A 129,084-nucleotide genomic window follows, 5' to 3' on the forward strand; every position below is an offset into this window, starting at 1 on the left:
TGGGGAGGAGGAAAGGCGGCCTCGGAGTCCGGAGCGAACTCCCCAAACTCGGCTGGGGATGCGGGAAGCCGCGCTGAACACTGTTCAGCGTGGTCGTAAGGGTTAAGTCGGAGGGTTAATTGGCTCCGACCATGGAAGAGCCCTTGGTCCCTCCCTGGCCCCGATGTCTCCTCCGTCTAACCCCCCAAGCCTGGGGCAAGGCTGGTCACCGTCTCCCCCGGGCCTTGAGTGGGGTGGAGAGGTCGGTAGAATGGGGGGGACGCTGCCACCCCCGGAAATTAATTCTCCCGTTTTTTCTCTCCCTTTCCTGCCTCGTCTCTGGTCCTTGTGCCCAACGCGGACCCCACCCCAGCTTCAGGACCCCCTCCTCTCCGAATCTTCTTCGGTGGTCCGCGGATGCTCGCCCGCAGCCGAAGGGCGGCGCGGCCCTCGCGGTTCAGCCACTCCCCCCACGCCGAGGCCTAGGATTTCCCGCCCTCCCCCCCCCCCCCCCCGCCAGCGAGCAGCCCCCAGGGCCCCCGCCCTGTGGGGCGGCCCAGGCCCTCCGCACGACCCCTCCCACCTCACCCCAGGACCGGCACTGTCCCCCTCGCCCCCGGTCCCCGACTGGCCCCGAGCCCTCCCGGCCCCCGCCTCCGGCGCAGCCCCCTAGCCACCCCCGCTTCCCTCCCGGCTCAGGCCCCCTCCCCCCGCCGCCCCCGCCCCCGGGGAAGGCAGGCGCCGCGCGGAGCCGGGGCCGATGCAGCTGAGCCGCGCCGCCGCCGCCGCCGCCGCCGCCCCTGCGGAGCCCTCGGCGCAGCTGTCCCCCGCGCCGGCCCCGGCCCCGGCCCCCCCCGGTCCCCTCCCGCGTAGCGCGGCCGACGGGGCTCCGGCGGGGGGGAAGGGGGGGCCGGGGAGCCGCGCGGAGGCCCCGTGCGCTCCGCTCCCGGCCGCGAGCCTCCCGGGCCCCGGCCGGGGCGCGGGCACGGGCGCGGGGATGGACGGCCCCGGGGCCAGCGCCGTGGTCGTGCGCGTCGGCATCCCGGACCTGCAGCAGACGGTAAGCCCCACCGCCCCGTCCCGGTAGCGCCCCCGCCGTCCTCGCCCAGCCCCCCCCCCCGCCTTTACACCCACCCCACTCCCCCACCGCGCGCTCCGAGGCGGGCGCGGGAGACCCCAGGCCCGCGGCTACTCACCCCTCCCCCGCCGCCTCCGCGGAGACCCTCCCCACCGGCCGGGCGGGGGCGGGTCCCGGGGAAGCACCGCCCTCGGGGCGGGTCCTCGCCCGCCGGCCGCGGAGGCGCGGGGTCCGCGGCTTGGGCTGGGGAGCCCGGGACTCCTGCGTGGGGGGTGGGGGGGAGTTGGGGTGGGGGGGGTCGGGGGGGCTCCCGGGACCCGGTGCTCTGCGCGGGGTCGGGCCGGGCCGCGCTCACGAGCTCGCTCCGCTGCAGAAGTGCCTGCGCCTGGACCCGGCCGCCCCCGTGTGGGCCGCCAAGCAACGCGTGCTCTGCGCCCTCAACCACAGCCTCCAGGACGCGCTCAACTACGGGCTCTTCCAGCCGCCCTCCCGGGGCCGCGCAGGCAAGTTCCTGGACGAGGAGCGGCTCCTGCAGGAGTACCCGCCCAACCTGGACACGCCCCTGCCCTACCTGGAGGTGAGCGGCGGGCAGGGGCGCGCGCAGGGCACCACCACAGGGTTCCGTGGCAGGAGCAGCGAAGGGCACGGTAGCGACGGACGCGGACGGGAAGAGTTAGTGTGGAGCGGTGTGTGTGTGCGGGGCGGGGGTGGGAGGCGGTGTGTGGCCAGCGCAGTGAGCGGTACGTGCAGTGTGTGTGCGGTGCGCAGTGTGGTGTGTGTAGCGTGTGAGGTGCGAGCCTTGTGTGTGGTGTGCAGTCAGCATCTGTGCGTCGGGGGCACACCGTGGTTCTGCAGAGTGGGGTGTGAGTGTGCGGGGCGGTGTGTAGAGTGAGCCGGCGCGTTACCTGCACGCACATCTGCCCCCTCCCCTTCCAGGGGGGTCTCTGAAGGCAGACCTGGTCATAATGGAAAGGATGTTGTATGCACCGTCAGGCATGGGGACACAGGCTTGTAGTTTGGGGCGGTGGTGGCAAGTGCCATGAACATTAAAATATGCATTATGGTGGCTGAGCACGAAGTGGCTTGGCCTTTTTGGTGTCACAGGAAATAGGGTTTGTTCTCCTCAGAGAGGACATACCTAGGAAGGCAAGCCTGGAATCAGGTCTTGGAAGAGGAGCGGGATTTTCCAGGGGATTCTGGGGATGGGAATGAGAGGCAAAGGGTGGTGCAGGACAGCAGGCATTCATCCCATCTGAACTTGGGGTTGGCTCTGTGTCACTGGCAGCATGAGCTTTGTGTGGCTGGCAGGGTGAGTAAGCAGGGCTTGGTTTTGTTGGTGCATTTGCTCACTCAGCCCAGGTGAGTGCCTTTTCTCTGCCTTTTTTTTCACCTGAGCAGTTTCGATACAAGAGGCGAGTTTATGCCCAGAACCTCATCGATGATAAGCAGTTTGCAAAGCTTCACACAAAGGTAAGGAGGCAGTCACAGAGAAGGGACTCCAGAGTTACCTCCTGACCCCCACGAGCAGTGTTCTCTTCACCCCAGCCTTGGCTGGATTTCGTGATATTGAAAATGTCCTTTAACGATTCTCGAGAGCCCTCCTTCTGCTCCTAGCACCCTCCACCCTGGCTGGGGGCTGAGCACAGTCTCTCTAGCTTGCCTCAGTCTGTTTTCTCCTGTGTCAGGGGTCCACAGCATGTGCTGGGGCTGCTGGAGGGCTGGGTGCAGCTGTTGTGTGGGTGGTCTGGTGATGGGCTCAAGTCAGATCAGATTCTGGCTGACCCCTCTGGTGGGCTCCTGCGGGGTGGTGGTGGTGGTGGGATATGACAGGGCATGGTGTCTTGGTGGGAGCCTGGGTGGGGTGAAAATGAACAAGCACCAACCAATGTTCTCATTTAGGGGAACCGGGAGGGGATGGGGAGAACAAGGGGCCTAGCACTTAGTGGTCGCCCAGTGCTGGGCACTAATAATTGGGCATCTCATTGATTTTCTCCTGGGAGGGACTATTATTATCCCACTTCCCAGATGAAGATACTGAGTCCCAGAGAAGTGAAGTGACTTGCTCACAGGTGTGCAGACAGTGAAGCTGGGGCTGAACCCAGGTCTGTTTGACTCTGGGTCCCTGTGCCTAGGCACACTTGCTGGGCACCATTGCTAGGTAGGCCTGACCCTGAATATTCTCTGAGGGGCACCTCACTGCCTTCTCTGAATGTAGGAGAGGCAGTGTGGGTGCCGCAGCCCCTACCCACAGGCCGACTCTCTCAGCTCCCACCTCAGGCTCCAGTGACCCGCGGACATTTGCTTTCTGGACACTTCATTGACAATGTCTGGAGCCTGTCTCCTTCTAGGAGAAGGATCTGAGCACTATCACCCCTGTGTCCCAAGGACCCCTCTGTGACCCTGGGGCCTCCATGCCAGGTCTCTCTGCTGCCCCTGGGGCACACAGGGGTCAGGGGCCATGACTCCGGCTGGGCAGAGACTGTGGTGGAAAGGTCTCCCTCTCTCTCCACTCACCCCAGTGTGACCCTGTCGCTCTGGGTTCCTCCCAAAGTGGTTACCTCTCCTCTAAAACTGTCCCAAGCAATCCCTAGGACATTGGTGACTATTGGCCTCCAGTGAGTCCCACTTGTTTTTAGAGCGAGTTTCAACTCCTTACCCCAGGCCCGTACTTCTACCTGCCTGGCCTCTGACCACCCCCCACCATCATACCATCCACCCTGGGCCTGGCTGAGGTCTCTCCCCTGTCAGGAGCACCTTTCCTCCTGTGTCATTGTCCAGACCCACCTTGGTTCCCATGGTGTCCTCTCCCATTTATGATGTACCCTGATTGTTTTTAGAAGACCTGGCGCCTCCAGCCAGGGCGCCATGCCTTGTGCGTGCAGCATCTGTAGCACAGGCCTCAGTGGGGCTTTTGATGAGTGAATTTTGCTGAGTGAATTGATGCATGACTAGGTGAACGAATGAAAGGCAGTCAAAGTCATGTCACAGGAGGGGCCGCTTATGGGTGGGGAAGGGCCTCTGGGGCGGCGGTCTGCCTTTGCATGATCTCATGAGGAAGAAGGAGCAGGCTACCTTGGGGGTGATGGGGACGTGGGGGTGACAGGGACATGGGCCGTGGTGAGGGTAGCTCCTGCCTGGGAGCCTTGGGCTGTTCCGGGCTGGGCAGGTTGGGGCACCAGGGCTGGGGGGAGGAGCCAGGGGTGAGGTTGGGGTAGGGAACTCTCAGGGGGGCATGGCCAGGGCAACGTGGCCTTGATGAGGGGCTGGGTGGGCTGAGACTAATCATTGCAGTGGGTGTGGGATGCAGGGAGGGACCTCAAGCAGCAGGAGGGCCCGGTTGAGCTGGGAAGGGCCATGGTGGGGGTGTAGGGCTTGAGGTGGTATGAGGGGCGACAAGGTCATGATGTAGGGTGACAGGTCAGACTGGGGGCATGGGGCAGTAGATGCTCCACAGGTGGCCTGAGGCCTCCTGGTGGAAGGTGGGTGACAGAAGATAGTAGCTGTGGGGCTGGGCTGACTGGGATGGCTGCGTGTTCCAGGCAAACCTGAAGAAGTTCATGGACTACGTCCAGCTGCACAGCACGGACAAGGTAGCCCGCTTACTGGACAAGGGGCTGGACCCCAATTTCCACGATCCTGACTCAGGAGGTAAGAAGCAGAGCAGGAAGGGGCATGGCCTTGGAATGGTTGGGACCTTAACCTTCATCTGTCCCTTGAACCCAGAGTGTCCTCTGAGCCTTGCAGCCCAGCTGGACAACGCCACGGACCTGCTGAAGGTGTTGAGGAACGGTGGTGCTCACTTGGATTTCCGCACCCGCGATGGGCTCACTGCCGTGCACTGTGCCACACGCCAGCGGAATGCCGCAGCTCTGACGGTCAGTGTGGGTGGGGCCCTGGCCTGGAGGGGCACGTGGCCCAGCAGGGGGAGGAAGCTGGGCCCCGCGTGAATGCTGAGGCTCCTTGCCCTCAGACTCTGCTGGACCTGGGCGCTTCGCCTGACTACAAGGACAGCCGCGGCCTGACGCCCTTGTACCACAGTGCCCTGGGGGGCGGGGATGCCCTCTGCTGCGAGCTGCTCCTTCACGACCATGCTCAGCTGGGGACCACTGATGAGAACGGCTGGCAGGAGATCCATCAGGTAGGCAGGGAGTGTGAAGGTGGGGAGTGTCTGCCTCTGTCTGGGGGTAAGGGTGAAGCTCCCGGCTCCGTCAGGGAGTGGGGAGGGGGGTTTCCCGGCCCTATCTGTAGGATTGAGGGTCCTCTCTGTTGCTCTGTTCGGGGGCCCAACAGCACCTCCCTCATCCCCCAGGCCTGCCGCTTTGGGCACGTGCAGCACCTGGAACACCTGCTGTTCTATGGAGCTGACATGGGGGCTCAGAACGCCTCAGGAAACACAGCGCTGCACATCTGTGCCCTCTATAACCAGGTGTGACTACATGTGTATACGTGCATGTGTGTATACAGGTGCCCCGGTACAGTGCTTGCGTGTGGACGCGTGTTGGGTCCCGTGTCCTACTTCCTGAGTGCATGTCCTGTGTCCTGGCGTGAGCTGTGGCCTCGTAGGCCTATGTGTGCACATCTGTTCCCAAACAAACAAGTCACATGTGTGAGTTGTGTACATCCGGGCTTTCTGGGTCAAGTGGACTTGTGTGTGTTGTGTGTACCTGATCTGCCAATGCCTATGCTATGCGCATGTGCACGGGACGTGGAGGTGTGGGTGTATGTGCCCTGCACCCCCGCTGTGCCCTGGTGTGTGTGCATGCTGTTGTATCCTGACCCCACCCCTCCAGCTGCCCGGTTGTGACCCCCACTCCGGCCCTCCCAACAGGAAAGCTGTGCTCGAGTCCTACTTTTCCGTGGAGCTAACAAGGATGTCCGCAATTACAATAGCCAGACAGCCTTCCAGGTACAAGAGTGATTTATAGGAACATGAGGCTGACCGCTGGGTGTCTGTCTCTGCGTGACTTGATCTCTCTGGGCCTTGGTTCTTCCCCTGTAAGGCAATAGCAGAGCTCTCACTCCAGGATTGGCCCAGGGTGAGGTAGAGGAAGAGGGTGGGCCAGTGCAGTGCCCAGTTCATGGTGGGGGGAGGGCTTCACTGTGGTTGGTTTCCTTGTCTTCCTTCCAGGGAGAGAGGAGGGTCATAGGGCTCTGGGGTCAGGGGAAAACCAGTGTGGGCTTGACCTGCCAGAAACAGGCAGGGTACAGAGGCCAAACCAGGGGTGAGAGGATTGGTTCCAGTCCCTGACTTAATTCAGGTGATGTTTCTGAGCCCCTTCTCCAGTTGGGTTTGGTTCTTGGCACTGGGATGACCACATGGGTGGGTCTCTGTATGACCTGGAGTTTGTGGGTGGGGGAGACTTTTGGACCATGGAGAGAGCTGGGATTCTCTTCTCAGCGAATGTGAGGGCCTTCAGAGGTCTTGTCAGAGATGTGAGGAGAACAGGTAGGTCCTCCCTGGGCATCAAGTCAGGGGGCAGATGCAGTAGCAGAAGAGCCTGGTAGGTTTGAAGGAGTCTGGAAGGGCCTGTTAGGTGACTAGATGCAGGGGAGGGGGAACAGAAGACGGAGGGTAGCAGGTGTGAGGCCATGGCTGACACTTGTGCACTGGTGTGTGCGGAGGGGCTGTGATGAGGATCACTGGGGTGACCTGTAGGCCCGGACTGTCCTAGTTTTAGCTCTGAAAGTTTCATGTCCCAGGAAACCTCTCAGTCCTAGGCAGAATAGGGTGGTGGGTTAGACAGGGGCCACAGTCTGAGCCTGGGGACCCCAACCAAGGAAGATCCCACACAGCAGCCCGGGCAGAATGCACAGGGGCCGAGGGGGGCAGGTTTGGCATCCCTGAGCCCCCCCCCTCGCCCTCCCTCCTCAGGTGGCCATCATCGCAGGGAACTTTGAGCTCGCAGAGGTCATCAAGACCCACAAAGACTCGGATGTCGGTGAGTTCTGCTCAACCCAGGTCCCTGTTGGATGTGGATTTGTGGGGGTTGTCGGGGCTCCCACAGGTACAGGGGTCAGTGGGGATGGTACAGGGGAGCCCTTCATACCCTGAACCTCTTCCTCCCGGCTCTACTTTGGTCAGTGGTCCTGAGGTGTGGGGACTGTGCTGAGGGAGGGGCCTGTGTAGAGTGGACAGAGGGTCTGAATAAGAGTCGAGAGTATGGTTAGGTTGGGGACACTGCTGGGTTTAGGGATCGATTTAGGTTGAGAGTAGGGTTGAAGTTAGGGTCAAGATTCTTCTCCTGTGAGGTCGTACAAAGGGCCAGCAGGGGACATGGGGCAGTGGATCTCAGTCATTGACCCTCAGTGTGTCATTGGTGCCTGGATTAAGAGGCAGTTTAAGTGGCCCATGGCGTGCTTCAATATGACAAGATCACGTAAAGAAAACAAAACACAGTGGTGGGGATGCGCTGAGTTCTGAACCAGTATGCCAAGGAGATCCCAGTATATGCCTGACTCATGGTCTCAGTAGGAAAACCAGGAGATGCCACCGGTGGCAGAAGTATGGGCAGGGCCATCACACTGGAGCCTCAGGGAGGTCCCCACCCACTCCCATGTGATGGGTGTGGAGCCGCTCTGGGACCTGTCCTTAGAATCCTGCCTGCTCTATCCTGTGTGAAGTGGCTGGGGCTATGGGAGAGGGTAGGCCTCCCCTCTGGAAAGGCCACCCCTCCAGCTACCTGGCCACAGAGGGGCTCCCTTCTCGTCTCCCTTTGTCCTGGGTGGACCAGGTTTTCCCTCCCATGGTTCTCTGTGGAACACAGACTCCCAAGCTCCCCTTTTTGCGATGGGTGCAGTGTCCTCATTTAAAAAAAAAAAATTATAAGTGACATTGGACAGCAAAAGGCTAGGGTTGGCCTTGGTTCTATTGTGAGGTTACAGTCGGGGCTGGGGTTGAATTTGGACTGGGGTTAAGATTAAGGTCAAATTCGTGTTTAAGAATTCTTCCTTCTGTAGTGTCTTCCCTGAAAAGACCTTCTCAAATGAGGCTTGGTTATGAGCCTGTCATGTCCCAGGCAGGCCAGGGGACCATGATGATGGACCAAGTCTCTAAGAGGGGAGGGGTGGACTCAGCAGCTGCAGAAGCTCAGTGCAGCGAGCATCAGTAGGCGCTTGTTGGAGAAACGGCTGGGCTGATGACGTGGTGGAGAATTTGGGTCCAGGTTCTGGTGGGGAGAGAACCCCGATGAGCTCTGAGGTTTGAATTGGGGACAAGAGGCAGAGTGAGGGCTCAGTTATAGTCTGGCTGGGACTGGTAAGTGTTTTGGAGGTAGTTGTTAGCCTGGGAGAACTGTGGTTTGTGGACATGGGGATCCTTTCATATTCTCGTGATTGACCATGGGAGAGCTACTAAGTAAGGCCTCTGTGCCTCAGTTTTTCTTAAGTAAAATATGGTTATTTGCATACCCTTCCTATCTCTGACCTCCTGTGGGATTTGATTCTGTGTGTCGACTCTGGGAGGTGGCCTTGGTCCATCTGACTAGAGGGAGGGGGGTGTCTGGTCCTGACCAAGAGAGAGGAAGGCTCCAGCTGCCTCTCATTTTCCTGATGTGGACAGAGATGCTAGGGTCCCTAGGGTCACCGTTACTACGATTTACTGTCTGGCTGGCCCAGAGTGCGATCACCTGCTTTGCGTTGGGCACACTGTTGCTGAGCTGATGTACAGAGCAGGCAGCCATACCTGTTAGTCCCTGTGTGGGCACTGGCTTTGCTGGCCGCCACGTACCCTAACCTGCTCAGGTTATGCACATGTATGCTCAAATGGCATAGCCGGATATCCTTGAGTTACAGGTAATATATCCATTAGTATTTACTATAAGCTTTGTTATCTTAGGCCACTCTCTCAACAACCCCTCAACAAGTGATTATTATTAGTCTGTTTTTACAGAGTTGGTTAAGGGCAGAACCTGTCTTGGGACCTGGGCAATCCAGGGGTTTGTCCTTGTCACTCCTACTCCCTCTGCACACCTTCACTCCAAGGACACTCCCTCAGTGACACTCACAAGTGGCCATGTCTCACCCCAGCTTGGGGACCCTGGGTGGGTCTGCATACAGAAGAGCTGGAGGAAGGCTCTGCCTATCCACCCTCCTTTTTCTTCTCAGGAAAGGAGCCCTAGTGGAGGGTCTGGTAGGCTGGGTCCTGTTACCCTTCAAGGGACGCGACACATTGAAGCCTATTGGCAGGCCTCTAGCCCTTAGACTGATAGGTCTGGGAGCAGTCACCTCTGCCTCCTCACCTCTGTCACCTCAGGCCAACTGAGGGTCCACATTCTCCCCTCCATCTCTCCCATACATGCTTTCAAGGGCAGGTCTCACTGACTTGCTGTCCCATAGTGCATGAGGGAAGTGCTTCTAATGCTATAGCCAGGAATCTCGTTAAATTTTTTTTTTTTTAATGTTTATGTACTTTGAGAGACAGACACAGATGCGGAGAGGGGCAGAGAGAGAGAGGGAGACACAGAATCTGATGGTGGGTGGGGGGAGGAAGTGGGGGGCCCTGAGCTGTCAGCACGGAGTCTGACGCGGGGACGCAGGGCTCAAACTCGTGAACTGAGATCATGACCTGAGCCGAAGTCTGATGCTCAACTGACTGAGCCACCCAGGCACCCCACCAGGGATCTTGTTAAATGTACATTTTGACTCATTGGGTCTGGGCGGAGCCTCAGAGTCTGCATTTCCAATGAGTTTCAGCTCTGAGGTGAGGCTGAGGGTTTGCTGCCCACACTTTGGTAACGGGAGTCTAGAACAGGGCTTGGCCAATGAGACTTCGCAAGCTAAATTCAGCCCACAGTCTGCTTTTTTGTTTGTTTGTTTTGTTTTTAAATTGAGGCTTTAAAATTGAGGATTTAAATTTCATTTAAAGTTGAATTCACACAACATAAAATTAATTATTTTAAGTGGAATTATTCAGTGGTATTTAATATATTCACAGTGTTATACAACCAGATCTATTGAATTTCAAAACATTTTCATCACCCTGAAGAGGAAACCGAGTATACATTAATTATTCCACATTCTCTTCTCTTTTAGTCCCTGTCAACCTTTAACACACACTCTGTCTTTACAGATTGACCTATTCTAGATATTTCATATAAATAGGATCATATAATATGTGACTCTTGGTTTTTGGCCTCTTTCACTTAGCTTGTTTTCAAGCTTCATCCATATTGTAGGATGTATCACTACTTCATTCTTTTTTATGGCTGAATAATATTCCATCATTTATATTTATAAAATTTTGATTGTCCGTGCATCCTCCAGCAGGACACTTGGGTTGTTTGTACCTTTCAGCTATCATGAACATTGCTGCTGTGAACATGTGTGAAATATGTTTGAATATCTGTTTTCAGTTATTTGGGGGTTTAAAGTTAGGAGGGAATTGCTGGGCCATATGATAATTCTATATTTAACTTTTTGAGAGACTACCAAATTGTTTTTCATCATTTTACATTCCTACCAGCAACATATGAGAATTCCAAAGTCTTCAAATCTTTGCTAACACTTGTAATCGTCAGTTTTTTGTTTTTTTGTTTTTTTTTTTTAAATTATGGCCACTCTAGTCAGGGTGAAGTAGTATCTCATTGTGGTTTTGATTTGCATTTCCCTAATGGCTAGTGATGTCGAGCATCTTTTCATGTGTTTATTAGCCATTTGTACATTTTCTTTGGAGACTTGTCAAGTCCTTTGCTTATTTTTTAATTGCTCACAGAACAAGTTAGGAAGTTTTCTTTCCTCTTCTAGTTTTTGGAAGAGCTTGAGAAGGATGGGTGTTAATACTTCTTTAAGTGTTTGGTAGAATTCACCAGTGAAGCTGTTTGATGCTGGAATTTTCTTTGTTGCAGGATTAGTGATTGTGGATCCATCTCCTTGCTTGTTATAGGTCTGTTTAGATTTTCTACTTCTTGAGTCAGTTTTGGTAATCTCTGTTTTTCTAGACATATGTTCATCTCATCTAAGTTATTTAATTTGTTGACATACAATTGTTCATAGTATTCTTTTTTAATCCTTTTAAATTCTGTAAGATCGGTAGCAGTGCCACAGTTTCACTTCTGATTTTAGTTGATTGTGTCCCTCTTCTCTTTTTTCTCTATGCCAGTCTAGCTATAGGTTTGTCAGTTTTGTTGATATTTTCAAAGAAACAACTTTTGTTTTCATTGATTCTCTCTACATTTCTGTTCTCTTTTTCATTTATCTTTGTCTATCCTTATATTTCCTTCCTCTGCTAGATTTGGGTTTTGTTTGCTCCTCTTTTTCTAGTTCCTTAAGATGTGCACTTAGGTTATTGATTTGAGACTTTTATCCTTTTTTGATATAGACGTCCACAGCTATGAATTTCCTTGTTGGCACGGCTTTTGCTGCATCTCAAAAGTTTTGATGTTTTATGTTTTTGCTTTCATTTTCTCAGAGTGTTTTCTAACTCTGAGTTTTCTAACTAAGAGTGTGTTGTTTAATTATTACATATTTGTGAGTTTTTCCGTTTTTTTTTTTGTTATTGTTTTTCTTGAATTCTAGCTTCATCCCATTGTGATTGGATAAGATACTTTATGTGATTTCAGTTGTTTAAAATTTATTGAGACTTGTTTTGTGGCCCAACATGTAGTCTATGCTGGAGAATGTTGCATGTGCACTTGAGAATAATGTATATTCTGCTCTTGTTTTCTGTAGTGTTCTAAACACATATCTGTTAGGTCTAATTGGTTCAAGTCTTCTATGTCCTTATTGATTGTCCTTACTGATAGATTGTTCTATACATTATTGAAAGTGGGGTGTTGAAAGTCTTAAATATTATTATAGAACTGTCTATTTCTCCAAATGTGTTAATGTTTATTTCATATATTTTGATGCTCTGTTGTTTGGCACATATATGTTAATAATTGTTAATCTATTTGATGAATTGACACTCTTTTGTCTATATGCAATGTCCTCCGTCCTTGTAACACTTTTTATCTTTAAGTCTGTTTTGTCTGATATAAATGTAGCAACTTAGCTCACTTAGTTACTATTTACATGAAATATCTTCCTTTATCCTTTTACTTAAACCTACTTGTGTCTTTGGGTCCAAAGTGATTCTTTTGTAAATAGCATATAGTTGGATCATGTTTTTAAAAATCACCATCTGCTTTGTAAATAAAGTTTTATTGGAACTCAGCCACACCCATCTGCTTACATATTGTTTGTGGCTGTGTTTGTGCTAGAGTGGCAATGTTGAGTCCTTGGGACAGAGACTATATGGCTTGCAAAGTCTGAAATAGTTACTATCTGATTCTTTACAGAAGTTTGCCAACCCCTTGTCTAGAACATCTTTTACGGTTTTCCTTGTTAGAGTCACCTATAGATGGTCCAGTATAGCAGTAGTGTAGTGAGATTTATCATATGTGGCCTGTTCTGTCTCTGCTGAAGCCTGCGAAATGGGCAGTTCCAAGAGCAGGTCTGAGCACACTCAGGACCTCGTCTGGCTGACAGGAAGAACAGGCTTCTAGCCCTGAAGCTAGAGTTAGAGGCAGTTTGGGATGTGATCCCTAATGGTAGCTTCAGTCATAGGCTGGCCAACTGTCCTGGCTGCCCAGGACTGAGGCAGTTCCTGGGACATAGGATTTTAGTTTTAAAATCTGGAAAGCAAACCAGGGTGTTGGTCACCCTATCTGGTTGCCCAGAGTCTCATCTGTGCCCCCCACCCCCCACTCCAGTACCATTCAGGGAAACCCCCAGTTATGCAAAGCGGCGGCGGTTGGCTGGCCCCAGTGGCCTGGCCTCCCCTCGGCCCCTGCAGCGCTCAGCCAGTGACATCAACCTGAAGGGTGAGGCGCAGCCGGCAGCTTCTCCTGGACCTTCTCTGCGAAGCCTCCCCCATCAGCTGCTGCTCCAGCGGCTGCAGGAGGAGAAAGACCGGGATCGGGATGGTGACCAAGAGAATGACATCGGTGGCCCCACAGCAGGCAGGGGCAGCCAGAGCAAGATCAGGTAGGAGGGGTCTGGGAGGCCCTGGCAGGGTCTGGGTGGGTGGGGTGCTGGGACCCAAGCAGGAGGAACCAGCATGGAGAGGCAGGGAGAGGCCTAGTGGTGCCTGGCACCTCTACAGTGATGGGCTGAGGCTTGGGGTGGGGGGCTTGCGGGCCCCCAGATGGGCCTCCCGGATGGGAAGCGGAAGAAGGTGAGGCCCTGTCCGCGCTGATCTGGTTGGATCTGGACTTGCTCTGAACAGAGTTCCGGGAGCATGTTGGAAGGAGAGGGTTTGGCCAGCTCTGTGCTTTACAAAGTTTCTTGCAGTGCTAGGAGGGCAAAGGCTGAGATGAGGCAGGGCTGGGTGGTGTGGGGTTAGGGGTCAGGGAATGGAGTTTTATCTCCTTGAGGGCTTGAAGCCTATGAGTGATCCCTATCCCTGTCTCCAAGGGGGAGTCTTTGTCTTTCCCCCACCCCTCCAGCCCTATATAACCACAAGACTCTGCTTCTACTCTTTGCCCCTTGCCATTAGCACTGGGACCCTGAGAAGCAGGGATATGTGGGGGGGGGGGGAGGGTGTGGGGGTGGTGGTGGTGGGGGTTTTGGCATCTCTGGCACTTAGAGGAAGAAGCCTGGGCTGAAGCCCCACCGGCTTTGGTGGGCACTGGCTCTATAGATGGACAGTTGTAGACCTGGCATCAGTTGACTGGGTGACAGCTAACCACTCCATGCTTAGGTTTCTCATCGGTAAGGTAGAACTAATTCCACACAGTGGTTTCCTTTGGGAAGCCTTCCAGAACCTGGGCAGGTGATGGGTCCCTACTGGGATCCCCTGACCCACAGCATGTCCAGCCACTGCTGGTTAAGGCATCTCTCTTCCCAGCACTTCGAGGACAGGAGCCGTCCTCTTACAGCTTCCCCAGAGCCAGTCACATAGGAGGTGCTCAGGAGACACTGTTCAATGAGTTACATAAACAGCACTTTGTTTTCAAGATGACAGCTGGGCTGAGCAGCATATGTGTATCATCTCACTTCACCTTGGCCGTACGTGAGGCTCTGCTCTATTACTATTTTACAGATGAGGGTCCTGATGCTCAGATGGGGTAAGTGACTTGTCTAAAGTCACAGAACTAGGAAGCGACATAACCGGGCAGGCCCCAGGTAGACCTGGTTCCCAAAGTTTCTAAGCCTGAGTGTTCAGCACAGGGCTTGGGGTGCAGCATGAGCTGACAGAAGCCATTTCTTCCTCTGCCTTTGTCCCTGCTCATGCAGCTGTGACCTGTGATGTCTCCTCTCTTTCCGTGTCTCTGCCCAGGCTCCAAGGCTGTCTGTCCTGCTCCAAATCACCTTAATTCTCCCCTGAAGCTTTTGCATGTCCCATGGATTTCTTAAGGGTAGGATGGCCCAGTGGCGAAAGGAACAAACTTTGGGATATTTCGGTTTTCCGGAAACAAAAAGCTATAGATGCCCTGCTTTCATTTATTTTTTTGTATATTCGTTTCTCTTTTCAGCACGCATAGAACTGAGACCTGCTCTTTATGGAGCTCTAGCTCACTGTTCTGTGGGGATGGCAGGATTATTATTATTTTTCTACAAACATTTAGTAGGTGCCTGGAGTGGTAGGAGCAAATAGCAGGGAGTCCTAAAGGTGTCCGAAGGACACTGGCAACTGGGGCCCGGGCCTAAGAAGCAGTTAGGTGGGCAGTGATTCAGGTAAGGGGGCCTCTTGGTGAGTGGCCAGGAGGGGGCTGAGGAAGTTTGGTGCACCACGGGAGGGAGAAAACCTCATAGGAAGAGATGGCCTTTGGTGAAAGGAGAGAGGTTGGCATTTGAGCTGCGGGCTGGGGTGGAGAGGTGATGTAGAGGGATGCCTTGTCTTGGGTTTCCCCTCCCCCCAAACCAGCACCCCCTATTGGTAGAGCCTGGCAAGGAGCCCTTAGCCCCCTGCAATGTGTGGCAGAGTCCCCCCCCCCCCCCCCGCAGCGACCCGCCCCCAGCATCCCAGAGCAGGACAGAGAAAATTGGGGCTGTAGCTGAGTGACAGTGACTTAATAGCTGGGAGGATGAGTGGGATTAGAATGAAGTGCTGGGAACAGTATCATGAGTAGCCCAGAGGAAGAAAAGGTCTCTAACCATGTGACTGGAGTGTAGCTGACTCTCACATCCCAGAGAGCCGGGCTATTGCCTGAGAATGTGGACCCGGGCTGCCTAGGTACTAGGGAGCCAGTGCAGGCTTCTTAGCAGCGGGAAGGTGGAGGGCCGAGGCCTCAGGCTCCGTGCCCAGGTCGGGGGAGCTGTCCGGGGAAGGTGGTCGGCATGGAGTGGGCATGGGCATCAGAGGCAGGTATTGCGGAGGAGAGGACACAGGTCTGGGGGAGGATTTGGGCGCCCGGCACGTGGCAGGGGCCAGGAGGAGGAGAAGGCCAAGGCCTGGGCAGGCGGGCTGGGGGCGGGCCGCTGGGGGAGCCGCCCCCCCCAACCCCTCCCCAGCTCCCACCCGGCTCTGCCCACCGCGTCCCCCGCCTTCCTCAGCCGCCCCCTCCTCCGCCCCCTCCGTGCGCTGCAGTGCCCCTCGCCCCGTGGCCTCTCCCGCCGCGGGGGCCGCGGCGGCGAGGCGGCCGCTGGAGGGGAGGGAGGAGGGCCGGCCGCCGCCGCCGCCGCCCGCAGAGGGAGGAGCCGGGCCGCGGAGGAGGCGGGGCGCGAGGAGCGGCCGCGGCATGGAGCGAGCCCGGCGCGCCCGGGAGCGCAGCCCCGCGGCCCCGGAGCCCTGAGCGGGCGCGGCTCGTGCGCTGGCGGGAGCGGGCCGGGCGCGGCGGCGCGGCCCATGGAGCGGCCCCGGGCCGGGCCCCCGGCGGGCGGGCGGGCGGCGGCGGGCGGCGGGCGGCGGGCGCTGCGGCGGCGGCTGCGGTGAGGCCGGCGGCGGGGCCGGGCCGCGCGCCATGGAGGCCCCGGGCGCCGGCTTCGCGTGCCCGCTGCCCCCCGGCATCGCGTCCGTCACCTACGTGTTCGTCTACAGCCCGAGCGGGCCCGGCGGCCCCGGCGGCCCCGGCCCCGCGCCCGGCCCCGGCCCGGCGCCCCCCGCGCCCCCCGCGCCGCCGCCCCGGGGCCCGAAGCGGAAACTTTACAGCGCCGTCCCCGGCCGCAAGTTCATCGCCGTGAAGGCGCACAGCCCGCAGGGCGAGGGCGAGATCCCGCTGCACCGCGGCGAGGCCGTGAAGGGTGAGGGGGGCGCGGGGGGCGGGGTCGCGGGGCGCGCGGGAGGAGGGCGGGGGGCGCCACTCCCGGGTGCATGGTTGGGGTCCTCCGCGATCGTGGAGGGGCTGATGCCATTTTCGGGGTCTGTGTCATGGGGGGGGGGTGTCTCTGGAACTCTGAGCCGCTGTGGTCATTATGGGATGCACCTGCCACTGGGGATTCCTTGTGTCACCGTGAAGGGCTCTGTGTCAGGGAGGGGTGCCTGCCTTTACGGGGGGTCCTGTCATGCGGGTCCCTCTCCGTCCTCTGTCACTGTGGGTTCCCTGTTGTCACCATGGAGGTTCCTCTCGTCATGGGGGTGTTTCTGTGTCATGATGGAGGTTGGTGTCATTGGGGTTCTGTGTATTTGAAGGACCCTATCCCATCAGGGACCTTCCTCGAATATGGGATTCCTGTGTCACTTCTGGGACTTATTCATTGGAAATCCTTGTGATAGGTGGGGACCCTGTCCCATGGTGGGGGATATGTGTGACAGTTATGTGGGTGTCTGTGTATTATGAAGGTTTCTGTCACTGACGCTTCCTGTGTTTTGGGGAGATCCTGTGCCATGACAAGCTCTTCTCATCATGGGGGCCTCTGTCATTACTGGGGTCCTATCCTTGTGGGTGCTGTATGTCCAGGGAGCCTGGGAAGGAAACAGTTGTGAGGTCGGCCCTCCTTTGGTCCATCATGTGGCCTAACCCTTGGTCACAGCACAATGACCCTGAGTTTTTGGCAGTGACCTTTGGGGTGGGCGACAGAGCAAGGATGGGGGTTGGTTCAAGGAGTAGGAAGAGAAGGGTCAGCCGAGAGGACAGGAGCAGGATTGTGGCCCCTGCCTCTGTTTCCTGTCCCCCCTCGAGTGTGTCCATCTGTGTGTCTCTCTGTCCCCCACATGCCTGTCCTGTGCTGTGTCCATCTGTTCCTTTCTGTCTTCTGTGTGACTCTCAAAATCTTCCCAGGGAAAAATCCAGGAGGATGAAGGGGAGGAAGGGAACAGAAGGGGAGAAAGGGTGAAGGAGGGGTGTGTGTGAAGGGTCAGGGTAGGCAGAGCCTGAGCCTGAGGTGGTGGTGGGTGAGGTGGGTTCCTGAGTGTCCTGCTGTACGCTGACACCCTATCTGGCTTCTGTCCCTCCAGTGCTCAGCATTGGGGAGGGCGGTTTCTGGGAGGGGACCGTGAAAGGCCGCACGGGCTGGTTCCCGGCCGACTGCGTGGAGGAGGTGCAGATGAGACAGTATGACACACGGCATGGTGAGTGACCCCCCATCCCCTGGGTGGCTACTGAGGGGTACTGCCCCTTCTAGCTCCCCTGTGGTCTTGCTTGGAGTCAAACCCGTAGATATTTACAGAGAAAGGACTAGAGTAAACTCAGGCACACACCCGAAGTGGACGCAAACTTGTGTACGTGACAGACACAGGGTGCACACACCCTGTACATACTTAGGAGCACATGTGCAGGGAGCTGGGCACTTTACAGCTGTAGAGACACACGTGACCTGCCCATAGGACACGTATTATGAATGTGCATCTGTATGTGATCCCACATGTGGCTCCCAGTGACTGTAACCCCCCGCCAGACACACACACACACACACACACGTAGTCGTCACAGAAATACTGGGTGTTTGGAGTGTGAGATTCCTGTGTGGCTGGCAGATAAGTAAAGAGGTCAGTGTGAGAAAAGAGGCGTCTTTCCAAGGTGGACAGATTGTCCAAGTGGGCAGTGCAGGGAAACCTGGGCCAGCCAAGAGGAAATGAGGCCAGTTGGGCCCGGAGGGGCTGTCGTGGGTGCCTTGGGGCCAGGATGGTCCCAGGGTAGCAGGTGGGGGACGGCTCCATCCTTGGCCTGCAGGGAGGCCATGAGGGCAGAGGCTGCAGTTCTTGAGGCTGGTGGACAGCTTTAGTCAGACCTTGCTGACTGCCTGGGCCTCCAGAAAGCACCCCTCTGGGTGTTGGGATCTGAGGTGGTCCTGCCAGTAGAAAATAGTGGCTGTTCCTTCCATAGCTCCCAGGCCCCCGGACCCATGAGTGTTGTTTCTGCCTTAGAGAGTCAGTGGGAGAAGTGGTGGCCCGTGATTGTTACCAGTGTCGCATCTAGACCAAGGGTGCACGCATCCCTCCCTCTGCACGTGAAGGGCTTGGGCCCAGGGTTGCTGTGCTCCATTGCCCTGGGTTGTGAGTCTCTCAAGGGGACCGCCCCCCTCCTCCCCCAGCCGTGTGGCCTGGACTTCTGCTCTGTGTGGAGCATGGCAGAGTCGCACGGAGGCAGGGGTGCAGCTGCTGGCCTGTTCCTGAGCGGATGCCTTTAGTACTTGACTCAGCCATTCCCTATCTTGCCCTGACGGATCTCCTGGTGGCTGGGTGCCTATAAGGGACATGGCCCCCTGTTGTCTGCCTGTGGAGGGTCATTGGGGCCGTGTGTCCAGGTGGGGAATGGTTTCAGAAGTTTGGGTCCCGGTGCCAACTTCATGGAGGAGGGTGGGGAAGAAAGGGCCTCTGGCCTGACAAGTAGGGACGGGGTCCTATGCGCCCCTGTGGGAGGACAGTGAAGACTCTGGTTTGAGAACTGTGTGGATCCAGAAGCTGATCTGAAGCTGGGAAGGGGTTGGGGAGGTCTGGACTGGAGCTGGGATTTGAGAAGAGCAAATGTTTACTAGGTGTTTGATGTGTGCTGGGCCCTGTGTTGGGAGCTGGGTTGCAGAGGCCGGCTCTCTGCCTAGAGAGGAACAGGCACGCACAGCAGTTACAGCAGATATGCTGGCACGCGGCTGTCATGATGTGAGTCCAGGGGGGCCCCCGGGGTTGCCCTGAAGGAGTTGGAGAGGAGCCGCGAAGGAAGCTGGGGGTCTGCCATGCGGTTGGTTAGCTGATGGGGCCGGGGGCCGGGCCTGCTGTTGCAGATCTCCGTGTGCTGGCATCTCGCATGCTCCTAGCAGCGTCTGGACGTGTGGCATAGTTTGAAGCACTTGTGTAGATGAGAACTCACTTACTCATCCCGGCAGGTCTAAGAGGTGGAGGCTGTTGTTAGTTCGTCTCGAGGAGGGCAGTGGGCTGCAGAGTCTGCTATAGCTGCCATGCTTCAGGGCCTCCGAGTGAGTGAAACTCAAGTGTGTGCGCTGAGAGATGGTGGGGCTTTACTGGGGAGCGTGAGGCCGGTCAGGTGGCTGTGAGAGCAAGTGGAGGAACTTTCCAGTTTGCTGCAGCGTTGCAGGAGACTGGGTCGTATTGTCTCGATTCTTCAGGTCGTTTTAGGGTTAGGGTGAGGGCCCAGGCAGAGCAGAGTGAGAGGTGGAGAGGGCTAGGGTGGGCTGAGAATCCTGAAATGGGAGAGTGTAAGGAGTGACCTGGAGAAGGAGTTGTAGGCCTCCGGACAGTTGCAGGGCTCCTAGACCAGGGTGGCTCTGGGGTTTGTCACCTGAAAGAGTCAAAAGGGACCTAAGTAGATGGGATCCTTTCATGGGTAGGCAGAGGGAGAGAGGCCTGTGGGGTCTGCCAGCTGGCAAGGCGTGGGAGTGGCCTCTGTCCTCATCTGAAGACCAGCCACCAGCTGCTCTGATCTGGGACCCAAGTGCTGAGTTCTGCCGGAGGCCAGAGGGCAGCTCAGGAATGGGAGTCTGCTTCTAACAGGCCCAGCTTTCTTTCCAAAGACAGATCTGTTTCTGAGACTGGAGATTGGGACAGAGAAGGACTTACAGAACAAAAAGGGGCCACTGCTGGGGGCCAGGCTGATGCCCAGGGTCATCAGAGAGTGTACCTCCCAGGCACCTGTCTGGGGCAGAAGGGGTAAAAGGAGCAGTTTCAGGCAGAGAGCTGAGAGCTGAGGTGAAGCCCTGTGTGCTCAGAGGGTCTGTAGGGCACCTGGAAAGCTCTGGCCAGCTCCTCCCTCCCCTCCCCTTCCTCCTTCCCTCCTCTCCCTCCATCCCTCCTTCCCTGTCTTTCCAGTACTTGGGGGGTCACGCTGTGTGTTTTCACTTGAGCTGGCTTTTACATGTCTGATTAATAAAACTGGAAGATGAATTTTTGTTATGTAATTCAGATAATTTGTGTGACAAAATCTAAAAAATGGAGGTTAATGAACTGTGCAGTTTGAGGGGGTCCTTCTGCAGGCAGGTACCATGAACGTTCCAACATTTTCAGACGTGGGGTCAATGTGAAGAAGGGTGTGATGGAGGCAAGAAGGGGTCTGATGCTCCCCCTCCACCAGCAGTGATGAGACTTGGCCTGCTCTGGCCTTGGAAACGGCAGAATGGTGTGTGCAGCCACATTACAGAGGGTCTTAGGACAGGCAGTGTGTGGGAAGAGGAGAGAAGGGAGCAGATGAGCTACTGGGTGGGTTAGGGTTAGGGCGACAGGTTATAAGCCATCAGAACCTAGAGGACCCTTCGAGGTAAAGGTTTCCGCTCTCCCAGGAGAGGCTTTAAGGGGGTTTGTTGACTTACTGAGAATCACACTAGAGGCAGGATCCTGAAATTTGGACCAGTACTTTTCCTGACACCTGTGTCTTCTCATATTAACAGGAATTCTCTCTTTGTTCTATCCAGCCACTGTTCCATCTATTCTTATATTCCTTTATCCCTTTCTTGCCATCCTCTACTCTTCTATCAACCCACCCGGCCAACCCCTCCTTGCATCCATTCATCTACCCACCCACATACGCACCCACCCAACCATCTGTCCATCTATCGATCAATACATCGATCAGTCCACCAGTCCAGCTCTCCCCTCTCTGTCAACCCACCCTGCCCACCTATCCATCCATTTACTTATCTACTACCGTTTGTTCCATCCATTCTCCCCGCACCAGCCCATTCTCTTTTCTCTCCATCCACTTAAATATCTATTTACCTTTGATCTGGTCTATCCTTCTACTTCTCTCTTGTTCCATCTATCCATCCGTGTACTTATTCAGCCAGTTGTCCACCCATCTATTCTTCCAGTTAGCATTTGCATGGCTTGTTATATGCCAGCTGCTGTGCTAGGTGCTGGGATCACAGAAATAAATAAGAGGTGGTCCTTACCTATGAGGAGCTCACAATCAATTGTAGCTTCCCTCTCTGATCTCATTTCCTCTCTCTCTCTCTCTCTCTCTCTCTCTCTCTCTCTCTCTCACTCTCTCTCACTCCCTCTGCTCCAGCTGTATGGCTGCTCACTGTCCCTTGAACACCCAAACCCAGCCCTGCCATGTGGGTTTTGCCCTGCGTGCCCCTGCTCCCTGGAAGCCCTTTGCCCACAGAGTCTTCAGGCTGCTCCCTAACGTTCTGTGCCTCCCAACTATCCTTTCCTGATGAGCCAGCATGTGACCACCCTAGAATTGCAGACTTTCTCTGTACCCCCACTTTGCTCCCTTCTCTCCTAACATTTGCCAGCAGTTGACATGTTATGCATGCACCTGTTTCCTGTCTCTCTGTTCTCTCTCTTCCAATAGATTGTAAACTCCACAGGGTAGAGGCTTTGTTCTGTTCCCTACTATATTCTCAGAGCCTAAAACAAACAGTGCTTGGTACACAGTTGGAGCTCAATAAATACTTGTTGAATGAATGAATTAATCTTGAGAAATTCTAGAATGGTAGGGAATGGGAGAGGAGCTGTGGATGAAACGTGAGGTGGTGGTGGAGCCACGTTGGGAGCCCTCCAGGGTCCTGGAGAGCTGGAAGCCAGGAGGGCAGGAATGGGGGCTAGAGTGTGAGAGAATCTTAACTTACAGGCAGCTGGAGAAGAAAGCCTGGAGCACAGGGGCTGTGGCTGCAGATGTGGACTGGGGTCTGCACGCTTGCAGGAAATCAGCAAGGCCACGGCCATGGGCGGAGTAGCAGGTGGACAGCCGGCTAGCCCTGCAACAGCTGTGAGGGACTTAGAGATCAAGAGTACAGATGGGGGCAGGAATCTGTGGGATGCAGTGACATCAGCCCCACACCTGGACCTCCTGTGCACTCAGAGGCAGGCTCTGGAGGAAGGGACCTGTGAGACTGAGCATCGGTGGGCTCTCATGAGAGTCTCAGTGAGGACACAACGCCACCTCCAAGCCAGTGCGCGTTGCCTGCAGCATGACCCTTGTACGTGACCACAGTCATATGCACACACGCCTATATGAGCATGGCACTTACACGTGACTGCAAGTTACACACACACCTAGGCCTACACATGTACACAGCTTCTTTGCTCCTGGCTTTGGGGCTTGCTGACTCTTTCTGAAGATGGCCCGGCCTTGCTCCTGGCTGTGTGCAGCCACTCCGTAGTGAGATGGGCCAAGGCTCCTACCCTATTCTGGATCCTGACCCCTAGAAGCCAGGATTTCCAACATGGTCCCCTCAGCCTTCTTACCTTAGGACCTTTGGGCCCCTCACTTCCACGTGGGTACAACCAGGCCAGGGGTGTGTGTGTTGGCAGAGGCTGGTGACCAGCATGGTTGAGGGGCAGTTCAGGTCGGTTGGAGGATGTGGCCCTCCATCAGCTCCTGAAACTCCCCTCAGAAACCCGGGAAGACCGGACGAAGCGCCTTTTCCGTCACTACACAGTGGGCTCCTATGACAGTCTCACTTCACACAGGTACAGGTGGGGGCCGGTGGGCAGGTGGGCAAGGGTAGGCATGCATGCGGATGGGATATCAGGTGTGGAGGGAGGACCAGAGCTAGTTGAGGAGGCCTGTGGATGAAGGGGTCAGAGGAGGCGAGGTGGTCCCCAGCCCACCTCTGTCTTCTGCCTTCCTCCGTCAGCGCAAGGGTGACTTCTGGGGGTGGGCCATGCCCGTGGGATCCTGTTTGGGGCATGTGTGCGGTCAGCCTGGCCAGCTGTACTCTCTGGCAGGGCTCTCCTCACCCCTCCCTGCTTTCCTCCACCAGCGATTACGTCATTGACGACAAGGTGGCTGTCCTACAGAAACGGGACCATGAGGGCTTTGGTTTTGTGCTCCGGGGGGCCAAAGGTAAGGAAGGGTAGACAGCACCGAGAGTGGGTGTGGGGCTGGCTGCCAGACTGCCAGCATGTGTCTTGTCTCTGCTCCTCCTCTCTGCTCTCCTCCCTGCCTCACCCCTGCCCTATCCTCTGCCCCTGACTCCCCCACTGCCTCCCTCCCTGCTAGTTCGGCTCCTGTCCCCCTGCCTTGCTCCTCTGCTCTGACTCTGTGTCCTTGGTTTGGAATATCTCAGTACGAGGCAATCCCTTCCCCCTGTTGATTTCCAAGATCTCTGCTGGAGCATGTCTGAGGGAGGGGAGTCCTTTCTGGTGGGGCCGAGGGGGGCAGTTTCTTCCCTGGGTGGCAGTGCCTGCTGCCCCCCAGCCCCAGGACACCCTGACATGCTGCCTCAGTTGTCCTCTGTTCGGCGTGTGGAGCCACTTGTGGGAGGTTGCTATGTGACAGCTGCCTCCACCTGGACCACGCAGGTGAAGCACCTTCCTAACTGCCCTCCCCCATTCCCAACCCCTCCCCCCCCCGCCCCCCCCCACCGCAGCAGAGACCCCCATCGAGGAGTTTACACCCACGCCGGCCTTCCCTGCGCTCCAGTATCTTGAGTCGGTGGATGTGGAGGGTGTGGCCTGGAGGGCCGGGCTGCGCACAGGAGACTTCCTCATCGAGGTGAGGCTTGTCCTTACCTGTGCAGCCAGGTGGGGTGCTGACCTCTGAGCCCCAAGGAGGACACACTTGGAACACCCCCACCACCCACCTGTCTGTCCCAGGTGAACGGGGTGAACGTGGTGAAGGTCGGGCACAAGCAGGTGGTGGCTCTGATCCGCCAGGGCGGGAACCGCCTCGTCATGAAGGTTGTGTCTGTGACGAGGAAGCCAGAAGAAGACGGGGCTCGGCGCAGAGGTGAGGGGCCGGGCTTCAGGCCTCTGTGCTCAGACCTTCCCCTCTGGCTCCTGACCTGAGACCTTTGACCCCAGGCTCACTTTCCTCTCCCCACGCCCTGACCCCAGACTGTGGAGGTCAGATGCCTAAACCTAGGTGAAATACCCACGTTCATGGCCCGGGTGGCTTCCCAATCCCTGATGTTAGCCCACCAACCCTGGCCCCCAGCCTCTGACCTCTGACCCCTGACCCCAGGGTGCCCCTCCTCAGATCCCCACCCCCTCCTTCCCGGCGTCCCCCCAGCCCCTGGCGTGGAAGAGCCCTCCTCCCGACACTGCCAGCAGCTGCCTGGAGGCCGGGGTTGCCATAGCAACTGTGAGGTTGACGCTGCCGCCGCTTTATTGTCGGAGGGAAGGGGGAGGCGGCACCTGAGGGAAGAGGAAAAGCGTCTTCTCCCCGCGACGTCGCGGCACAGCCTGGGCCCAGGAGGCTTTGCCAGCTTGGGCCGGCCCAGCCCAGATCCTGGCTCTGCTGCCCACACCCTGGTCCCCCGAGGGGCAGCGGCCTCCAGGGCCTGGGGTGGGGGGGCCCTGGAGCAGCAGGAGCCCAGCCTGCCGGGAGACCCCTCCCAGCCCCCACCTCATGGCTCTGGTGCCCCCTTGCTCAGCCCTCGGAGTCTACAGGGTGGGCATTCAGGTGGGAGCTGGCCAGCACCGTGACCCCCATTGGGGCCCTTGACCACCTACCTCCTGAGGCCCCAACTACCCCGGCCCCGCTGGGCCCTCAGCAACCCCCTGAGCTCCCAGCGCCATGAAGAAGTTTGCATCCAGCCGCAGCCTGAACAAGATCCTGGCGCAGTGCGACTCATCCTCACGGGAGTACGAGGAGATCCAGGCGGTGGAGCGCAAGTGGCACCTGCACCTGGCCACGCCGCGCTGCCTGCTGCTGGACAGGAGGTCCAAGGCCTCCCTCTTCTTTGCAGCCCCGCCGCCCCCCAAGAGGGCTCCCAGCACCACGCTGACCCTGCGCTCCAAGTCCATGACGGCTGAACTTGAGGAACTTGGTGAGCAGTGGGGGGTGGACAGCAGGCAGACAGTCCAGGGTGGGAGGCCAGGCAGAGTGAGCTGGGGCCAAGGCCAGGTAGAGACAGGGGAGTGGAAGGACAGACGGACGGATGTGTGAATAGGTCAAAGATAAATGGGTGGGTGCTGGAGTGGTGGGGAGGGGTACAACACATGGATGGCATGAGGGCTGGATATAGACAGTGGGCCAACCGGGACTGAGAGGGTGCAGGGCCTGGCCTCCCAGTGTGTTTGCATGCATGTGCACCTGCTGCCTCTGGCTCCGTGTACTTCCAGTCTGACTTCTCTCCTCCATTTCATCCAGGTGAGGGAAGAGCAGAAGTTAGGGGACCTAGGCTCTGCCGTGGCTCTGCTGACACTAGCTCTCTGATCTTTGTGCTTATTTTGCCCTGCTAACACCTGTTCGCTCATCAGTTAAGCATGGGTTACAGCAAGCTGCTGACCTCATAGGGCTGTGTGAACATCACTAGTATGATGGTGGGACAGGCCCTCATAAGCTGCAAGAGGCAGATAAGAGTATGTCAGGGCTTTGGTATGGCATGTTGTGAGCACGATCCTGGGATGACCCCCAATAGCTTCGTTGTAGGGCATGTCTTGGAATATGTGACTGTTAATAGCCTCAGCATAGGCGTGTCCAGATATACATGACTGTGTCCTGACATATGTGGCAGTTAATAATGGGCATATCCCAATATACGTGACCCAGTTCTAGTCCCCGACTTTTCTATGGCTCTAGCCATAGAAGGAATGCTGACTCTGGTCCTAGGCTGAGTTCTGAGATAGTCCTGTCCACAGGAAAGGCCCTGATCCTGGTTCTAGACTGATCCCCAACCTCGGCTTCAGGCTGTGTTCATTCCCAGCTATAGAAGGAACACTTACCTGTCTCTGAAAATGGTTCCCGATCTTACAAATAGAGTGACCCCTGACCTTGTCCTGGCCACAGGTTGAGCTACCCCCTCCTTTCAGGCAGAGACTCTTGACTGCAGTGTCATTTAGTGTGGACTTCAGCCACCAAGATAGGTCAGGCTGACATGGTCATACTTTTCTTCCCCATAAATATTCTGAAGAAAGTAAAAGCCAAAAGGATATAGCACTCAAGACAAAGGAAATTTCCCAGATCTCAAGAATGAAAAGAGAAGTCAGTTAAGTGAGAGGAAGCTGATGATGCTTCCATAGTCCATGAGGGCTTGGGACAGTGTTATAGACCCTAATGGCAGGAGCTAGGGTTCTGTTGCTCCCACAAAGCCAAGAGATGAGGCTGTGGACCCATGAGAAGTGGGAAAACTAGAAGCAAGCCCAGGAACCAGCATTAGCATCAGAAGAACTAGAAATCAAAGAATATGAAAGAGGCAAAATAAGGTGTTTAAATACAAAGTTTAAGGAAACTAACAGAACTCATAAGGAACAGGACAGTACAAAAAAAACAAAAACAAAAACAAAAAAAGAAAAAACCCAAAACCAAAAACCAAAAGATGAATAAACAGATTTTAAAAGATCCCTAAAGAACTGTTATGGAAACAAAAGGTATAGTCACTGAGATTAAAAAATCCATGACTGGGATAAACAGTGTACTAGATTCAGCTGAAGAAAGAAACAGTGAATTAGAAGATAATTCTGAGGAAATTATCCCAAGTGCAGCACAGAAAGATAGGGATATGGAAAATATCCCTAGAGATAAGAGATAATGGAGGACAAATGAGAAAATCCCAGTCTAATGAGAGTCCCAGAGGGAAAGATTAAAATGGGGAAGAGGCAATATTTAAAGAGTACATGGCTAAGAATATTCAGAAATTGAATAAGGACATGAAATTCCATTTTGAAGAAGTATAAACCCCAAGCAAGGAAATAACAAATCTACATCTAGAGCTGTCATAGTAAAACTTCACAACACCATAGACAAGAAAAATCTTAAATACCAGAGAAAGGAGCTGGATGACATAGAAAGGAACAATGGTTAGACTGACAGCAGACTTCTCATCAGCAATAGTAGATGCTAGAAGACAATGGAACAATAACTAAAGTCTTGAATTAAAATGCCTTTCCACCTAGAATTCTGTCCCCAACTAAACCCACTCATTGAAGAGTGAGGCAGAGAAGCTGGCAGACTTCTGGCCCCAGGGTCACAAAGGTCCAAGACTAGTTATGGGGGAGCTGATCTGTCATGCTGATTGAGAATGGAAACTGATTGACAAACCAGTACCCATAGGCACCTGGGTCCGGCTAGACTCCAGAGCAAGGCTTTGGTGGGTGGGTCCCAGGAGTCTCCTTCCAGAGGCTGTCACATAGCCATGATGAGCTGCATGTTCAGAAGGGACCCTCCTAGTTCTGCACGAAGAGGTGCATAGGCAGCCTGAGGTCTGTAATCCAGGGGCCAGGGGACTGAGCTCTGTGGAAACAGAAGAATTGCCTTCTGCTTTATGGGATGCTTCTGTCTAAAGAAGCTCCTTCCTCTCTGCTGTGATCCGGGGCCCTCCTGCTGCTGTGTGACAGGGTCGTTCCGTACACCCTTGTCTTTCAGAGGTGTTCTCTCTTGCTGCCTCAGGTCAGCATTGTTTCCACCATTTTTTTTCCTGAGCAGAGTCTGGGGGAGGACAAAGGGACAGCTTAGCACAGAGCCTCCATGCACACTGCTGAGTGAGGGCGGGCTCACAGCTTATGTTGAAGCTGGACCTAGACTCTATGTAGCTCCATTCAGAGAGGGAGAAGCTACTCCTGCCTCCAGAGGACAGCTGTCGGGGGAAACCAGACTGCTTGCTTACTTTCTGTAGGTTTGAGGAAGCCAGGCCAGCATCAGGGTTTCCCTGGGTACCTAAGGGGTCATCCCATGATCCAGTGTTTGTGCTTTTATAAGATAGAAATAAGACCTGTAGGCTCATTGGCAGCATAAACATGTCAGTTCTCTGTCACACTGTTAAGAACTGATAGGACCTGTTAGGATGCTGTGGTCTATTGCGAAGACGGCCTGAACACCTGGGAAGAAAGGAAAGTGTGAGGCCGCAGAAAAAGCAGGTGGCAAGGGTGGAGACTCACGCCCAGATGGCTCCTTGCTCCTTGGTGGGTGTGGGGGAGAAGCAAGGTCATGCAGGAGGGAGAGGAGGTAAAGAGCATACTGTGGGGGATGGGAGTGGCAGTGTCCAGAAAATGAAGGCCCGGGGTGACTGGCGGAAATGGGGTTGAGAGGAAGAGGTTGGGGTAGGAGCCCTCCTCCTAAAGCAGGTGGTGGGAGGAGACGGAAGGGTGGGGCACTCCCAGTGCCCTTCAGCATGGTCAGTGGTCACCACATGTCCGTCTGCCTGAACCAGTAATGAGCCGGCTGCACAGAGCAGTGGAGACTCAGGCCAGGGAGGGCCTTGGTGGGTCTAAACCTCTCCTATTTCTCTGCCTTCCTGTGAGAAATCTGGGGCTTTTGGGTCCCTCTTTCTTTTGTGATGGGAATGTTAGAGCAGGTGCCGTGCTTGAGTGTGATACCTGATTGGCCGTGGTCTGGCAAACACATTGACCTGCTCTTTGATGCTGTACGGAATACTCAAGGGTGACCACTGCAACTGTTAGTGGCCTCTGAACTTTTTTTGTGGGCGGGGGGTTGCCTTTTTTCTGAACAAACATTTGATTGAACTGAGTATGATTAAGTTGTGCGTGGACATCTCCACACGTGTGTGCATGCCTGTGTGTGCATAAGTGCAATTATGCATATGTGTGAGTGGAGGTGCATGGATGTGTATGTGCGTGTGCATGTGCATGTGTATGCATACACACAAGCATGTATACCTGCTCGTGGTTGTTTCCACCTTGAGTTTCAAGCTGGGTACCAACTTGGCATTTGGGCACATTTGCCACTTGGGGTCTGACAGGGAGGGTTAGGCCAGGGTTGTACGGGATCTGGGAGGTCCCGGTTGTTGGAAGGGGTGGGAGTTGGAAGGGGGCCCAGATGCCGATGGATGAAGCCTGCCTCTTACCCCTGTGCTCTGTTTCTTGATTGCAAGCCTCCATGCGGAGAAGGAAAGGGGGTGAGTCATCTGCTGTGTCCCCATGCCCCCAGCTTTGTTTGACCCTGTCCAGGGAAGTGCTGATGTGTGAAGAGGCTCCATGTCAAGTCAGGGTGCTCTGGAAGCCTGGGCTGTACCTTCCTGTCGGCCTTCTCCCTGGGGATCTGGTGGGGGTGCAGTAGAGAGAGCTGGGGAAGGATGGATGGGGGGGTCCAGGGGTGTGGCTCTGTGGGGGTGTGACAGTGAGGCACAGCCATGGGCTTTGGGGGCTCAGGTGAGTGTGGGAGCAGCCTAGTGAGGCAGAGCTGGGAAAGCCTCCCGGTGGAGGCCACACCGTTTGCCATGTTCTGGAGCTGGGTAGGGGGAAGGTTCAGAGGGCTCAGCTGTGGGTCTCCTCAGGGAGCATGGTAACTGGGCCAGTGTGGGCAAGAGTGTTGGGTGCTCAGCTCTGGCCCATTTGCTTCTTTCTGCCTGTTTTCTGGGGGCTCCTTGTGCCTGGTGTGTGGGTCCCATTTCTGTGCGGATCTGTTGTGGGGTCTAGTCCGGTGCTGACAGTCCCTTCAGAACAGGAGTCTAGGCCCCACAGCATTGGGGAGGGAGCTTGGAGCTCCTCTGCCCAACATAGCCCAGGCTGTTGACTTCACCACCCCCTGCTCCTCCCATCAGGCCTCACCTGTTTGTTTGAGGCTCCTTCCTGTATGTTCTGTGTGTCCAGCCTGGCTGCAAAGAATGTAGCGTCCATGGTGGGGGGGACAGAGTCTGAGGTCCAGCATCTGGTGAGATCTCAGGGCCTGGCCTCTGCCAGCCTTCTCCATCTCTCAAGTGGACGGGAGACTCTTTCTGCTGAATAGGAGTCAGAGCCAGAGGGAAGCCTGAGGTGGCTTTGTGGCCCCAGGCATGTGTGTTTGCCCATTTGTCCGTGTGCCCGGTGCCCACCCATCCCTCACTCTGGGATCCACAGGGCCTTCCCTGTGCTGGGGGCACACCAACACCATCTGTCTGGGCCCAGGCTCTCCAGCATGGCCTGTGGTCCGGCCCTCAGAGCTCTCCTGTTGACCCTTGCCCTAGTCTCAGGTGAAGTGCTTTCCTTGGTGTCTTTTCAGGTATTAAAACTGGGTGTCCCCTAGGGACACCTTTCTTCACTCTATGAGGCAGACACAAGCTATTTCTGGAATATTTTGGTTCCGTCCTAAGATCATTAGCGGAGCTCCCAGGGTGCTATGCTGTGGCCTGGGCACTTCTTCCAGCTGTAGGGGAGGTGACGGGTGATTCCTCGCCCCTGGGGCCCATCATACCTGCTTGGGTTCTGGCTGTTTAAACAGCTGCACATCGAGCTGTGTCGCCAGCACATGTGGAATCTTGATAACCAGTGTATGTGAGGCTGATGGGAATGTGCGGTTCCCGGTGCCCCAGACCTGGTTCCCAGAGGGCTTCCTTTTCTTTTTCGAGTATGTAAAAGAATTTAAGAATATATTTTCTAATAATGGGGATTGGTGTGACCCTCACCAGCTGGTAGTTCGGAGAGTTCTCGGTTCCTTCTCTTTTGGAAATAATTCTGGCCTGGCCCCGGCACCGTCACCTTACCTCCAACAGCATTTGCTTTGCTAACTTCATGTGCACTCTGCTTTTGGTCTCTGGGATGAGTTCTTCTGGAGCTAGAGATGCAGCTTCTAAGTCCGCAGCTCGGGTGAGCACATGCTCACTTTTTACTTCACTCATGTCTTTATGTCTGAGGTTTCTGGAAAATGTGGCTGTTAAGTCTGACCGCTAACTTACTGGATCTATGATCTGGGGCACTCGGATCTCTCAGAAATTCAGTTTCTTTTTGGGTAAAAAGAGGGCGGTATCAGTATCCTCTTTGTGTGCTTGTGAGGAATGAGAGGAGAAGGCTCATCACAAGCTCTTTTAACTGAAAATCACCAAGGACTGAACGCAGGGTGGTGATGGTGGCTTCAGCTTCCAAAGGGGAATTATTTGCTTCATGACAAAAACAAAGAAGACGATCCCTCTAACGAGCCCTTCCTGGTGTGCACCTGGGCCCAGGTACAGTGGCGCTGGGAGCTCAGCCAGGACCGGTAAGCTAGTCTGTAGATGGAGCATGTTCTGGTGAGTTGTCACGTTTGCTGAACTCCTGTGTTACTCAGGGCCCAGGCTGGACGCTCAGGGCACGCAGGGGATGGTACTGGCTCTTTCCTCCTGAGAGCTCACGAGCTCTCTGGGGAGAGAAGGCGCACCGTGTGTGTTCAGTGCTTCCCCTGAGCCAGGCAGGGCAGCACTTCTCATGTGTGGACACTGACAGTAGGTACAGACAGTAGACGCTGAAGCAGCCACCATTTTAGGGTTGTTTTATCAGATAAGGAAACTGAGTCACAGAGAGGTTAAGTCAGGACAGAGGTGGTACGCGATGTGGGTCTGGTCCGGGTTGGGTGCCGGCCAGCTCTGACTTCTTTCTCCGTGGCAGTTGCCGAGTGGGTTGCAGAGGCAGAGCCAGGAGGTGCCGGTGGGAGGTGTTGGGGCTGACTGTGTCCTCTGACAACAGGCACTTGGAGAGCGAAAGCCCGGGCGTGACCAGACACATGGCCCTCTAGGGTGGCATGGGCCCTGAGGGCTTGGGGATTCAGACCCTGAGTGACGAGTGGGGTGAGGTCAGTGTGGCAGCCATGTGGGCACGGGAGCTGCCCCCAACTCCTGCTGCAGCCCACATCCGGCCCTGAGCGGACCACAGCTGCCAGTTCTCAGACACATGCGTTTAACACAATTTCCAAGTCATGTTGATAATCAAAAACACCACTTTAAAAAGTACTAAACAGCTTTAATAAAAACAAGCAAACAAAGCTTTTCTTTATGATGGATTTGAAAAGAATGCTGCCTGAGGCCTCCTGGTGCCTTTCTCCCTTCTAGGGCCTTGTTCACACATCAGCTCCCCACCCCTCCCACCCCCCATCTTCCTTACCCTCCTCTCAAGGGGCCCGTGGAAGCCCCTTCAGCACCATCAGCACCTCCCACCCAGGGTGGGGCTGCTTTTCCAGGAATGGAGGTTCTTTGGCCTGCTCATCTGCCTGGAGCCATATTTTTAGGTCCCTAGCCTGGGACTGTGAGTTCTGTTTTCAGGCAGTGTCCCCTGTTCGTTCATTCGTAGCTTATTCACACCTTCCATGGGCACCTGCTGCACACCAGGGTCTGTCCTAGGGCTGAGGTCCACCAGAGGCAGCTTAGCTTTTGGTGCAGCAGCTACAGACAGATGAGTAGTGCCAGGTGTTGAGGAGAAAAGGGACAGGGCCAAGGGCAACAAACTCAGGAAGACTTGAAACTCCAAACAGTGCCGTCCCTGTCCTGGTCCTCTCCCGAATGGTCAGTCAGGCTTTTCCTGGAGTGGGGTCCGAAGGGTGACCTGGACCACCCTTGGAGGACAGAGCGGCCAGGCGGGAGTGGGACTCAGATGGGATGCGTGTTACTCGGCTTCTGGCCCCCGGTCTCAGGTCTGGAAGAAGGGACATCAGGCGGGCAGGGCCCAGTGGCTCCGTTAACATCAGGAGGACTCAGCATGGGGTGCACGAGGGTGGAGCAGGTTCAGGGTCCGGGTGGTTGAGATGGTGCCTCCCTTGGCTGTGCAGAGAAGCTGGATGAGATCCTGGCAGCCGCCACGGAGCCCACGCTGAGGCCAGACATCGCGGACGCCGACTCCAGAGCTGCCACTGTCAAACAGCGGCCCACGAGTCGGAGGATCACACCTGCTGAGATCAGTGTAAGCCACCCCAGCAGCTGGAGGGGGGGGGGGGCATGGGGAGGGGAGAAGGCAGGGAGGGGCGCGGGGGTCAGAGCTCCATGTCCCCTACTGTGCGTTTGTGCATTTTTCTGGGGTGGGAGTCCGCCATTTGGACCCTCCTCTCCAGGGGTGAGGGTGAAGGACCCCATGGCTTCTCCTCACACACGTGGGGAAATCTTGTCCTCCCAGAATGGCCACAGTTTAACAAATGCTGAGTGCTCACTCTTGGCCCTGGGTCCCAGTGCCTCCTGCATAGCCACACCCAGGACCACCTAGAGCACCCCAGCCCTGTTGAGGGTACAATGCAGTGTCTCTGCACCCCGCCCCCCGACTCCTCTCACTTGGCATCTTCTGGGCTACTCCCCCAGCCTTGTCCATGTCAACCCTACCCAGTACTCTATGCCCAGGCCCCCACTGGCTATGCCCCTGCTCTCTGGAGTCTCTATGCCTGGGTCTGAGTCTTGGGTCAGGCCCCACTGGTCCAGCACCATTGCGATTAGTGTGTGGGGTGTTTGATCTCAGGCTTAGAAGGATGGCCGGGGCTGGATGGAGAACTGGGACCCCCAGTGCCCTAGAGCTTCCTTCTAACCCCCCAACTCCAACAGTCTTTATTTGAGCGCCAGGGCCTTCCAGGCCCAGAGAAGCTGCCCGGCTCCCTGCGGAAGGGGATTCCACGGACCAAGTCTGTAGGTACGGCTGGGCTGGGGGTTGCATGGGGCTGGGGTGGATGTGGGGCTGGAGGACCCTGTCTCTTCCAACCCTCCAATTGGGGCTTTAAGGTTTCCTCTGAGAACCCCATCTCCCTGGTCATAGCCCAGGAATCTCATTTGTTTGTGGACATATGTGGGATCCGTCCTTTCCCCAAATCCACAGAAACTGCCAAAAGAGACCCTTGAGGCTTCCTCACTCCATCCACCACTTCCTGTCCATTGTGCCCCCATCCCTGCTCTGGTCCACTATTGCCCCCCCATCCGCTCCTCCCCGTCCAGTCTGCGCCCCTCCATCCGCTCCTCCCCGTCCAGTCTGCGCCCCTCCATCCGCTCCTCCCCGTCCAGTCTGCGCCCCCCCATCCGCTCCTCCCCGTCCAGTCTGCGCCCCCCCATCCGCTCCTCCCCGTCCAGTCTGCGCCCCTCCATCCGCTCCTCCCCGTCCAGTCTGCGCCCCCCCCACACTCCTCCCCGTCCAGTCTGCGCCTCGCCATCCGCTCCTCCCCGTCCAGTCTGCGCCCCTCCATCCGCTCCTCCCCGTCCAGTCTGCGCCCCTCCATCCGCTCCTCCCCGTCCAGTCTGCGTCCCTCCATCCGCTCCTCCCCGTCCAGTCTGCGCCCCCCCACACTCCTCCCCGTCCAGTCTGCGCCTCGCCATCCGCTCCTCCCCGTCCAGTCTGCGCCCCTCCATCCGCTCCTCCCCGTCCAGTCTGCGCCCCTCCATCCGCTCCTCCCCGTCCAGTCTGCGCCCCCCCATCCGCTCCTCCCCGTCCAGTCTGCGCCCCCCCACACTCCTGCCTGTCCAGCCTGCGCCCCCCACCAGGTATTGCTCTGTATCTCTCTTTTCCTTCACAGCCAGTCTTCTCCAGAAGTCACTTGCAGTTGCTGTCTCTGTCCTCACCTGCTCCTCAGCTTGGGGCAGCGTAGCTCTGTCCACACCTAAAACTGACTTTGCTGCCACCAGGGTCACCAGTGGTTTGCAGGGCATTCCTTCCAGCAGACACATGACCAGCCCTTCTCTTGTTGACCTCAACTGGCATTTGAGTTTTCTGCTCACCTCCCCAGAGCTTTAGGACATTTCCTGGTTCTTTCCTCTGTTCTCAGGCTGCACCTGTTCAGGACAAGATGTAACCCTAAAAAAAACCTCCACACCCAATGTGGGTCCTCTCAAGGCTGTGTCCTTAGCCTCTGTGCCTTCTGTACCTGTCTCTTTGGGGCCTCATCATGCCTCACACTCGCTGTCACGCCTCTCATGTAGCCATCTCTCTCGGCCCCAGACTGGGGCATCTCACAAGCTCCACTCACTGCCCTTCCTTCTAGACGTGTAGTCCCCCCTCACCTGCCCACTTCTCCATCCATTCCTTCACAGACCTGCCCACTTGTCCGTCCATCTGTCTGCATACACTGCTGCTCCCCCATCATCTGTTCATCATCAGAGTAAACACCACACTGGTTCATCTCATACTTACAGTAACCCTGTTGAGGTAATACTGTTAGTACCTCTGTATTACAGGTAAGGAAACCAAGGTAAAGAGGTAAAGTGACTCGCCCAAGGTCTTACCTTGTCTTCTGGTAAGACATCATGCCAGCCATCTGCCCAGACCTGCCCAAAGGGGGCTTTCTGCAGAGCAGAGACCATCCCATATCCCTCCAGTTCACCCGTGGTGGGCTCTTCATTGCCTTGGGGCCTTGGGGACCAGTCTCAGCCTTCTCCTACTTCATCTGGGGGCATTTGTCTCCATTTCCTTCTTACCCGGGTGTACCAACACTCGCTGTTCTGCACCTGGCCTCAGTCTGCCTGGATGGCCTGTCGCTCAGCCCAGCCCAGTCCTAGGACTGACCACCACAGGTCCAGATCTCAGTGCCTTCCCTGCAGGACGTGAGCCTCTTGGTGGGTATTCCTCCTGGACCCTCCTGTGCTCGTTCTGTGAGTGAGTGAGAGGGGTCCATCTTCAGGCTCCTTGCCCTGGCCTGCTGCCCACCACCAACGTGAGTGGTGGTCAAGGTGTCAGATTCCCAGAGTCCCCCACCCACCCTTGTCCTGGGCACATGATTCAGTCCTGGAAACCTCAGGGTCCTGGTCCATAAACTTGAGTCCCATCTAGTACTTGCCTCCAAGTCTACGATGTGGCTCACCCAGTGGGCTGTACTCAGAGGCTGAGTATAGGCCTCAACCACTGATACTGTTCCTAGATGCAGGTCCTGAATCTTGAGGCTGGAACACAGTGTTTGAGAAATGTTTGCTACTCTTCATTGGACAGAGGTCCCCACCCCACCTTGGGTGGTATCAGAACAGATTCCCCACTTCATCCCAGGCAAGTGACTTACCTTCACCCTAAGTTAGAATTTGGCATGCCAAATCTCCTGCGTCTTCTAGGAGCACAAGCTTTTCCCCATGTAGTTTGTCTCATAAGATAAGTTGTGCAGCAGGGAGGAGGCCCCAAAAGAACCTGGCACAAATCCTGTGTCCAGCCATGGGGGTGGAAGGCAGACCTAAAAATGATGATGATGATGATGATGATGATGATGATGATGATGATCATCTCGGCCTCCTTCCTGGGATGCTTCTAGGTGCTCAGCCCCATGCTGTAGGCTTTAAATGGCTCCAGCTGTGGCAGCCCCACAACAGGGGCCGGCATTTCTCTTGAGATTAGGAAACTGACCTGCTAAGAGATTAAGTAATGTCAGACAGTAACTTCCAATGCTAGAATTCAAGCCACACGAAAACCCACCTTTGCTGCGCCCGGGGTGAAGAGCTGTCATGCAGGACAAGATGCAGATCGTGCAGTGCGGGAGGCCTGGGGAGACCCCCTTGGCTAAAGGAGGAGGTGGCTGGGAACAGGCAATCTGCACTGCAGTGAGTTCATAAAAATGCGAGCAAGTACAGAGTGAAGCCAAGTGTAGATTCCTAAGGCACTCCACCAGAGACCTGTGCGTATCAACACGGAGGAAACATTCACCCACTGTCCTCCGGTTGGGCCGTCGAACACTTGCAGCCTAACTGAACGTGCGTACGGTACAAGTGTCCATGCTGTGCCCACAAGGACACTTGGGAGATCTTGCCAGGCTCTGGCCGGGCAGCAGGACAATGAGGGCCCTGAGCATCCCAGTCCTGCTCTCGCACAGACCCTAACTCGGGCAGCAGAGCGGGTTTCATTTTAAGCCTGTGTTGCCCATGAGAGAATTGAGATTCAGGGGGGCCCAGGGCCTGGCCTGGGGTCACACAGCCCATAGGGAGTACAACCGACACATGGGTCAGGTGCTTAGTCTACAATTCCGCTTTAGCTCTTCCTCCTTCCCTTCCACCCTCCCTCACTGAAGTTCAGCCATTGAGGTTATAGCAGTGACCGGGCAGTGTGTCTGGTCCGGTCCACTTGGGTCTCTGGGATGGAGCCTCTCAGGGCTTGTCTTTTCACAAACACCTTCTCAGCTGGGCGCCAGCCTTCTTTCTGCCAGATGCATGGCTCAGCTGGCCACAGTCCTGCTGCCCCTCTGACTACAGTCCGTGCATCACTCCTACTCTGGGAGAGTGTGCCCCTAATTACTGACCATCTCTCTTCTTCCCATCTCTGGTTGCCACCAGGGAACTCCCGGTGACACCTGCTTGTTCCATTGCTGCAATGTGGCCTCGCTCAGTCTTGGATGGAAGCCATGCACCAGCCGCCCCTACCTCTTCTGTGCAGTTGTCTTCACCACTCCGCATGGGGGGATGTGTAGGGGCTGCCCCGATTCTCCCTGGGTGTCTTCTTTGGGCCCTCTCAGTGTGATGGGGCTTGGGCAGGTCTTGGCCCAAACCCAAGACTTTGGGTCCTTTCACAGTCTGTTGGTGGGGCCCTCCTCTGCCTTATATCTGAAAGAATACCTCTCCCCACGTCTTTCCAAGAGCCCCCTCCCCCCAACTCAACACTGGGCTTGGGGTGCAGAGCTGGCATCCAGGGAGGAGCCCAGACTAGGGGCCTCGCTCAGATCTCCTGCTCTGGGCTGCCTTGTCCCCTTTTCTCTCAGACCCCAGCCTCCGTGCCCTTCCTGACCCCGTCCTCCCCCACTGGGTATCACTTCCCGCCAATTTCTAAGGGGGTGGCTTCGCAGTCCTTGCATCTGGGGCCATGGCTGCCCTCAGGTGGAGTCAGGGCAGGGCTGGCCCCTGCACAGGGCCGGTGCCAGGGTCTCACCAGGGCCCTTCTGTCCGCAGGGGAGGATGAAAAGCTGGCGTCCCTGCTGGAGGGGCGTTTTCCGCGCAGCACGTCCATGCAAGATACGGTGCGTGAGGGCCGTGGCATCCCGCCCCCGCCGCAGACCGCACCGCCGCCCCCACCCGCTCCCTACTACTTCGACTCCGGGCCGCCCCCCGCCTTCTCACCGCCACCCCCTCCGGGCCGCGCCTACGACACAGTGCGCTCCAGCTTCAAGCCCGGCCTGGAGGCGCGCCTGGGCGCTGGGGCCGCGGGCCTGTACGATTCTGGCGCGCCCCTGGGTCCGCTGCCCTACCCAGAGCGGCAGAAGCGTGCGCGCTCCATGATCATCCTTCAGGACTCGGCGCCGGAGGCGGGCGACACCCCCCGGCCTCCTCCGGCAGCCACCCCACCGGAGCGTCCAAAGCGGCGGCCGCGGCCACCCGGCCCCGACAGTCCCTACGCCAACCTGGGCGCCTTCAGCGCCAGCATCTTCGCGCCGTCCAAGCCTCAGCGCCGCAAGAGCCCGCTGGTGAAGCAGCTGCAGGTGGAAGACGCTCAGGAGCGCGCAGCCCTGGCAGTGGGCAGCCCTGGCCCGGGTGGCGGCAGCTTCGCCCGGGAGCCCTCCCCGACGCACCGTGGGCCTCGGCCAAGCGGCCTTGACTACGGCCCCGGGGAAAGCCCCGGCCTCGCGTTCGGGGGCCCAGGCCCGGGCAAGGACCGGCGGCTGGAGGAGCGGCGCCGCTCAACCGTGTTCCTGTCGGTGGGAGCCATCGAGGGCAGCACACCTAGCACAGACCTGCCCTCCCTGCAGCCCTCCCGCTCCATCGACGAGCGCCTGCTGGGGGCTGGCGCCGCCACCACCACCACCGGCCGAGACCTGCTCCTGCCCTCCCCCGTCTCTGCTCTGAAGCCATTGGTCAGCGGCCCGAGCCTTGGGCCTTCAGGCTCCACCTTCATCCACCCACTCACCGGCAAACCCCTGGACCCCAGCTCGCCCCTGGCCCTCGCCCTGGCCGCTCGAGAACGTGCTCTGGCCTCCCAGGCACCCTCCCGGTCCCCCACGCCTGTGCACAGCCCTGACGCTGACCGCCCCGGGCCTCTGTTCGTGGATGTGCAGGCCCGCGACTCTGAGCGAGGGGCGCTGGCCTCCCCAGCCTTCTCCCCAAGAAGCCCCGCCTGGGTTCCTGTGCCTGCTCGGAGGGAGCCGGAGAAAGCACCCCGGGAGGAGCGCAAGTCGCCAGATGATAAGAAGTCCATGATCCTCAGCGTCCTGGACACATCCCTGCAGCGGCCGGCCGGCCTCATCGTCGTGCACGCCACCAGCAATGGGCAGGAGCCCAGCGGGCTGGGGGCTGAAGAGGAGCGCCCGGGCACCCCGGAGCTGGCCCCCGCCCCCGCACAGTCAGCAGTGGTGGCAGAGCCCCTGGCGAGCCCCCGGGCTCAGCCCCCTGGCAGCACGGCTCCGACAGACCCCGGGCCGGGCCAGGGCAGCTCCGAGGAGGAGCCAGAGCTGGTGTTCGCTGTGAACTTGCCGCCCGCCCAGCTGTCCTCCAGCGATGAGGAGACCAGGGAGGAGCTAGCCCGCATTGGGCTGGTGCCGCCTCCCGAAGAGTTTGCCAACGGGGTCCTGCTGGCCACCCCACTTCCTGGCCCAGGTCCCTCACCCACCGTGGTGCCAGGCCCGGCCTCAGGGAAGCCGAGCAGCGAGCCGCCTCCTGCCCCTGAGTCTGCAGCTGACTCAGGGGTGGAGGAGGCTGACACACGCAGCTCCAGCGACCCCCACCTGGAGACCACGAGCACTATCTCCACGGTGTCCAGCATGTCCACCCTGAGCTCGGAGAGCGGGGAGCTCACTGACACCCACACCTCCTTCGCCGATGGACACACTTTTCTACTCGAGAAGCCACCAGTGCCTCCCAAGCCCAAGCTCAAGTCCCCGCTGGGGAAGGGGCCGGTGACCTTCAGGGACCCGCTGCTGAAGCAGTCCTCGGACAGTGAGCTCATGGCCCAGCAGCATGCCGCCTCTGCCGGGCTGGCCTCCGCTGCCGGACCTGCTCGCCCTCGCTACCTCTTCCAGAGAAGGTCCAAGCTGTGGGGGGACCCCGTGGAGAGCCGGGGACTCCCAGGGCCTGAAGATGACAAACCAACTGTGATCAGTGAGCTCAGCTCTCGCCTGCAGCAGCTCAACAAAGACACACGCTCCTTGGGGGAAGAGCCGGTTGGTGGCCTGGGCGGCCTGCTGGACCCTGCCAAGAAGTCGCCCATCGCGGCAGCTCGGTGAGCAGGGCAGTGTGGGGAGGGTCCTGTCCCGTGTCCATGGCCCCCCCCCCCGTGTTTTTCCTCTTGTCTGTCCACCATCGGAGGTTTCCTCCGTTCCCCTCCCCAGTCCATTCTATCCCACCCCTTACCTGTCCGTGGCATGCCTCTCTGTCCACTTGTGTCCTTTGTCTGCCCTTGCTTTGTCTGTGTGAGACAAGTCTCATTCAGGGATCCGAAATCTTGGGGCCGCTGTTCTCTCCATCCTGTTGGTGCTAGGAGTGGGGGCTGGGCACCCATCAGAGACCCAGCGGGGCCGAGCACCTCCACAGCCCTCCTGGAGACGCCCTGCCTTGGGGGGTTCTTGTGGGCTCTCACTCTTTTGCTCCCGACCAAAGCTGCCTCTCCTGTTACGGGTTGTTCTGTGCTCCATCCTGGAGTTGCAATCCGCTCCCCTCCCCCCACTGTTCAGCTTCGCTGTGAGCCTGTGGGCCCCCAACCCCATCCTCCCTGTGGCCACATGGCTGGTGCCACCTTTCCTGTAGCTGCCTCCTGCCTTGCTTCCTTTTGAGGCTTAGAGTACACAGACTCCTTTTCCTTTTGGGACGCACCAGCAGCTCCCTGTGTTCTGCCCCAGAAAAATTTGTCTCTCTGCTCTGCCTCAGAGCCCCTTAAACACAGACTGCAGTGCATTTTCAAAGTGCATTAAGAAGCCATTCTTAGGGGGAAGTCACAGCATCCCTCCATACTCCATCTGCCCTCTCGCCTTCTCCGTACCTTCCCTGTTCCTCTGTCTGTCTGCTCGTCCCACCTCTTGCCCAGGGTGGGGACTTGAAGAGGCCACGTTGTGCCCTGGAAATGGGGGTGGGGGTTGCTGAGCAAGGGGCTGGGGTGCTGCTCTGGTAGAGCTGCCAGAGCCCCTGGGCTGGTCCCTTGGATATTTCCTTGAGGACCCCATTCCCAAGGCTTTGCTCCTGAAGGGATCCCCCTTGGGCCTGTGGGCTCCATGGATGTTGGTGGGAGAGCTGGTTCCTGCCCACTGGTGCTGGTCTGAGGCAGCGCTGGTAACCCCCTGGCTGGCCCTTGTCTGCCCTTTTCAAGCTGCCTTTGCCTTCTGTACCCCTTTAGGCCCTCCTCCCTCTTCTGGCTTTGTCGGGGGTGGGGTGGGGTGGGGTGTGAGGTGCCACTGCCTGGCCTCCTTCTTGCTCCCTGAAGACCAGCCTATTGGGCCCTTTCCTGTCAGCCTTGGAAGGCACAGCTCACAAAGTGAGGGATTCGGTCTTATTCACACGGGCTTGTCTGATTTACCTTCTTCCAGTTAAGGGTTCAAAAGATATGTGGGGGCTTGGGAAGCTCACGGTGCCTCCCCTAAGTGGTCCAGGAATATTGTCCTTCAGCTCCTGTCATCTCAGGGGCTCACTTTGGGGCCCTCTCCCCTTTTTGCCTCTTCCAACTCCCAGCTGAATGTGAAAGCCCTCTTTCCAGCAGGGCAATGCCAAAGGTACCCTGAGAGTGGGCGTTATGGGCATGGCCAGGGTATCCATTTGGGATGAGTAGCCCAGGTCCTGGGCCTCTGCAGGACCTAACCCCTGGGGATGGGGGCGGGGGGGGGGTTCCCTGACCCACCCTCGACCAGCCCCTATCTTCATCTCTGCTTCTCCTCCCTTGCCAGTCCCTCTGTTCTCTATGTCCTTTGGTCCCAGTGAAAATTAAAGCCATTTAAAGTGGGAAGCACAGTTCCTGATACAGTGCAGGCCCTCAATAAACGTTTGCTCAACAGACGAAAGAACTAAGCTAAATGCAAGCACTGTCTTTTGTGACCTGTAATCTAGGGAGGGGGCTTAGGATAAATATCACTGAAGGACAGACACATGATTCAGATGCACTGGTTGTTGGACCCCATGATCAGGCTCAGGCGAGCCTGGGTCTTGTCATTTGCTCTGCTGGCTCCCATGGGGTGGCTGGGCACCCTGAGCATTTCTCCTCTGTCAGGGTAAAGGTCTCTTGTCCCATGGCTCTGGGTTGTGCCAGGACCCTGTGTTTGTGTTCTGATTTGGACATGGGATGGGGCAGGGCAAGACCCACAGGTGCCAGCTTTGCACCCCACCTACCCCACAGGTGCACTGGAAAGGGAGCCTCTTTGACTTGGCACTTCTTGCAAAAGTCCAGCCTCTGATTGGCTTCACATGGGTCCCCTGCTTTCCCCTGGATGAATCAGCAGGGTCAGGGATGCTGTAAGGCCTCCATTGGCCAGGCCTGAGTCCTGTGCTCTCCTGGGAGCTGGGGCACGGGGCCAGCCCACCTAGCAAACAGGTGCTGAGAGTGAGGGAGGGCGGGTCTCCAGAGGAAAATCAGCTGCTGTTACGGGGGTCCAGATGCTGGAAAACCTAAAACAACACAAGTCCCTTGTGACATGTTCTCACCAATGTCGGCAGTTTGCTTCATTCCCTGGCATCAGCTTGGGGTCAGAGGGCCCTGGATATCAACTCTCAGCTAGTTGCATCTGAGCTCTGTAGTCTTGGACGAGCCACTGTGAACTTCAGTCCCTCCCCTGAGAGATGGTGACGGTGACACCCTGAAGCACCAAGCTCAGGGCTGCAGCATGGTGGGCTCTCATGAAGTGGGCGCTCAGCCAGGTCCTTCGTGGGAAATAAAAGGGCCGGATATTGCGCTAGAAAATGCCAGGTCATATTATTTCACTTCTACAGCCATTCTCTCAGATGGATAACAGTATACTCTCCATTTTCCAGACAATAAAACTAAGGTTCTAAAGAGGTCTATTGCAGCTGGTAAGTGGTGGTATCTGTCTGGCCCCAAGCCCCACTCTCTGTTCACTGTACTCTCGGGGCTGTGTCGTTAAGCCCCTTCTGGTGACGGATGCTGGGTTTCTGTGCGGTAGCCTCTCACACAGAAATGCGCACCTGTTCACTGGGTAGACTGACACCGTTATCTATCAATCGCGTATATCACAAATAGCACGTGTATTCTGAAATCGCTTATCCTCGAGTCCGCGCAGCGCTCCCTCGTCAGCCCAGCTACGCGGAGCCATCCCTCTGCCCTGCCTTCCTATTCCCACTTCCCTCTGCACCCCCTTCTCTCGTTCACACTTCCTTTGGCCCTCTCTGCTTCCCCTCACCCCTCAGATCTGGGTGAAACCACAGTCCCCTGGCGTGGACCCCACTGCCCACTCTTGGCTTCTGGCCAGAGGCAGGGGGCTGAGCGGAGGATTCAGTGAGCGTGTGGAGTCGGCCCCTCCATGTGGCTGGCAGGAGCTGTGGTGCCCGCCAGGGCTGCTGGGCAGCTCTCGTTTGCAGCTCACTGTGGCCGGAACCTAGCACTCCTCTCTCATTTAGCGATGAACTGCTAGCGATACGGCCTCTAAGAGAAACGTTCAAAGTGCGGGAAGTTCCGGTGTCTGGGTGGGGCTGTTTCCTTCCCGGGACCATTCTTGGCAGAGGCCCCAGAGTAATTGCCTTGGCCACCTGGAGGGACCTCTGGCTTTTTGCAACATCGATCCTAGACTATTCATCTGCTCTATGCTTCTAGCTTCGGGTCTAGCCCTCGTATAGACAGGACGTCCATCTTCTCAGAGCCCCACCATGGTCTTTGAGGCTCACGTCTGTACCCAACTCCACTCGCCTTCGGATCGGAATCCCACATGTCGTCTGAAGTCCATAGTGTCTCTGAGCACCGCAGAAACACTCAGCTCTGCTGTGGCTTTCAGCTTTACATCTGTCTGACCCTCACCTCTGGTTTCATAGAAAAAAGTTCATGGTGAAATAGCTGTGGAAATACAAAGTGGAAGGGGTGTCTTTCCTGCATCTTCTTAGCCCCTTTGATGTGCTTTGCGCCATGGTCTCGAACCTGTTAGGTCTCAGCTTCTCTGGCAGATCGTTAGTAAGTGTCTTGCAGAAGACACACATTCCTTATAATGGGGTAGAAACCCTGCTCTGGTGACTTTCTGTGGACCCTGTTCTACTAACACGTTTGGCTGGGATCTGGATACCACCTTGTGTCACCGCAGGTATCTCAAGGCCAGTGGGGCTTCTTCTGAAACCCGGGCTGACACTTGTGGTGTGACGGCCGACGCGAGAGCACTGGGGCCAGGATGTGCTTTGTCCTCGCAGGCCACACGAAACTGGGTCACATGCTTCAGGAGCCCTGAACTATGCTGGGGGAGCAGGAAGTGCTCACAGATGAGGGGATGTAGAGGCATTTGGAGTGTGTTGAGGTTGGGCGGTGAGAAGGCGAAAGGCTGGAGACGCCCTGAGCGGAGAGTGCGCTTTGAAGCTTAGGAGTCTGTATCTAGTTTTGCGCTGCTGTCGAGGGTTACGTCCCTGAGTGGAGCTCCCGGACTGCAAAAGCCCACGAGGCCTAGACCTGCCCTGCATGAGTGCGCTGGCAGAAGGCCCAAGACAGAGGCCAGGACCAGAGCTTGGGCTTTTCCTTGTCTGTTGGTGCCAACAGGCAGTCAAGCCTGGGAGGGACACGTCCCGTTATTTTTGTTCGCTGACATTTGGCTTTGTCAGTGAGGAGATGAGCTGAGAGGTGCTGAGTGAAAATGTCTGGACCCTGAGGTGGCCGGGGGGTGAGGATAAGGGCCTGGGTTAATGCTGGGAGCCCTCCATGAAAAGGAGGAGGAGCTGAGGGTGGCTCCCGGTCCCTGGTGTGGGGAGCACTGGGGGAAGGGAGAGCATGTTGGGAGGCCCCAGTAGAGGTCTGGAGCTCAGGAGAGCCTGGGCTCCCACGAAGCATTCTTGGGCACGTCAGCCGTAGCCAAGGGTGGGAGTGGACTACGTGGCCCAGGAGAAAGTGTGTGTGCCGAGAGGAGAACCCACAAAACCCATCTAGGAAGGAAGGGGTCCTGCTACAGCCTGGGTAACTGCAGGGGTGTGGGGCGAGGGGCGAGGGGCAAGGGGCGAGGCCAGACCCCAGTGGCTGAGGAATCACCAGGCAGCAAGACAGTAGCAGATTCAGACGTGGTGGAAGAGACGTCCGGGGCCGCGGAGCCTTGCGGAGCCATCTGGAGGAGGATGCTGACGGCATCCGGGGGTGCCCGGTGAGGTACCGCTCGTTAGGGGGCGGGTGGCCCAGAACCCCTTTGGGAGGCTGGCGGGTGCTGTGATGTGGCCACACCGTGGCTGGGGCCCGGCTGGGGCGGCGTCAGTTGAGACTGGCAGTGGACGGTGACGGCTGTGCCGAAGTGGCGTGGAGACTTGGCTGTGGCCGCTGCTGGGGTTCCTGCTCAGGGGACGACGTGGGCAGTTCCCTGCTCCCCTGGAGGAAGGGAGGAGGGGCAAGCACTTGGGCCATGGGTACCCTTGGCCACTCCCTGCTGTGTCCTGGGGCCTTGGGAGGCCACAGACTTCCTTGTGCTCTTCTTGTAGGCCTCCTGCCATGTCCACCATGCTTTGGGCATCCTTAGGACTGGCTCTCTCCCCACTTGCCCACCCAGTGGAATACGGCTCTTCATTCCCTCACTCATGGCACCTCCTGGCATCAGCCGCATTTTCTCCGGCAGGTGCCCATCTCCTGGCACCCACCACCTCTCCTCAGGAGGGTCTGCCTGGGTGCTGCTAGAGCCCGCCTCAGCCCTCTGACAGGAAGGAGCGCTTCGGCACTGGCCAGAAGGGCGTCCTGGAGCCCAGACCCTGCTCTGGGCTCAGGCCAGGCGTCTCCACTGCACTCCCCAGCACCCGCCCGGTTCTCTCTGCCTTCACAGCTTGGCTGTGGTCCTGCCAACTTGTCAATATGCTTCTGTCACACCGGAGACCCTGGGCACACCCACATGGTTCCACTGAAACTTAACCCTTGGGGTACGGCTAAGCAGGATTCCCTCCTGAGACACGAGGTCCTCAGGCCTGAGTCGCTGTGTGAGAGTCGTGGTGGAGCTATACTGGGGCCATCCCCTCAGCACCTTCCCCTGCACTGCAGCCCCCACCCTAGCATTTCCCTAGCAGTCACCGCCACCTGGGCACCCACCACCCCCTTGCAACATCCCCTTGGGTACCCTCCCTCTCTCCTTCACCGCCGACCCGCTTTGCCCCAAAGCCCAGGTGGTGCCAGGGAGATCAGGTGTGGTGGGAGCAGGGAGGGTTTTTTCTGGCCGGTGCCTGTTCCCTGAGCCCACCCCAGGTGTCCTTAGAGCCCCTCACCATGGGGGGTAGGGTGGAGGGAGGCCTGGTTTCAGGAGGCTCTGCTGTGGGTCTGAGCCCTGGGGGGAGGCAGCGGGGAGAGCGGCTGAGGGGAGAAAGCCGGTGGAAAGTGATGGAAGCTGGAAACTGGAACTGAGGTCGAGCGGGAGGGACAGACAGAGCTGGATCTTTAGGGAGAGGCTGGTCTTGCCCAGGTGGGAGATGAAAAGACAAAGCCCGCACGGAGGGGCGGAAGGACGCCCAGGGTGCCCTGTGCGGTGCGAGACTGGCACCAGTCAGGATAGCGCAGAGGTGGATGGGGGCACCCAGAGGAGGCTCCTCAGCCCGGCAGGGGCAGGGGCAGGGAGGGGGGATGGCAGCTGCAGAGGCCAGTCAGGCCGCAGAGAGTGTAAGGGGACATGAAGTGTCACCCAAGTGCCAGGTGTCTGCCGAGCACTTGCCACACAGTGTCCCAAGGAAAGCCTGTGGAGGTCACACAGGCAGACCCGGAACCCACCCAGATCTGCCCACGTGTGGCCTGCAGGTCCCTTTCCCCAGCAGCCCCAGATTTGCTCTCTCCCATTGTACCTGACTGAGTTCCTCCCCCAGTGGGTGTCTGGCCAGGGAGACCTGTACCTGGCTGCCATACTGTAGCTGTGACTGTGGGCCATGTGCCTGCTGTGTGGGCCTGGGCTGCTAACACTCTTTCTCATTGCTCTCTCCTGCCCATCTGCATGTGGCTGCTCTGTCTAGCTGCGCGGTGGTCCCGAGCGCCGGCTGTGTAAGTGAGCATGCCCATCCCATGCCTCTCACTGTCCATAGCTGCACCTGGTCACCCTGGTCTCTGCTCTGCTTGGCTTCGTGAGGCTTCTGTGCCACCGACAGCCCCCTGAGGCTTCCCCTGGGCGCAACTGGGGATAGGGACTGAAAGGAGGGGGTGGGAGAGGGGAGTGGGTTTTCTCTGGAGGTGCCCCCAGGTAGGCCTCCCACCATGGCCATGCTGGAGAGGGGCTGCAGGTCTGGGGGTCCTGTCAGGTGATGTTGGGAAGAGAGGCATCATTTGTGTGTGTGTGTGTGTGTGTGTGTGTGTGCACATGTGCTGCTGTGTCCCTGTCACGAACAGGCTGCTGCCATTCCTGCCGCTGCTGCTGCATGTCTGTGACGCGTGTGGGTGCCGTCCTGTGCAGGGAGGCCGACTGTCATGGGTGTGTCGCTGCCTGACACCTGCACATGCTGCTGCTCTGTGTGGGCATGAGCGCTGCCTGGTGTCTGTCTCTGACTCATGGACTTACTTGGTCAGTCTGTGCAGCCACCAGCCTTCATCACGACTCAGCCGTCCCTGAAGCCTGCCCAGGTTTCTCTGGGTCTCCTCAGGAGAGCAGAGCTGTGTGTGGGAGTGGGGAGAGGTACTGCCAGTCTTACTGTCCAGGACACGGGCAGATGGGGCAGTGCCCAGAGCCCGTGTCGGAGGCTGTCAGGGATGGGGCAGTCGGCCCTTTGCCACGAGAGGCTCTTTCCTCTGGTGGGCTGCTCTTGGATCCCCATGGAGTGAAGGGGCCCTCTGTTTTTACTCTTTATGTTCCAGTTTAGGCCCCTTCTCTCCCGGCAGGGCCCTGACTCTGACCCTGGGGGCCAAACAGAGGGGCCCTATCATGACCACAGGACCCCACCCTTCTTTCTTCCTGTGGCCCTAAGGCTACCCCCACCCCAGCCCCAGTACCCACCCGACCTGCGTCCTCCTGGCCACTGGCCCCTCTCCCCTCTGCCTGCCCCCACGTCTCCTGGCGCCCCTCACCTGGCCTTGACCCCCTCTCCCTCCGCAGGCTCTTCAGCAGCCTCGGTGAGCTGAGCTCCATCTCAGCGCAGCGCAGCCCTGGGGGCCCGGGCGGCGGGGCCTCCTACCCGGTGCGGCCCGGCGGCCGCTACCCCGTGGCGCGGCGCGCCCCGAGCCCAGTGAAGCCCGCGTCGCTGGAGCGGGTGGAGGGGCTGGGGGCGGGCGCGGGGGGCGCGGGGCGGCCCTTCGGCCTCACGCCTCCCACCATCCTCAAGTCGTCCAGCCTCTCCATCCCGCACGAGCCGAAGGAGGTGCGCTTTGTGGTGCGCAGCGTGAGCGCACGCAGCCGCTCGCCCTCGCCGTCGCCGCTGCCCTCGCCAGCGCCTGGCCCCGGCCCCGGGGCCCCCGGCCCGCGCCGGCCCTTCCAACAAAAGCCGCTGCAGCTGTGGAGCAAGTTCGACGTGGGCGACTGGCTGGAGAGCATCCACTTGGGCGAGCACCGCGACCGCTTCGAGGACCACGAAATCGAGGGCGCGCACCTGCCGGCGCTCACCAAGGACGACTTCGTGGAGCTGGGCGTCACGCGCGTGGGCCACCGCATGAACATTGAGCGCGCGCTCAGGCAGCTGGACGGCAGCTGACGCCCCCTCCCCACGTCCCAGCCGCGCCCTGCCGGCAGGGCCCCCCACCCCCGCCCCCGGGCCGCGGGCTCGGCCTGCCCCCCACAAAGGCGCCCGGGCCAGGAATGTTGCATGAATCGTCCTGTTTGCTGTTGCTCGGAGACTTGCCCTGTACATTGCTTAGTGCCCTCCCCGGCCGGCGAGTCCCACCCAGCACACGGTCAGGAAGGGCGAGGGCCAGGGGAGGCTGGAGCGGGAGAGGGTTGGGGGTGGGGTGCTCCGGCCTGACCATCTCCCGCACAGCTCCTGGTGGCTACTCTCCCAGAGGGGGGGGACCTAGTCCAGCATGCGAGGTCAGGACACACCTTGGTGACTCGGGGGGAGGGGGGAGACTTGGGGTTCTCGGTTGGGGGCCTAGGAGCCCCCCCCTGTTTTGCATATTTTAATCCACTCTATATTTGGAACGAGAAAAGGAACAAATATCTCTGTCCTTAATAGCTTCCCTTCCCCTCCCCTACAGCCCCCCCCCCCCCCCCCCACTGGTTCCGCTGCTGCTGCCCAGTCTTCCATCTCTGGCCCCTCACTGCCACTGCCACCCCACATGGGGCGGGGGACGCTCCAGCTGGTCTGGGGTTGGCCAGGGTCCTAGTAGCCCGCCCTGGGGCCCCAGCTCGGCCCTCTCCCCTCGCTGAGCTATAGTGTGCCCCACCGACCCTTCAGGTGCTGCGTGGAGGAGGGGCGGCAGGCAGCGAGTCCTGCTGGGCACTAGCCAGGTCAGGTGGCCTGGGAGACCATTGCCCTGGGGAGGGGCAGGGCCCTGGCATCCGCCCCAGCCAAGTCCCTCACAGGGTCCCTTCCCAGGAGGGGTCTAGCCTCCTCCCCACACTGTTGGGCAACCACAGCAGAGAAGCCTCCCTGCCTCAGACCCCAAAGTCTCCTGTTCCTGCCCTGTGTGTGTGTGTGTGTGTGTGTGTGTGCGCGCGCGCGTGCGCACGTGCGAGTGTGTGAAACTCTGGGTGCGGCTGAGTGCGTCGGAGCCCTGTGTGTGCCTGACTGGAGTGTGGTCCCAACGGGCCACTCTGGACTAGTGTGGGGGCTTCAGCAGTGTGCACAGGGTGCATGTATGGGTGTGTCCCTGTGAAAGCACCCCATTTCCACTTCCAAAGAAAGTCAGAGGCACCCTAGGACCTGCTGTTTGCCCAGCCCGTCCTTCCAGAGCCTCGTCTAGCCTGAGCGGGCCTCCTTGGTGAGGCTCTGCTGCTTGGACAGGCTCCCAAGAGCCCTTGGAGGCAGTGCCCCGCCCCCCACTGGGCTTCTGGGGGGGGAATCATAGAGGACCCCTAGAGTCAGGCCACCGCAAGCCCTGGGGAGAGGCAAAGACCCCAGAGGGCACCCCAGCCCCCCTTACTGTGACTCCTCACACTCAGCAATGACCTGTGGGGTGGGGGGCCCTGGGACGTTTTTAAACCTAGGGTTTGGAGTCTGGACTAAGCTCCATCCACGTCACTCACAAGTTTCTGTTTATATTTCTAGCTTTTTTTAATAAAAAAAAAAAAACAGAAAACTGAAGTTTTCACAGCCCAGGGGCCTGGCACGCCGGTCTGTGCCCGCCTGCCCCGCCCTGGCCCACCGGCCCCATTCCCTGGGCAGAGTCACACCCAGTAACCCTCTCACCGACAGACCAGGTCACACACAGCAGCAGTCACTGTAACAGACTGCCACATACACCCTCAGTCTCACACTCACCTGTGGGTTTTTGGTTCCGTTCAATTTGGGTTTTTAACTTTACAGGGTCAGTCCCGCTTCACCCCTCCTTTTGTATGGAGTTCCATCCGGGGGATTTCACCCCTGCTCCAGTCCTGAGGCCTCCTGACCCTGACGTTGTGATACACCCCACAGAGATCTATGTTTCTTATATTATTATTATTGATAATAATTATTATAATATTATTATGTAATAAATTTATAAGAAATGAAGCCGTCTCTCAGTTGCCTGTTTGAGGAGGTATTGGGAGCACAAACTGCTGTCCCCTGAATGGGACGAACCTCAGCCTTGACACGAGCATTCGGCCACATGCACTGGTGGCTCTCAGCCCTGTCTCAGTCTCCTTGTTGACCCCACGTCCCCATGCCGGCCTTCTCTTCGCATCTCTTCCGGACTCCTGCCGGGCCTCAGCTCATGCTTCCTGTCTGGAAGCTTTTCTCTCTGCCCGCCAGCTCACTGAGTGTAGCCCTCCTGAGGTAGGAGTCCAGTTGTCCTCTGTCCCCCTGCCCCACCTCCCCCACCGTGTCCATTTGTTTCTGAATTCTTTGAAGCTTTTCATGTCTGTGCCTGCTGTCCTGCCCCCACGGCTACTGCCCTTGTCCGGGCTTTACTACCCCCCCCACCCCGAGCTGACAGTCATGTGAGCAGCTGGCTGCTACCAGCCAATGATGTGGCAAGGCTAGTGTGGCACCGGGTGGGGCGTGGCCCACCCACAGGAAGGGCAGAGGCACCTTAAGGGTGGAAGAGAGGGTGAACAGTGTGGATGGATGGATATCTTCTCACAGAGGGGGCACAGGAGGCCCAGCGGGAGTTGGGAGAGGGCTCCCCAGGCATCAGTTACCTGACAGGGTCGTGGCAGGGGCAGTGCCGGCAGATCCTGGCCCCACTGGGTCAAGGTGGAGTGCAGATCTGACAGTAATAAACGTGGACCTTGACTTGCGTTATCGATGGTCAGGGGTGGGACCAGTGGGAGACACCACCGGAAAGTGTGAAGATCCCAGAGGGAGTGAAGTGGCTGGGAGACGGACAGACTCCGGTGTCTTCACCCAGAGGAGGTGGGGGCAGGCAGAGGTGCTTGGAGGGAGCACGTGCAGGTCCGGCTGGCCTGGGAGGGAGGGTGAGGCCCTGTGAGGCTTGGACCTTGAGAGGCTTGCAGGCTATCTAGAAAGCCCCACAACTTCAAATTTTCAGCTTTTTCAAAATTTTAGTTTTCATTTTCAAGTCAGAAACTGTGGTCAGCATACAGAAGAGGCCATGAAGGAAGTCAAGGAGTAAGGAACTGGGAGGGTCTAAATGTGGGGGCAGAGGTGGGACCCTGCCTGACTTGCTGTCTGCCTGAGCCAGGGTGTTGGGGGCTGGTATCCTCTGCACGAGGAGCCCTGGGTCTCTCTGGGTCTGGGTCAGAGCTTGGGGTAAGTACAGCTTTTCAACAGAAGAGAGGAGGAGGAAGAGGAAGGCAACAAGCCTTCCATAGAAAGGGCATCACCCACTCTGGCTCCTAAGGGGTTTGGGGGAGAAAATGAATACCCCCCACCCTCATACCTCAGAAGACAAGTCAGAACCTTCAGTGCCTGCGAAGTTGGACTGGTCAGGGGAGCAGGGGTGGGAGTTCAGAAGCGAGGGGCAGGAATCAGGCTGCGGAAGCAAGGGGGCATATGGGGGTGGGAAGGGAAGGAGGGAGGTGAGGTGGGGGGGGATGGGGAAGCCCTCATCCTGCTCCCTGTGCTGGGAGCTTCATCTTGGCTTGAGTCAAGCCTCTAGTAGCCATTGGGACCCCCTTTTTTTAAATAAAAATTTTTAATGTTTATTTATTTTGAGAGAGAGACAGAGAGAGAGAGCGAGTAGAGGAGGGGCAGAGAGAGAGGGAGACACAGAATCCGAAGCAGGCTCCAGGCTCCGAGCTGTCAGCACAGAACCCGATGTGGGGTTCGAACTCACGACCCATGAGATCATGACCTGAGCCAAAGTCAGATGCTTAACGGACTGAGCCACCCAGGCACTCCTGGGATCCCTTCCTCTGGCCCCAGACTCCTACCGTCTGGTACCTTCCTGCCTCTCTCCCTTGTGCTTTGGAACAACGTGGAGAAGTCACTCTTATTTGAGATGTTTGCTTTTTCCATTAGGGTTAATGACAGAATTAGACCTGGTAGGCCATGTTCCTATCCCTCATTACTGTGGCCATGGGGGCAGGTATGGACTGGCAGCCCCTTCTAAAATCAGGAGTGTTGCTCTGTGGAGTCAGATAGTAGTTGTCCTCTAGAATCTAGACATTGGGCCTTCAACTTTGTTACTGCATAACCCTAAATGTTTTGAAAAACTAGGTGCTACTTTTCATCTTGAATCTTATAACTAACATTTTCGTCATATGGTTAAATACCTGCAAAGGTTGTGATTTCTAGAAAATTGTACATATTAGCATTAAAATTAATGTTGACATCATTCCGTTAAATGATTCTCATGGACCTAAATACCATATCAATTTTATACCCATCAAAATCCTATAAAAACACCTGAATAGGTGTTTTCTTAAATAGTCAAAACTTCAATGATCACTTCTTGAATTCTTGCTGCAATGTCTTGTGTAATTCCAAAGCCTTTTTGGTTACTTCATCAGGCGCAATCTGACACTTGGCTAAAATAAGTGAGGACTCCTAACCCTCAGGAGGTGAATTGTAACTTAGGTTTGTGAAATAGGACTTCCTGAACTTCAGGTAGAGGAGGAGAGACCACCTGATATGAAGGCTTAAAAAAAAAAAAAAAAAAAAGAAACTTAAACACAGGATCAGAGTCCTCCTGAAATCAGGTAGAAGAAATATGTTCTGTGACACTCAGGTCTGAGAAGTAAGAAATCCTAACAGTCGGGTAAAGTGCACAAGGGCCCTGAAACTCTCCTAGGAGAGATGACTCCCTACACTCAGGTAGAAAAGAGAGCGCCCCACTGACATGCAGGGGGCAGTGATAAAAATCTTGTGATACTCACATAGTTGATGTTATTGAGACCCAATTACATTCCTCTAGGGGAAAGAAAACCTGTTGCTTGTCAGGAAGGTAAATAATGCATATCAAAACTCAAGTGGAATCATTCTGCCACTAATTGGGGGGATATGGCCTTGTCACTCCCTGCTAAACAAAGATAAGATGCCGGAGGAGGAACAGGAAAGTATTCCCCAGAGAAGGCACTTTGAGACTGGAAGACCAAGCAGGCCACTACATACTGTTTACTCTGAGTTTGTTTGTTTTTGTTAAGATTTAATTTTGAGTAAGCTCTACACCCAGCATGGGGCTTGAACTCACAACCCTGAGATCAAGAGTCACACGTTCTACTGACTGAGTCAGCCAGGCGCCCCTGTTTACAGAGTTTTATTCAGGTGGATTGGGCAGAGAATGACTGCATAGTTGAAAGATTTCATAAGATGAGGCACATGCAGAAGGGCGGTAGTGAGATTGCACCTAATGGACAGCCGACCTTTCATTAGCTCTTGTGTCACCACCTGTGCCTCGGCAAGGGGAAAGACTATGTTATCTCCAACAGGTTCTTGGGGGAGGGGGTGAAAACAAGCCTCCCCCCATCCTGGCCTTGGCAGGCATTCCTAAGGTGTGTATATCAATCTCCAAGGTGCCCGGAACACATAGCCCCAAGGGAGGTCACTGAGCAAACAGGAACAAGATGGAGGGCCAGAGATGGAGTCAGTATTGTCAGCAACCCTAACCCAGTAATAGGAGAGGGAAGGTCTTCTGACCTGCAAGAAGAGTAGACTTGGGGACACTCGTGTATAGAAAATGAGAGCTTCTTGACAATTGGGTAGCGAGATGAGATGTCTGGACAATTGTCTAGTGGAAACGAGACATCTGACAATTAGGGAGAAGAGATGGAAACACTGGACGTGCAGGTAGGGAAGGCAAGGCCTTGTTACACTCGAGTAGGGAAGAGGAGACCCCTTGGTTGCTAAGAGAAAAGAGCTGGAACCTCCAGACATAGCAGAAGAGGTGAGAGACAAGATCACCTGACTCTCAGGTGGAGGAGAGCTCCAGATGCCCTGGAAGGAGACAGGAAACCTTCAGGTAGTCAGAGAGTTGAGACGAGAATATCAGATATTCACAGAGCAAAGGAGACCTTGTGATATTCAGGTAGAGAAGATGAAAGCTCATGACTTTTAGGGAGGGAGGGAGACCTCCTGGCAGCCAGGTGGAGGACAGGAGAGTTCCTGGCACTTGAGTATGGCAGGCGAACCCTCAGGGCGCTCACAGTGGTGAGATGTACTTCCTGAGCCTCAGATAGGGGATATAGGACCTCTTGGTTCTCAGGTGGAGAAGATGCACAAAGTGACACTCAGGCGGTCCAGACGAGGCCTTTGGCCTTGAGATGGAAGAAGAGAGACATCCTCACATGCAGGAAGAAGAGATGACAGCTCCTGATACTCTGGTAGGATGTTCAAGACCTGCTGGACATTCAGTTGAGGGGGATGTGACCTCCTGAAAGTTACGTGAGATGAGAAGGTATGACATTCATATTTACAGGAATAAAGATCATCTGGAAATCTGAAAACCCTTAATACTCAGGACACGAGGTGTCCCGACACTCGGGTAGGAGAGGTGCACCCTCCGGACATTCAGATTGACTAGTGGAGAACTTACACTCAGGTCGAGGATGGGAGACTGCCCTTCATGCAGGTAGAGATGTGATCTCTCACACTCTTACAGAAGAGGTGAAACGTGTTAACACGCAGGTGTGTGAGGTGAGCCTTTGTCACCTCTGGTAGGTGAGACACAGTCTCCTGACAATCAGAAGAAATGAAACTTTCTGATATTCAGTTAAGTGTAATGAGAGTTCTTTACACTCAAGTATAGGAGACACACCTTGTTGCACGTAGGTCCCAGAGGGGAGGCCTGGAGACACTCAGGTAGGAAACACCAGAGCTTGTGATACTCAGGAATGAATAGAAAGGTGGGCTTTGAAGTGCTGAATTAAGGAAATTCAGAATGGCTCTCTGAAAAGTGTGCTGATAGCATGTTCTTGGAAGAGGAAAGACAGTTTTCCCCACACAGTATTAAGGATCGATTAATCTGACCTGATTAACCTGACCCCTTGTAACCACTGACATGCGCCATCTTGACACAGAGGGACAGAGCTGCCCTTCAATCCATGTTTGGAACAGGAAATGTGCTTACAGCCTGCATGAGGGGCAGACCCCGAGCTTGCACAAAGCTAGAACCTCAGATGATATGGGACCTCAGAAGGGTAACTCGGAATGAAGATCCTGGCCTTGGGACAGAGGGAGGGGGCTGCACCCAGGAGTCGGGGGGGGGGGGGAACCTGAACAGGAAGTTGGGAACTCCTCTGAGCCTGAACCAGCTAAGCTAAAGGGCTCCTGCCTGGCCTGATGCCTGATGCCTGGGGGGGTGGGGGTGGGAGGTCGCACTGCTGATTGGTCAGGAGGCCACAGGGCTTTGTGAAGTCGCTAGGGTTCCAGGCCAGGCTGGGGCAGGAGGATGGTGGAGATGCTGCCAACTGCCATCCTGCTGGTCTTGGCTGTGTCTGTGGTTGCCAAAGATAACGCCACGTGTGAGTAAGTGTCAGGGACACCTTTGGGGTGTGTGTGGAGAGAGTGTCTTCTGAATAGTAAGCCCCACCCAGACTCTCCGTCCAGGGCGAGGGAGGAGGCCAAGCGCGGGCCTTAGTCGTTCCTGGGTCTCACAGGTGTGACCTACACCCCCGACTCAGACCGTCCTTGTTCCCAGCTTCATCAGCCCATGGGCCCCAGGGCTGACCCCTGGGTTCCTGTGGCTCCCACAGCACAGACACTGGGACCTCTTCCTCACCTGGAGACTGGCCTCACTGCCTCTGGAACATCAAGTCTTACTTTTTAGGAGGCCTTTTATTCCCACAGATACTGAGGTGTCCCCACCTGTGTATGACTCCTAAGGCCCCAGGATACCATCGCGCCATGCCTCTGGGATCCCCCCTCCAACTTAGACTCCTACAGCCTCCAAGATACCCCCAAACTATTGTGGCCTCTCCCCGGCTCCCAGAATTCCTGTCCCTGGACCCCCGCGGCTCCCCATACCTGGGGCCACTGGACCTGCGTTGGCTACTCTGCCTCCTCTGCCACCACCCACCCCTGCCTTGCAGCCTCGACACCTCTAGCCTCCCCGTCTGCCTAGGGATCTCCTACATTTCTAGGGCCCTTACTGTCTGTCCTGCTTCCCGTGGCCCTTTCTTTCCCCCAAACCATTTCCCGGACGCTGTGGTTCCTGGACTCGCCACCACCCGACAGCGCTTCTCCTCAGCATCGTCCCCCCTGGACTCTACCTACTCTGGGCCACCCCACTTTCAGCAGACCCCTAGCCTTACCTCCCCCATTGTGCAGGTAGGACAGGCTGGACCTGTTCTCGGTTTGAACCGTGCCCCTGGTCTCTCCTCAGTGGCCCCTGTGGGTTACGGTTCAGGCAGAACCCACAAGGGAGTGTCCGTATCGTCGGAGGGCAGGATGCGGCACTCGGGGCTTGGCCCTGGATGGTCAGCCTCCAGGTCTTCACTTCCCACAACAACCGAAGGTACCACGCGTGCGGAGGCACCCTGCTGAACTCCCACTGGTTGCTGACGGCTGCTCACTGCTTCGGTTCCAAAAAGTACGTGTGGGAACGCGTGGGGGGAGGTCTTCAGGAAGGCTGTTCTGGGGCAGGGACTTTCCCCAGAGCTCTCTGTGCAGCCTCCCGGGCCTAGTGGCGACCAGACCTTTGACAGGGGAGGGCTCTGAGGGTCACCATCACCAGCGGTTTCTGTCGAGCCAGTCCCTACTGAGGATAACCTGGCTTGCCTCTGTGCCCACAGAAAAGTATATGACTGGAGACTGATTTTTGGAGCAAGGGAAATTGTGTATGGGAGCGATAAACCAGTGAAGCCGCCTCAACAGGAGAGATATGTCGAGAAAATCATCATCCATGAGAAATACGTCCCCAGTTTAGAGTACAATGACATTGCCCTCTTGAAGATCACCCCTCCAGTTCCATGTGGGCAGTTCATCGGATCCGGCTGCCTGCCCCAATTTAGGGCAGGCCCACCCAGAGTCTCCCAGGCCTGCTGGGTGGCTGGCTGGGGATTCTTAAGAGAGAATGGTGAGTATGGAGGGGGCTCTCAAGGGGGGACACTGCTGGTCATTCTCTTGGTGGTCTCTGAGGGGAAGGGGTAATATGTGCTGCCTGGTGGAGTGACCCCCAGACCCCACCAGAGTCCTGTAAGTAGGTTCCGTTTTATAGCTGGAGAAACTGTTCAAAGCCTCACAACTTATGACTAGTGTGGTCGCCGAAGGGAAGGCTGAACTCAGGCACAGGAGAACCTTGGTGCTCTTAGCACGGGGTCTAGCCTGTGTCTGTATCTGGGGCCTGGAGCCTAGCTGCTGCATTCTGGAAGCGGGTGCTCCTGAAACTTGGAGAAGAGCTCTGGATAGGGTCTTGTGGCTGTGGGCCAGTCCCTCTCCTCTCTGGCCCTCCATTTCCCCATCTGTGAATGGAAGGGGCCGGTCACGTGGTCTCTGAGCTCTGAGCCCCTGAGCCCAGCCCTCCTGGTCCTGATCAGTGCACCTCTCCTCCCCACCCTTGGTGGTCACAATGCCAGAACCCACCCTGCCCTTTGGAGTTACTTCGTTTTCACTGTAGGAGAGGTTTTTTGCAGGTCAGCAGTGGGCAGCAAGGGTTTGACCAGCAGGTTAGGCCTTTCGGGTTTCCAAAGGTGGTCTCATGGAAATCTTTACCCAGTCACACTGGGGATGTGAAACAAGACTGAAATCTCTTGTGTCCCTTGATAATGGAAAATCGAGGGCTCCCAATTCAAGGCACTGCAGTCGTTTCGAGTCACAAATCAGGCTTTCCTGGTGACAGAACCTTGGTAGTTTCAGGGTGCTCCCTGTAACTCTTCTTTCTTAAGGCTGGTTCCGCTCTCGGGCAGGTTTGCTGTCCGTTCTGTCCCTCAGGGAAGGGCTTCTCTTCCCAGGCACCCTTGCTTTCACTGGCCTCTGCTGGCCTGTGGCCTTCTCTCCCTGGCCCGGGGTGTCAACCTCTGTCTGGCTGTTGATGTCCATGGCTCTGCCGTGGCCTCTAGAGCATTCTTTTTTTCCCACTCACCGGCCTACCCTGCTCTGCCCACCCACTTGGACATGGGCACAGCAGTCCGGGGTTCTTGCTGTCCCTGGGGGTACTGATCTCAGGGTTCCCATCTACACCCCCACCCCCACCCCCACCCTCACCTTTGCTATCCTTTCGCTCAAAAGGATTCTAGGCTTCCAGCTACACCCTGGACATCATGCAAAGTCTCTTTTGTTCTAGAATTCCCCTCAACGTAATGGGTTTTCTATCATTTTTTGGTGAACACTCCCCCACCGCCAAGACCAAGTCTTAAAGAAATCTTCAGCCTCCAAAGTTCCGTGACATTCCTTCAGACCTTTCTTTTTCTATGTCCTCCTTGAACCCACACGCTCTGGGGCTGAAAGGGCACTTTGGGGGTGGTCTTCCTTTTCTACTGAATTTTGAATGCTTGCAGACCTTTTTAGCATTTTTCCTGTAAAGCCAAGGTGTCGGGATTGAGAACCCCCTTTCTGTTTCAGGACACCTGGCTCTTGACAATGAATCTTGTGGCTGTCCAGACTCTGTAGGCTGTGGCATAGATTTAAAAGGTCACCTTAGGGGTGCCTGGGTGGCTCAGTCGGTTGAGCGTCCGACTTCGGCTCAGGTCACGATCTCACGGTTTGTGAGTTCGAGCCCCACGTCGGGCTCTGTGCTGACAGCTCGGAGCCTGGAGCCTGCTTCAGATTCTGTGCCTCCCTCTCTCTCTGCCTCTCCCCCTCTTGTGCTCTGTCTCTCTCTCTCTCTCTCAAAATTAGGTAAAAAATGTAAAAAAAAAAAAAAAAAGCTCACCTTAAATGAGCAGGCTTCTTGTGGCAATTTCAGTGTCACCCCTGTCTCAGGGACGGGGCACATACAACACTCTCACTGCTGCTTGGATGGTACACAAAGCTGAGCTAAAGGGACCCAAAACATGTTCAAAGCCACACAGACGCACATTCAGCTGTTTTCCGGGTGCCTACTGTGTGCCTAGCTCCCCCCCCCACCCCCGCCCTTGCTGCATGTGGCTCTGGCTTCACGTTGGCCTGCATCGCCACGTTCCAGGTCTGACTGCCACCTCGCCACCTGTATGCAGGCAATTTCAGACTCCCCCACCAGGCGGTGGCTGGGCTGTGGGTGATGCTGTAGGGGGGCCCTTCTGTTTGCGGGGGCCACTGGTGAAGGGGGAATGGCTGCACCTATTCTTGAGCTCTGTCTAAGCCAGATGCGAGGTTGGCTGATCGAGGCATCGCCTGGGCTGGACCTTCCTTAGCCCGAAGGTCATGATGGAGCATCTGGGGCTGTAAAGGAAGTTCTGACTTGACTTCAGGTCATTCCAACCACCTGCGCCCCTGACAGGTCTGTCTGTGTGTGGACACGACCCCACAGCTCTTCCCTTTATAGAATCTCCTCAAAGCAGAAGGGAGGCACGCGGGAGGGACTCCTCCCGTCCACAGCTGAGCAGAGGCATCCCGGGTGAAAAGCAGGGAGTGTGACCCAGAGCTGTGCTATGGGGGATGAGACGTGTGTCTTGGGCTTAAGTGTAGAGGAAAACCTTGGTCTGAATCCCGGCCTCACCACTTCCCTGCCAGGACGAAGTGGAGGAAAGGCGAGTCACAGCCCTCCACGCAGGGGGTTGCTGTGGGCTGTAAATGAGGTGACACACTCTGGCTGTTAATCTGCCCTCAGCACACACAGCCCTGGAGCCGCATCTGCATCTACCGACTGCACACGCCCACCTGCACCCCACACCCTGCCTGCTCTTCTCCTCGGGGTTATATGAGGAGAGGCCAGGGGCATTCGCTCCCACGGGTTTAATGGTTTTATTTCATGGGTTTAATCAGAGCATTTGGGGGCGATGGGGTTCTGTGGGGGGGGACGGGGCAGGGCTTTCCCAGCACATGTCTGTGCTCGCTGACCACTGAGCCAGGCGCCTGGCTGCAGCCTACAGGACGTCACCTACACTGCAGGAGGCGCGCGTGAACCTCATCGATCTCGACTTATGTAACTCCACCCAGTGGTACAACGGGCGCATCCGGTCCACCAACGTGTGCGCGGGGTACCCTGAAGGCAAGATTGACACCTGCCAGGTAACTCCCCTCAGGCGCCCACTTCCAGCCGACCTCTTGTTTGAGTCCCTCTTGTTTAGCTACACTACCGCTAGGGCCCTGCTCCAGTGACCCCTTCCCTGGCCCCATCTTCCAGCAGCGAGGGTGGGGAGAGACACTAACCTGCTGCCCCTACAGAGGACCAGCCGCCACACCGAGAGCTTATTCTGCCATGGCACAGGGGTCAAACCACCCAACCGCCACCCCTGAAGAGAATGCTTGCCTCTCTTCGCCAGAATCCAAAACCTCCCAATCCACGTGTACACAAGCCAATGTATGCGTGAAGCCACATGCATGGACGCATGGGTCGCTTACTCCCTCCTCACTGGAAGGAAACCCACGACAATCCATACCCTTCTCACATTCCAACCGAAGATGTTGGTACCAACTCAAAGTTTGCCACAACCACTGTGTTCATGGCAGCAGGAAGTCATGTGATCCAGAGACTGTCCTTCCAGAGCCTATGGCCCTTCTGGGCAGGGGAAAAGTGGCTCAGGCAGAGAGTGACTCTTGTGTCCTTCTGGGCAGGGGGACAGCGGCGGTCCTCTCATGTGCAGAGACAACGTGGCAAATACCTATGTGGTCGTGGGAGTTACAAGCTGGGGGGTAGGCTGTGCCCGTGCTAAGCGCCCTGGAGTCTACACGGCCACCTGGCCCTATCTGAACTGGATTGCCTCCAAGATCGGTTCTAATGTCTTGCACATGGCTCAAGTGCCCACCCCTCCCCCTCCCACTACTCCAGCACCCCCAGTCAGACGCCCCTCTTCCCACCCTTCTGCTCGCCCTCCTTGGTACTTCCAACGCCCTGTTCAACCACTTCCCGCGCATCCCCCTGCATCTCAACCTCGACCCCGACCCCAACCCAAACCCCCAGCCCCATCCCTGCCTCCACCCCCACCCCCGCCTCCATCCCCATCCCCACCCCCTCCCGCACCCCCACCTATCACTAAACCTCCCCAAGTGCTTTCTTTTGCCAAGCGGCTACAGCAACTCATAGAGATCTTGAAGGGGAAGACCTTTTCTAGCGCAAAGGGGTATTATGAAATGGAGACCACAGACCTCCCCGAACTGACGGCTGCTTCCTGATCCAACCCCATTCCCAACAGACCCAGTGAGCCCTTCACTCTTGAGAAAAAAAAAGATGAAATAAATAACTATAACTATAACTATAAATACATATCCATGAAGAGATGCTTTCTGGAGTTCTTCCTACCTGCCCTCTCCAACTCAGTCCAAACCCTCCCACATCAAATCTATCCTCCCTCTTTCACCCTCCAACAAGGTGGACTTGCTTATATGTTAACATCAGTTGTGGTTTTTTAAATCTTGATTTTTATCTTTATTTTTATAAAGCCTTTTTTTTTTTTTTTTTTTGAGAGAGAGAGCACAAGCAGGGGAGGGGCGGAGAGAGAGGAAGACAGGATCTGAAGTGGCTCTGTGTTGACAGCAGTGAGCCTGATGTGGGGCTCGAACTCACGAACCATGAGATCATGACCTGAGCTGAAGTTGGGTGCTCAACCAAGTGAGCCACCCAGGTGCCCCTAAATCTTGATTTTTAAAGTTGGAACAAGGTGACCTGGGGCTATAGGCCAGTTATGGTCTTTATTTCACACTCAGTGTCTCTGTATATTAAATTAGTAGGGGTGGGTGCTGGCAGTACTCCTGTGAGCTGAACTGATTCAGAAGGAGGGGTGTGCATCTGAATCCATTGGAAGAATGACCCCAATCTGAAGTTTTGTAGAGTGGCCGACCAGTGCTCAGTCTGCATGGCCGACCCCAGGCAGGAGTCTGCCCTCAACCAGAATTGCTCATGTCCATTTGTAAATCCTGAGAAAGATCTTGATGGGCTCAGGTCAACTGCCTACTCTGGTCTGGGCATAAACCAAACCTAAATGCTGGATTAACCACTTGAGAATTAAAGATGGCAAGCTCCAAGGGCACCTGGGTGGCTCAGTAGGTTAAGTGTCCAATCTTGACTTTGGCTCAGGTCATGATCTCATGTTCATGGGTTTGAGCCCCGTGTCGGGCTCTGTGCTGACAGTGAGGAGCCTGCTTGGGATTCTCTCTCTCTGTCCCTCTCTCCCCCTCCCCTGCTTGCTCTCTCTCTCTCTCTCTCTCTCAAAATATATAAAAGTAAGCTTAAAAAAAGAAAAGATGGCAGGCCCCAGAAAGAAACCCTCTTGGCTCCTGGCTGGGCAGTTGCTGCAAGAAGCATCCATTCTCTTCTCTGTTCACCAAACTGTGCACGTTTCATGTGCGAGATGGTCCCATGTGCTGGTTGCAAAGACAGATGGCAGAAGGTGCAGGAGCATGAGGGAGGAACCTGGGGTGAGGAAGACCAAGGACCCTGTCCTCTTCCTGCTGGGGCGGCAACAGAGACGGATGAAGCAGCACGCGTCTTCGTTTTCAGGATTCATCAGTCTGACTGGGTTCAAACAAACACCCTGCTTTACCCCTCCTCAGCTGTGTGGCCTTGGGAATATGGCCAGAGGGTTGTGTGACAATGAAATTAGGACAGATAGGAAGCATTCAGAGCAGAGTTGACACGCTGTAAATGCTGTAATTTAGAGCCAACTGGCGAGGAGATGCTGGGTAACCTCCTGTTTATCTGCAGAGGCGCTCTGGTGCATACCATCTGCACACTCATGATCCCTGAAATGCTAGGCTACAAAGGAAAGCTTGCAAATTGGTCTGGGTGGCCCATAGCTCTGTAGTGTAGCAATGTTTGATTAAATTAAAACCCCACATTTTATCTGCCTTGGCTAAGAACTGACATTGCTAAGATTGTCCATTATTCTTTTTGTTGGCTTTGGTCTGTCTCTTCTAAAGCCAGTTTCTTACTCTCCCTACTGGGTGCATAAGCTTTGTACCCTGGTGTCAGATGCTAGATATCCTCTAAACACTGAATAAAACTCAGAGTCAGTCACACAGCGAGACAGAAACCAAGCTATGGGCCACGTGATCCAGAACAGAAACAGTCATGGCAGCAGCTCCGGACCTGCCCTCACCCTTCCTGGGCAGTCCTGAATCCTGAGCCAGAGCCCCGTGGATCTGCAGGTGGGAGTGGTGGGGCAAGGTGTGCTCAGGCTAGGGAATGGGGGTGGGTGTGGAGGGTTTGGGACAAGTTTGGAGGAGCTGCAGTACCAGTGGTTTCCTTCCACCTTCAGATCATCCCTCCTCCTCAGAGCCTCCCAGGATCCAGAACACATTCTTCTGGCACTCTCTCTTCTTCTTTTTTTTTAAGCATTTATTTTTTTTATTATTTTTAAAAAATTTACAGCCAAGTTAGTTAGCATCTAGTCTAACAATGATTTCAGGAGTAGATTCCTTAATGCCCCTTACCCATTTAGCCCATCCCTGCTCCCACACCCCCTCCAGTAACCCTCTGTTTGTTCTCCTTATTTAAGAGTCTCTTATGTTTTGTCCCCCTCCCTGTTTTTATATTCTTTTTGCTTCCCTTCCCTTATGTTCGTCTGTTCTGTGTCTTAAAGTCCTCACATGAGTGAAGCCATATGATACTTGTCTTTCTCTAATTTCACTTAGCATAATACCCTCTAGTTCCATCCACGTAGTTGCACACGGCAAGATTTCATTCTTTTTGATTGCCGAGTAATACTCCATTGTGTATATATATATATACATATATATATATATATATATATATACCACATATTCTATATCCATTCATCCATCGATGGACATTTGGGCTCTTTATATACTTTGGCTGTTGTTGATAGTGCTGCTACAAACATTGGAGTACGTGTGTCCCTTCGAAACAGCATACCTGTATCCCTTGGATAAATACCTCATAGTGCAGTTGCTGGGTCGTAGACTAGTTCTTACTTTTTTGAGACACCTCCATACTGTTTTCCAGAGTGGCTGTACCCGTTTACATTCCCACCAGCAGCGCAAAAGAGATCCTCTTTCTCCGGATCCCCGCCAACATCTGCTGTTGCCTGAGTTGTTAGTGTTCGCTATTCTGACAGGAGTGAGGTGGTATCTCATTGTGGTTTTGATTTGTATTTCCCTGATGATGAGTGATGTGGAGCATTTTTTCATGTGTCGGTTGGCCATCTGGATGTCTTCTTTGGAGAAATTTCTACTCATGTCTTTTGCTCATTTCTTCACTGGATTATTTGTTTTTTGGGTGTTGAGTTTGATAAGTTCTTCATAGGTTTTGGATACTAACCCTATATCTGATATGTCTTTGCAAATATCTTCTCTCATTCCATTGGTTGTCTTTTAGTTTTGCTGATTGTTTCCTTTGATGTCCAGAAGATTTTATTTTGACGAGGTTCCAATAGTTCATTTTTGCTTTTGTTTCCCTTGCCTCTGGAGACGTGTTGAGTAAGAAGTTGCTGTGGCCAAGATCAAAGAGGTTGTTGCCTGCTTTCTCCTCGACAATTTTGATGGCTTCCTGTCTCACACTTAGGTCTTTCACCCATTTTGAGTTTATTTTTGTGTATGGTGTAAGAAAGTGGTCCAGGTTCATTCTTTTGCATGTTGCTGTCCAGTTTTCCCAGCACCACTTGCTGAAGAGACTGTCTTTATTCCATTGGATATTCTTTCCTGCTTTGTCAAAGATTAGTTGGCCATATGTTTGTGGGTCCATTTCTGGGCTCTCTACTCTGTTCCATTGATTTGAGCCTGTTTTTGTGCCAATGCACTCTCTCTTCTTTACACACTCGAATCCTCATCCCTCTCTCCTCATTGGGCCTGTCATCTGTCGCTGACACATGGGTCTCCTCCCTGGAGAGACAGAGCCTATGCTTGGGGAACACTCGTGGGAGGCCATGGGTTGGGTAGAACCTGCAGAATCCACGTGATGGTTTCTCGTGTATCTTCTGGAAACTTTCCATGCCCGTGAATATATTTGTATATAATCTAATCCCCTTATTCGCTGTTTATGCTAGTCTGACTTCCTTTTTCATGTAGCAAATTAGGCATATTTCCATCTTAGCACATAGGGCCCCACCTCCTCTAAATTATGTTCTGCAGTAGGGCTCCACATTTCCTTCCTGGGAGGGAATATCTAGCCTTCCGCTTTAGCCTTCCCTCAATGTGCCCATTTCCTCATATGTAAGCCAACACTGGTTTATATCAAACTGATGTTTGCAAAACTAACAGATGTTCTAATTTACATTTTAAAAATTATGAATGAATTTGTTTATAAGTGAAGTGAGGCTCTTCTGATAGCCTTCATGTCCCTGTGGATATTGTAACCCTGAAACGGCTCCCAGATCCCGGAGCAGGTACTGCTGCACAGAGATGGAAAGAACAGGGGAGAAACACACAGGCTGCATGATGAGCCAGCACCAGAGGGCATCAGGGCATCTGAGGGATACGCTCACTGCTTCCTTGTAGGGTTGTTAGGCAAATGATAAGTATTTTTAAAGAATAGAATTCATACTGAATTTTATTGCTAAGAACAGTAACAAAGTGATTTGACAGTGGCTAAATCTGTGCACATGGTAAAACCCTGACTCCTGAGCCTTCCGCGCGGGGGGGGGGGAGGGTGGTGGTAGACGTACAATAATGAATGTACGTACAAGATCTAATTGTGAATTTGATACATACATGAAATTTTATATTTTCAAGGAAAAAAATAATCCCAATGAGTATAATTTTGGTAAATTAAAAAATTTTTAAAAATTCTTTTACATTGATTTATTTTTGAGAGAGTGAGACGGTGTGAGAGTGGGGGAGGGGCAGAGAGAAGGAGACACAGAATCCGAAGCAGGCTCCAGGCTCTGAACAAGCTGTCAGCACAGAGCCCCACATGGGGCTCGAACCCACAAACTGTAAAATCATGACCCGAGCTGAAGTCTGACACTCAACCGACTGAGCCACCCAGGAACCCCTAATTTTGGTAAATTTTAAGTGGAAGCAGAAAAAATGGAGGTAGTTCATTCTTTTTTAAAAGTTTATTTATTTTGAGAGAGAGAGAGAGAGAGAGAGAATCCCAAGCAGGCTGTGCACCATCAGCACAGAGCCTGACCTGGGGCTCGAACTCCAAATCATGAGATCATGATCTGAGCCAAAATCAAGAGTCAGACACTCAACTGACTGAACCACTCAGGCTTCCCAGTAGTTCATCTTTAATGTGTAGAAAACTGATCAAGAAACAGAAATCAGCTTAATGCAGTTTTCTGCAGAAAGTACTCTTGGACCAAGAATCATCAGTGACCTGCTTCTAGTCACTATAGTTGAGCCCATATACATCTTTTGGGTAAATACTCGGTGCAATGGCTGGGTAGTATGTCGGTGTGAATTTTGACATATGAATGCACCCAGGGCACCAGCACCACAGTCAATATAGTGAACCTGCCCATCGCTCTGAAGGCTCCCTTCTGGCGTTCTGTCATCCCTGCAGCCCCACTGGCCCAAGCAACTTCTGATCTGTCTCTCTCATTGTGTATTCATTTGCATTAAAAAATTATAAATGCAATCATACAGTGACTGCCCTTTTTTTGTCTAGCTTCTTTCATTCAGTGCAATCATTTTGAGATTTGTCTCTGTGGCAGTGTGTTCCAGCAGTTTCCTGGTCACTGATGAGTGCTCCACTGTGTGGCTGAACCACAATTTGTTGTTCTGTTCACCAGGCGATGGACTTTCAGCTGTTCACAGTTTTTGGCCATTGCAAATAAAGGAGCTATGAGCATTTGTACACAAGTCTTTGTGTGGGCATATGCTTTCATATCTCTTGGCTAAGTACTTATGAGCTGGATCATGTGGTAGGTGTGTGGTTAGCATTTTTTTTTAAAGATTTTTAAAAAATTTTTTTACATTGATTTATTTTTGAGAAACAGAGTGGGACAAAGTGTGAGCAGGGGAGGGGCAGAGAGAGAAGGAGACACAGAATCTGAAGCAGGCTCCAGGCTCTCAGCAAGCGGTCAGCACAGAGCCCGATGTGGGGCTCGAACTCACAAACTGTGAGATCACGACCTGAGCCGAAGTCGGACGCTCAACCGACTGAGCCACCCAGGCGCCCCTGGTTAGCATTTTTAAAAATTGCCAAAACGTGTTTTCAAGGTGGTTGCCATATTCTACACCCCCATCAGCTGTGTCTGAGAGTCTGTACCTTTAACGCCTCGCCAAAACTTGGTGTGCTTGGTCTTCTCATTTTAGCCATTCTTATAGGTTGTGTGGTAATATGTCATTTGTGGGTTTCCCCCACAAATGTAGTTTATAAGTAAGTTTGAAGTATTATCAGTGAGGCAATAGGGCAAGAATATTTGACAGTAGCAAAATGTGGGAGGGCACCTAGGGAAAGAAGGAAGCAGAGAGAAAAAGGCATAAAATTAAATTTGTCCAAATAGAATTTAAGTTTTTCAAGCATCATAAACATCAATGGAAAACATGTGAAGGGCACACGATAGCGACAGCCGTGAAGTTTCGCCGTTAAGATCCTGCTCACGTCTTTGCTGCATCAGTTCCAGGGGAGGCCTGATGAAGAAGCTGGCGGTCTGTCTCCCATGTAAAGATATTCCAGTTTCCAACCCCCCAGGGCCTCCCTGAGGGAGAGCAACACTTTGTGTTGAAAACAAAGTCCTCAGGGCACCTGGCTAAGCTCAGTGTAGAGTGTGCCACTCTTGATCTTGGGGTCCCGAGTTCAAGCCCCATGTTGGGCATAGAGATTACTTTTAAAAAATTCAAAACAAAAACAAAAACAAGCAACAATAAACAAACACACGCAAGTCAACAACTTAGCCACAGTTTATCCCCCACTTTTAGGGTGATGATAGGTTTGTCCTTCACAAGAAGCATTTCCTGTGCTGCCTTATTGACCTTTCTATTGTTCGTTTAGTTCCAATGTATGCTTTGGTCTTGCTCCGCAAAGTCTTTCCTTCTCCCCAAAGCTCTAGGAAATCCCAGTTTTGATCTGCATGCTCAGTGAGAATTCATTCATTTCCATGATATTTTCATAAAGAAGAAGATAAACAGTGCAGAGAGAGCCCAGGGCTGGGACCTAAATTGGCCCTAAATCCTCCTGCGTGGCTTGAGCTGTTGCTCAATTGACCTTGTTAGGCAAGTGTGTGCCAGTGTGTCAGATTCATGCTACATATCAGCCCAGACAGATCCCGGAGTGTGGTTAGGGTAAAATGATTCTTCAGGCTATATACTTCAGGAATATTTATAAAAGTTAACCTAATTCTGGGTTTTTAAATTTGTGAGATAAGAATCCAAGCTTCAATAATTTTCACCTCGATTAAGATGACTTAACTGCTGCATTATAGTAAAGCAGTTAAAGTGTTCTTGCCGTACAGAATGGGATCGTGAAGACGGCCTGGTCATGGTGATGTGGGGTCAGTGATGGTGAATGGGCTGTCCTACCGTTTCAGCTTCTACTTTGCTCTCCAGTCACCGAAACACTGTCTACTCACAGTAAATGTATATATTTTTCACATACACAGCTTGGTTCCGATTACTTTGTAGAATATAGGCCACTTTCAAAATTAGAATCAACATTCCTAAAAGCAAACAAAACAAAACAAAACAAAACAAAAATTCTACACATTTCTTCTTCCAAAGCCTTTGAAAACGAACCTCAAACATTCCGAAAAGTGGTGCTCTGCATTTATGCAAGATGCAGCTATTAGAAAGTAAGGAAGGAGCAAATTAATAATTGTGGCAATACGATAATTTGAAAATTATACTTGGATCCTGTGAGTTCAACCAAATGTTAGCTTATGGCTGCATCAAACCAAGATTTAATGAACATTCTAATCAGTTTAAACTTTGTATTATTGCTCTTCTTTTAAGGAAATAAATTCTCTAATACCAGTGCCATATCCTCTAGGTAATTTGTTTAGTGTGATTCTACCCAAGACTGGTGATTGTTACCTCCTAACTACGCCCCAAGTGCATAGGTACTCTGTGAGCTATACAGGACAGGATGCACTTTGGGAAGATTAGACCGCACTTCTCTGTAAAGTCTTGTTCAGAAGACCATAGAATGCACCCAAAGTGACCTTCCGGAATGTTTTTCCACACTAGAGGTGATAAATAGAACTCATGTGATCACAAATTCTTATAGAAGCCAGCAAATGTTAGAATAAACTGGCTCTTCAATTTAGTGCTTCATTAATACCTAAAATCTGTTTTTGTTTATTAGTAAAATTAGCATTACTTCATCTGACAAAAGAATAAATATACTTATAAAGGTATAACTCAAGTTAGAATTTTAAATAGACTCAGAGCTTCTTAGATTCTTTTCTTAAATCAGCAAATCTCTCTGATGTAGAGGGGAAGCCCCTATGCAGTTTGACTTTCTTTAGCTATCTAAGGATTAAATTAAATGCCTGATTCATATTCAATGCAGGACGCTGTTTCAGTTCACATCAGACCCTGAGAATTCACTGAGAAATCTGACAAGAGGGGTGTTGCCATTATTGTTTTGTTTAATGAATGTCATAATTGTAAATACATATAATGAACTTACACTGCACCAAGAGCATCTTTTTTTTGTTTATTTTGAGAGAGCATACACGTGCATGTGCGCATGAGTGGGGGAGGGGCAGAGAGCGAGAAAGCGAGAGAGTGAGAGAGAGAGAGAGAGAGAGAGAGAAACAGAGAGAGAGAGTCCCAAGCAGGCTCCGTGTTGTCAGCACTGAGACCGATGACTTGGGGCTCAATCTCATGACCATGAGATCATGATCATGAGATCATGACCTGTGCCGAAATCGAGGGTCGGATGCTCAACCGAGTGAGCCACCCGGGTGTCCCCGCACCAAGAGCATCTTTAACAGAGGTGCTGACGGCACATATTGTAACACTGTTTTAAACTACAAATGCTTAATACCTATTTCAAATACTCTAATTTGTAAATATCTGTGATGTAACAATGGCACTTTACCACAGTGAATGGGGAACAATGCCACTTTTTTTTTTGCCCACTTTATGATTTAATTTCCTTAACCAACAATTACATTAACACTTATATGCCTTTCAAAAATGTGCAATACACAATCACAAGACTATGGAACTAGGTTTAATCATACTTTAATTAGAAAACTCACTTTTGTATTCTTATGTTTCTGGTAAAGGAAGAACAAAGTGTTAACTATAATACTTCTAATGTAATGACTTTCGTTCAAGATTATGAAAAATTTGAATATTTTCCCTCAAGACCATTTCATTTCAAATTTATGCCGTTTGTTTAGTCACCTGACCAAAAAGAAAGGAAATAAAAGGAAACAAGATACTTGTCCAGATTAAATAGAGAATACTAACAAGCATTCAATGCATAGCTTTCTTGGTTGATCTGCCCCACATACCAGTGCAAAGTACTGTCTCACTGGGGCACCAGAAAGGAAGACCCGATCGTCTCACTCTTCACTAGGCTCAAAAATTTGCATAAAAAAGTTTTTTTTTTTAATGTTTATTTTTTAGAGACAGAGCACGAGCTGGGTAGGGTCAGAGAGAGAGGGAGACATAGAATCCGAAACAGGCTCCAGGCTCTGAGCTGTCAGCACAGAGCCCGACGCGGGGCTCGAACTCATGAACCTGAGCTGATCATGACCTGATCATGCATGACCTGAGCTGAAGTCAGACCCTCAGCCGACTGAGCCACCCAGGCACCCCTGGGTTCAAAAAATTTTAAATCAGAGCTTTACTAAGTTTCTTTAATCCTTCTTCCAATAAGGCACGGTCACTCTGGTCAGGAAATACCCACAGCTCTGATAGTACTTTATGTTTGGTTCTGTCCTGCTCATCCAAGCAGCAGCAACACAGCCCTTTTGAGAAGTAAAGGTAATCACCTGGCTGTTCTGATTTCTCAGGAGGCTGCTGCTGTCGTATCCAGTGCTAATGTCCTGTACCTGCACTATAACAAGTATCACACAGAATTGTGGATAGTCTTTTGTAGAATAAAAATTGTGAAACCTTTCAAATACACTTTTGAGGTTAGTTGGAGCATAACACAAGAACTGAGAAGTCTTTTAAACTTTTTTTTTTTTAAAGGGGTGCCTGGGTGACTCAGCCAGTTAAGTGCCTGACTCTTGCTTTCAGCTCAGGTCATGATCTCGTGGTTCATGAGATTGAGCCCCTTGTGGGGGCTCTGCGCTGACAGTGCGGAGCCTGCTTGGGATTCTCTTTCTCTCTCTCTCTGCCCCTACCCTGCTTGTGTGCGCGCACACTCTCTCTCTCTCAAAATAAATAAATAAACTTAAAAAAAGGAGTCTCTGAATTTGATAACCATATTTTCATAAACGTTAATCAGTTGTTGTTTTGATGTTGTGTTCATGGTTTCCAGGTATGATACGATCTTAGCAACAATGGCTGTACTCACCCCATCTTTATGCAAAGGGAAGTTCCACATGGAAAACCAATGAACTAAAAGGACTTCTTTCCCATTTTCCAGGAGGCCTTCCCACCACCCACTCCTGTTTTACTGAGAAATAATTGGCATATGTTACTCTATACCTTTAAGGCATGCAGCACGATGGTTTGATTTGCAGCTATTGTGAAATGACTGCCAAGTAGATTCAACTAACATCCATCTTCTCATACGGATATAACAAAAAGAAAAGAAAAAAAGGAAGAAAGGAGAAACATGGTTTCCTTGTGATAAGAACCTTCAGACCCTCCCCTCTGTTAGCCCCCTGGCTGTGCACCACGCAGTTGCTTCCTTTTATTCTACTCCCAACCCACTTAAAACCTGCTAATGTTTCTTCACAACGAAACCCTTCTTTAGGTGCAGCTGGCTTCAGATTTTTGGAAGAGACTGTGGTGGCTAACATATACACATCCTTCACATCGGCATTTCTTGACTTAGTTTTCCTCCTGCAATCAAATGCCCATCCCCAGCCACCGACATGAAAACTCTCCAGTGGCCGTCCTCCTCGAGTTCTGCCGCTGCCGTCAGGGTCTGCAGCATTTAGCCGTAGACGAGTCTGGAACAGGTCCTGGATTCAGGAATTGTAGGCTTAAAGCCAAACATGTGAAAGGCCACCTCCATGGTCACATCTGCCCCCGTGAAAAGATGCATGTATAGCATTTCAAGGTGGCCTTTGAATTCAACTCCCTGTGCAAACAGGTCTTTTTCAGACCCTTCATGTACCTCTTGCAAGTGTCCCACAGAAGATCTCTCTTCAGTGGGTTAGTACCCACTACATTTTCATTCCAGGGATTGTTGCAGGGCTCCACACAGTTTCCATACATTTCAGGATTTCTTTATCATGAGGAGCCGTGAACACCAGTTTCCTGATAACCCTTGTATATGTTGTCTTGCCTGCAGTTGTGAGAGGCACTCCTGGGCTGCATCTGACAGAAAAGGTGCAGGGGTTGTACTGAGGGAAGCAAGAGGCAGGGACGAGGGCAGCGGCGCAGCAAGCTGAGCAAGTCTGTAGCTGCTAGTTGCTTGACACCGGTGTCCTACGTTCCCAGGATGAAGTCCCTGTGAAGTCTTAGCAGCAGCCCTGAAGGCATTTGTGCATTCTCTGTTTGTGTTGGCGTTTCACTGTAAGGCCATTCATACAGCAAAACCCCGCCCCCATGGCAGAGTCAAGTCCTGAGGTTCTAGAAGTCATTTGGCGACAAAGATGATCTCGAAACTTCTTGCTTACCCATGCCAGAGCAGATCTTCAATTTGCTCTTTTGTTTTGGGATTGTTCAGCGTTTTATTTAAAAGGGTACGATCCAGGAAGAGCCACGTGGAAGAGATGAATAGGGCAAAGTATGCGGGGGGACGCGCTGTGGAGATCTGTGCTCTCTCAGGCCCCCCACACTCCCAGCACTGCTATGAACTCACCAACCTGGAAATCGCCCGGTTTCAATGTGCATTTCCCTAAAGACTAGTGATGTTAAGCATATTTTCATGTGTCTACTGCCATTCACATATCTTGTTTGGTGGTCTGTTCAAATTTTTGCTTTTTAAAAAATTTTTATGGTCTTTTTTTAGAGTTTTGAGAGTTCTTTTTATATGCTGCACATAAGTCCTCTATCACATACATGGTTTGTAAATACTTTCTCCCAGTCCGTGGCTTGTCTTTTAATTCTCTAAATAGTGTCTTTTTAAGAACAGAAGTTTTACATTTTGATTAAGTACATTTAATCAATATGTTCTTTTGTAGAGCATTCTTTTTTAGAAATTTATTTATTTTGAGAGAGAGCACATGTGCAGGCGAGGATAGTAGTGGCAGAGAGAGGGGGAGAGAGAGAATCTCACGCAGGCTCCGTGCTCAGCGTGGAGCCCAACACGGGGCTCGATCTCATGAACTGTGAGATCATGACCCGAGCCGAAATCAAGTCAGATGCTCAACTGACCGAGGCACCCAGGCACCTCTGTAGATCATTTTTTTTGCGTCATATATAAGAAATTTTTGCTTCATTCAAGGCCTCAAAGACTTTATTTCATGTTTTCTTTTGGAAGTTTTAGAGCTTTAGGTTTTACATGTAGGTCTGTGGTCCATTTTGGGTTAATTTTTGTGTATGGTAAACTATGGATTGAAGTTCTTTTTTTGGTGTATGGATATCCAGTTGTTCCAGTGCCATGCGTAAAAAAGACTTCTTCCTCGAGTGAATTGCCTTTGTATCTCTGAAGAAAATCAGTTGTTCACGTATGTACGGTTCTACTCTGATCTATTAGTTTACCTTGATGCTGATAGCACACTACCTTACTGAGTACAGCTTTACAAGAAGTCTTGAAATCAGGTAGTGTACATCTTCCAATTTTTTTTCAAAGCTGTTTTGGCTATTTTAGGTCCTCAGTATTTCCATATGACTTTTAGAATCACCTTATTGATTTATACAACGAATCCTGCTGAAGCCTTTATTGTGATTATGTTGAATCTGTAGATCAGTTTGAGGAGACATGACAAATCAACAATATCGAGCCCTCTGAATCATTAATGCAGTATGTCTTTCCAACAAAATTTATTTAAGACTTCTTTAATGTCCCTTAGCCATGTTTTGGTCTGAGTGTGCAGGGCTTTTTGTCAGTATTTTGTCAAAGTTATTCCTAAGTATTTCACATTTTGATACTACTGTAAATGTAATTTTCAATTTTCAATTGTTCATTGCTAGTATATAGAAATAGAATTATTTTTTGTGTGTATATTAATTATGCATCCTGAAACCTTGGTGCACTCACTTCTTAATTCTAGCAGCCTTTTTTTATTGATGTGTAGTTGACACATAATGTTACGTTAGTTTCAGGTATACAACATAAAGGTTGGACAAGCCTAGAAGTTATGCTGTGCTCCCCACAAGAGTAGCTGCCACCTGCCACCATATATCACTATTACAATGCCACTGACTGTGTCCCTCATGCTGTACCTTTCATTCCCGTGACTTATTTATTCTGTAACTGGAAGCCTGTGTCTCCCACTCCCCTTACCCATTTGCCCATCCCCCTACCCCTAGCCCTCTGGCAATAATGTGTTCTCTGTATTTATGGGTCTGTTTCTGCTTTTTGTTTGTTTGTTTGGTTTTTTAGATTCCACATGTAAGTGAAATCATATGGTATGTGTCTTTCTCTGACTGACTTATTTCACTTAGCATAATACCCTCTGGGTCTATCCAGGTTGTTGCAAATGGCAAGATCTCATTATTTTTATGGCAGAATAATATTCCATTGTGTATATACACATCTTCTATATCCATTCATCTATTTATTTTATTTAAATTGTAATAATATTACAATATTTACTGTAAACAAAGACAGCATGGAGCCTGCTCAGGATTCTCTGTCTCCCTCTCTCTCTTCCCCTCCCCCCCGTTGCACTCTCTCTCTTTCTTTCTCAAAATAAACTTAATAAATGAATGTTGGATTTTGTCAAAAGCTTTTTCTGCGTCTATTGAGATGGTCATACGGTTTTATTTTGTTAACCTGGTAAATTATATTGGATTCTTTTTAAAAATAAACTTTTATTTCAGAATAATTTTAGATTACAGAACAGTTGTAAAGTAGTACAGAGTTCCCGTATGCCCCTCATCCAATTTCAGGTTCCCCTGTTGTTAATATCTTTATCACCGTGGTATATATGTCAAAATTAAGAAATCAACATTTGTATGTTACTATTAGCCAAACTCCAGACTGTATTCAGATTTTCCCAGTTTTCCCATTACTGTTATTTTTCTGTTCCAAAGTCCAATCCAGGGCACCATGTTGCTTCTATGTGTCAGGTCCCATTAGTGTCGTGGTCTGTGACAGTTACTCACATTTTCACTTTGATTTTATGTGGCCTTGACAGTTTTGAGGAATACTGGTTAGATATTTTGTAGAAAGTCCCTCAATTTGAATTATTCTATGTTTTTCTCACGATTATTTGATTATGAGTTTTCAGAAAGAATCCCATAGAGATGAAGTGCCCTTCTCATCACTCCTATGGGGGGTCCATGATGTACACGTGACATCAGTGGTGATGTTAACCTTGGTCACTTGGGTAGGGTAGTGTTTTCCAGGTTACTTCACTATTCCTTTTCCATATTTATTCTTCAGAATTGAGTCACTCCATTTAGCCCACTCTTGGGGGGTGGGTGGTGGTGATGAAGTGTCAGCTCCTGCAAGGTGTAGTATCTATGTATATTATTTGGAGTTCTTCTGTAGGGAATATTTGTCTCTTCCTATTTATTTATTTATTTATTTATTTATTATTTTAGCAGTTTTAGACTCATCTATATTTATTTTATAGTTTGGATTATAATCCAACGCTATGTTATTTAATCTGTCAGTCACATTGCTCTAGTTTTGGCAATTGCGAATTTTTTCACATTGGCTACTGTGTCCGTTTCATGTGACATTTTATTTTTTTGAATATATCCTTACTTTCTGATACTACAAATACTCCAGGCTTATCTTGTATTTTCCCTGTCTCAGTCCTGTTATCAGTCATTTCTCCAAGATGACCTAGTTCCTTTAAATGGAGAATGTTATTTGGAAACCAAGATCAGGACACAAGGTTTGTTTGTTGATACTGAGATGTCATTGCTTTCAGGGCCTCTAAGCTAGGTAAGACAAAACTAGATAATGTAGGCGTGTATCTTAACCCTTAACTTTTGAATGTTTAATAGACATTGCGTTCCTGGAATAAACTCCACTATGATTATAGTGTATTATCCTTTTTATATATTGTTGGATTTCATTTGCTAAAATAAAAAAAATGGTGCATTTATGTTCATGAGGAATATTGGTCTGTAGTTTCCTTTTCATGAAACATCTTTGTGTTAATCTTGCTATCAGGATAATGCTGGCCACATAAAAGAAGTTGGGAAGTGTGTCCAGTGCTTCAGCTTTTTGTAAGAGTTTGTGTAAAATTCATATTATTTCTTCCTTGAATGGTACAATTTGCCAGTAAAGCTATCTGGACCTGGAGTTTACTTTGTGCAAGGATATGAAATTGGGAATTTAATTTCTTTAATATGTATTTGGTGGGCAATTCAGGTCCTCTGTCTTCTTGAATGAGCTTTAGTAGTTTTTATCTTTCAAAGTATTTATCCCTTTCATCTAGCTAGTCAGATTTATAGGCATAACATTGTTCATAGTATTCACTTATTATCCTTCTAATGACTGCCTTTGTGCTATATTTCTACTGATGTCACCTTTCTAATTCCTGATATTGGTAATTTTTAATCTTCTCTCCTTTTTTTCTTCTTGATTAGTCTCACTGGACTAAAGTCAGCTTTACTGACTTTTTTTTTTTACTGATTTTTTTTTTAATTTTGAAGTCTGAGAGAAAGAGAGAGAGCGAGAGCGAGCATGAGTAGGGGAGGAGCAAAGACAGAGAGTCCCAAGCAGACTCCGTGCCCAGAGCAGAGCCCAACGCCAGGCTCAAACCCACAAAACATGAGATCATGACCTTAGCCAAAACCAAGAGACTAAGCCACCCAGGTGCCTAGCCTTACTGATCTTAAAGGGCCAGCTTTGGCTCATTAACTTTCTCTATTCCCCCCCTCCCTTGTTTTCTATTTCATTGATCTTTTCTTTTATCTATGTTATTTCTTTTCTCCTACTTGGGCTTATTCTTTTTTTAGTTTCTTTTTTTAATTTTTATTAAAAAAAATTTTTTTTTAATGTTTATTCCTGAGACAGAGAGAGACAGAGCATGAGTGGGGGAGGGACAGAGACAGAGGGAGACAGAATCTGAAGCAGGCTCCAGGCTCTGAGCTGTCAGCACAAAGCCCGACACGGGGCTCAAACTCACAAACTGTGAGATCATGACCTGAGCCGAAGTCAGTAGCTCAACCGACTGAGCCACCCAGGCGCCCCTCTTTTTTTTAGTTTCTTAAAGTGGAAGCTGAGGTCATTGATTTGATATCTTTCTTTTCTTCTAATATAGGTATTTAATACTATCAATTTCTCCATAAGTATTGCTTTAGTGACATCCCACATTTATATATGTTGTTTTCATTTTTAGTTGGTTCAAAATACTAATTTCCTTTTTGATTTAATATTTGATGCATGAGTTATTTAGAAGTATGTCATTTAGTTACCAAATAGTTGGGACTATTTCTGTTATTGATTTATAATTTAATTCCATGTTATGGTCAGAGCACATATTTTGAATAGCTTGATTCATTTTTAACTTTCTGAGACTTGTTTTATGGCCTAGAATATAGTCTATTGTCATAAATGTTTTGGCTGTACCTTAAAAAAAGATGTATATTATTCTGTTTTTGGTAGAATGTTCTATAAATGTCTATTAGTTCAGGGTAGTTGAGAGTGTTCACATTTTCTATATCCTTACTGGTTTTTTGTGCATTTGTTCTGTAAATTTTTGGGAGGGGTTATTGAAATCTCTGAATATAATTGTAAATTTGTCTACTTCTCCTTGTAGATCAGTTTTTCCTTTGTATATATTTTTAACAGGCATATTGATAAAATAATTCACATACCGTACAGTTCACCTCTTTAAATTCAGTGGCTTTCAGTATATTCACAGAGTTCTGCACATCACCACAATCAATTTTAGAACATTCTTATTCCCCTAAAGAGAAACCTCACACCCCTTAGCTGCTAGGAAGGCAGCTATGCTCAATACTATACAACCAATGCTTCCTTAGCTGCTAGAAATGTAAAATGGTACATTCTCTCTGGAAACAGTTTGTCATTTCTTCAAAAAAATTAAACATAGAATTATATTACCCAGGAATTTCACTCCTAGGTATATACCCAGATTACTTGAATGGGGATCCAAACAGATACTTGAACACCAGCACTATTTACAATAGCCGAAAAGTGGAAACAGCCCAGGTGTCCATCAACAGATGAATGAATAAACGAAATGTTGTGTATATGTACAATGGAATACCATGCAGCCATGAAAAGGAATGAAGTTCTGACACATGGTACTATATGGATGATCCTTGAAAATACTTTAAGTGAAATAGGCCAGATACAAGAGGACAAATATTGCATGATTCCCCTTATGTGAGGTAGCTAGAATAGGAAATTCACAGTGACAGAAAGTAGAGTAGAGGTTACCAGTGCCCAGGAGTGGGTGGGATGGGGAGCAATTGCTTAATAGAGTTTCTACTTGAGGTCATGAAAAAGTTCTGGAATGGACAGTGGTGGTAGTCACACAACTTTGTATATGTTCTTAATGCCATTGAAAAATTTTTTCATGTTTATCAATTTTTGAGAGAGAGTGCAAGCGAGGGAGGGACGGGGTGGGGGGTGGGGACAGAGGATCTGAAGCAGGCTCTGTGCTGCTAGCAGTGAGCCTGATGCAGGGCTCGAACTCACAAATCATGAGATCGTGACTGAGCCAAAGTCAGTTGCTCAACCAACTGAGCCACTCAGGGGCCCCTTAATGCCACTGAATTGTACACTTAAAAATAGTTAAATGCTAACTTTATGTTACTGTATTTATATTTTACTACAAAAGTGAAGAAATTTACACTACAAAAAATCAACTAAATACAAAAGAACTCAGCAGTGGAGAAAAGGAGGGACAGAAAAGTAGAAGAAAGGTTTGTTATAGGTGTTGTCCCCTGCACTGTGCGCCAACACATGAGACTGGCCAAGTTCTGCTGGTGGAGCTGGGCTGCTCCAGACACAGGTCAGGCAAGCTGCTCCAAGTAGCTAGGCATCAACAGAGTTAATTTTCCTGAGTGAGTAGTAATCTTGCAGTTTATGCATCCACTGTGATTGAGCCAGTGTTGGAAGAAGCGGCATCCATGGATGGTGGTGAGCAGAGGATAGCACCCAGAATGCAAGAATAGGAAAACTCTTTGAAAATGATGCCAAGAATACCCTCAAAGTGGACTTCCCTGGGAAATCTTCAATATGTCCGCTTCAGATTGGAAAAAGGACTTTGATTTTTAGGTCACTTATTTCAGCAATTTAAGGTGATATTGAGTAAGCTAAGAAACAACTAAGTTTACTGGAACATTTGAAACTCAAAGAAGACGATGTCTTCCAGGTTCCTAAAAGCAAACTAAAGAATGACCTCTGGTGAGAAATCATCTATTTTATTCATTCACTGCTCATAACTATGCAACCTCACTTTGGTTATATTCCTAAAGCTGTGAATTGTTTTAATGTAGTTACCATATTATGCTTTAATTATTAAGTTAAACCCATCATGTGACAGTACTAAAAAGAGTCATCTTAAAAAATCAAGATTTTTAAAAGTGTTATGTTAATTAAAAACTCTTCCAAAGCTTTGTAAAATATATAACTAGAAAAGTCTTAAAACTGTTGGAAATAAAACCTACATAAGTATGGGTAAAAAGGCTAATAGTTATTAATTTGAGTTGAGAACTGTAATTCTCACGATAAAATCCAGCACGTGTATAGCACGTGCTGTGAAACAGAGAAGGCTTATCAAAGCTAATGCACTGAATAGAGGTTTCAGGTTTATTATAAACCTAAGAGGAAAAATCCAGACTTTATATGTTTTTTTTCATTTTTTTAAAAATTTAAATTCAAGTTAGTTAACATACAGTGTTGTCGTGCCTTCAGGAGTAGAACCCAGTGATTTATCTTTTACGTGACACCCAGTACTCATCCCATCAAGTGTCTTCCTTAATGCCCACCACCCATTTAACCCACCCCCCACCTCCCGACTCCAGCAACCCTGCTTGTTCTCTGTATTTAAGAGTCTCTTATGGTTTACCGCCCTCTGTGTTTTTATCTTATTTTTCCTTCCCTTCCCCTATGTTCATCTGTTGTGTTTCTCAAATTCCACATGAGTGAAATCATATGGTATCTGTCTTTCTCTGAATGACTTATGTCACTTAGCATAAGACACTTTAGTTTGCACATAATTGCAAATGGCAAGATTTCATTCTTTTTCATCACTGAGTAGTATTCCATTGTGTATATGTATACATACCACATCTTCTTTATCCATTCATCAGTTGATGGAAATTTGGGCTCTTTCCATAAGTTGGCTATTGTTGAAAGTGCTGCTATAAACATAAATTCAAAATGGATGAAAGACCTAAATGTGAGACAGGAAACCATCAAAATCCTACAGGAGAAAACAGGCAGCAACCTCTTTGACCTCAGCCACAGCAACTTCTTATTGGACATGTCTCAAGAGGCAAGGGAAATAAAAGCAAAAATGAAATATTGGTACCTTATCAACATAAAAATCTTCTGCATGATGAAGGAAACAATCAGCAAAACTAAAAGGCAACCAATGGAATAGGAGAAGATATTTGCAAATGACACATCGGATAAAGGGTTAGTATCCAAAATCTGTAAAGAACTTTCCAAACTCAACAAACAAAAAACAAATAATCCAGTGAAGAAATGGGCAGAAGACATGAATAGACATTTTCGCAGAGAAGACATCCAGATGGCTAACAGACACATGAAAAGATGCTCAACATCACTTATCATCATGGAAATACAAATCAAAGCCACAATAAGATACATCCTCCCACCTGTCAGAATGGCTAAAATTAACAACTCAGACTTTGTGTTTTTTTAATGTTTATTTTTGAGAGAGAGAGAGAGAGAGAGAGAGAGAGAGAGAGAGAGAGGTGGGAGGGGGGAGGGGCAGAGAAAGAGGGGCACACGGAATCTGAAGCAGGCTCCAGGTTCCTAGCTGTCAGCACAGAGCCCAATGTGGGGCTCAAACCCACAAGCTGCGGAGATCATAACCTGAGCGGAAGTTGGATGCTTAACCGACTGAGCCACCCAGGTACCCCTTTTTTGTTCATTTTTTTAAGACAAAGTAAAATGAGTGTTTTTTTCTATAAGTCTCATTTTTGGGTTGGGTAACACTTTTCATTCCTTTGTCAGAGTACATATTTTTATTCGTCAACATTTTTCTTGACTTAGGTTCTTCTTTCCTTTATTTTTTGATTCTTTCCTTTAATGACTGTGTCAGTTTTTTTCCCCCCCATGTAGAATATTTTACAACTATATTTACAGGACATTGAATCTTTGATACCATTTCATACTTTCACTGTATTAACATGATTATCATGCATATCTGTATTGTAGTTTTAGAGAAAAACCTTTGTTGTTAGGTTTCTTCAAGGTTTAAATAATACATAGCAGTTCACTTATATATCCAGTTTCTCAAAGAACACAGAATGCTTCTTTTGTCCCTGGGAAAACTATTTAAGAGCCAATTAAATTCTGAAATATTTAGAACGTTATTTATTTTAATGTAATCATATGTTCCTAAGCAAGTCTGAGCTGTTATAGGTGTGTATGCACTATAATTTATTGATCGTTTAAGGAGAGGTTGTGCCTTGGAGGAAAGGCATAATAAACTTATAGTTAAATAATCTTCATACTAATACATTTTTCTTTGACTATACGATTTTTGATTCCTTGAGTCTTTTTGTTTGCATGGGCAGAAATTTGAGATCATTGCATATTTAGGAAGCTAAGGTCACAGATTGCTTTGGGCTCCTCAAACAGCTGATTGCATCAGTGTTCACCTCAGTGACAGATCTGGTGGGCATGTTGGAGGGAAGGCATATACAGAAGATAACTTTAAAGATGGCATTATAAATCAGTTTCCCTAATTTACATAAATTAGAGCTGATTGCAATAAAGATATTTACAAAAGTATATAGGAAAATATCAAAAAGTGATGTTGGAGAAGTGGGGGAACACGGATAAATGCAGCTGGATTGTATTTTCCTTCTTGGTGTAGGAATTTGTGGTAAACAAAGTAGTGTGTGGCAGTTTCACTTCTTTGTTAAAATATTCAGAAATCCTGTACTTGAAAGAAAGATGCCTCAATTGTCAGTCGCTTTATGAGGTGAAGATTAAAAATAAACATGAATAGTGTAAAGACAAATTTGGTTTGGTTTGTTTGAATAGCTTGCTGCTGATTATGTCCTCATTAACTGCCTGGAAGTTCTTTGCTGTGTTATTTTGTTGTCACCTTCCATGACTCTTACAATGTGCCGTTAGGGGTTAGGTCATTGTAGGTCATTGTGCCTATGTTTGAAAATTTCCATGTTAAGTATTAAAGTACTATAAGAAATTACAGTAGCACCATTTTGATTAGTCCAAATGTTTTCAAGGTTTGGAATAAATCTTGACTAAAGACAGATAGAACACAACAAACAGGAAATGCATGAAGTCAGTCCTTCCTTATTAGTAATTACTTCTAATGTAAAGGAACTGATCTCTCCAATTAAAGGCAGAGCTTGGCTGACTGGCTTAAACGACAAGATCTGGCTATATGCTGTCTACAGGAGCTTCACTTTAGACCCAGTGACACAAACAGGTTTAAAGTGAAAGGCTGGAAAAGATAGTCCATACAAATAGCAAGTGGTGGAGAGATGGTGCGGCCATATTAATATCAGACAAAATGGGTTATAAGTGCAAGCAGTTGAAACTGTTGTAAGAGACAAAGAAGGGCATTAGGCATTGAAAAAAGGGTCAATTCATCAAGAAGATAATTAGAAACATAAAGGATAAATACAGATACTCTAAAAAACATATATGCATATATGCACCAAACAACAGAGCCCCCAAATAATGAGGCAAACATTAACATAATTGAAGGGAAAAACAAACAGTGCTACAAAAGTATCATTTGAAGGCATCAGCATTCCACTGTCAATAGTGTACAGAACATGTAGACAGGAAGTCTATAAGGACATGCAGGACTTTAACCACACTGCTCATCAACTACACGTAATAGACATATATAGCACACTCTACCCAATAGCAGCAGAATACACATTATTCTCAAGCCCACATGGGACATTCCTTAGGACAGATCATGGTTTAGGCCACAAACAACTGTCAATAAATTTAAAAGGACTGAAATCATACAAAGGATCCTCTCTGACTACAGTGGCTGAAGCAGAAATCAACAACAAAAGAAAAATTGGGAAAGAAATTCACAAATATGTGGAAATTAAAGAAATGCTCTTAAAAAAACAATAGATCAAAGACTACATCACAGAGAATACAGAAGATACTTAGATACTTAGAGACAAATGAAAATGAAAACACAACATACAAAAACTTATGGCATGCAGCAAAGGCAGTGCTCAGAGGGAAATTTATAGCAATAAATGTCTGTTAAGAAAGAAGAAAGATCTCAAATAAGTAACCTAACTTTATACTTTTAGGGAGTGGAAAAAGAAGAGCAAACTGAACCAAAGCTAGCAGAAGAAATATAGAGAATAGAGAAGCCACAGAGGGGCACCCAGGTGGCTCAGTCAGTTAAGTGACTGACTCTTGATTTCAACTCAGGTAATGATTTCAGCGTTCATGAGATCAAGCCCTGAGTCAGACTCCATGCTGAGCCTGCTTTGGATTCTCTTTCTCCCTCTCTCTCTCCCTCCCCTGCTTGCACTCTCTCTCAAAATAAGTAAGCATGAGAAAAAGAAAGAAAGAAAGAAAGAAAGAAAGAAAGAAAGAAAGAAAGAAAGAAAAACAGGAGTAATTACACCAGAAGTTAGTTTGAATAGATCAACAAAATTGACAAAATTTTAGCTATAATGACAAAGAAAAATGAGAAAAGGTGAAAATAACTAAAATAAAAAATGAGAGTTGTATCATTAAGACTAATTATACAGAAATAAAAAAATAGGAAAATCTATAAATAAGTACATCTTCCAAATTATGTAACCTAGATAAAATAAACAAATTCTTAGAAAAACACAAATTACCAAACTGATTCAACAAGAAATAGAAGAAATTGAAAGTTTGAACAGACCTACAAAGAGCAATGATTACATTAGTTTGGAAAAAGAGAGAGAGAGAGAAAAAAAGACCTTCTAGGAAAGAAAAGTTCAGAACCAGATGCCTTCACTGGTGAATTCTGAGCAATAGGTCAAAGACTTGATCTATTGAATTCTGAGCAATAGATCAAACATTTAAAGAAGAATTAACACCCATCCTCCCAAACTATTCCAAAAAACAGAAGAGCAGCCATTTCCTAACTCATTCTAAGAGGGTAGCATTATTTTGATATCAAAGCTACAGTGCAAGCAAAGAAAATTACCATCAAATATCCCTAAAATCCCTTAAGAATTTACCTAAAAGAACTCTAAAATCCCTTAAGAATACAGATGCAAAAACCTTTTGCAAAAGACTAGCATATTCAATATCATATTAAAAGGATTATATGCCATCAACAAATGGGTTTATTACAGGAATGCAAGGGTGGTACAATATGCAAAACTCAATCAATGTAATATATGACATTGATAGAATGAAGTGGATAAACACACAGTTATGTCATTTGATGTAGGAAAAGCATTTGCCAAATTTCAAGTCTTTGATAATAAACACACTCAGAAAATTAGGAACAGAAGGGAGCTTCTACGACGTGATAAAGGTCATATGAAAAACCCATAGCTAACATCATACTCAACAGTGAAAAACTGAATACTTTCCCCCTAAGATCAGGAATGAGGCAAAGATGCCTGCTTTCACACTTTAATATGATATTGGAAGTTCTAGTCAGAGCACTTAGGCAAGAAAAGGAAACAAAAGGCTTCTAAATTAGAAAGGAATCAATAAAACTTTTTCAGTATGCATATATGATTCTATTTGTAGAAAATGTACAAGTATCCACAGAAAACTACTAGAGTTAATAAAATAATTCAGCAAGGTTTCAGGGTACAAGATCAACACACATAAATGATCTGTGTTTCTATAACCAGCAATGAGCAATCAAAAAAGGAAATAGCTTCCACAGAATATCTGGAAATAAATGTAAACAAGAAGTGAAAGATTTTTACATGAGAACTACAAACACTGCTGAAAGAAATTAAAGACCTAAATAAACGGAAAGAGATCCCATATTCATCGATTGGAAGACTTAATATTGTTAAGATATCAAAACAATCTTTAAAAAGAACAAAGTTGAAGGACTCATACTTCCCAAGCTCAAAATTGTGCTATGAAGCTACGGTAATTACAATAGTGTGTACTCACATAAGAATACACATCTAGACCAACAGAATAGAGAGTCCAGAAATAAATTCATATAATCATGACCAACTGATTTTTGACAAGGTGGCAAAACCATTCAAAGAGAAAACAATAGTCTTTACAGGGGTGTCTGACTGGCTCAGCTGGTGGAGTGTGCAACTCTTAAATCTTGGGGGTTGTAAATTTGAGCCCTATGATGGGTGTAGAGATTAGGAAAAAAAAAAAAAAAAAGAAAGTCTTTGCAACAAATGATGCCAGAACAATTGGATGTCCACATGCACAGGCATGAAGTTGGACCCCTACCTCACACCATATACAAAAATTAACTCAAAATGGATCAGTGACCTAAATATAAGAGCTGGAACCATAAAACTCTTGGAAGAAAACATAAAGGTTAAGTCTTCATGACTTTGGAATTGGCAATGGATTCTTAGATAGGTGAGCAACAAAAGGAAAAAAATTGGACTTTCATGCATCAAAGACATTATCAAGGAAGTGTAAAGACAATCTATAGAATGGGAAAAAATAGTTGTAAATCATAAATATGATGAGGATTTAGATCCAGAATATATAAAGAACTCTTATAACTCAACAACAAAAAGACAACCCAATTTAAAAGCAGGCAAAGTATTTGAATAGATATCTCTCCAAAGAAAATTTACAAATGGCTAACAAACATATGAAGAGATGCTCAACATCATGTCATTAGGGAAACGCAAATCAAAACCACAATGAGGTACCACTTTACAACACTAGAATGACTAAATGTGTCTTTAAAAATGGAAACTAACAAGTGCTAGCAAGGATGTGGGGAAATTGGAACCCTTGTCCATTGCTTGTAGGACAGTAACATGGTTCCACTTTGAGAAACATTGGAAGTTCCTCAAAAGTTTAAACGTGCAATTACCGTATGATCCTTCAATGCCACTCCTAATTATGTACTGTACCATGGTCTGAATTATGTCCCCTTGGAATTCATGTTGAAGCCCTAACCCTCCATGTGACGGTATTTGGAGTCAAGGAATTTAGGGAGTTAAATAATGTTAAATGAGGTAGGGCCCAATCTGGATGTCAAAGGATGTATGGTCTTTTAAGAAGGCGAAGAGAAAGAGATCTCTCTGATCACAAAGAGGTCCTGTGTGCACACAGTGAGAGGGCAGCTGCCTACAAGCCAAGAAACAAGGTTTCAGAACGAAACCAACCTTGTTGGCACCCTTAGAGTACCCAGGCTGCAGAACTGAGAAACAAGCATCTGCTGTAAGCCTTACGGGCAGTGGTAATTTGTGACGGCAGAAGCCTGCTGCTCATGGAAGTCCGCGTACAAGCCTGTTTGTAGCAGCACTACTCGTATAGCTAAGAGGTGGAAACGGCCCAAATGTCCATCAACGAATGGGGGGGTGGTGGTGGTGGTAAACAAATGGTGGTAGATACATACAATGGAACACGATTCTGTCCTAAAAAGGAATGAAATATTTAATACATGGATGAATCTTGAAAACATTGTGCTAAAGAAGACAGACACAAAAGGTCACAGTATATAATTCCATTTATATGAAATATTCAGGATAGGTAAATCCATAGACAGAATACAGCTTAGAATTTGCTAGGGGCTGAAGGGAGGGGGTCTGGGGGAGAAACTGCTTGATGAGCAAGGGGTTTTACTTTTGAGTGATGGAAATATTTTAGAACTAGACAGAGGTGATAGTTGCACAGCATTGAAATTGTACTAAATGGGACTGCGTCGTTTACTTTAAAATGGTTAATTTTATGTTATATAAGTTTCACCTCAATAAATTATTTAAAAAAAGATCCAGGGGTGGTGTTCCCTGTATTAGTCAGGGTGGAATGAACTTTAAGCAGCAGGTGGGTCTGAGCATGTGAAGGTGGGTGGCCATGGGTGCTTCTGGCACCCTGCCTGAGCACTCCCCCCCTGGCTGCTTTAAGTGTTGATGGATAACCCTGCCCTTTTCTCCAGAGAACTGCCCTTTGCTGACTCGCAGGAGGAGCCACTTTGCTTTGGAGGCTAGGGGCCACCACCTTCACCCCCCTCCCTGTCCCACAATAGCTGACCTCCACGAAAAGCTCCTGGTCTCTAAGTGGGACCAACTCTGAGGCAGAGGAGACTGAAGCTGGCCTCCCACCCTCTCCTGCTCCCCTCACTTTGGAACCTGACTCCAAATGGTTACACGAAACCAATACTGATGGTGAATTCTATGGTCTTTGAATGATATCTCAATAAAGCCATTATGTTAAAAAGATACTTACACGAGTCATTTACAACACCAAATGTTTTTTGTTTTGTTTTTGACATTCTTAAAGGCCCACCTCACCGGGGTAACACATTCCCCCAAATCCCAGGTCAAGTTACATCTTTTCAGTTGAAATTGTAAGAATTAGTAATTTAAAGGCAAATAAGGTTTGTTCTTGTTTCTTGTTCTTCCCAAATACACATTCTTTTTAAAATGCTGAATTCCATTGAAATGGTCAGTAAAGCTGACCAGGGCTGCCCTCGCATGTCAGGTCAAGGCAACCTTCCTCCTAATCAGCTGATGATCACAAGTTCTTTCTGTGGGTTTTTGCTCAGTGAAATCCAGACCCACAAGCATGCACATAACGTGTAATGTTTGTGTTAAGTCAAGCTTTACTATAAAAATGAAAGCAATGGAAACAATGCACAGGATGATCATACACACACCAGTGAGCCCCAAGTCCAGGAGAGAAGTGGGAAAGGCAGTAGGGCAGCCCTTCTCCCTGCCCCACAAAGCAGTGCCCAAATAGTCTCAAAAAACAAGTGGGGGGGGGGGGTGGCGGCTACGGGAAGCTCTTCTAATCCAAATAGGTGAGCCATGGTATTAAGTGTTGTTAGACATGTCACCTGTTTCCCTGACTTTAATGGCCAACCTGTCCTGTGATCTAGACCTCAGTTTACCAGTGTGCTGGCAGTACCCAGGTACCCTGAGAAACATGTGGGATGAACAGCTGTCTGCTCAAAACCATTTCTAAAAAAAGCTGGTTGGGAGACTAAAGAGGAAAAAGAATGGAGCACCCCCCCCACCCCCCAAATCTGTAGAGGTGGGAATGGGATGGTAAGGGATTAGAAATAATTCCCTTGGTGGAAAGGCAATGAATAGGCCCTGAGGTCAGTTCTGGGAGAGAAAACACACCTCAGTTTCCTTTTATTTGAAAGATACACAAAGCATGTTCCCTGAAGCTCTTCACTGCCCCTACACAACATAGGGAGGCTTCAGGTACTGATCTCTAACTCTGCTTGACGCTCTGCTTGGACTTCTCATACTTGTCGAGGGCGCTTGCTTGTGCAGACCCCATCCCTGTCCCTGAGTACGGGGGTGGGGGTGGCAACTGTGGAAAGGTCAGGTATCATGGGCCATGGAGGTGGTGGTGGGGGGAATGGGTGGGCTTGCAGGAGGTAGAAAGGGGGATGGCCTGCAAGAGTTTTTCAATTCAGAGCTGGAGGGTTGTTGAGGGGAGGGTATTCTGAAAGAACCCCCACCCCCCAAGTCCATGAAGAGAGGCTTCCTTCTCTCAGGAAGGGGAGAGGCTCTCAAGACTGCCACGCTGCACTTGGTCTGGCACATCTTCCTCCTTCTGCTCCAAATCAAAGTTCTGTGAACAAGGTTGCAGGTGAGGTCTGGCCCTGTACATGCCGAGCACAGCTCTGGTAATTCTAGGGGCGCATGCATGATGGGCATGTGTTGCCTGCAAAGGCTGGGTTATGTTCCACATCCCTCTGAGAAGTTGTTTTCCTTATCCCACCCAAAATTTTGGCCTGACCTACCTCAAGCTCCTGCAAAACCTCGTCCATGAAGTCCCGGGAGTTGTGTTTGTACGACACAGCTAATCGAATTGCATCATTGAAGAGCTGGGGGTGAGGTGGAGGTGGTGGAAGGAAGGAAAGAAGGAAGACATGGCCGTGGGTGCCAATGCCCTGTCCGTGTCATATGTCCACCCAATACTCTACCCCTAAAGTCGGCAAGGTCACCCCTCAATTCACCTTCTCCCCATCAATGTACTTTTTCTCGCCAAGCTCAGCCCATTACCTCCCTTACTGTCAATACAATGACCCCTTCCTATTCTATTGCTCTGGATTGCCCACTCATAGTCCCTGCAATACCTGTCCTCTCCACCGTCCCTGTGGCCAGCCCTTCTCTTTGCAGCTTCCCTGGTCCCTTCACCATTTGGCCTTCCCTAACCTCACTAGACTACCTCTGCAGTCCACCATTACCTTCACAACATTGGTACCATCAGCAGCTGAGACAAAGTACAGGGGAAGGGAGAACTTCCTGGCAAAATTGAAGCTCTTTTGGGTCATCTTTATGTCTGCTGTAGAGAGAAGGTAAAACACTGGCCTGTCTATCAAGCGACAAGGACAGGAATTGGCAGGACAGGTCACTGGAGGCCCCCATTCCAGAAAGTGGGGCAGGCAGGGGCAATCAGGGGACATGTCCTAGAAAGAGTTCATTTAAAGGGATTTGTGTCTCGGGGAGAGGGAAGATTGCCTCAGTTGGTATCTTTACTGGCAAGAGATTGATGGCAAGCAAACAAGGGAAGAAGGACAGATCACTGAAGGTTCACTGCCCCAGGAATGGAGGAGGAAATGTGTGGTGGTGGGTCCCCCACGGAATGCTGACACGCAGATGCAGGGATGGCCCCACCATCAATTTTATTGGCCACCACGATGCACGGGATCTCTGGCCTGAACTCCCGAAGCTCTGTGTACCAGGTGCTCAGGTTCTTGTAGGTGACTTTCCTCTGCACATCGAACACCTGCAACGAACACAGGAGGGGAGAGAGCTCAGGTTGTCGGTATCTGCACCCCCCCCACACGTGATGTGCACATGCAGGCAAGCGGCCCCGTGAACAGAGGCTACACTTGTTCCCGTCCCTCTAAGGGAAGCCCTCAGAGCCTCAGATCCAAAAGTGGTTTTTAAAATGTTTATTCCAGGGATGCTTGCGCGGCTCAGTTGGTTGAATGTCTGACTCTTGATTTCAGCTCAGGTCGTGATCCCAGGGTCATGGGACTGAGCCCTTCGTTGGGCTCCGTGCTAAGTGTGGAGCCTGCTAAGAAGTCTCTCTCTCCCTCTGTCCCTCTCTCCCGCACTCTCTAAAAATAAAATAAATCTTAAAAAAAAAGTTTGTTCCTTTTCTGTTGTCACCTAATTCCGTTTACCTATTTTAACCAAGTTGTATCATTGTACTAATCAATAGTCTGTTACAAATTGTAAATTTTTGCTTTTTCTCCCCCTTAGTCTATTCTTATTTTTATTGCTTAAACTTTGTCTTAAAATTTCTTTGTGATAATTTTAAATGCTTGTAAAATTCCCCTTTAGTTACTATTGATGTACTTTTAATTTTAAACTTTTGTTTAATCTCGTATTCATTTTGTATTTTAAACTTCCTAAAAGTAGTTTCTAGCCATTATCATCATCATCATCATGATCATCATGAGGCAGCCGGCATCTCTCCTGCTTTGGCGGAGGGGGCAGGTGCGTCTTCGCCGCCACCAGGCTCTGGCTGCGGAGGACTGTGCTGGCTCTGGGAATCGCAGTGGTGCTTGTTCCTGCAGATCCTGGGCCTGATGCTGGGAGGGTCGTCCAAGCGTTCTTGTTGTTGGTAGTGGTCCACACGCAGGAGGCAGTGGGTGTTCACTGGCCAGGTCTCCACTTCACGACCACCACTAACCACCACTAACCCCCGCTGGGCCGCAGGCTCCTCCTCACAGTCTTGGGGAGAATCAGCCAGTTGTAGCGGAAGGAGCTGAGAGCCCTCAAGTGACGGGGCCGGTGCTGTGTGTCCGCTTGTCCCTCTGGATCAGGAAGCTGGAGCAGTTCCACACGACCATCCGTTGTAGGTGGCCGGAGATGGAAAGACTGTCTTTTATTATTTTGTAGCTTGTAATTTGATTACCAGTTTACAAGTTATAGTGTTTTTTACCTATTTTAAAATATTAGCAATAAACATGAACACCGCAGACTGGCTCAAAGGACAGGGGAGGCCAGAAGTCCTGAGACGCTTCAAGTTGCTGCTGCAGGGATGGAGTCCCTCCAACCCCCTGGGAGCTCCTCAAAGGCCATCCTCCAGGATGGGCTCAAACGCCCCGGCACACAGTAGATAGAGCTGGACAACCCTGTAACCTGCTGGAATGGCTGCTCTTACTTCCAAACCACCCAGTCCTGCATGGGACCAAATGGATCTCACCCGGGGCCAGGGGCTTGCTCTGCATGGCAGTGGGCATGGGTCCCTACCCTGGAGGCAGCAGGAGGTCCCCCCCCGGGAGGTTCTTCCGTGGTACCCACAGGCCCCATTTCAACAAATGACCATGCTGTCTTGAATTTAAATGACACTTGTAATGGGTCTTCTGCAATCGGCTTCACATCAGGCTGCCTCCCATGATCACTGTCGATCACCTTTCATCCAGGTCTGGTTTCCTGAGCTGCCTCTCCTTGTTTTGAGAGCTGAGGAGGAGCTGGCTGGGACGAGGAGCAGCCCCATCAAGACTTCAAGGTGGTTCAAGGTGGAGGGTGGAAGCCTAGCTCCCTCTGGGACTAGCAGATCCCCAGGTGCTCATCACCAGGTGAGCGCTTTCTACCTGCCTGGCCCCATGCAGCAGGCACCGGGAGATACAGGCATGTAGGAATGCTGGCAGGACAGACATCCCCAGGTTTCAGAAGACAGTCCAAATGGAGCCAATGGAGAGGGGTCAGAGGCAGGAGGAGTACACTCCCAGAGAGAAAACGGAGGTGGGCTCAAAGCCCCAAATGCCAGCGCAGAATCAAAACAAATGGCTGGGCCTTGCCCTCCCAGTTCTCCAAGGTCAAAGATGTTGACTATGTGAGCCTCCAGGTGAGACTGCTGGCCTGCACTGCCCCCATCTGCCTTTCCCAGTCACCTCCTTGTTCTGTCCCCTTAAAGATACTACCTAGTATTACAATTTGGAAAATTTCAAGAGATTTTGTGTTACGGGATAGTGGAACCTGTGAATGGAGCCAGGACTCTGGGCAGGAGGCCCTAGAGACACAGCCTTGCACAGCTCTCCTGTGCTTCCCTAGCCCTCCCTCAGGCCCTCTTATGGCACTTTTTATCCTGTGGCTCTGGGGGGACCTCTGAAGACTGTGTTCTGGACAGCACAGAGGAAAGGGGCCACTTGGGAGCAACACCAGCTGGCAGTCAAGGGGGCCTCGAGAGCCTATCCGAGTAGGTGGCTCCATCAGGAAAGGATTGTATTTGCCTTACTTAGATGGCATGCCTGATGCTGAGGCCCTGGGTGTGTTCCTCCCCCTGGATGGGGGTTCCTCCCCCTGGATGGGGGTTCCTCATCCGGACCCACTTGAAGCGAAGCTCACCTGGGCCTGTTCACACTCAGAACCTCTGGAAGCACGTGTAGTTTGAAACCTCCCCAGGCTTCCCTGTTCCCCTCTCCCCCAGCACCCGGCCTTGGTGAGGAGGGCTCAGCACTGCTGGGTCACCCCTCAAGCTTGCCCAGAGGGTAGCCTGTCCACTGCCCGGCTGGTTTCATACCATGATGCAGGCGTGGGCCTTGTGGTAGTAGGAGGCATGCATGCTCTGGAACCGCTCCTGGCCGGCTGTGTCCCAAAAGTCTGCAACAGGAACACAGCTCTGACTGCCTCATGGGGCCGGAGGGCAGAGAGACCCGAACACACTGAGCATCTCTGTGCAGATCTCTGTGTGCAGAAACAGAACACGCGGGGAGGACAGGGAGGAACGAAGACCACACAGCGCGCATGTGTGCGTCATCAGGACACAACGCACCTGGGTGTGCCGTGGGAGGTGTGTGTATGGGGGTGCATGGGGGTGGGTGAGAAGAAGACACATGGGCAGGCCAGGAGGAAGGAGAATGCAGACAGGAAGTCCCGAAAGGGAGAAGGCAGGTGTCCCTGTTCTCCCACCCACAAGATGCAGGACCTTCCGAGGTCAAAACCAGGCTGATTTTCCACGTGTGTTGACCACAGATGGTGGACACAGGCAGGCAGGGTGCATGGCCTAACCAAGCAGAAGGCTATGACCTCACAATCTTAAAAGCTTTTGTGGAAGATAATATTCAGACCACAACTGTTATTTCTTTATGCTGGTTAAATTAGAATACCAGGTCAGAGAGCTGGAACGGAGGTCTTGAGTGCCTCCTCCCACCCTCCCTAGGCTCCTCTCTCGGTCCTTCCTACCACCCTTAGTCTCTGCTGGGGGTCTCATTTGCTCCCTGCCTGCCTCTCTCCCAGAGACTTCCATCCCCTCCCCTTTCCTCGTCCTTGAGAGTCTATGGCTCGGCCTTGTGCTGCTCACCCACAAGGACAGTCTTGCCGTCCACCGTGGCCGTGTGCTTGTACAGGGTCAGGGCATACGTGGACAGCTGTTGCGGCTGACTGCATTCAGGTTAAGGAAAAGAGATGAACAAAAAGGAAGGCAAGGAAGGTGCTTGGGGGGAGGCACTGGTGTGATGAAACTGGCCCTCTCCTTTTCTTTTTGGAGTTCTTTAGATTTTAAACTGAATGAATGTGGCAGACAGGATCACTTTCAAGTATCACTGGCACAAACCCCATGGAAAGGCGAAGGGCAGGAGAGGCTGGGAGACATCCCGGCCATCTAAGTACCAGGGACAGCATGGAATGGAATTTTACAAGAGAAGCCATCATAAACAGCATCACGTACTTGGAAAATGCAACCTTGGGGGCCCCAGCCTCTTCAGGGACGGGGCTCTTGCAGGCCAGAGGGGAAACCCAGCCTTAGGCAGCAACATGACCATTCCAGGGAAAATTAATCTCTACAAGCTAGACAGCTGACAAGCTGTTTGTGACCTGCCTGTACATGAAACCCCAACAAAAAGCCTGGGGAATTACTTCCTGAAGCTGCAAGATGCAGGGTGGTCGAACCAGCAAAGCTGGGATGATGCAGGGGCAGCTGCAAAGAAGCACTTGGTAGCAGGTGAAGCAAGATATACTCAGGCTCCACCTTGGGGGTCAAGGCCCAGGGCAGGAAGCAGGACACTCTAGGGCTCTTTTCTGCCACAGTTCTTAGTAGATTGACGTGGGAAGCTTTTTAAAACCATCCCAGTTGCCAGGGAGTGTCTCGCTCCAAGCCTAGACCTTGTGACAATCCATAGAAGGAGGGAGCAGTTCCTGTTTTACAAAGTTCATTCATACCAGAGAATTTTAAAGCATTAGCCCAAGCTTTGAGGTCAGAGAGGTTAAGTGACTTGGCCAAGGCCAGAGCTACTAAGGAGGAGGAGGTGGGGTTTGAATCCAGGCACGTGACCAGGTACTGTTAGCCATTCTATTGTCTTTCTGATGTAAAGCAAATGCAAATAGGACACTGGTGAGAACAGTCATGAAGGAAACCTATGCATTCACTCACCTAGCCCTCCTCCCCAGGGCAAAGGGGTGAACAGTGAGGTTGAGTTGGCATGAGGGGAGAAGGGCCCCAGGAACAAGGAGCACTTCAAACTTTGAAGGATACAATCCATCCATGAGAAACCTCTCCATAAGTCTGTAAGGACAGTGTGCAAGGTGATCAGGGTACATCCTTCAACCTTCCTCCTCCTTGCCCCGCGTCATAACCCCTGTCCAGGCTGACAAGCTGGGGCCATTCATTCCACAGCCACACAGTTTCCTTTTAGGACAATGCCCAGGAACTGCCCCCCAACCCTCTTCTTGACTCCCCTTAAGTGCCCGGCATCCCTTAGTTGTAACACCGATCCAGCACCCACAGCTGCTTTGCCGGAGGGCAGGGACCTCACCTTCCTTCTTTTGGAGCACCACAACAGCCGGTAACCTATATTAGTTGAAGGGATAAAGACCGATCTTTGGAGCTCTGCCATATGTCTACACTGGAGAAGTCTGTGTGAACCATGAACTCAATAAGTCTAAAAGTGAGTTTGTTTAACCCACTCATCCTGTCCTTGTTCCTGAATTATCTAGTTAGTGGCATCACCCCATTCTCCAAGTCTGGAACCTGGAATCAGCATTACTAGCCCCTCATAACAAAACAGGCTACATTACCACAAGTTCATATACCAGTCCACGCGAGGCTCTCAGACCCACTGTTCCTGCCTCTGCACACTACTGACAAACACCATGATCCCTGCTTTATGCCTAGGAAACTGACACCAGGCAGACTGTGCCCTCTGCCCAAGAGCCATTCCCCTAATATTCTGCAGGTCCTCCAGGGCTTTGCTCAAATGTCACCTGAGCAGTGGGACCTTCCCTGGTGATCTTACTTGTAATAGGCAAGTTCTATCTTACCTTGTACTCTGTCTTACCCTGTAGGTAATACCAACAGAAACACTCAGTATTTTACTTATTGACAGTTTACCTCTCTCGACTAGAATGGGAGGCCACGAAAGCAATTTTAGTTTATTGCTGCACAGCCAGTGCCTAGGACAAAAAACATTTAGACTATGACTAGCATGCAAACACCACAGGAAAAACTGTAGCCTCAGTGGGGAGCTTAGATTTCCACCCTTGGGGGGTACCTCAACAACATTACCAAGCTGTCCTAATAGGGAGCTGGAACTTTCTTCTCTACCATATGGCAATGAGACACCCCCCCGCTGCCGCCACCCCATAGTGTCAGTGGAGACCACAGGTGCTGCCTCCCCCCTTCTTCTACTGAAGCAGTGCTGCAGGAAGCCAGCTAAAACAGAAGGTTCAAATAAGATTCAGAGTCTCATAACATGATCTTCAAAATATCCAAGTTTCTTCCAAAAATCATTCATCATATTAAGAATCAAGGAAGATCTCAAAGTGAATGAAAAAAGATAATCAATAAATGCCAACACTGTGCTGATACAGATGTTCAAATTATCTGTCAAAGTTTTTAAAGTAGCTGTCATAAATGAGCAACTATAGATGTGCTTGAAATAAATGAAAATACAGAAAGCTTCAATAATGGGCCAATTCCTAAAAGCACAAACAAGCAAAACTAACCTAGTAAGAAAGAGATCATTTGAATAGCTCTGTAACTATAAATCTCTAGGCCCAGATGGTTTCAGGGTAGAATTCTGCCAAACACTGTAAGAATTAATATCAATTTTGCACAATCTCTTCCAGAGAACAGAAGAAGAGGGAATTCATTTTATGAAGTCACTTTATCCTGATATCAAAATCAGTCAAAGACAGTACAGGAAAAGAAAAACAACCTTACAGACCAATATCTTCCATGAATATAGCATCAACAAATTATTAACAGAATTCAGGAACATACAAAAGAAGTTATACACCATGACCAAGTATGAAGCATTTCAGGCGTGCCAGACTAGTTCGATATCTGAAAATCAATGAATGCAATCTAACATATTAACTGCCTAAAGAAGAAAATCACAGGATCATATTGATTGATGGAGAAAATGCATCTGCAAAACTCAACATCCATTCTCGATTAAAAAAAATAAAATAAGAAACGAGGGGAATTAGTATGTTGAAAAGTACAAAATACTGATGAAAAAAATTAAAGATCTGAATAAATAGAGAGACATACTATGTTTATGGATTGGAAAACTCAATAAAAAAACGATGTCAATTCTCCTAAAATTGATATACAGGCTTAATGCAATGCCTATTAAAATTCCAGCAAGATGTTTTATAGGTATCGTCAAGATTGCATACAACTTATGTAGGCAGGCAAAGGAATTAAAAAGCTAAAACAAATGTGAATAAGAATAAAATGGGAAGAATCAGTCTACCCAATTTTAAGACTTACTATAGCTACTGTAAGCAAGATGTGTGGTACTGGCAGCGGGACAGACACACAGACTAATGGAATACAAGAAGGAACCCAGAAATAGTCTCACAGAAGTAAAGCCAACTGGTTTTTCACAAAAGTGCAGAAGGCAATGGAGGAATGACAGTCTTTCAACAAATGATGCTGGGCCAAGTGAGTATCTACAAAGGAAAAAATAAACCTTTACCCCAAACCCTCATACCTTAAACAAAAGTTAATTCAAAATTGATCACAGATAGGGGCGCCTGGGTGGCTCAGTCGGTGAAGCGTCCGACTTCAGCTCAGGTCACGATCTCACGGTCCGTGAGTTCGAGCCCCGCGTCGGGCTCTGGGTTGATGGCTCAGAGCCTGGAGCCTGCTTCTGATTCTGTGTCTCCCTCTCTCTCTGCCCCTCCCCCCATTCATGCTCTGTCTCAAAAATAAAAAAATAAACGTTAAAAAAAATTAAAATAAACAAAATTGATCACAGACTTAAACGTAAAATGTAAAAATACAAAGCTTTTATAAGAAAACACAGGAAAAAGATCTTTGGGACCCAGGGCTTGGTAGAGATCAAAGTCCATGACTTCAGTAACATCAAAAGCATGATCCATAAAAGAAACAAATGGACTTCATGAAAAGTAGAACCTTCTGCTCTATGAAATAGCTTGTTACAAGACAGTGGAAGACAAGCTCTCAACAGGAAGAAAATGTTTGCAAAGAGCACATCCAGCAAAGACCAGTACCTGGAAAAATAATAGCCAAAACTCCACAATGAAAAAAACTCTCAATTAGAAAATGAGCAGAAGGCATGAAGAGACATGTAACCGAAGAGGAGATGTTCTACATCACCAGGCATTAGGGACATGGAGAGTAAGACCATGCTGAGCTATGACTACATGCCTGCCACGACGGCTAAGATAAAAATTAGCAATAACACTAAATGTTGGCAAGGATGCAGAAAAAACTGCATCTTTCACACATTACTGGTGGGAAAACAGACATTTTGGAAAATAATTTTATTTCTTTTTTAAAACATTTATTTATTTAAATTCAAGTTAGTTAACACACAGTGTAGCACTGGCTTCAGGAGTAGAACCCAGTGATTCATCTCTTACATATGACACCCAGGGCTCATCCCAACAAGTACCCTCCTTAATGCCCATCACCCATCTAGCCCATCCCCCACCCACTTCCCCTCCAGCAACCCTCAGTTTGTTCTCTGTATTTAAGAGTCTCTTATGGCTTGCTTCCCTCTGTGTTTTTATCTTATTTTTCCTTCCCTTCCCCTATGTTCATCTGTTGTTTCTTAAATTCCACATATGAGTGAAATCATATGGTATCTTTCTCTGACTTATTTTGCTTAGCATAGTACCCTTTAGTTCTATCCACGTTGCTGCAAATGGCAAGACTTCATTCTTTTTGAATGAAATTCTTTTTGTCTTCTTTTAGTATTCCATTGTATATATACATACCACATCTTCTTTACCCATTCCTCAGTCAATGGACATTTGGGCTCTGTCCATAAGGTGGCTGTCGTCGATAGCACTGCTGTAAACATTGAGGTGCCTGTGCCCCTTCAAATCAGCATTTTTGTATTCTTTGGATAAATACCTTGTAGTTTCTTAACAAATCAAACATATACTCACTGTATGGTCTAGCCATGAAATGAAATAAAATCTTACATCCGTGCCAAAACCCACACATGTGTTCACAGCAACTTCATGTGTACTAGCCAAGACCCAGAATTAACTGAAATGTCACTTGACAGGTGACTGGAAAAGTCTGGAAAACCACACCGTGGCCATCTACCATGAAATACTATTCAGCAACAAAAAGGAGCACACTATTGATAGTGCAACAACTTGGATGGGTTGTAAGGATATTATGCTGAGTGAAAAAGGTCACAGGTTGTATAATTCCATTTACACAATGTTGCCAAAATGACATGATTATAGAGATGGAGAATAAATTGGTGGTTACAGGGGTTAGGGATGGTGGAAAGTGAGGTGGGGTGGGTGTGAGTATTAATGGGCAGAATGACCAAAGTTTTGTATCTTAATTCCATTGATAGTTGCATAAATCTGCACATGTGATAAAATGACACAGAATTATACATGCATCAAACCAATGCCAATTTTCTGATTTTGATAATGTTCTACAGTAACTTAAGATATTATCATTGAGGAAGCTGGGTGAAGGGTGCACAGGCCCTCTCTGTACACTCTGTGCAACATCCTGTGAAATCTGTATTATTTCAAAATGAAAAGAGAAAAAAAAGCAAAACAGAGAGGGACAAAAACCACAAGAGACCCTTAAATACAGAGAACTGAGGGTTGCTGGAGGGGAGGTGGGTGGGGGATGGGCCAGATGGGTGATGGGCATTAGAGAGGACACTTGTTGGGATGAACACTGGGTGTTATATATGTAAGGGATGGATCACTGGGTTCTACTCCTGAAACCATTATTACACTGTATGTTAACTAACTTGGATTTAAATTTAAAAAAAAGGCAAACAAAAACCACAGGTTGGGAGATGTCTGCAATGCTGGTAACTGACAAGCATGAATACACAGAAAATATGAACAGCTCTGATACGCAAGTGAGAGAGCACACAGCCTGTGCACTAAGAATACGAACAGGTGAATGGCTAATGAACATATAAAAAGATGCTCAGTGTTTTAATAATTTAATAATTTTAACGCAAATTAAAATGAAGTAGCTTTCACATCCCTTCAGACTGGCACAATTCAGAAAGTCACATGACACTGAATGTTGGGGATTTTGTACTGTGCTGGCAGCAGCATAAATTTAATAGAACTATTTTGGAGAGCAATTTGGATATCTCAGTGTTTGAGGTAATCTTAAAACTAGGCCATTTCACCCCAGGCCTAAGTGTGTGCCCAAGATGGTAGGCACAAAAATATTCACGGCAGTATTGTATTTAATATAAAAATGATAACATTGTAAATGTTCTTCAACAGAAGAATAGACAACTTTAGTACAAACTAGTTAAAAACAAATTTACTAAGTTGCTTACCACTTAGCAGATACTATGGTAGGTGTCATGACATAACACTGAACAGAACAGATGAAGATCCCTGTCAAGACAGACAACAAATAAGCCCTTAAAATATATGCAGCCACATGTGTGGTCATCGCATTTAGGACAAAGGCATCGCTATAGTTGAGTGGGGTTAACCGTTTCATCAATTAAGCATGTGGAAGCAATTGAGTATCTGTACCGGGAAGAGATGAACCTTGAGGCCGTTAATGAAATGGGGAAGTAGGAGGCTCTAGGGGGGGGGTCAACCCCCACCTGAAATATCCAGTAAACTGGAAAAGATGATCAGAACGAACCAATTCAGAACTGACTGGACGCACAGAAGCAGGACAGCACTAGGTGGCAACAGAGTGCTGATCCCCGTAGAAGGGCAACCTGCACCAACCAGCGGCAGCTGCCCATCCCTCAGGCCTGCCGCACCAACTTGGTGAGCTGTGCTCCAAGGTTCTGGCTACGGTCTGGGGTGCCGGAGAGATATTGCCCTCAATCAGTCTGGGTCACATGTTTTGCTCAATTAGGTCTCAGCTCTCTCAGGCTTCAGGTTTCCCGTGCTGGTGTATATTGGAGATTTCAAGGGCTAGGAAGATCTTAGTTTTTCTTTCCATTTTTGGAGCCAGAAGTTTAAGGAAATCTTTGTCAGGTCACTATCTGACCACAGATAATAGAACAGAAACATCAGTGACCACACACAAGGAATACACACTTTGTGAAAATAGCCTGGAAAAATTACAAATAGACAACTCTAGCCCCAAACAAGGGGAAATCAGCAATGCCTGAAGAGTGGGAGAATCTGATTTTTAAAGGTGTCACATTAAAACACTCAGACTGGGGGCGCCTGGGTGGCGCAGTCGGTTAAGCGTCCGACTTCAGCCAGGTCACGATCTCGCGGTCCGTGAGTTCGAGCCCCTCGTCGGGCTCTGGGCTGATGGCTCGGAGCCTGGAGCCTGTTTCCGATTCTGTGTCTCCCTCTCTCTCTGCCCCTCCCCCGTTCATGCTCTGTCTCTCTCTGTCCCAAAAATAAATAAAAAACGTTGAAAAAAAAAAAAAAAAACACTCAGACTGTCTAATTCTCATCAAAACAACTCCAAAGCTTACAAAGAAATGAGAAGATATGACCCATTCTCATGAAAATAAGAATCTGACAGAATCAACCCCAAAAGAAATGCAAACATTGGAATTACTCGTCAATTATCAAAATTGGGTATCTTAAATATGCTCAAAGGGCTAAGGGAATTCATGGACAAAGAATTAAAGAAATCAGGAAATGATACATGAATAAAATGAGAATATTAATAAAGAGATAAAAATTATGAAAAGGAACCCAACAAAACTTCTGGAGCACAAAAGCACATTAATTACAATGAAAACAAAACAAAACAAAATAACCTCACTAGAGGGTTTCAACAACATATTTAAGCAGGCAGAAGACAGGGTCAGCAAACTTGAAGATAAGGTGGTTGAAATTATCCAGTTGGAGAAGCAGGAGAAAGAAAGAATAAAAATGAGCAGGGCCTAAGGAACGTGTGGGACAACACAAAGCAAACTAACATATGCATCGTAAAGAAAAGAGAGATCTGAAGAAACAATGGCTAAAAACTTCCTAAACTTGACACAAGACATGAATACACACACCCAGAAAGCTTCACACATTCCAAGCACGATAAACCCGGAGATCCACATTGAGACACATCATAGGCAAACTGTTGAACCCTAAAGACAAAATCCTCAATAAGACAAACAGCCCCTTTCTCATCAGACACCACTGAAGTCAGAATGCAGTGGGATGACATATTTAAAAGGTCCTGAAAGAAAAAAGCTGTCAACCAAGATTTCTATATCCTGAAAACTATCCCTCAAGAATTAAGAAGTTAAGACATTCCCAGATAAAGATAAGCTGATGAAGCTCATTACCAGTGAACTTGCCCTACAAGAAATGCTAAAGTGAGTCTCCTTTACGTTAACACAAAAGGGCACTAGATGGTAATTGGAAGTTGTATGAAGAAGTAAAGATCTTCAGTAAATGTAGCTATGTAGGTAAATATAAAAGCCAGTATTCTTGTACTTTTGGTTTGCAACTCCCCTTTTTCCTATACGATTTAAAAGGCAAATACAGGGGTACCTGGGTGACTCAGTCGGTTAAGCGTCCGATTTCAGCTCAGGTCATGATCTCAAGGTTTGTGAGTTTGAGCCCCGTGTCGGGCTCTGTGCCGACAGCTCAGAGCCTGGAGCCTGCTTCCGATTCTGTGTCTCCCTCCCTCTCTCTGCCTCTCCCCGGCTTGTGCTCTGTTTCTGTCTCTCTCAAAAATAAATAAACATTAAAAAATTTTTTAAAGGCAAATACATAAAACAATAACTATAAATCTAAGTTAACGAGCACTGAACATATAAAGATGCAGTCTGTAACAAACCAATACAAAGGCCTGGGATGGAGACATCTAGGAACAGAGTGTTGGTGTACTACTGTAACAAACTGGTAATATTTAAATAGGTTGTTATAAGTTTAAGATGTTAATTGTAGTCTTTAGGGCAACCACTAAGAAACAATTAAAGAATTATACAAAAAAAGGGAAAAGAGAATCAAAATAGCACACTACAAAAAAAAAATCAATAAAAAAAATATTAAAGTAATTGAGGAAAACAACCAAAAGACACAGAAAACAAACAGCTAAATGGCAGAAATAAGTCCTTCTTTACCAGTAATTGCTTCAATTACTGTTGTTTCAAATGTCCATGGATAAAGCTCTCCAATGAAGAGTGAGAATACTGGCAGAATACATGAAAATACCTGATCCACGCATGTACTATCTGTAAGAGACTCACAATAGACCCAAAGTCACAAAAAGGTTGAAAACAAAAGATGAAGATAATCCATGCAAACAGTATCTAAAAAGGAGCTGGGACAGCTGTACTAGAGTCAGACAAAATAAACTTTCAGTCACAAGTTACGAAACAAAGAAGGATATTACACATTGATAAAAGTTTTTTTAATCTACCAAGGAAATATAAAAGTTATAAACATATATGCACCTAAAAACAGAGTCCCCAAATACAGGAAGCAAACACCGATAAAAGTAAAGGGAGCTGTAGTTAGCTACACGAGAACATACTAAGATCTCAAACCCCACTGTCAGCAATGGGGACAATGGCTGAGGCAGAACAACAAGGAAACCAAGGACTTGAAGAATACCACACACCAGTCAGACCTAACACACATACAGAGCACACTACACCTAACAGCAGCAGCACATGTCTCTCAAGTGAACACAGGTGATCACATAAAACAAGTCTTAATAAAATTAAAAAGACTGAGATCATAGGAAGCATCTTTTCCAATAGAATGGAAGGATACCAAAAATAATAGCAGGAGGAAAACCAGAAAATTCACAACTATGTGGAAATTAAACAACACAGTATTAAACAAGCAAAAGGTCTAAGAAGAAATCATAAGGACAATTAGAAAATGTCTTGAGACTTGGGGTGCCTGGGTAGCTCAGCCAGTTAAGTGTCTGACTTTGGCTCAGGTCTGTGAGTTCTGTGCTGACAGCTCAGAGGCCTGGAGCCTTCTTCTGATTCTGTGTCTTCTTCTCTCTCTGCTCCTCCCCCACTCACGCTCTGTCTGTCTCTCTCTCAAAAATAAGTAAACATTAAAAAAAAAAAAAAAAGAAAATGTCTTGAGATGAATGAAAATGAAACACAGCAAACCAAAACTTAAGGATGAAGCCAAAGATGTGCCAAGAGCAAAATTTATACCCGTTAAGCACATACCTTAAAAATGAACAAAGATCTCAAATCAACGACAAACTACACCTTAAAACACTAGACACAAAAGAGCAAACTAAACACAAGCTCATGAGAGGAAGGTAGTAGTAAAGATTTCAGTGAAGATAAACAAAATAGAGACTAAAAAGACAATGGAGAAACCCCTGAAACAATAATTAGGTCTTTGACAAGATCAACAAAATCAATAAACCTTTAGCTGGGCCAAGGAAAGAGAGAGAAGGCAAAATCTGATCAAAATCAGAACTGGGGACACTAACATCAATTTTACGGAAATGGCATGGAGCCTGCTTGGGATTCTCTCTCCCAAACTCTTTCTTGCCTCCCCTGCTTGCGGGCTCTGCCTCTCAAAATAAACTTAAAAAAAAAAAAAAAAAAAAAAAAAAAAGAGACTACCATGAATAACTGTATGCCAACAAACTGGATACTCTAGAGGAAATTTCTAGAAATACGCAAACTACCAAACCGATATAAGAAGAAACAGAGAATCTGAATGGACTATACCAAGTAAGCAGTATCCAAAAATCTCCCATAAAGAAAAGGCCAGGACTGGATAGCTTCACTGGTGAATTCTACCAAGCACTTAATGAATTAACACCAATCCTTCTCAAACTTGTCCAAAAAATTGAAGAGGAGGGGCATTTCCTAATTCTTTCTAGGAGGCCAACATTACCCTGATTCCAAAGCCAGACAATGACATACAAGAAAAACAAACAGTATCTTTAAACATACATGTAAAAATCTTCAACACAGCAATAGCAACCAAATTAATATTAAAAGGATCATATATCGTGCTTGCTTCAGCAGCACATATACTGAAAAAAGGATCATATACCGTGACCAGGGAAGATTTCTCTTGGAATTTATGGGTGGCTCAATGTAAGAAAAAACATACCATATTAACAGACTGAAGGAAAAATCCTACCTGTTCTCAATAAATGCATAAAAAGCATTTGCCAAAATTGACACCATTTCATGACAAAAACACTAAATTACTAGCAATAGAAGGTATTTCCTCAACAGGATAAAGGCCATATACGAAAAAACTGTAATAAACATCATACTTAATTGTGAAGGACTAAAAGCTTTTCCCCTAAGATCAGAAACAGGAGAAGGATCCGACTTTTGCCATTTCCATTCAACACAGCCGTAGAAGTTCCAGTCCAAGCGCTATGGGGAGAAAACAGCCATTCTGAGCTGCTGCTCAGGCATCTGACAAGCAGGACAAGGCTGCTCACACCGAGTCTCGAAATGCAGATAAGAACCTGAGCTTAGGATGCCCGCCCAAGTTCCCACTTTGTCTTTCCCTGGCACCTTCTAAAATAACCACTTAGGGAGTGCCTGACTGGCTCAGTCATAGAGCACGTGACTCTTAAATCTCAGGCTTGTGAATTCAAGCCCCACACTGGGCATGGAGCCTCCTTCAAAAAATAAGTAAATTAAATTTTTTTTTTTTTTTTTTAAATAGCCACTTAGATTTGAGCCTGCAAAAAGTGAGTGACCTCCACCCCCAAACACCTTATAAGTGCTTGCTGGTGACCCAGGATGGAGGGCTGCCCTTCCCCTGGCTCATTTCACTCCCACTTCTGGGATCCGTAAGTAATAAATCTTGGGACTTTTTCTTGTGGGTGTATTGAAAGTGCACCTTCAGTCAAAACAAGCCCAGGGCTTTCACTTCCCCAAAGTGGGAGCTCAGGGCTGGCTTATACCTCTCATCCACCCTTATCCATCAGGTCATAGCTGGCATATTCTCTTTTTTTTTTTTTTTTTTTAATGTTTATTTAGAGAGAATCCCAAGCAGGCTCCATGTTGTTAGTGCAGAGCCTGACGTGGGGCTCAATCCCATGAACTGTGAGATCATGACCTGAGCTGAAATCAAGAGTCAGACGCTCAACTGACTGAGCCACCCAGGTGCTTAAGTCAAATACACCAGCTGCAAGAAGCCCCTAACACAGGCACCTTTGCAAGAAAAGGAAATAAAAGGCATCCAAATTGGAAAGATGGAAGTAAAATTATTTCTATTTAAAGATAGTGATTTTATACATAGAAAACGCTAAAAAGTCCACAAAGACAGTAATAGAGCTAATAATTCAGCAAAGCTGCAAGATATAAATTCCACACACAAAAATAGTATTTCCATACACTGGCAATGAAAAGGGAATTTAACCAAGGAGACATAATACTTGTACACTAAAACTATAAAACACTGCTGAAAGAAATTAAACTAGACATAAATAAATGTAAAGATATCAGTGTTCATGGATTTGAAGGCTTACTGTTGCTAAGTAGGTAACACTACCCAAACCAATCCACAGATTCAATGCAATCCTTATCCCAATCCCAATGACATTTTTGCAAAATAAAAGAACATATCTCAAAATTCATATGGAATTTCAAGGGATCCCAAGTAGCCAAAACAATCTTGTGAAAGAATAACAAAATTGAGGGACTCACATTTCCCTGAGGTCAAACCTTCACACAAAGCTATAATACTTAAAATAGTGTGGTACTGGCACAAATAATATGAACATACAGACGAACTGAATAGACACTTGAGAAATAAACCCTCACATACATGGTCAACTGATGTCTGACAAGGGTGTCAGGACCATTCAATGTGGGGGGAAGCATTGTCTCTTAAACAAATGATGCTGGAAAAACTGGATATTGCCATGCCAAAGAATGAAGGTGAGTCCCTTCCCTCACACCATATACAAAAGTTAACTCAAAATGGATCAAAGACCTAAACTTAAGAGGTGAAACTATAAAACTTTTATTTTTTGTTAACATTTGGTTATTTGAGAGAGAGTGTGCATGTGAATAGGGGAGGGGCAGAGGGGCAGAGAGAGAGAGAGAGAGAGAGAGAGAGAGAATATCCCAAGCAGGCTCTATGCTCAGCCTGGAGCCCGATGTGGGGCTTGATATTACAACTGTGAGATCATGAACTGAGCTGATATAATGAGGTGGACGCTCAACCGACTGAGTCATCCAGGTGCCCCAAACTATAAAACTTTGAGAAGAAAATGTAGGATCGTATCTTAATGATACTCCCCTAAGAGCAGATATATAGACCAATGGAACAGAATAGAGAGCCCAGAAACAAGCCCACACATATATGGTCAAATATCTCATCAGAGAACTAAGACTATACAATGGAGAAAGGATGGGGGCACATGCAGGAGCGAAGGAAAAGCCCCCCTCAGGAGGCAGTGACCAGATCTGAGGACGCCTGCTCACAAGCAGTGGAAGAACTACATCATTAGAGTCCACCCTCAACAGAGGCTTGGGGGGCCAGAAACACAGGTGCAAACAGGAAATGGAATCAAGAGGCACGAATGTGCTGTGTGAACAAGAAAGGCATTTCAGAGAAAGTCTGGTGCTTGGGGCGGCCCCAGTGGCCAACACTGTGGTAATCGATGAAGTCTTGTATTACTACTTTGTGTTTGTCGTCCTAAGGGAGGCTTGTAAGAAACTGGCATTGAACTTGGGGCTGGGCGGCACCAAGGAAGCTGGCAAGGTGGCCATCTTGGGGCTCACACCAAGCTACACTCTCTACAGCCCCCATCTGCTAATGAGCTGACAGCTTGCTCCCTGCCTGCCTGCCTGCCATTCCTGCTCCCTGTGTGCTGGGAAATACTAAACGTGGTTGGGGAAAAAGGGGGTGCTATTTACTATGTAATCTCCCCATGCTACAACACTCACCCACATTTTCGTTGTACAGGCATGTTTTTGAGGGCGGTCAGAGTAACTGCAAGACGCTAAACTAGAGCTGCAGTGTGTATGTATGGGGTAGGGCAGGGAGAATGGGAATTCATGAAGATGGCCTAAAAACCAGCAAAGCCCTTGGAATCAAAGGGTAAGGTAATAAGTGATGAAGCTGGAAGACAAGGTAGACCTGGAGCACCTAGGAGACAAGACTCAAGCTGAGAAGGCAGAATGGGAGGTGTGGGATCTGCCAGCATCGTAGAGCCCCTCCTCAACCCTACAGGTGGGAGTCCCAAACTGCGCACAGGGGCACTGGAGCCAGTTATGATGCAGCCAGTCTCCACACTGATCACAGCCAGTCGTCATTTCTTTCTACTCTGCTTAATCTGGATGGGTTCCTCCAAGAAAGCATCTGCACCGCTTCTAATCAATCTGTCACCGGGTCTCCATTCCCACTGTTTCTGCCTCACAGACTCGCCCACACAGCACATGCAGGATCCCCTGGCTCTGATGTCCTCACCCTGGACTGCTTCAGCAGTCTCCAGGGTGACCTGCCCATATCTGCTGCTAGGACTCATGGAAAAAGCTTGATTTATTCAGTCCTTATGACTTGCTCCCCCCTCCTGCAACACACACAGCTGCTGATGTGTTCCCCCTCACCCCCCCCCCCCTGCGCTGGGACTGGTCTTTCTTCCCTCATCTCCCAACATACTTGGATTTGCCCACAGCGCTGTCTCCTAGGCAGATGATCTTCACGTTGTCATCAGCATCATATTTCTCTTGGTCGAGCTCACAGGGTTTGGCTCTGTCGCTGGCCATTGGCTCCCGGCTCCTGGCTGTTCAGCCTGGGGTAGGTGCGTGTGTAGGGGGTCTTGTCACTGTCTGGGAAGTTCAAGAAGAGGCTGTTGTTAAAATGATGGGAAGTTTCCAAATCTATTTCTTCCTCTTCCTGGACTGGGGAGAGAAGGAGCTGATGAGAGCAGGGCCCAAGGACACACTTACATCCTTCTCTACTCACCACCAACCTGGCTGTCACTCGCTTCACTGTGGGGTTGTAATCTTGTCCCCACCCAAATCCTCTTCAGGTGGTGGACCCTATGTCATCTCTTTACTACAGCTATGTTCACGGCCACACCTTCCACTCCCACCTCAAAAGACAGTATTTTACAAACTGTACATAGACAAGTTTCTCACTGGTAAAACAAGGACAAAAACCAGTGCCCATGTCATACAATCAGTGTGAGACAGAGACAGTCCTCTGTAAACCTGAGCTCTTCTCACTGAATGACAGCCCACACAGCCAGAGACACCTAATGTGCATTCCTGACCACCCACCTCATGCCTCTCACCTCCCCTTCACTTTTCACCCTGGTTCAATCAGTAGCTGTTTCTTCCTCTCTCACTGTGGACATTCCACAGACCCTCTTCTCTAAGGTTATTTCAAGTATCTTCTAAATGCTGACGATGCCAAATCTGCACCTACACCAAGATTGCTTCTCTTGGCAGCAGACTCAAGTAGGCAACTGCCTACCAGACTTGGACTAGTAGATTCTGCCACACAGGGACAAATAACATGTGAAAACACAAATACTTAAGTCCTGCCCACCCCAAACATCAATCCTCACATCCCTCATCTGTACAAGACAGTGCCGGCCACCCAGTGACAACATCTAGGTGTGACATCATCTCTAGCTCTGTTCTTTCCTCACTCCCAAACAGAACCTTTAAAATTGTACTGAGAATGTACAATAGTCCAGACTCTGAGGTAATTAGGCACATAGAAATGACGCCATAGGCTCTTACTGAGCATTCACCATGAGCAGACCTTGTGCTGGGTTCAGAAGAAAGGAGACACGATGTTGGCAGTCTACTGTGGCAAGAGCGATGGCAAGGGTGTGAACACCGCGGAGGGTGTAAAATACCAACAGGATCCCGAGTTTCCCTGATTGTACCACTGCAGTGCCATTGCCTCTCCTCAGGTAGGTACTGAGCCTTGTTTACCCAGGTACCCTCAGCTTCATGAGCAGTGCCTGGGAAGTGGCAGATGCTTGGTAAGCATAATGAAGGGGTGCCCCTTCCACTTCCACGCTGGAGCAGAGTGACCTGTTCCAAAGCCAAACCCAACCTTGTTAACTTCAAGCTCGAAGAGTTTCAATGGTTGTCACTGTCCTCACCATCCAGTGCGCAAGCTGTCTTTCATTCAACTTTTTTTTTTTTTTTTTTTTTTTTTTTTTTTTTTTTGGCATTCAACACATCTCGGAACCAACCTTCCCGGTTAGGCTGGACTGCCCTCGCCCCCAGACCGCTGCGTGCACCCAACGACGCGTCCTTCTCCTGCCTAGGGCCTAGGGATGGTGGGTCCCAATGCTGAGCCTGCTGGGGGGAAACAAATAAGACCACGGACTCCGCAGGCTGGCCCGCCTGTGGCCAACCATTCCCCAGTCCGCGCCCGCCGGTTATGCATCCCGATCCTGTCCCGGTCCCCGGACCACCCCGCCCCGTCGCGTTCCGCCCCAGTCCCCGTTCCGCCCCGAATCGTGTCATTCTCCGACCCGGTCCCGCCTCGGACGCCGCGGGCCAGCCGGGGACTTACTCCGCGCCGCGCTCCGCTTCCGGCTCAGTCGGCGTCCTCGCAGCTGCTACGCAACCGCGCAAGGACCCAGAGGAGGGCTGCCCGGCCGGAGGCCTGAAGGACCCCTCCTGGGCGCGGGCTGGCTAGCGCGGTGCCGGCCGGGAGGACCTCAGGTGATTGGGTGAACCGCCGCCGGTGCTGAGTCGGGCGGGGCTGGAGGCCGGGCGGCGGGAGTGTGCGGGGTGGGCTTCCTGCGACGTTCAAGTGGGGCAACGTGGATAAATGCAGCTGGATTGTGTTTTCCATCTTGGTGTAGGAATTTGTGACAGAGTAGCTCGTGGCAGTTTCATTTCTTCTTTGTTAAAATATTTAGAAAACCTGTACTTGAAAGAAAGATGCCTCGATTATGAGTGACTTTGAGGCGAAAACTAGAAATAAACATGAGGGGCCCCTGGGTGGCTCAGTCCGTTAAGCGTTGGACTGGGCTCAGGTCATGATTCATGGTTTGTGGGTTCTAGCCCCGCATCAGGCTCCACAGTCTCAGTGCGGAGTCTGCTTGGGATTCTCTGTATCTCCCTCTGTCTCTGCCCCTCTCCCACTCTCTCCCTCTCTCTCCCTGTATCTCTCTATCTCTCTCAAGTAAACTTAAATAAGTAAGTAAGTAAATAAATAAATAAACATGAGAAGTGATGGGGTTTTGGTGTCGTGGTGATGGTGGTGTGTGTGTGTGGGGGGGCATGTCCTGAGCTCACGGCCAACAAAGACTTCTTAAGAAATTCTTTGGTGCAAAAAGGTGATTTTATTAAAGCACGGGGACAGGACCCCTGGGCAGGAGGAGCTGGGCTGGACTGGTTATATACTATGGACTTGGCGAGGTAAAGGCATCAGAGAGTTTCCCAGAAGGACTTTGATGTGCCAAAGAAGACTCCTAAGATACTGGAGACCTCCCTATTGTCAAGCTAAGGTTGTTTTCTTCTAGTAAGGCATTAACATTAGGGCAGTATGGGGTTCCTGGAGAAATGTTATACTCTGTATTTGCCTCAAATATTTGTCAGTAGGCTGCAGGTAATAACTTTAATGTTATTTACATTTTCTTCTTGCCTTTGTTCCCATATCACATGGAGGGGATACATATCACATGGAGGGGATACATATCACACGGAAGGGATCACATGGACACTGTCAGACTCCAATTTGGACTGGCTGCCTGAAGGGATCCCCGGCTGCTACAGCAATCAAGAACCCCAGGTCTGTCTTCTTGAAGACAATCCCCCACTCTCACCCTTTGTCTGATATTGATGTGGCCACACCAGGTCTCCACCACTGCTATTTGTATGGACTATCTTTTCCAGCCTTTCACTTTAACCCTATTTGTGTCATAGAGTCTAGAGGATAACAGTCCGCTTAATGTTGTCATGTGCCAAGATCACTGATGCCAGTGTCTAGACTCTATAAGACTATAAGAGGATAAGAGTGTTATCCTCCTATAAGAGACACTTGGGAGCCTTGATGGCTGAAGAAGCCAGGCATCTGTTGTGACTGATCTTCACCAGTTTAAAACCGCTGTTGCAGAAGTGTTTGCAGGGTTTTGATTCCAACAGTCAGGTAACCGAGCAGGTGGTTTGTGGCCAGCTTGCCCTCCTGGGGTCTGAAGGACCCCAGCTGACCTTGGCAGACTGAGGAGGTGCGTACTGTGTATGCTTGGACTGTAGAGGTTCAGGTAGTGAACATCCGGAACCGGGGCAAGTGTCTTCAAAAGCTGGGTGTTGGACGTGGGCTGTTTCCAGGACGAGACACCCACCTATTCCCATATCCTACAAAAGTGTGCATCTTCTCTCTAAAGGTACAGCTTCAGGTGACTGGACTGCTTTTCCAGGATTCAGCCTGGTGGGCTGCTGGAGTATACCTCACTAAGATACCTGGGAGCTATAAATACTAGCAAGCCCTGGAACCTATTTGGTATCCATTCCAAAACGGGGACTGAGCTGGGCCAGTTGAAAGGTGGTGAAAAGACTTCTGGGTGGTGATGTTCCCCCCTGCTGTGCAGGGGGTTCCAGACCAACCCAAGCTCCACAGGCTTGGAGGGCACCCAGGTGCTCTCAATAGGCTGATGGGGTGCTTGCTTATTGTGCATGCCTGAACCATGGAAATAAGTGTAGACAGGGACCTGGTACAGGGCAAGTGTCTGGAAAGGCCTATTAACAGGAGTTGGATATTGCCAAGGAAGGAAGAGGTGGAGGAGTTGGGAAGTCTTGAAGTGCCAATTCAGGTAGCTGTAAAAGGTATCCTCAGTAAAAGACAACGGGGGACTTGATTGTGCAGAGGCTCAGAACTTTGCAAAACACAGACATGGGGACAGACTGTCCCCCATTTCAATGGCTACTGCAAAAGTAATCCATGGGTGGGTACCAACAACCCTTGAGCAACGCTGGAGGATGGGAATAAGGATGTCAACAGTAGGTGGGTGCATGTAGGGGGGCAGGGGGCAGGTGATCACGTACAGTGGTGCAGGTGGGTGTGTGCTGGTTGGCATGTGGCTGCATGCAGGTGGAGTGAGTGCATGCAGGGGGCAGAGGGGGGTGGGTGGGTTCCTACAGAAAGTGAAGGCATGTGTGTGCTGGGGTACAGGTGGGTACATGGCGGGGGAAGGTGGGTGTGGGGCAGGGGGCAGGTGGGTACATCCAGAGAGGCAGATGGGTGCATGCAGGGGTCAGGGGGTGAGTGGGTGTTTGTAGGTGGAGTGCGAGCAGGGGGACAGGTGGGTATGTGGCGGGGGGCAAGTGGGTGTATGCAGGGGGCAGGGGGCAGGTGGGTGTGTGAAGAGGCACAGATAGGTGTATGCAGGGGTGTGGGGGGCAGGGAGGTGCGTGTAAGTGGAGCGAAGGCAGGTAAGTGCGTAATGGGGTCAGGTGGATGTGTGCAGGGAGGTAGGCGGGTACGTGCAGGGGGGGTCTTTGGGTGCGTGCGGGGGAGCATGTACGTGTATGCAGGGCACTGGGTGTGCACAAGGGGTCAGTGAGTCTGGTGGGTGTGTGCAAGGGTCAGCAAAGACCAGTAGGTGCATGTATGGGGGAGCGAAGGCTGGTGGGTGAGTGTAAGGGAGCACTGAGGTCAGGCCCATCATTGTCCTGGGGTCAGTCCCCGGCAGGGTCTTGCCGGCTCAGGGCAGTCCTTGCTGCTTGAGGGTGTGGTGCGGGTTCCAGCAGAGGATGCTTTGTCTGTGGGGTCTCTTGCTGGAGTTTAGGGGTGGCTGGAATGAAGAGCTTGTCAATTAGAGAGTGCAGACCCTGATTAGAGTGGAGGCAGAGAAATCCTTTTTCTGTTCTTCTTGGTGTCTTCACTGTTGACACTCTACCCACCACAATGCCACTTTGGGGAGGCAGTGTGGCAGTTTGTGTACCTGAATTGTGCAGGGGCAGGCCTGTGACTGAGCCTGTGTGGAGTCATCCCTGCAGACACATGCAAGGATCCTCATTGAACGTACTCGGCCGCTGTGAACGATGGAGAAATCACGGTGGCCGTCTCCTTGTGGCCCACAGGGACTAATACATGGTGTGGCACCACCTCCCAAGGGCACACGTGGCTTTCAAAGAGAAGGGTGTAAATATGCCCAGACACGGGAAGACACTGGCATCAGTGATCTTGGCACATGACAACATTAAGCGGACTGAGCAGCTTGAAACAAGGCACATTTACTATCTCACGGTGTCCATGGGCAGGGGTCTGGATGAGGCTTAGCTGGGTCCCCTGAGATGAAAATGTGAGCTGGGGCTGTAGTCCCATCCGTACCCCCCACCCCAAGGCAAGACCTGCCTCCTCATTCAGGCCTGTTCCACCTCCAAATTCTGAGGAAAGAACGGATTTGGGGCCCATGTCCTGTGCAGAATAATTCAGTGAAGAACTCAGAAGTTTGCTGTGATGTTTTCAGGGCTGGGATGGAGCTGCAGAAGTGGATCCTGAGGGCAAACCTAACCCTGGCCCACAAATGGTCAGGCCCCCGAACCCAAACCCTAAGTCTGAAATGTGCCAAAACACGTGCCCTCAACTCAGTCCTCCAGGGAGACCACTGCACTGTTGGTGGTTCAGTCCATGATGCCTCCTGGGACCTAATGCTAACCCTACCCATGGCTCATGCGCTAAGCAGCCTCAGCTTTGAGGTATGAGATAAGAAAGGATTTGGGGCGAGGATTGGTGCAGAACGTTTCGGCAAGGAACCCAGAATTTCACCATGATATTTCCAAGGCTGGGATAGAGCTGCAGGAGGGGATCCTGAGCCCAAACCTAACCCTGACCCACCGACATGCACCCAACAGCCCCCTCTGCACATACCCACTGCCCCCCTGCACATACCCACCCACCTTCACTCCCCCCTGCACATGCACACACATTTGTGTACGTGCATGGATACATATACATGAACACGGACACATATTTGTCTACATGCACGGACACAGTTACATGCACACACACATTTGTATACAGGCATTGACACATGTATATTCAGGTGTGCACACATTTGTATACATTCACAGATGCATGTACATGTACATGCAAGCACACACACACACAACACACATACACACAAGCACACATACCCCAGCTGCACCGTGCGTGTGCTCTCGGGCAACAGGTGGTGAGCGGTGGCAGTGGCCCACGGCAGAGCTAGGAGCAGGGGTGACACATTGATAGATCTAGACCCCACATTGAGGGCCACTGTGTGACAAAGACTGTCTTTCAAAGACATCCATCCTCCCAGACCACTGAGGGGGCAACTGGAAGTGATCTATCAGGTCCGGCAGCCACAAGGGGTGAGGGACCAGTCCGGGGTGTTTCTCGTCTTCCCCCACATGCTACCTACCTGACCTCAGGCCCCTGACATGCATTCCATGGGGCCAGGGCCCATGCCTGTGGCCACTGGTGCAAGGGGAAGAGCAGGGGCGCCGGGAGCTGGCAGAGTCTCAGAGGGAGGGAAGAACATGAGGGCATGGCCTCTGGGTACCACATCGTCCTGCCCCATCACCCAACTCCTGCCCCACATGAGGGTCACCCATGCCAACCCCATGCTTTTCCCACTTCAGAGAGCCACACAGGCCGGGCTTGTAGAGGAGAATGTGTTGTCACTACCAGCCCCTCCCTCTGCTGATGACCTGTAGACACCGGTGGTCCTGACACGTTCCTGGCACCTCAAGGAAGCCTGCCCTCCCGCTCCAACACTCCAGGGCCCACCCCCCAAAATCTAGGCTCAGGTTCCCCCTCAAGCACCCCTGGGAGTCTCCTCAGTTGGTAGAACTGAGGTTGAAACGGTCCCACCATGCCTGGTCACTCAGCTCTCCACCGAGAATCTTTGACCCTGGGCGTCCTGCCCCTCCTGGGGCTCAGCTCTGCACTTGGGAATGCACCACAGGCCCTCTGGCCAGCCAGCTCCCTACCTTGAAGGGACCTCATTGTCCAGTCTTGCCCCCTTGCAGCACAGACAACATCACACTGCGGATATGGTAACCAGAAATGGCAAATGTTCAGCAACTTGCCAAGAGACCGAAAAGGAGAGGGAGCCCAGCTCTCCCCACTAAGCCCACCATCAGCTCCCAGAGATAGGAAAGACATTTTGGCAGGCAGTGATGGTCGGTCTGGCCTTGACTTATCCTGAGGAACACGTTTTGCCTCATCCTACAGGTGAATCTCAGGTCCTCACACCGTGATGGCATAAATGCTGTGTAGCAACATTTAACCCAGGGAGACCTGACCGCTGGTGCCTGCAGCCTGGGCCCAGCAGACAGTGTGCACATCACTGGGGGGTGGGCATGGCTGTAGCAGAGCAGGTGCACAGGGGGGCAGCAGAGAGGGGGGCATGAGCAGGTGAAGACTGTCTCTGTGCACCTGCCATGTTCAGGGAGACTTTGATTCTGAGGATGAGGAGGAACATCAGATCTCTGCTTCCCTGGAGCTTCAAGTCTAAGAAAGAGAAGGCAATGCCCAGAGGAGCGAGGAAGCAGAAGAAAGCACATGCCTCATGGCCCAGATGGTCGGGCACCATGTTTCAAGGTATCTTGCCTCCTGGGGGCTTGCAGCCGTTGCAGGGAGCGTCCCTGCCGCTGGGGACCTGCAGCTAATGCCCAAGGCCCTGGGCGTCTCAGTGTTCACTGCTGCTGAATTTAACATGAGAGGCCCCTCTTGTTCCAAATGGCCCCATGTGGCCCCTCTGCTGGGTGCTCTCAGAATCCAGCTTGTCCCATGGACACTACCCGAGCAGGTGTCCCATGAGAAGGAGGCACAGTGGCACGGCTGCCTCCATGGTAGCCTCAGGAGTCCCACGGGCCACAGCCCACCTGTGGACATGTGGGGACCCCAGGAGAGGTCGATTGTCCCAAAGCCCCACCCCCACTCTAGGACACAGCTGCCCGTCCAGACCCTCTCCTGCCTGCATGTGCCTTTCGCAATCCGCAGGGTTGGCAGGCAGCTTCCCACCTCCTCTTCTATGTGGATGTGACACCCTCCAGGTCCCTTGTCTTCTATGAGTGTGTGGTTGGGTGGGGAGGTTCCTAGATATGGCTTCTTATTTCAGACATGGTCTATGTTCAGAGCTCCTAAATAACTTCAAATCTTGATTTTGTTTGGGTTAGAGAAGGAAGAACATGAAAATGTGAGCAATGAAGCCAACAGCAGCCCATCATTTGATCCCACATCCCACACTTTGTCTTCGAAACAAAAGAGATCCAAAGAGTTCCTGCCCAGTCTCCACCCAACAGAATCCTGCTGAGGCATCGATGGCCTTGCAGACCCCCTCCAGAGAGTAAGGTGAGGCCAGGTGGATGCAGCCAGGGCCAGCTGCAAGAAAAGCCTCTCTGGGAGCTCCCCCAAATGGGGATCAGTCCACACATCGACTTCCAGGTAATCTGGATCAGAACACTGTGCCGATGTGTCTGAGACTCAGCTGCACCTGTCAGCAGGGTCTCCCAGGCTGGTATGTTTCCCCACCAGAATTGTGAAATCTTCTGTCACCATATACATTTGGAAGGTGACAGGAGCATCTCCTCGGGCTTCAGCCCCAGAACGGATGGACCTGGGGCAGCCAACAACACGCGCACTGGGCAGGACCCAGCAGTGGAAGTCAGGTGCAGATGTGAGTGTAAGTGGTCAGGCCACCAGGCAGGCATCTGGAAGCTTCTCCTGGAGGGAAGCACTCACCTGGCCTATTAACCAGGACAAATGAAAAATGTGCCTCCCCACCCCTGCCAAAGCCACCTGCCCCTGTTTGGATGATCACCTGTCTGGAGGCCAGCAGGCCCCGCCTGCGTGTTGGTATCAGGGAAACCCAAGCCCTGGGCTGTCAGGGCCACGGTGCCACTGCCAGCCTCCTCTGCCCACTGGGAATGCTCCAGTCGGGGTGGGGCCTCTAACCAGACTCAATAGACGGACATACAGACTGTACGCTTTTGTGTGGGACTCCCGACATTCAGAACCGTGTCTCAGAGATTCATCTGTTTCCTGGCACGAACCCTTCCTTTTACGTGGCTAGTGGCATTCTACGATGTGAACACTCCAGGATTCCTTTGTCCACTTGGATGTTTCTTAATTTGAGGTTACAATAAAGGTGCTATGAGCATTCTTATACATGCCTTTTGGTGAACATATGCCCTTAATTTTGTGGGGTCTACGCCCAGAAGAGGGACTGCCAGGTTAGAGGGCATGTGCCTGTCTGCCTCGAAGCGTGCTGCTGTACCATTTCTTGCCCCCACCAGCTGCTCCACATCCTCCCCAGCACGTGGTCAACTTTAGAGTGCTAGTGGGCAAGTAGTTTTCCATGTACGTTTATTATGGCGCTAATTACACTGGAGCGTTGGGGGCAGTTCCTAATTTGGCACTCCTATCTATCTCCCCTTCCTTAATGTAGTACACTTGTAGCTGGGCCTGTGGTCACTCAGCTGGCAACTGCACGTCCCAGCTTCCCTGGCAGCTGCAAACAGCCCCGTGAGTAAGTTCTGGTCAATGGTATGTGACAGAGCTGATGGGTGCCACTCCCTGTCCCACTGAATCTGTGAGCATGCCCTTCCTCCCCGCAGATGCCACACTGCCCACGGTCTGCCTGTCCACCTCTGCAAATGTTATGTTAGAAGTAAAGAGACGTCCACCTTCGTTAAGCCACTGCATTTCAGGTCTCTTTATTACGGCAGCAAGCCGTGCCCCCAACGGATGCACTGTGGTTGCACATTCACCTGTGGCTCTAACACAGCGACACCTGTGCTGGTTCTGCCTGCTCAGCACCATCCTTTCACCAGGGTGCTGCTCCCACCCAGCCCCGAGGTTCTGTGAGGTGATGGACTCACCCTGCGGGCGCAGGCAGGTGGCCCTGGTCTGGCTGGTCGTGGCTCCCCATCCTGTTCGGGGTTGTAATTTCACGGGTTGGGCATGAGACCCAACTGTAGTCCTCCCATTAGACTCTCAGTATGGTGAGAGAGAGTCTTTGTCATTATTGTGCATTGTGGCGGGAGAGGGAAACCAACCCCAAGCAGAACCAGAGGCAATCAGAGAGAGGGGAGGAGGAAGCCCAACAATGGTGTCTCAGCCCCTGGATCTAGCTGTACCTGCAGCATGTTACCTTTAGATGTAAGTGACCCACGATTGTGAGCTGAACTTCTGCCACTTGCAACCAAGCGTCCCATCTCCTTCACTAATAATAAAATAAACATGTTTGGGAGCAATTTTATATAAGCATTGTGCTAAGTGGGTCTATAAAGTCTGTGGACACCCTTTAAAATGGTCATTCTTTTTAATTTAATTTAATTTAATTTAATTTTTTTTCAATATATGAAATTTATTGTCAAATTGGTTTCCATACAACACCCAATGCTCATCCCAAAGGGTGCCCTCCTGAATACCCATCACCCACTGGTCATTCTTTTTTAAATGTTTATTTATTTATTTTGAGAAAGAGAGAGCATGAACAAGGAGAGGGTCAGAGAGAGAGAGAGAGAGAGAGAGAGAGAGAGGGAGAGAGAGAATCTTAAGCAGGCTCCATGCTCAGTGCAGAGCCTGACTTGAGGCTAGATCCCATAACCCTGAGCTTATGACCTGAGCTGAAATCAAGAGTCAGACGCTTAACCTACTGAGCCACCCAGTCTCCCCTAAAATAGTAATTCTTAATCTGAAGAGACTTTGGAAGGTCTATCCAGATGAAATGGATGGGGTTTTGAACTGTGCGGGTCCACTTATATGTGGATTTAAAAAAAAATTCATACCCTACAGTCCTATAAATATATTTTCTCTTCCTTATGATTTCCTCAATGACATATTCTTTTCTCTGGCTTACTTTATTGCAAGAATTCAGCATATGATACTTATAACATGCAAAATATATACTAATCGACTGTTGATGTGATCGGTAAGGCTTCTGCTCAAGAGTAGCTATTAGTATTAGTGGTTAGGTTTTGGGGAAGTCAAAAGTTATTCCTGGGGTTTTGACTGTATGGGGGGTTGATGCCCTAACCCTTGCATTGTTTAAGAACATACCAAAAAAAAAAAAAAAAAAAAAAGAACATACCATGGTATGTTTCTTTTCATAACATGGTACTTCTAACTAATCATCACTTTTGGAAGGAATGAAATTAAATAAGAAACAACATTTATCAGAAAAGTCCCCAAACCTACCAAACCAGTGGCGAATGGGCATTAGCCTGAGATGCACGGCTGACACATAATCCCGCCAGATGTTGACATGATGCAGATGGTTACTGTTCTTGTGTCTTTTGTGTAAGTCAGGCCTGTTTGGCTGCGCGTGTCAGGACCCCACTGGAATGAGTGTGTGGGGTTGGGTGGGCACAAGAGGCCTGGCACCCTCTCTTCCATGTCTCACGGCTTGCTCCCATGTTTGCTCCTTATTGTATCAGGGGTCTGCCTGGGTGTTGGAGCCCTGGCCTGCAGCAGCAGTGGGCTCCCAGTGACCTGCACCCTGAAAGATACCCTTCCCTCCTCCCAGGCTGAAATCCTGGGGGGAAAGGGCTGAGCACAGGAGGACATCATGTGCTGGTAGCTGGCTGTCAAGGTGGCGGGGGAGAAGCAGATCTCAGCTGTGGGTAACTGTCCATCCTGCTGGGACCCTCTGAGAGCCTGGACCACACCTCGGGACGTCCTGTCTGCTGACTCCCAGCTGCCAGAGGGGAAGGCTGCCCCCAGGGATAGACTTTCCCAGCCAGAGAGCCCCCCCCTCCCAGGAAAGGAGGCCTCTGGGGCAGCCAGGGTGTGGGTGCAGCCCGAGACTCACCCTGCAGGACCCACAAGTTGTGCAGGTGGCTCCTCAGAAAGATGCCAGGCAACGTTGGATTTCACTCATCCATTCATGCATTCATCCAATTACTTAATTATAACCAGAAAATGTTTGCTTTTATAAAAAATTAGCACTTTAAGGCATAGCGTTCATACTGTCAATTGCATGGATTTAAAATGTCCAGTTTGGTGAGTTTTGACAGAAGTACACACCTGTGAGACCACCTCCACGATCCAGGACATTTCCTTCACCCCCAGAGTCTCCTCATGTCCATTCCAAGTAACCCCCTCACCCCATGCCAGACAAGTAAACATCTGCTTTCCCTTACTGTCCACCAGCTTTCCCTGTTCTTGACTTTGGGGTCATGGACAGGACATTCGCTCTCTGCAGGACATCTGAACTTCACTGTGATGTGGGGGGACGTGGGCCAGCGATCTGCTTGTGTCCACGTGGTCTCTTGTATGGACAGTCCTCCCTCTTGTTTATTCATTTACTAGTGGATGGACACTGGGTGGTTTCCATGTTTGTGATGGTTGTAAATAAATGTCTTTAACAGTGGATAGTATGAATTTAGAAAAAAAACAAATGTTTATTATTTTCTGAAAAAAGTAAATCATGCTCATACCACATATAGAAATTAGAATAAAGGATAAAGAAAAAGTAATTCTTCAGACTCCCACTACTCAGTTTTAACCACCAGGGTATTTTGCTGTGTTTCTTCCCAAACTGTCTCATGCATGTGTATGTATGTATTTATGTACATAAAATTGTGAAAATTGGGAAAGTACTGCAAATATAATTTTGGTTCTTGTCTTTTACAGTGGACATGAGTGTCTCAGTGTGGGTTTTCCAGGGAAGCATAACATATAATATTACAAGGAATTGGCTCACACAGTTATGGAGGCTGGGAGCCCCCTGACCTGCAGCCTGCCCACTGCAGACCCGGGAGCTGGTAGTGTGTGCGGTGTGTGTATGTGTGTATATGTGTGGTGTGCATATATGTGTAGTATGTGTGCATGTGTGTGTGTACCTGTGTGGGTACTCTAAGGAATTGGCTCATACACTTATGGAGGCTGGGAAACCCCTGACCTGCAGCCAGTCCGCTGCAAACCTGGGAGCTGGTGGTGTGTGTGCATGTGTGTGTGTGTTGTGTGTATGTGGTCTGTGTGTATGTGCGTGTGTGTTGTGTGTGTGTGTGTGGTGTTGTGTGTATGTGGTATGTGTGTATGTGTGTGGTGTGTCCATGTGTGGTGTTGTGTGTGTAGTGTGTGTATGTGGTGTATGTGTGTGGGGCATGTGTGTGGGGTGTGTGTGTACCTGTGTGTGTGTGTGTATATATGGTATGTGTGTGTGTATGTATGTGGATATGTGTGTGTACCTGTTGTGTGTACTATATGAGGAATGGCTTGTGTGGTTGTGGAGGCTGGGAGCCCCCTGACCTGCAGCCGGCCTGCTGCAGACCCAGGAGCTGGTGGTGGGGGGTCAGAACCCAAGCCGGGAGGCTGGAGAGCACGAGCACAGCAGGTGCACATTCTGGTCTGGGGGTAGAGAAGACCAGGTCCCACTCAGCAGCCAGGCAGAGAGGGGTTTACTCCCCTTTCTGCCGTATTCAGGCCTCAGTGCACTGGACGAGGCCCACCACCACTGGGGAGGGCAGATCCAGGTGCGAACCTCACCCAGAAGCACCTCACAGATGCACCCAGATGCTGTTTGGCACACACCTGGGCACCTGTGGTCCAGTCAAGCTGACAGTGACATCATCCCCTACAAGAGTCTCCCAACTATCAGACTTCCATGGGACTGTCTTCAGCAGTCCGGTTTCCATCGGTGCCTCTGCTCTCGATTGTCCCGAGGACTCTTCAGGCCTGGGCCCCTCACGGTTTCAAAAACTTTGTTCAGGAATGTTCTGATGTGGTGCCTACGTCTTCAGTTCAATGAACAGGCTTGGCCATCCAGGGAGTGTTTGTTGTGCTCTGCCCTCTTGCAGCTGGGCAGGCCCAATGTGGGACTCAGGGCCCCCTCCACCCACCAGACCTGTGAGGGTCACCCCCCGCCCCCCCTTTGTGCCTCCCACTGTACCCGGGTGCCTGCACACTGTGGGCAGGAGCAAGTGGGTCACCCTAACTTCTCTGCTGGGTTTGCTGGCCGCCCCTGTTCCTGGGCTGCCTGGCCTCCCCCACCCCTGCCAGCTGAAATTCCAGGGGAGACCTGCCCTCCAGTTCCTCAGTCCTGAGTGCTGACCCCACAGTAGTTCTTGTACTTCCAACATTGCAGGGCCCTTGGGAGAATTAATGACAAGTTTGTAAAGGGCACTGAAGACCAGATGCCACGTGATGTGGGTGCTGTGGTTACAGGAGTCCTGAAGGTCATACTCATCATTTTAGCAAATTCCCTCTTCCACTTGGCTAAATTGTATTTTGTTCACTTGGACGGAGGCTGGGCTAAGCACTAACCACATGGTGGTTGGTCCACAGTATTTAAATTCCGGGCTAACTTGCTCAGATTTGTCACAGCTTCCTCCAGGAAGACTTCTTTCTGAGCTAGTTGCTTGTGTAGGCAACATACACTCATTTAACTGTTTAAAAATAATTAAAATACTAGTTAGAAATCTGGACAGAACAACCAGAAAATCTCCCACTCCAGTCAAATCACATCTTTTATTGCCTACTGTCTTATGTTATTCAGTCTTTTAATGTATGCAATTAGGTTTTTATTTTTCCAAAAAGTGAATAATTGCATTGTTAGCAGGATATGCAGTTGTAGTCCGGCTTGTTTTCTGAGATGGCTCAACCCCAGTTTGATGTGTGTTGGTCACACTACATCTCGATGCAGGAAGTGGGTCAGGAACAGGTGCTGAAGACCACTGAGTGTGGCAGCCAGGGCATTAGGATGATGGCCCCGCCACCTGTAGATGCACTGTCTCTGAGCTTGACTTCCAGTGCACCATATCCTGTGTGATCCCCCACGCTTCAGCTTTCTCTCCCACATCCCTGAATCCATGACAGTGTAGAGCCCTGAGTCTTGTGCTCCTTCCTGCCTGTCCCCTTGTCCCTAGCGAGTTCCTCCCCTGCAGAGCTCATGCATAATTTCAACCACTGTTTTGCCTTCCTCCTTCGACCGGACTGACTGCACAAGCTCTGCAATCCTCCCAAGCTTGCATCAGACACCCCACTTTCACATCTAGGTTAAAATGTATGCACAGGTGGATGAAATTGCCAGCATTATGGGTTAGGGACACATGTGTGGTCTTCACCATGTGTCCTCAGTAAGGATGAGTCATCCATGCCTGTGGCCATGGTTCACTCTCTCTCTTGTCTAAACTACTCTCTTCCAGGGGCACACCCTGTTTCTTTACATCTCTCTTGGCTGATGACTTGCCTTTGACTCCCAGTGGCAAATTAGTGCTATGAAGATTGACTTTCTGCTCCCATATGAACCACCCAGTCTACCTCTGCACATTCTTGTCTGCCCTGCCAGGGGTCGGCCACCATCCCACACTCTGGGCATCTTGTCAAATCCAATTTTGAGTTGGAAGGCAGAGGGTGGGCATCCAGACTCCATGGTCCAACAAGTTCCCAGGTGAGGGGGATGCTGCTGGTGGTTCTGAGACCTCACCTGGAAAGAAAGAACACCTTGCTTGTGAACACCTACTTGCTTCCTTAGCATTCATTAATCACCCCCCTCCTTCCACCAGTAATTATGGGGGAGATGGGTCCATCCTCCCTAGAAGTAGGTCTTGCTTCTTGGCAGATGGATTGGTCAGCATTCCATCTCTTGCTGATGGCCACACTGACTGTTCACAGGTTGACATTGTCCTTCTGCAACACCATCCCTGCCTTGAAAATGTCATGGTGAACTCCTGAGCTCCTCGTTGAATGATTTTGCACAGGTCATGGGTCTCAAATCCATTCTTTCCTCGGAACGTTCCTCAGAATGTTCCATTCTTCCCTAGGAAGTGGAAACCCCTTTGGGCCAAGCCACGACTAGGGTTAGTGTTGAGTCCTGGGAAGTGGCAGGGGCTGAATGGCCAGCTGTGCCATGATATCCCTGTAGGGTTGAATTGAGGCCGCCTATGAGGGTGTGGATCAGGCTTAGGCTTTGGGTTCAAGGGCCAGCTGCTGGTGCGGGCCAGCTTAGGTGTGGGCTCAGGATCCCTTTGTGCATCTCCATCCCTGCTGTAAAAATGTCAGGGTGCTTTCTTGGGCTCCTTACTGAGAAATTCTGGGCCGGTAATGGGCCACCAATTTGTTCTTTTCTCATACCTAGGAGGTGGGCACCCTTAGGGAAAAACGCTTGGCACATGTTAGGGTGAGGGACAGTCCTGGGGTTGGGGTTCAGGGTATGGCGACTGTGTGTTCCATGATTAGGTTTTGGCACAAGATCCTCTGTGCAGCTCCATTCTGACCCTGGAAATGTCATGATGACCTCCTGGGAGTCTCTCTGAATAAGGCTGCATCGCTCAGGTCCCAGATCCATTCTTTCCTCAGACCTAGGAGGTGGGCTCCCGCAGGGCCAGAGCCATGGTTAGGGTTAGGGTGAGGTTTCAGGAGGTGTCAAGGGCTCAACCACCAGCACTGCAGTGATCTCCTTGGAGGACTGTGTTGAGGGCACATTGAGGTGTGAGTTAGACTTAGGGTTTGGGTTCAGGAACCAGCCAATTGGGTGGGCCAGGGTTACGTTTGAGCTCAGGATCCACTCCTGCAACTCCATCACAGCAATGGAAATTTCATGGTGCCATCCCGGGTTCCTTGCTGAAATATTTTGCTCCGGGCCTTGGCCCCAAATCTCTTATTTTCTCAGACCTAAAAGGTGGGACCCCTCAGGGCAAGAGCCATGGCTAGGGATAGGGTTAGGTTCCAGAAGGTGGCAGGGGCCAAACCACCATTAGTACAGAGATCTCCCTGGAGGCATGAGTTGAGGGTGCATGTTATAGCATATGTGAGGTTTAGGGATTAAATTCAGGGGTGGGGTGATGATGTGGGCCAGGTTTGGGTTTTGGCTCAGGATACCCTTCTGCAGCACCATCCCTGCTGTGGAAATCCATGGAGATGTTCTGGGTTCCTTACTAAGTATTCCTGCACTAGTAATGGGCCAATCCATTTTTTCAGATCTAGCATGTGGGCCCCCTTAGGGGAAGAGCCTTGGCTAGGGTTAGGAATAGAACAAAGGAGGTGGTAGGGGAAGAACTGCCACCAGTTCAGTGAAATCCCAGGACGGCTAAATTGAACACATGTGATAGGGTGTGGATTAGGGTTAGGGTTAGGGTTAGGGTTAGGGGTTAGGGTTAGGGTTAGGGTTAGGGTTAGGGTTAGGGTTAGGGTTAGGGTTAGGGTTAGGGTTAGGGTTAGGGTTAGGATTAGGATTAGGGTTAGGGTTAGGGTTAGGGTTAGGGTTAGGGTTAGGGTTAGGGTTAGGGTTAGGGTTAGGGTTAGGGTTAGGGTTAGGGTTAGGGTTAGGGGTTAGGGTTAGGGTTAGGGTTAGGGTTAGGGTTAGGGTTAGGGTTAGGGTTAGGGTTAGGGTTAGGGTTAGGGTTAGGGTTAGGGTTAGGGTTAGGGTTAGGGTTAGGGTTAGGGTTAGGGTTAGGGTTAGGGTTAGGGTTAGGGTTAGGGTTAGGGTTAGGGTTAGGGTTAGGGTTAGGGTTAGGGTTAGGGTTAGGGTTAGGGTTAGGGTTAGGGTTAGGGTTAGGGTTAGGGTTAGGGTTAGGGTTAGGGTTAGGGTTAGGGTTAGGGTTAGGGTTAGGGTTAGGGTTAGGGTTAGGGTTAGGGTTAGGGTTAGGGTTAGGGTTAGGGTTAGGGTTAGGGTTAGGGTTAGGGTTAGGGTTAGGGTTAGGGTTAGGGTTAGGGTTAGGGTTAGGGTTAGGGTTAGGGTTAGGGTTAGGGTTAGGGTTAGGGTTAGGGTTAGGGTTAGGGTTAGGGTTAGGGTTAGGGTTAGGGTTAGGGTTAGGGTTAGGGTTAGGGTTAGGGTTAGGGTTAGGGTTAGGGTTAGGGTTAGGGTTAGGGTTAGGGTTAGGGTTAGGGTTAGGGTTAGGGTTAGGGTTAGGGTTAGGGTTAGGGTTAGGGTTAGGGTTAGGGTTAGGGTTAGGGTTAGGGTTAGGGTTAGGGTTAGGGTTAGGGTTAGGGTTAGGGTTAGGGTTAGGGTTAGGGTTAGGGTTAGGGTTAGGGTTAGGGTTAGGGTTAGGGTTAGGGTTAGGGTTAGGGTTAGGGTTAGGGTTAGGGTTAGGGTTAGGGTTAGGGTTAGGGTTAGGGTTAGGGTTAGGGTTAGGGTTAGGGTTAGGGTTAGGGTTAGGGTTAGGGTTAGGGTTAGGGTTAGGGTTAGGGTTAGGGTTAGGGTTAGGGTTAGGGTTAGGGTTAGGGTTAGGGTTAGGGTTAGGGTTAGGGTTAGGGTTAGGGTTAGGGTTAGGGTTAGGGTTAGGGTTAGGGTTTGGGTTAGGGTTAGGGTTAGGGTTAGGGTTAGGGTTAGGGTTAGGGTTAGGGTTAGGGTTAGGGTTAGGGTTAGGGTTAGGGTTAGGGTTAGGGTTAGGGTTAGGGTTAGGGTTAGGGTTAGGGTTAGGGTTAGGGTTAGGGTTAGGGTTAGGGTTAGGGTTAGGGTTAGGGTTAGGGTTAGGGTTAGGGTTAGGGTTAGGGTTAGGGTTAGGGTTAGGGTTAGGGTTAGGGTTAGGGTTAGGGTTAGGGTTAGGGTTAGGGTTAGGGTTAGGGTTAGGGTTAGGGTTAGGGTTAGGGTTAGGGTTAGGGTTAGGGTTAGGGTTAGGGTTAGGGTTAGGGTTAGGGTTAGGGTTAGGGTTAGGGTTAGGGTTAGGGTTAGGGTTAGGGTTAGGGTTAGGGTTAGGGTTAGGGTTAGGGTTAGGGTTAGGGTTAGGGTTAGGGTTAGGGTTAGGGTTAGGGTTAGGGTTAGGGTTAGGGTTAGGGTTAGGGTTAGGGTTAGGGTTAGGGTTAGGGTTAGGGTTAGGGTTAGGGTTAGGGTTAGGGTTAGGGTTAGGGTTAGGGTTAGGGTTAGGGTTAGGGTTAGGGTTAGGGTTAGGGTTAGGGTTAGGGTTAGGGTTAGGGTTAGGGTTAGGGTTAGGGTTAGGGTTAGGGTTAGGGTTAGGGTTAGGGTTAGGGTTAGGGTTAGGGTTAGGGTTAGGGTTAGGGTTAGGGTTAGGGTTAGGGTTAGGGTTAGGGGTTAGGGTTAGGGTTAGGGTTAGGGTTAGGGTTAGGGTTAGGGTTAGGGTTAGGGTTAGGGTTAGGGTTAGGGTTAGGGTTAGGGTTAGGGTTAGGGTTAGGGTTAGGGTTAGGGTTAGGGTTAGGGTTAGGGTTAGGGTTAGGGTTAGGGTTAGGGTTAGGGTTAGGGTTAGGGTTAGGGTTAGGGTTAGGGTTAGGGTTAGGGTTAGGGTTAGGGTTAGGGTTAGGGTTAGGGTTAGGGTTAGGGTTAGGGTTAGGGTTAGGGTTAGGGTTAGGGTTAGGGTTAGGGTTAGGGTTAGGGTTAGGGTTAGGGTTAGGGTTAGGGTTAGGGTTAGGGTTAGGGTTAGGGTTAGGGTTAGGGTTAGGGTTAGGGTTAGGGTTAGGGTTAGGGTTAGGGTTAGGGTTAGGGTTAGGGTTAGGGTTAGGGTTAGGGTTAGGGTTAGGGTTAGGGTTAGGGTTAGGGTTAGGGTTAGGGTTAGGGTTAGGGTTAGGGTTAGGGTTAGGGTTAGGGTTAGGGTTAGGGTTAGGGTTAGGGTTAGGGTTAGGGTTAGGGTTAGGGTTAGGGTTAGGGTTAGGGTTAGGGTTAGGGTTAGGGTTAGGGTTAGGGTTAGGGTTAGGGTTAGGGTTAGGGTTAGGGTTAGGGTTAGGGTTAGGGTTAGGGTTAGGGTTAGGGTTAGGGTTAGGGTTAGGGTTAGGGTTAGGGTTAGGGTTAGGGTTAGGGTTAGGGTTAGGGTTAGGGTTAGGGTTAGGGTTAGGGTTAGGGTTAGGGTTAGGGTTAGGGTTAGGGTTAGGGTTAGGGTTAGGGTTAGGGTTAGGGTTAGGGTTAGGGTTAGGGTTAGGGTTAGGGTTAGGGTTAGGGTTAGGGTTAGGGTTAGGGTTAGGGTTAGGGTTAGGGTTAGGGTTAGGGTTAGGGTTAGGGTTAGGGTTAGGGTTAGGGTTAGGGTTAGGGTTAGGGTTAGGGTTAGGGTTAGGGTTAGGGTTAGGGTTAGGGTTAGGGTTAGGGTTAGGGTTAGGGTTAG

General features: G+C 50.5%; 3 protein-coding genes, 1 long non-coding RNA gene and 1 pseudogene across 7 annotated transcripts; 3 read left to right on the plus strand and 2 right to left on the minus strand.

The window, feature by feature from the left end:
* The first annotated feature begins 739 nt into the window (after positions 1-739).
* Positions 740-49,051, plus strand: SHANK3 (SH3 and multiple ankyrin repeat domains 3). 3 transcript variants are annotated; one of them, XM_042993654.1, is made up of 22 exons: positions 740-1,039; positions 1,431-1,634; positions 2,456-2,527; positions 4,597-4,705; positions 4,781-4,932; positions 5,028-5,195; positions 5,367-5,483; positions 5,886-5,963; positions 6,930-6,996; positions 12,745-13,018; positions 16,014-16,216; positions 17,370-17,483; positions 22,703-22,778; positions 23,072-23,154; positions 23,681-23,805; positions 23,907-24,039; positions 25,001-25,081; positions 32,701-32,831; positions 33,458-33,542; positions 37,751-40,010; positions 46,877-46,904; positions 47,947-48,060. In XM_042993654.1, the coding sequence occupies exons 1-22, from the start codon at positions 740-742 to the stop codon at positions 47,965-47,967; spliced, it is 4,881 nt and encodes a 1,626-aa protein (XP_042849588.1). In that variant the 3' UTR covers positions 47,968-48,060. The 3 variants fall into 3 exon arrangements, with proteins under 3 accessions (XP_042849588.1, XP_042849586.1, XP_042849587.1); XM_042993652.1 differs by lacking the exon at positions 46,877-46,904 and having other exon boundaries at positions 47,947-49,051; XM_042993653.1 differs by lacking the exon at positions 47,947-48,060 and having other exon boundaries at positions 46,877-47,869.
* A 6,681-nt stretch (positions 49,052-55,732) lies between these two features.
* Positions 55,733-61,674, plus strand: ACR (acrosin). The gene is made up of 5 exons (XM_007094021.3): positions 55,733-55,849; positions 56,706-56,912; positions 57,115-57,398; positions 60,324-60,469; positions 61,016-61,674. Exons 1-5 carry the CDS (start codon positions 55,773-55,775, stop codon positions 61,571-61,573), a joined length of 1,272 nt encoding a protein of 423 aa, XP_007094083.2. The 5' UTR covers positions 55,733-55,772; the 3' UTR covers positions 61,574-61,674.
* Positions 61,675-71,654: 9,980 nt separating this feature from the next.
* On the minus strand, positions 71,655-72,751 carry LOC122240546 (annotated as a pseudogene).
* A 14,579-nt stretch (positions 72,752-87,330) lies between these two features.
* On the minus strand, positions 87,331-110,713 carry RABL2B (RAB, member of RAS oncogene family like 2B). 2 transcript variants are annotated; one of them, XM_042993657.1, is made up of 10 exons: positions 110,669-110,713; positions 110,343-110,451; positions 108,788-108,957; positions 95,289-95,318; positions 94,119-94,198; positions 93,339-93,418; positions 90,476-90,587; positions 90,046-90,140; positions 89,599-89,682; positions 87,331-89,426 (listed from the first exon to the last, which is right to left on the minus strand). In XM_042993657.1, exons 3-10 carry the CDS (start codon positions 108,892-108,894, stop codon positions 89,346-89,348), a joined length of 669 nt encoding a protein of 222 aa, XP_042849591.1. In that variant the 5' UTR covers positions 108,895-108,957; positions 110,343-110,451; positions 110,669-110,713; the 3' UTR covers positions 87,331-89,345. The 2 variants fall into 2 exon arrangements, with proteins under 2 accessions (XP_042849591.1, XP_042849589.1); XM_042993655.1 differs by having other exon boundaries at positions 90,046-90,143.
* Positions 110,714-111,785: 1,072 nt separating this feature from the next.
* Positions 111,786-117,487, plus strand: LOC122240506. Its single transcript, XR_006220317.1, has 3 exons — positions 111,786-111,895; positions 116,538-116,689; positions 117,268-117,487. It is a non-coding gene; the product is annotated as an uncharacterized LOC122240506 (long non-coding RNA).
* Positions 117,488-129,084: the final 11,597 nt, after the last annotated feature.

The sequence above is a fragment of the Panthera tigris genome, chromosome B4, assembly GCF_018350195.1.
Source record: "Panthera tigris isolate Pti1 chromosome B4, P.tigris_Pti1_mat1.1, whole genome shotgun sequence".
In the NCBI taxonomy this organism is placed as follows: domain Eukaryota; kingdom Metazoa; phylum Chordata; class Mammalia; order Carnivora; family Felidae; genus Panthera; species Panthera tigris.

What these genes read in the sequence shown, in the direction of transcription:
- SHANK3 (XM_042993652.1), top strand. Translation starts at nt 740, where the DNA reads ATGCAGCTGAGCCGCGCCGCCGCCGCCGCCGCCGCCGCCCCTGCGGAG. An exon ending in CCACGATCCTGACTCAGGAG is followed by an intron (nt 4,706 to 4,780) that starts GTAAGAAGCAGA and finishes CCTTGAACCCAG; the next exon opens with AGTGTCCTCTGAGCCTTGCA. An exon ending in GACAGTCTCACTTCACACAG is followed by an intron (nt 22,779 to 23,071) that starts GTACAGGTGGGG and finishes TTCCTCCACCAG; the next exon opens with CGATTACGTCATTGACGACA.
- ACR (XM_007094021.3), top strand. Translation starts at nt 55,773, where the DNA reads ATGGTGGAGATGCTGCCAACTGCCATCCTGCTGGTCTTGGCTGTGTCT. An exon ending in AAAGATAACGCCACGTGTGA is followed by an intron (nt 55,850 to 56,705) that starts GTAAGTGTCAGG and finishes GTCTCTCCTCAG; the next exon opens with TGGCCCCTGTGGGTTACGGT. An exon ending in CACTGCTTCGGTTCCAAAAA is followed by an intron (nt 56,913 to 57,114) that starts GTACGTGTGGGA and finishes CTGTGCCCACAG; the next exon opens with AAAAGTATATGACTGGAGAC.
- RABL2B (XM_042993655.1), bottom strand. Translation starts at nt 108,894, where the DNA reads ATGGCCAGCGACAGAGCCAAACCCTGTGAGCTCGACCAAGAGAAATAT. An exon ending in AGGCCCACGCCTGCATCATG is followed by an intron (nt 90,588 to 93,338) that starts GTATGAAACCAG and finishes TGTTCGTTGCAG; the next exon opens with GTGTTCGATGTGCAGAGGAA. An exon ending in AGGTTTTGCAGGAGCTTGAG is followed by an intron (nt 89,427 to 89,598) that starts GTAGGTCAGGCC and finishes CCTTGTTCACAG; the next exon opens with AACTTTGATTTGGAGCAGAA.